This window comes from Eumetopias jubatus, unplaced genomic scaffold (genome assembly GCF_037043125.1).
Source record: "Eumetopias jubatus isolate StellerSeaLion01/CBP00866 unplaced genomic scaffold, mEumJub1_p1.0 scaffold_14, whole genome shotgun sequence".
Taxonomy (NCBI): domain Eukaryota; kingdom Metazoa; phylum Chordata; class Mammalia; order Carnivora; family Otariidae; genus Eumetopias; species Eumetopias jubatus.
Window position 1 is genome coordinate 35,586,196 of NW_028274820.1, and position 144,179 is coordinate 35,730,374.

The window sequence follows — 144,179 nt, forward strand, 5'->3', positions numbered from 1 at the left end:
TGGTTCTAGAAGAGGAAATGCAGAGAGAAAACATTTTGTTAGTAAATACTAGTAAATCCAATCTAATGATTACTTCTTGCTAACCTATAATATTCATAAAAAAACCATAGATACAAAAATAAAAAGAACTGTAGATGCTGAAAAGTATCAGAAAGTTAATCTCATAGCAAATTTTGGGATAAACTATCTCCTGAGTAACTATATTAATAGAGAGAAATGAGATGAATAATTTAAACAATAAAAATGTTTTTTATAGTACTATAGTATAGCACTATACTTGCACTTATATGTTGTAGATGAAATTTCCTGCACATTTCAGTACAGTTATTACCTCATAAAAAGAAACAGGCTTATTTATTTATTTGGGAAATTAGTTTTTGGTGTAGAGGAGAAGGGGCGGGCATTTCAAGGAAGTTAGTGAATATCCAAGGGAGTGGTGTAAAACTGATGACAGTTTCACATTACAGACCCTGTAACTTAGTTACTTTGACTTCTGAACAGCAGAACCAAAAGCATGATAAACAAAAGGTAGGAATCTAATAGAAGTTCAGAAGACAAAAGATCAATTTAGATAATCTACAAAGCAGATAATCAATTTAAACAATTTTCATTTTAGTCTGCTGACAAAATTATATAGTACAAAATCATAAAATGTTAGATTTGTTAATTATATATTTGTTCATATTATACTTAAAATAATAACTACACTAAAATATTTATCAGATTAAATGTAACGTGGTATCCAAGATTATATTCTGGAACAGAAAAAGGTTGTAGTTGAGAAAGTGCTGAGATCAAATAAACTCTGTAGTTTATAGTATTGTACCAAAGTAAATTCCCTAGTTTTGACAAATAGTTGTATGTTAACATTAGGACAAGCTGGGAACTCTTTGGGCTATGTTTGTAAATTCTCTGTAAATTTAAATTTCTTCCAAAATAAAATGCTTATTAAAATTTTTGTATTAGAATAAAATTTTTGTATTAGAATAACTCTAGTTTATATTAAACATTTTTTGAAATCAAATTGTGAGGTATGCCAATGGCTCATTTGGGACTACCATGCTCGTTTTGCAAAATTCTCTAGTGCCAAGGAGTTTAATTGTTTGCCTATACTTTTATCTCCAGAGCAACCATGGGGAAGAGAGTCGTGTTTTCTCAGTGGCAGAAATAGTGATATTTTTATCCAATTATGATATCTGCATCAGGTCTGGATAATACCTTGGGTCATTTCACTTCATGTTCATTTTAGTTGCACATGTTAAAGGTGACAGTTTCCAGTTTCATGTTTCTTTTACTATGTGATAACCAGAGCTATAATAAATATCTCAGACTCCGACTATGTTTTGTTCAAGGAAAATATACTTTATCCTTTGTTTATAGTACATAATGTTCCTCTGTATTTTAGGATGTTTTAGTATCATTTTCTCATTTATTTTTCATTTGCTGTTATCATTTTCCCTTGTATGTATTATGGGAAAGAAAATAATTTTGGCCTGTGTTCACTAATAAGAAAAAAAACTTAGAAAATAAATAAGTAGATTGGGCTTAACACTATTCTGACAGAAGAGAAAGACCTAGTAAAGATAGTAATCTAAATGGCAGCAAATACTAGCAAGATTAAACTAATCATCTACATACTAACAGCCTAACGTCCTGACTAATCACAGGTTAAAGGAGAACCACAACTTTATTGACTGGTAGGGAAGAGTGAGGTGCAGTAGCAACAAAGGAATCAAGACAGAAAGGGATATTTTTTACATTTTGTATTTCCAAATAATCACTTTCATAAAAGCGGGGTAAAAATATGAAAGGAATTCTAGAAATGAAGTCTGGAGTGGCTAAGAAAGATTCCAGTAAGACTGGCAGTGTGGTGCGGGGCCGCCTAACTTGGCTGTGGATTTTTTTTTCTTTTTAATTGTACGAGGCCTTGGGGGAAAGGAGGTGGGTGGAGCTGACTTCAGGGTGGCCACTCTGCTGCAGGTTCTGCTCAGGCTGAGGAAAAGTATGTTTTAATTCTCACAAAGGCGCGCTTTAAATGTGAGGTGGAGAAAGACCCTTGTCTATCCACCTCCAAGAAGCTAAGGTCTCACTAACTGTTTAAGACAAATTTCCTTCCCCACTAAACACAAATGAAATTGTTACAGCCCTAGGTCCTGACATTTGTGTCCCAAATTCTAGATGCCTTGTCTCCGAGCATTTACTAAAGATTATTCATCAATGAACGAACAGCTTTTCGGGCTCTTTTTTCGCAATTGAATTTGTGACTTTTACGCGTTTGGCTTTATTGTCTGTTGGCGGTTTTTTTGTTTGGTTTGGTTTGGTTTTTTCCACTCCGCTGCCCGGAGTGAAGACCGTATTACCTTTGGTCTCCTCGATTAGCGTAAAAATTCGTGCAAGGCAGTTCAGTGTCCAGTGCCATCCCATACAAAATGTTAATTCCTCAGGTATCCACTCTGCACCTGATTGTCCCGTGCCTCGGTGCGCCTCAACATTTTCTCGGTGTTTTTCGCTGCTTTATGCCTACACAGAGGTTAATTTCTCCCACCTACCAGTAAGGCACACCGCTCATCGCCTGCGCCTGCGCGTGTCCGCGGGAGTTCGCTATAGAGCGCATGCGCCCTCCCTGCAGCTGCGTGCAATGGGGAAAAAAAGTGTGGGCCGCCGGTGATGATGTAAAAATTCCGCGCGTTACCTCGATGCGCACAGCTTCCACGGGAGTGAGTCCTGGCCCGTCGCAGTGATGGTACACTGCAGTTGCGTGTGGTTCAGAAGGGTACGTGACTGGTGTTTCTCATCCTGTTCCCCAGAGCCTGGTGCCTGTAGCCCCACCTGAGAACTCTGGTTCTCCTTTCCTCCCTGCTTCCCTCCTTTCTTTCTGAGGGCCTCTTTCCTGCTTGGTTCTCCTGTAGTTGTCTCAGCCCTTCCAGAAGTCAGGCTTGGCCCGTGAGGGGTGGGAAGAGTATATCTACCTGGCACGGTTTAGGACGGTTGTTTGGGGGCATAGGGTTTTCGGTTCTTCAGGGGAATTGTGTGCATGTGGGATGGGGAGCTGGGAAAACCTGCTTACCTTTTAGACTTGCAATATGGTATACATAGCGTGTAGGTTGACGTTTTCTTTTGGCTCAAGTAGTCTATTTTTCTTCTTTTAGGTAATAATATCCATAGCCTGTTCCTATATATGTTTTCCTCGAGTGCACTCTTTTTAAGAGCTTTCTAAAAACTACTTTTCATCAGGAAACGAAAATAATGTAATTGGCTTGTCTTCTTGCAAGAAATTTAGGTCAGTTTTTATGCAGTGCTCATTTTAGACATCGTTTCTGTAAAAATTTACAGTTGCTTCAGAATTAAAGAAAAACTCTTAGTCTTACTAGTATGTTTTGAAACTTGCTGGCATTATGAAGAGTCTTACTAGTAATGTTTTGAAACTTGCTGGCATCATTAAAAATGACAAGAGTCAGAGACTCATAAAATAAGTTTGGTTTCTAAACCTCTGAATATGATGAATCTAGAGTAGTAAGAAATGTGTCACGCATTGAACGGAACTTTAAAAACAGGAACTTTCTTTTACTGGAGAGAGAGGCATGGTTAGTAATATTTCTGAATTAAATTATACTTTTTTTTTGAGTTTGGAAATTTTTCGTTTTTTCAGTAAGTTCTACACCCAATGTGAGGCTTGAACTCAGGACCCTGAGATCAGGAGTTGCAGGCACTACTGACTCAGCCAGCCAGGCATCCCAAATTAAATCATACTTCAGTCCTCTATTTTCCAGAAAATAGGTAGTCAATAGAAAAGAGACTTGTGAAACGTAGCATTTGTGTATATGAGGTAACTAATTCTTCAGCTAGAAAGAAATTGCTTCTTCTTTTTTTTTTTTTTTTGTGGTTCAGTTCTGAAAGGCTGCTTGTGTAGCCTTACTGCCATGAACAGTCACCTCCACTAAATGTTGTTTACAAGGAGAATCTATTCACTTATATGTGACGCATTTCTGATCTAGCCTGGCAGAATCAAAGTATAAGTTCTTCACCTCCAAGAAAAATACTCTGGCTAGCCCTCAAGTTCATATTTTATATATTCCTTCTACCCTGTTCCCTTACAACATTCTATTTCATGAGTGCATCTGCATACTCAAAACCTGAACTTTGAGTTCTTTGTTGTGCTCCCGTCCATTGCAATCTGAGCTCTAGACTGCATCAGGATCACCAAGGGAGCTTTTGCTAAATCTGCTGGTTAGACCTATCCTTATTCCCTTCCCCAGAGTATAGTGGAATGGTCAGTGGACTATACATATTTTGGAAAAAGCTCCCAGATGGTTTTGATACTTAACCTATGCTAAGTGACTAAAGACCAGGAATTTAAGAAATTACTCTGTAAGGAATTTTGATAGTTTGAGAGGTTAGTACATAGGATCTTTACATGCAGAAGTTTAGTGAGGAAAACAAGTAAATACTAAATGCAGTGTAAGATTTCAAAAGGCGTCATAATAAAGATATGATCTAATGGCTGAGAGAGTCCAGCAAAGTCAGTGCTAAGTGTTGACTAGAGGAATAAAGAAAGACATCAGAAAATGTGAGATTTGGGTGGGTTTATGATAGAAAAGAACAAACGACAGTGGAGGAAAAGCATGAGCAGAGTGGCATGGAAATGTGATAGTAGATTATGTAGTACAGAGCAAAGAGAGGAAGGAGAGATAGAGGCTGGACAAATGAAAATAAAACTGGAAGAGTAAGTTAAGAACTTTTAAGATTTCTTTAAAAATTTTATTTATTTGACAGAGAGAGAGATAGCGAGAGAAGGAACACAAGCAGGGGGAGTGGGAGAGGGAGAAGCAGGCTTCCTGCCGAGCAGGGAGCCTGATGCGGGGCTCGATCCCAGGACCTTGAGATCTTGACCAGAGCCGAAGGCAAACGCTTAACAACTGAGCCACCCAGGCGCCCCAGTTAAGAACTTTTACTACTGAGAATTTTAGACTTTATTTTACAAATAGCCATAACAAAAAAACATGAATGGTTTTTGAGTAGGGAGAAATATAATTAGAGATCAGATTTGTTTTCAGAAAAATAGCTCAGGCAGCAGAACAAAGGCTGAGTCAAAGGAATAATTAGACATTGCAAGAGCATTTTAGGAGCCAATGTAATGGTCAAAATACTAAGGCACTTGTACGAGAAAGGAGAAATAGGTAATAGAGCTTTGAGAAAAGAAGCAGGTGTAGTCAGAGATTCCCCAATGTAGACTCAATGACTAGATAAACTGTGGTTTCATTATTTGAGAGAATATTGGGGGAACAGAATTTACCTGAGGTAAAGTTTGGTTTTGCCATGTTATCATATATCTAAGGTGACTATTATCCTTGCAACGAATATCTAAGAAAAAGTTGCATATTTGAGAGGTTTCAAATATAAATTAAATGCAGATCTTGCTCTTGGTTGCTTTAGACTATTAAGCTTACCTCCTGATGGAGATGTCCAACAGACTAGACATAGAGAATATCTTACCTAGGTGATAGTTAACTGGTATAGTCTGATATCACCCGGAAGAGAAAGTCTAGATTGAAAAGTAGGACGGGGGCATCTGGGTGGCTCAGTCGGTTAAGTGTCCAACTCTTGATTTCACCTCAGCTCACGATCTCAGGGTCATGAGATCAAGCCCTGCATTGGGCTCCCCGCTGAGCATGGAGTCTGCTTGAGATTCTTTCTCCCTCTCCCTCTGCCTCTCCCCCGAGCTTGCACGCACACGCACTCTCTAAATAAGTAAGTAAATAAAATCTTAAAAAAAAAAAAGTGGGATGGTGTCAGAAACCTTGAGACAGAAAGTGGGAGAACAATTGACAGTTGAAAAGGATCTTTTTTTTTTTAAGATTTTATTTATTTGACAGAGAGAGACACAGTGAGAGAGGGAACACAAGCAGGGGGCATGGGAGAGGGAGAAGCAGGCTTCCCGCTGAGCAGGGAGCCCGATGTGGGGCTCGATTCCAGGACCCTGGGATCATGACCTGAGCTGAAGGCAGACGCTTAATGAGTGAGCCACCCAGGCGCCCCCCCAAAAAAAGATCTTAAGAGAGTTAATCAAATGGGAAAGGGGGGTCAGACCAGAGGTGAACTAAGAGAAGACTATGGATTTGACATTCAGAAAGACTATATTGACTTTTTTAGGAGCTTTAGTGGTAACAGGATTAGGAGTTCTAACTTGGTAAGCATGTTTGGTATACAAATGGTCTCTTTCTCTTTTTTAAGTATGGAAACTTCATTGATAACCTAAGACTCTTCACCAGAGGAGGAAGTGGTGGAATGGGTTACCCTCGCTTAGGTGGAGAAGGTGGAAAAGGTGGTGACGTCTGGGTTGTAGCCCATAACAAAATGACTTTGAAACAACTTAAAGACAAATATCCTCAGAAACGGTTTGTGGCTGGAGAAGGAGCAAATAGTCGGTAAGTATTTACTGAATGACTTTGATTTTAGAAAATTAATCCCTCCCAGAGGAAAAAAAAAGTTAGAAGATCAAAATTGAACTGGTAATTTGAAGGAAATTATAGTCTATATTTGTAAATGAGCAAAAGTCTACAATAATTGTCTCAACTCTAGTTAAGATAAAAGGTAGATACTAAGGAATGTTTTGGAGTTTTTAAACATTATTATCCTTTTCTTCTCTCAGTGTCTGTTTATATTCTTTTGCACTTCAGAAAAATGGTCTGAATCTCCACTGTTTCCTTCTAAAATTAAATTTTTAGCAATCTTTAGGAAACCTTTTTCAAATCTCAGCTGTTCTACCCACCCTACCATCACCAGTAGTTCTACCAGAATCTTAAGATTTAGAGCCTGTTTCCCTCATAAGTCCCTTGTATATTTTCTTTTGGCTTGTTTTGGTCTTCTCTCTGTGACATCAAAACCTTCCATTTATTTTTTGTAAATTTTATTTTTTATGGAACATATATGCCGCCCTCAGAATAGGAAAGGAACTTTTTCTTTCGTTACAAAGATATTGAAGAAAAATCTTACTCAGTTATCTATTTTGGAAGTGGTGCTTGAACCAAGTCTTGAAAGGGGAATAGAACTTTGCCAGATAATCAAGGCAGGAAAAGGTGTGTTGGCAAGTGTACAACATTTATAAAGGCAGTACATTAGGAGGGAACAAACTGTTTGCTGAAATAATACTTATTTCTAGCATAACTGTGGTACAAATGGGGTGGCTCATTTTAAAATAAAGACATTATAGTCCAGATCATGAAGAGCCTGATATGCTGTGTTACAGAGTTTGAAGATTATCTTAGAGTGATGGGGAGTCATTGAAGGATTTTAAATAGGCAAGTGACATTAATAAATTAATGTCTTAGAAAAATCACTCTAGGGTTAATTGGTTAAAGAATGCATTAGAGGTGTTGATTGAGACTAGAGACAGGAGATCAGTTTGGAGAATACTGCAATATTTCAGAAATGAAGTTCACAGTGTCTGGCCTATACCCATCATTCTGGTTTCATCTCCCTCCATGTTCTGTGTGTTCTACATTCCAACCATGTTGGCTTTCTTTTAGTATCTTTTACCGGTATTTGTCTTCTATCACTGGGTTTTTGTTTGTGTTATCTTTTCCGTAATGCTTTTTCCTCCCCTTCATCCAGCTGCCTCCTATGAATCCCTTAGATTTAAGCTCAAGTCTTTCCTGATCTCCTTGATTAGGTCAGGATTCCAATATGAACTCACATGTCTAGGTTCTAATTCATAAGACTTGTCACAGTTATAATTTTCCATTTTCTCATGTATTTGATCAATGTCTGCTTGCCAGACTACCACTGAGGTCCATGAAGACAGGGGACATAACAGTTCAGATCATCATTTCTTCCCAGATATCTAGTACAGTGATTGGTACATAGTAGATACTCAGTTAACATTAGTTCATGATGAATTAGATTGACAGAAATGGATGGATTGGAACTATATTAAAGAAGTAAAATAAATAAGACTTTGTGATTGATGGAGTATTGAAAGAGAATAAGTCAAGGATGCTTCCTGGTTTTGACTTGAGGAGTGGGTAGATGATAGTATCATTCTTTGAGAAGGACTGCAGTAGAAAGTGGCATCTGAGATATAGAAAAAGGGAGTTGTGAAGGGCCCTCAGAGATGTCAGCAAGCACTTGAAATACAGGTCTGTGATTCAGGAATATGGTCAGGTCTAGAGATAAATTTGTTGATCATAGGCATGGACTTGAGTAAGTGCATTACAGAAGAGAAAAGGATTGAGGATCAAATTCTGTTATTCACCAACATTTAAGGAAAAGAAACAGAAGGTGTGATCTAAAATAGATAGTCAGGAGAGACTTAATGTCATGGAAGCTAGGGAAGAATTTAAAGGAGGAGGAGGTAACAGTCTTATTTATCTTGTGGAGTTCCGGTAGATTAAGCCAAGAAGTTGAATAAACTTACTGAATGCCAGAATTTGAATGAACTATTTTATAGTTTTATGAATTATGCCATCATATGTCTTTATTTGGGTCTTACAAGAAGCAGGTACCAAAGTAGGATTTGATGAACGAGATTTATGGGGAAAACATCTATAAAGGCAAATTGGGGAGGGACCTGAAGGAAGTTGGGAAAGTTGTCAGACCACTGTGCAAGTCTAAGCCTTACGAAGGAGAGAGGGAAGGGCAAAGTTTTAGTCCATTGTGCAGTTCTGAGAAAGTTTAGGCAAAGCTGATGGTGACTCCTTAAGCAGAAGTTGCCCATCAGAGGAATTCTTGTCTCCTACAAAGGGGCTGCCTTAGTAACCCTGCCGTACCAGGTCATTGGCTGGAAGTAGACTGTGGGAAGCATCATCTCTTTAAGATTTCAGAACATACCAGCTGGGGCCATAGGTCTTTGATGTTCCCTGCAGTCACATCTAAGATGCATTTTTATGGCCCACTATGGCATGCAATGTTCAATGTTATTTTTATAATCAATTGTTCAATGTTTTTTATCAATATTCAGAAATCTACAAGGGTTTTGCAAGTTACCTTATATGACATTTTGTTTCTGGCTATAGGACCAAAGGATGCGATTCTTAGATTGATGAAATTGAGCTGTCATTGATTTTCATTTTGCAGTGGTAACAGAGATAGTGTCTATTTTGTTCAATTCAGCACACACTTTCTGAGGATCAAGTATAAACCAGATACCAAAACAGTATCTTGCATGTAGTAGACTCAGATGAAATCATACAGTGGGGTATGGTGCGATTTCATGCTGTGACTTCAAGGTATTGCTTTGTAAACTGCAGTGCAAAAGCATTGTATAAGTTAGTTAAAATCATAAATGATTGATTTGAAAATTGGTATTTTAACTTTTTGAAATATGTATTTGGAGTTTAATATTTAATACAAGGGAGTTTTTTTGTATACTGGTATCTACACATTGCCTCATTTATCCTGCATTTTACCTCAAGAATGTGCTTTCCAACCAGTCTGCGTCCTTACCCAAACAACCGAGCTTTCTCAGTACAGTCTCACTCCTCACACCTACTCACACCTCTCCTCATTTTCTGTTTTTCAAACAAAGCTCACTTCCTTCCATCTAAACAGATTTGTTCCCTATTGAGTATAAATCTCAACTCCCTTTTCTTCTTTTCCTTGAAAGATTTGTTCATGTGCTTTAGTTTTGGGGATATGAAGAAGTTAATCATGGGAAAAAGAGCTCAACTATTAGACTTCCTTTTAAGTACTCTCAAGTAGTATTTTTAGACTGTGTCTTTCAATTCTTTAATATGGTACTTTCAAACCATTTTTAGTGCCACCCATACTGAGAAACATTTTATACTTTTACCCAAACGTGTATTATCTCTGTTTTCTGTTCTGTGGCATATCGTACATTGTTGTTTTCCTTTATTTTGGGAAAATATACATAACATGAAATTTACCATTTTAATGTGTACAGTTCTGTGGCATTGTACTACATTCATATTGCTGTACAGCAATCACCTATCTTGTTTTAAATGCTGGTGATGATTGCATTTTGAAAAACATTGCCTTAGGGTTGTAAAATCAATTTATTAGATTTCATATAAAAAGTAGAATAGGAAACATTAGCACGTATCACATAGTAAGTATGGTTTCACAAAACTTTAAAGTCATATATATATGAATTTGTGTGTATACATGTATGTATACATACATATATATGAATGACTGTATCATTTCTTATTGAGTTGGAGTTGAAAATTGAAAACTACTGCTCTGAAGAAGCCATGCCTTCAACATGTAAATACCTTTATAAAGTGTTCAAGATCTGTATAAAAGTGTCTGTTTCTTCAGCTATAAAATAGGGATAATAATAGTACCTATTTCTCTTTGAAAAAATGAATAAAATTGATAAACCCCTAGCCAGACTTATGAAAAAGAAAAGAGAAAGGACCCAAATAAATAAAATCACAAATGGGAGAGGAGAAATAACAACCAACACCACAGAAATACAAATAATTCTAAAAGAATATTATGAAAAACTGTATGCCAACAAATTGGACAACCTGGAAGAAATGGATAAATTCGTAGAAACATATAAACTATCAAAACTGAAACAGGAAGAAACAGAAAACTTGGACAGATTGATAACCAGCAGAGAAATTGAATCAGTAATGAAAAAACTTCCAACAAACTAAAGTCCAGGGACAGATGGCTTCCCAGGTGAATTCTACCAAACATTTAAAGAAGAGTTAATACCTATTCTTCTCAAACTTTTCCAAAAAATAGAAATGGAAGGAAAACCTTCAAATTCATTCTGTAAGGCCAACATTATCCTGATACCAAAACCAAAGACTGCACTAAAAAAGAACTATAAGCTAAAATCCCTCATGAACATGGATGCAAATTCTCAATAAAATACTAGCAAATCAAATCCAACAGGACTTTAAAAGAATCATGCAGCACGACCAAGTGGGATTTATTCCTGGGCTGCAAGGGTGGCTCAATATTTGCAAATCAACATGATATATACCACATTAATAAATGAAAGGATAAGAACCATATGATCCTTTCAAAAGATGCAGAAAAAGCAATTTGACAAAGTACAACATCCATTTATGATAAAAACCCTCAACAAAGTAGAGATAGAGGAAACATACCTCAACATCATAAAGGCCAGATACAAAAAATCCACAGCCAATACTGTCCTTAATGGGGAAAATCTGAGAACTTTTCCTCTATAATCAGGAACAAAACAGGGATGTCCACTCTCACCACTGTTAGTGAATATAGTACTGGAAGTCCTAGCCACAGCAGTCAGACAACAAAAAAATAAAAGGCATTCAGATCGGCAAGGAAGAAGTCAAACTTTACTATTTGCCGATGACCTGATACTCTGTGTAGAAAACCTATAAGATTTTCTCTATGATTGCTAAGACTCTACCAAAAAACTGCCAGAACTGATACAGGAATTCAGTAAAGTCGCATGATACAAAAATCAATGTACAGAAATCTGCATTTCTGTATACCAGTAATGAAACAGCAGAAAGAGAAATCAAGGACTCAGCCCCATTTACAGTTGCACCAAAAACCATAAGATACTTACGAATCAACCTAACCAAAGAGGTAAAAGATCTGTATTCTGAAAACTATAAAATACTGATGAAAGAAATTGAAGATGACACAGAGAAATGGAAAAACATTCCATACTTATGGACTGGAAGAACAAATAATGTTAAAAAGTCTATATTACACAAAGCAATCTACATATTTAATGCAATCCCTATCAACATACAGTATTTTTCATAGAGCTAGAACAAATAATCCTAAAATTTGTTTGGAACCACAAAGACCCCAAATAGCCAAAGCAATCTTGAAAAAAGAAAAGCAAAGCTGGAGGCATCACAATTCTGGACTTCAAGTTATAAAGCTACAAAGCTTTAGTGATCAAGAGATCAGTGTGGTGCTGGCACAAAAACAGACACATAGCTCAGTGGAACAGAATAGAAAATCCAGAAATGAACCTACAACTATAGATCAGTTCATCTTGGAAAAAGCAGGAAAGAGTATCCAGTGAAAAAAGACAGTTTCTTCAACAAATTATATAAGGAAAACGGGACAGCAACATGGAAACTGGACCACTTTCTTACACCATACACAACAATAAATTCAAAATGGATTAAAGATCTAAATGTGAGACAGGAAACCATTAAAATCCTAGAGAAGAACACAGGCAGTTACCTCTTTGACATTGGCCATAGCAGCTTCTTACTAGATTGTCTCCTAAGGCAAGGGAAACAAAAGCAAAAATAAACTATTGGGACTTCATAAAAAGAAAAAGCACAGTGAAGCACACAATCCACAAAACTAAAAGGAAACTTATGGAGTGAGAAGGTACTTGCAAATGACATATCTGATAAAGGGTTAGTATCCAAAAAATATAAAGAACTTATAAAAACTAAACACCCAAAAAACAACCCAGTTAAAAAATGGGCAGAAAACGTGTCTTTTCCAAAGAAGACATACAGATGACCAACAGATATAGGAAAAGATGCTCAATATCACTCATCTCAGGGAAATACTAATAACAGCCACAATGAGATGTCACCTCATACTCGTCAGAATGGCTAAAATTAACAACACAGGAAACAACTGGTGTTGGCAAGGATGTGGAGAAAGGGGAGCCCTCTTACACTATTGGTAGGAATGCACACTGATGCAAGCCACTCTGGAAAACAATATGGAGGTTCCTCAAAAAATTAAAAATAGAAGTAACCTATGATCCAGTGATCACACTACTGGGTATTTACCCCCAAAATACAAAAATACTAATTTGAAGGGATACATGCACCCCGATGTTTATAGCAGCATTATCAACAATATCCAAATTATGGAAAGAGCCCAAATGTCCATTAACTGATGAATGGATAAAGAAGATACGGTATACGTATATAATGGAATATTATTCAGCCATAAAAAGAATAAGATCTTGCCATTTGCAAGGATGTGGATGGAGCTAGAGAGTATTATGCTAAGTGAAATACATCAGAGAAAGACAAATATATGATTTTACTCATGTGGAATTTATGAAAACGAATGAGCATAGGGGGAAAAAGAGAGAGAGGCAAACCAAGAAATAGACTCTTTACCATAGAGAGCAAACTGACAGTTACTAAAGGGGAGCTGGGGGCGCCTGGGTGACTCAGTTGGTTAAACAACTGCCTTCGGCTCAGGTCATGATCCCGGGGTCCTGGGATCAAGCCCCGCATCAGGCTCCCTGCTCAACTGGAAGCCTGTTTCTCCCTCTCCACTCCCCCTGCTTGTGTTCCCTCTCATGCTCTCTCTCTCTCTCTGTCAATTAAATAAAATCTTAAAAAAAAAAAAAAAAAACTTTAAAGGGGAGCTGGGTGGGGGGGGGTGGGAGAAATAGATGATGGGGATTAAGGAGTGCACTTGTGATGAGCACCGTGTGTTATGTGTAGGTGTTGAATCTGAACACCTGAAACTAACATACTGTATGCTAATTAACTGGAATTTTAAAATTTTAAAAAAATAGCGGTGCCTGGGTGGCTCAGGCGTTAAGCGTCTGCCTTTGGCTCAGGTCATGGTCCCAGGGTCCCGGGATCGAGCCCCGCATTGGGCTCCCTGCTCTACAGGAAGCCTGCTGCTTCCTCTCTCAGTCCCCCTGCTTGTGTTCCCTCTCTCATTGTGTCTCTGTCAAATAAATAAAATCTTAAAAAAAAAATAAAAAAATAAAAACTTAAAAAAAGATAACAGTACCTATTTCATAGGATTGTCCTGAATCTTAGGGTAATATAAGTAAAGCTTTTAATAGTGCCTGGTACATATTATTGGCTGAATAAGTGGTAGATGATTATATAATAGCCTTAATATGGTTATCATTATGTAATTGTATAATCTTTTTGATTGTATATTTTTCTTCATTTTATCTCTACATAAAGGTTATTCAAGCTCATTGTAAAAATATCAGATAAAATAAAAAAATTTGAAAAAAAGTCAGTCACCTGTAATTCTTCCACCTGTAGATAACCACTATTAATCTTTTCTTGACTTTCCTAAGTCTTTTCTATATGTTTATGCAAAATGACTTGTGGCAGTTAGCTTGTAATTATGTGGGTATATATAAAATTTGGGGGTACAAAAATGAGAGCACAATATTTTCCAGCCTTTTAACATTTTTTTTCCATGCCAGAGAATTGTTCAGAATGGCTGCATACTAAAATACTATTGGAAATAACTTTTTTGGCATTCATTTATTTAGCTATAGACTTTTTTCACTGTTATAGTCACAATGTAATATATATCCTTGTGTATATAGTGTTTTACATGATTGTTCAGTTATTTTTTTAGGATAAATTTCCAGAAGTAGAGTTGCTAGTTAAAAGTTTGTACCAATTCTATCATGAGCAGTGTTGAGAGTAGCTAGATGAGTCTCTTATAATTAAAGTACTCTTATTTGAGGTCAGTTTGTTAAAATGTTACTTAATGGATTTTCCATTTTTTTTCTAGCTTCTTTGTGTTATAGCAATGATCTCTCCATTTTAGGCATATAATATTTTAGTTCATTATCAGTTAAAATGACTTGGCATTTAGCTTGGTAACTTAAATCATTACCTATTATTATTATTACTTGTTTTTATTATTTTATTTTTATTGTTTTTATATGGTAGTCTAGAATGCAAATAGCGATAATTTTCCTCTGATATTTGGCCATTTAACATCTGCATTAACAAGACAGTTTGGTTGCTTGTCTTTGTAAACCATTATATTTGCTTGAGTATAATCCATTCAATATAGTGGGTTTTCCCTATTTTAATTTAGCTTTTTTTTTTAGAGTTAGTGCACTGAAAGGGTCTAAAGGAAAAGACTGTGAAATTCCTGTACCTGTGGGTATTTCAGTAACTGATGAAAATGGTAAAATTATAGGTAAGTGTATTGTAGATTCTTTTTTTTTTTTTAAGATTTTATTTATTTATTTGACAGAGACAGCAAAAGAGGGAACACAAGCAGGAGGAGTGGGAGAGGGAGAAGCAGGCTTCCCACTGAGCAGGGAGCCCAATGGAGGGCTCGATCCCAGGACCCTGGGACCATGACCTGAGCTGAAGGCAGACACCTAATGTACATATTTTCTAAAATTGTTTGGGAACTGTGGGGAATAGCTCCTCTTTAAATTTTTTAAAAACTATTTCAACTGCTAATTTATAAGAGATTTTGAAAACTTTATAAAAGAGTTGTTCAAGGGGAAAAAAAGTTGTTTAAGGGGCACCTGGCTGGCTTAGTTGGTTGTGCGTCTGACTCTTGACTTCAGTTCAGGGTCCTGGGATCAAGCTCTGTCTGAGGCTCCTCACTCAGCGGGGAGTCTGCTTGAGATTCCCCCTCTCCCTCGGGCCCTCCCCCTCCCCCTCCAGTGCGCAGGTGTTCACTCAAGCACTTGCTGTCTCTCAAATAGTAAATAAATCTTTTTTTAAAACATTCAAAATTAACTGCTAGATTTAAGATTATTTTAAAGATACAGTTCTTGAGATTTATAAATTGGAATTTTTTTGGCATCTGTTTCTGAACCAAAAATGTCGTTAGTGATTAACTCCACTTAGTTATCTTTGTTCTAAGTATCTTTCTCTGTCTTTTTAAGGAGAGCTCAATAAAGAGAAAGACAGAATTTTGGTAGCTGAAGGAGGTCTTGGCGGTAAATTACTCACTAATTTCTTACCACTGAAAGGCCAGAAACGAGTCATTCACCTTGATCTAAAACTTATAGCTGATATAGGCCTAGTGGGGTAAGTATCATTTGTATTTTTATTTTTGTAATTTCAGAGAGATAGTTCATGAGTAGGAGATAAATATAAATGGTAATTTGGGACCAGTGTTATGGAATTCGTGTGTTGTTTGTATACTTTGAGAATGATGCAAAATGTAGTTATTTTAGTATTGCAGACATAGAGTTTCACAATTAAAATTTATTTGTAAAAAGAAAGGAAGATCATAGCAATTGAGTAGGCTAGTGGGAATGGTAGGGAATGAATCAAGAAAGAAAAATCAATCAAATGCAGTAGTATAAGAAGGTGAAAGAAAGTTACCAGATACCAAGGAATAAAATTAAAATTCCAAACCACATTTTATGAAGTGTATAGGAGGAAATAAAAAGAGAAAAAATGATTTAGATATTCTTAAAGTCTTAATAGAGGTATCACTAAATTGTTGATCAGGTGGCTACTGGCCGATACAGACAGTCTCAACCATCAGACTTAGACACTGTTGAGCACCAGGTTGGATCTCGATACGATGTTTTCCCGTCCTTCATGCTTTACTTAGGCTCTGTCCATTCTCAGTACTGCAGACCCCCCCGGTGTTGTCCTCTTTCACAGATTTCCATTGTTTCCTCAGACAATGTTGTTTAGCTGTAGGGTTTGCAGTACTGGCACCTGACTGAGGGGGACAGATAGCAAGATAGAAAGTAGGTAAAGGAAAGGAAGACTTCAACTTTGCATTTCTTCTCTCCCTCTCTGCCTGGCCCTCCTTCAGCATTACACAGTAGTCACATGAAACACCTAAGAAAAAGGTAGGGAACACTGCCTTATAGCTGGCCCTACTTCAAACTTCCAGTTCCATTCCTCTCCTTACATAGCTTCTTTCTAACTCTCTTTATCTACCATTCCAGCCATCTCACTGCTTCCTTACTAGAGTTATCAGTCTGAATCCCTCACTTCTTGCCATGCCTGTCTAGCTACTAGGTCTTACCATCAGTGGCATAGAATTCATAAAGGCCCCATTCCTCCTGACATAACAGGGAAAGATGTGATCCTGGTGTTCAAGCTTGTCATTTGCTTTTAGTCTTTTCCATAAAACAAAATTATCATACATAGTTTCTATAATAATGTATACTTTTCACAATGTTGTGGGCTTAGTAGGGTTTTGTGGACAAGACTGAGAATCTAGCCATTCACAGTCTCATTTGTTACAAAAATGTGTTTCAAGTTCCATAGAGACACCCCTGCAGACTAAGAACCTCACAAGGCAAGGCTGAGTAGTAAACATCGGGTGAGGATGGGGGACTCAAGTGAGAGATTTTTTGGGTGTAGTAAACGTCGGGTGAGGATGGGGGATTCAAGTGAGAGACTTTTTGGGTTAGAATCTCATATCCTCTGGAGACCACCTGGAAAACATTGGATAAATTTTGGAATGTCTCTAAGCCTTTGTTTTCTCATTTTTAATAGTGGCTGGAGATGTTGTTAAAATGTTGTGAGTAAGATAACACATTTACAGCACAACACATGCCTTGGATTTATGAATGCTTAATGAATGAATGGTAGCTGCTGTCATCATCATCATTACATTGCCAACTTATTGGAGAGTACATACAGTGAAATACTAAGCTTTTTAGAAGTGGATTTGATATTACAGTCAATAAAGCATCACTTTTTTTTTTAAAGCATCAAGTTTCTTAAGTACAATGCTTAATGTATGTATTTTAGTGCTTTTAAATTAGGCAACTATTCTTAAAAGTTACTACTGTGCATACCAGCATAAACAGATACCTGTTTGTTGGTTTCAGGAATGAACTGAAATTTAAAAGAAAGGTGCCTATAACTAAGATATTTGTACTGCTGTTGTCAAATCTGATCTTTGCATAGGTTGGATTTCAGCCTCTAATAAAATTTTTATTAAGTACTTTTCAGGAAAAATCTCAATTATTTCTTCAACCATTAACATCCTTTTTTTCCTCACATTTTGATCTCTGAAAATAGTCGCTGGCATTTTTCTGCATTTAATACTGTTATGAAAATATGAGGATAATGGAAAGAAGTAAGCAAGTCTAGTTAGGGATAATCATGAATAAAAATTATTGCAATTTGCATTTCAAAAAGTTACAGGGGCCTAGGTATAATAAGATATAAGACAATACTGTATTTCCACAGGAAAATGAGTCATTAAAAAATCTCACCTAATTTTATTTAAAATCCATTCTAGGAAGATATATTTAATGAGATATTTTAATTAGATTTATTTTGAATGTTAAAAGAGCTCTACTAAGGGGTTATAAATTTTTATAGAATTTCAGATTAATTTTTCCAAAATATTACACCATTATTCCAAGTGAAAGTTTGGCATGTTTTGTAAGAACAGCTTTCTCCAATTTGAATGAAAGCTGTGAAGGTGGGCGCCTGGGTGGCTCAGTTGGTTAAGCGACTGCCTTCAGCGCAGGTCATGATCCTGGAGTCCCGGGATCGAGTCCTGCATCGGGCTCCCTGCTCAGCAGGGAGTCTGCTTCTCCCTCTGACCCTCCCCCCTCTCATGTGCTCTCTCTCCGTCTTTCATTCTCGCTCTCTCAAATAAATAAATAAATAAAATTAAAAAAAAAAGCTGTGAAGGCAGGGATCACATTTCTCTCATTGCGGTATTTTTGATGCCTAGTATATTGCCTTGTACAAGTTAATGATTAATAAATATTATTTGGATAAATTTAATGAAAGTATCTGAATGGAATTGAGGAAATTATCTCTTTTTTTTTTAAGATTTATTTGACAGAGAGAGAGAGATCACAAGTCGGGGGGTGGGGGCAGAGGGAGAGGGAGAAGCAGGCTCCTGGCCGAGCAGGGAGCCTGATGCAGGGCTCGATCCCAGGACCCCGGGATCATGACCTGAGCCAAAGGCAGACGTTCAACCGACTGAGCCACCCAGGTGCCCTGAGGAAATCATCTCTTAAGTGACTCTCATTCCTAGTACTTTCTTTCATATATGGTGGGCCTTTCCTAAGGTAAATTTAGCAATAAAATCAAAGCCTTTAAAACAATATATATTTTAATTATATTGTAATTCAGTATTTTCTTATCAAGAAATATATCTTAAGGGGCGCCTGGGTGGCTCAGTCATTAAGTGTTTGCCTTTGGCTCAGGTCATGATCCCAGAGTCCTGGGATCAAGCCCCAAGTTGGGCTCCCTGCTCCGCGGGAAGCCTGCTTCTCCCTCTCCCTCTGCCCCTGCGTGTGTTCCCTCTCTCGCTGTATCTCTCTCTGTCAAATAAATAAAATCTATTAAAAAAAATGTATCTCAAGAAAGAGATTAAAAGTGTATGTAAAAGTTCAAGGATAAGGGCGTGTGGGTGACTCAGTCGGTTTGGCTCAGGTCATGGTCTCAGGGTCCTGGGATTGAGCCCTGGATTGGGCTCCCTGCTCAGCAGGGAGTTTGCTTCTCATTCTCCATCTGCCCACCCCCCCCCCGCTCGTGTCTCATTCTCTCTCTCTCAAATAAGTAGAATCTTTAAAATGAAAGTTCAAGGATAATAGCTGTAGTTTTAAAAGTTAGATAAATAGTAAATGCTGAAAGAAAATTTCCTGAAAGAAGAAAGTAGTTATCTATTAATTCCACCACTTCGGGGTGACTGTTAATGTTGGTATGTGTCCTTCTAGCTGCATACAGTTTTTTTGCAATGTCATTTATAATAGTAAAAAATTGGAGATAACCTAAATGCCTAACAAGAGGAAATTAAGTTACAGTGTGCCCTTGAAAGGTGTTCACCTTACATTACTCAGTTTAAAAAGCAGAACAACCAACTATGAAGTAATCTTCCAGAAAAAGAAAATCAAAACTGAACCTAATCAAGGCTTTATCTCAAACTAACAATTTATGGAAAAACTGGGGCAAAGGAGCATGCTAAAGGACATTATGGGGGTGTCAGCAAAAAAAAAAAAAAAAAAATCCAGACTATAGGAAAGAAACGCTATAGGACAAATGACCCAGTTTCCTTAAAAATAAAATTGCCGAGGTGCCTGGGTGGCTCAGTCAGTTAAGTGGCCAACTCTTGATTTCCACTATGGTTATGGTCTTAGGGTCCTGGGATCAAGCCCCATGTGGGGCTCCACACTCAGCGGGGAGTCTGCTTGAGGATTCTCTCTCTCCCCGTGCCCCTTCCCCTGCTTGTGCTTGCAGCACGCACACATTCTCTTTCTCAAATAAATAAATCTTTTTAAAAATATAAATAAAATAAAATTGCAAAGAGGAAAGAAAATGGGGGGAGACCTTTACCAAGAGATATTTAAGGGATACATCAATCAGTTGTAATACATGGACCTTAGGTGAGTCCCTGTACAAACCAACTTCAAAAAAAGTATATTGGGAATGTGTTATTTGTTGAAGCTAGGTGATTCCTAAATAAGATTCAGTACTTCTCTCTACTTTTCTATGTATTTGTAAATGTCCATATAAAACATATTAAAGAAAAATCTACAAAACAATATAAGCAATATTTTGTCATTGTTTGGCTAGAATTAGTGGATTGTTGGTATTTTTATTAGTTTCTTTTTGTTTTTCTATGATTTGCAGGCTTTTTAAAGATAATGGAATTATTTACACTCAATACTAAAGCATCTCTAGTGCCCAGCATGAATATCTCTTTACTTTTTTCGTATGTATATTTCATTCAAGTTTTTCAGGATTATTTTTAATTTATATTCTACTTTTATGCCCGGAAACATTCAAGAAATCTACTTCCTGAAATGTTAGAAATTCAGAGATAAGCAAGTATTATTAATAATACTAATATTTGTTTTAATATATTATTTTTTCATTTCAGATTCCCAAATGCTGGAAAATCCTCTTTGCTAAGTCAGGTCTCTCATGCAAAACCTGCAATTGCAGATTATGCATGTAAGTATCATTTGTTGTGCGTTTTAATGTGTGGTGGTAAATTTTTAAAGACTAATCTTTCTTTGAGTGTGAATAAAGTGACGACTCTGAGGGTCTTAGTTGGAAAACTCTTGGCCGCTAGAATACATGCATTTCCCATTAATCCTCGAAATCTCTTTAGCCCTCAGCAAAGTTCCTAGTACTTTTTAGATACTTGCTTTTTTGCATTTATTTCTCCTTTGCATATTCATTTATTTGATTTAGTTGTGATTTTATGAGCACCTACCCTTTATCTACTGTTCTTTCATTTAACAAGTATTTGTTTCTGTGAACTGCAGTGGGTTCTGGAGTTACAAAGACTGGTAAGCAGAAACAGATACTGTTCTGACTCTTACTGAGCTTACAGACTAGTAGGGAAAGGCACATATATCACACCTGACTGTGGGGGAATATATTATGATTCTATGAAAGAGTAGGTAGCTGCTTTAAACTTCTTTGGGAAAGTGTGATGCCAGGGCTGAGGTGTGAAGAATACATGCGTTAATCAGTGACAGACAGTGGGTGTGAAAGGTGCTTCAGTCAGAGGAAATAGCATTGTACACAGAGGCTTTGTGCTGGCAGGGAGATCTGTGTGTCTAGAGAACATTTAGTAAGGGAAAGAGGGAATTGATAAGTAGAGACCATATCATATAGACCAGGTAGGCTTTATTCGTTCTTTATGTCTAAAGAGCAGCTGATAGCCTTTTAATCAAAGGATAAAATGATTAGATTTGCTTTTCAAAAAGATCTCTCTGCATATAATATAGAAAATTGATTGATGTGGGATATAAATGGGTCTGGAAAGAATAGTTAGGCTATTACAGTAGCTAGATGAAATATGCTTAGACCGAGTAATGAATAAATGTGATAGAATCTCTGCCCTCATTAAACAAAAAGATATAGAAACATCCATTAACCTGGAAAATACAATTAAGCCATTCTAAAACTCTGATGAAATAGAGTTAATTTGGAGCTAATTGCTATAAATTACATGACCAATATTTATTGTTATAATACAGGGACTCTTGAGAAGGAAAGAGGAAGAAAAGTTCAGTCATAGGAAGGAGGCTAGTGCAGAATTGATGAGGCTTGAGGATAAATGAATGAGAAAGGACTAAACAAATTTCATCCACAGACCCAGTGATAGAAACCTAAATTCTGTTCTACCCACCAGCACCTTTATCACGTTCCTTAAAGTACAAGCAAAGAATTTTGAAGCCCACTAATTAGATTAGATCTATGCCTATACAGATTATAATTGTATTTTCCATTCCAACAAATGAGAACATAATCTGAATTAAGTTGTTTATAAAAAAGAAGTATTATTTATTTTATAGATAATGCTAAGACAGTTTTGGGAGTACCAGCCTTTATTCTAGCCTTAATTTGTTTTTTTCTTTTAGTTACAACATTAAAGCCTCAACTTGGAAAGATTATGTATAACGATTTCAAACAGGTGAGTATTTTTAAAGTAAGACACTTGGTTAGAAGTGAAAGTACTTGCTTTTGGTATGTGGACTTTGTAATATTTGATTGTTTCTGTGGTGTTAGGGGGGAAAAAGTAGCAGAATTTTGTTTTTGGTAAATGAGACCATGATCGAATCAATTCTGCTAAGCACGATCGTAGTAAAATATTGTATAAAAATATCATTTTGTCCTTCCAAAGTTTAGGTCCGGTTTATCATTACAGCATAGAATCTTCTTTATCTCTTTGACCTCTGTTTGTTGTCATTGCAAGTCCATATTTTACTGCCATATTTGATTATTGATTTTTGTTTCCTAAAAACATTTTCCAAAGTTCATGGAATTGATTTTATTCCAACTCTCTTTCCTAAAAAAAGTTTTTAATTGAATGGGATTCTGGTCTAGTTATTAAAATTCATTTTTTCTTGATAAGGAATAACTATAGATCTTTTGAATAATTAGAGTAAAAACAAATAACAAAGGAAAGTAACAAAATTTTTAAAATGTGTAATGTATGATAAGCACTTATGCTCCTTGGTATTTACCCAAATGAATTAAAAACATACATACACACAAAAACCTGCACATAGATGTTTGTAGCAGCCTTGTTCATAAGTGCCAAAATTTGGAAGCCACCAAGATGTCCTTCAGTAGGTGAATAGATAAATCAACTGTGGTAATAAAGGAATATTATCTAACACTAAAAAGAATTGAGCTGTGAAGGCATGAAAAGACATGGAAGAACCTCAAATATGTATTACTAACTGAAAGAAGCCAATCTGAAAAGGCTACATACAGTACGGTTCTATGTGACATTCTGGGAAAGGGCAAAACTATGGACATAGCAAAAAGATCGTGGTTGCCAAGGACTAAGGGGAAAGGAAGGATGAATAGAAGAGCACAGGGTTTTTTTGGGCAGTGAAACCAGTCTGTATGATACGGTAATGGTGGGTACAGGATGATGCACACTCGTCAAAGCCCGCAGAATGGACAACACCAAGAGTGAACCCTGAGGTAAAATGTGGACTTAAGGTGAGGATATATCAATAAAACATAAAAGATTTGTATTCATTCATAATAGTTATATAACAGTAAAAATTAAAAAAAACTTCAGCAATTATATAGAATAATAAGTAAAATTATAAATACAGGATAGTATGAATATGGAGAACAATATTTAGAGGAAAAGAGAACATTGTATATTTTAAGGGAAACTTAATTCTCAATAGCAAAATTCTCAGTGGAGAACCTGCAAACAAAATTTCAGGACATGAAAAAAAAATATTTTCAGGACATGAGACCTCTGTTGTATTTTGTCTGTGTGACTGCTTTGTCACATAGCCACAATTTCCTTTAAAATTCTGAAGTCCTGGGGCGCCCAGGTGGCTCAGTCGTTAAGCATCTGCCTTCGGCTCAGGTCATGATCCCAGGGTCCTGGGATCGAGCCCCGCATCGGGCTCCCTGCTCCATGGGAGGCCTGCTTCTCCCTCTGCCACTCCCCCTGCTTGTGTTCCCTCTCTCTCTGTGTCTTTCTGTCAAATAAAATAAATTTAAAAAAATTTAAAAAAACCTTAAAATTCTGAAATCCTATCCACAGGGGCAGTGTATGAAGAGCAGTGCTTCTCACCCCTTACTGCACATCGGAATTAACTGGGTGGCTTCAGAACAACAATGATAAATGAAGCCTGGGGCCCGGAGATTTGAAACCAAATTCCTTGGGGTAGGGCCTGGGTATCTCTACTTTATAAAAGATCCCTGGGTGTTTATAATGTGCAGTGAGGTTTAAAAACCACAAATGTAGACATGGTTAATAACTTATAATTTCAAAAAGGAGTTATAAGAACCTTATATCCTTTACTTTCAAAAATGGTCAGTAGTCCTCCTGGTAGAACATAAACAGAAAAGGAACAATGATGCCATATAATCAATTACATATGGAATTTAAAACTTGAAACTACAGAGCTATACTAAGTCAATGTCTGTGGAATTAATATCCTTCTATTCTTTTAAGAATTCATAAAGTTGAAATTCTATGACAGGTTCATATTGAACAATATAATTGATAGAATTCTAAAGAGAATTTATGTGATTAATAAATGTTCAACTAATCCCTAGAATTCTTAGGCTGTTAGATTAGTAAGTAAAAATGGGACTCTATCTAATTTCTGATAAAGGATTTTAATTTTTTTTTAAAAGATTTTTATTTATTTATTTGACAGAGAAAGAGACAGCGAGAGAGGGAACACAAGCACGGGTATTGGGAGAGGGAGAAGCAGGCTTCCCGCTGAGCAGGGAGCCCAGTGTGGGGCTCGATCCCAGGACCCTGAGATCATGACCTGAGCCAAAGGCAGACGCTTAACGACTGAGCCACCCAGGCACCCCGATTTTGATTCTTAATACCTTGGCTTTATAAAGATGCAATGATAATCACAAATTAGTAACTGTATTTGAAATATGAAAATTTGAGGATGTAATTGTTTTCTTTTTTATCAAACCGTTTAACTTTGTATTAGATATCAGTAGCTGATCTTCCTGGTTTAATAGAAGGAGCACATATGAACAAAGGAATGGGCCATAAATTCCTCAAGCATATAGAAAGAACTAGACAACTACTGTTTGTTGTAAGTCATATGTGTACCAATGTAATGTTCAAATGAATTTGAAAATCAATGTGTTTAGTTTTCCTAGAAATTTTTTATAATAATAAGATTTAAAGATAAGGTAGTTATCATATGTTACTCCACTGAGTTTTAAATGGGGGTCAAAATATAGTAAGTAATCTTCGTTTATAATACAGAGTGAAAATGGCATTAGTGTATCAGATGTAAATTTGGCCATACTTGTAAAGTTTTAATTTCTTAAGATTGTCAACATACTGCTATGTTATATAGTATCTCTTTCCTACTTCACTGGTGGTGCTAGAGCTGTATATGAGATTGTCTGTATAGTACATACAAATTTTTTTATCTAAACTAGTTTCTTATTTCATTAATGATTGTAATTTTATCAGAATAATTATGGCTGTCTTGACACCACAGTTTCTCTTACTTATTTTGAATTACTGCATTACCAATAGTGTATAGATTGAGAAATTATTTTTAGCTTGAGAGAGTAAAACATGTTAAAACATTGAAATAATTATTGTTTTTTATGTTAAAGATTGTCTCTTTCCATATTTTTTTTAGGTTGATATTTCTGGATTTCAGCTTTCTTCCGAAACTCAATACAGAACTGCCTTTGAAACCATAATACTGCTTACAAAAGTAGGTTTTCTGTTCTACTGTGTTCTGCATTTGGTCTAATATATAGGCATATAGACCTGTATTAAATAACAGATAATTAGAATAAATACATATCCCACCTCGACTTTTTGAAGCTTTGATGTCAAAGAATCATCTAAACTTGTTTTCTCCTGTTCTATATTAACCCACTCTTCAACCTATTACAACCAATGAAATCCTCCTCTGTTCTAAATCCGTATTACATACTTCTCAGACTTTATCTTGCTTGAACTTTTATTCCTACTTTTTAGACTATTTCTCAATCTTTTTTTTTTTAAGATTTTATTTATTTGAGAGGGAGAGAGAGCACGAGTGGGGTGAGGGGCAGAGGGAGAAGCAGGCTCTCCGATAAGTAGGGAGCCCCATGTGGGGCTTGATCCCAGGACTCCGGGATCATGACCTGAGCCAAAAGCAGACATTTAACCAAGTGAGTCACTCAGGCGCCCCTCAGTCTATTTTTTATTTTTTAAGATTTTATTTATTTATTTGATAGAGAGAGACACAGCGAGAGAGGGAACACAAGCAGGGGGAGTGGGAGAGAGAGAAGCAGGCTTCCCGCTGAGCAGGGAGCCCGATGTGGGCCTTGATTCGAGGACCTGAGATCATGACCCGAGCTGAAGGCAGACGCTTAACAGCTGAGCCACCCAGGCGCCCCCCCCAGTCTATTTTTTTATGCTCTTTCTGTTTATTCTTTAGGTAGCATTCAGTTGCAGTTAATATGCTGATGACTGCCAAATCTGTTTCTGATACCTGCATCTTTTTGGTCTTGCTTTAGACCAGCTGCCTAATAGATATCTTTCATTGGATGTCCCATTACATTCTCAAACTTAATATGTATACAACTGAACTTTACTAGTTTTGTAAACCAGGGTGTTTGGTTTCAATTCTATCTTTCTCACCACCTGCATTAAACCCTGTCAGTTCTATATCCTAAATCTCTCTGAAATTCATCCACACTGTTATAATCATCAGTCCCCCTCACTAGAATGCTTTAAGTATTCCTGTACCATCGCCTTGCTTCCAGTCTCACTTCTTTCCAGTCCATTTTTTTAATTGAAATTTAGTTGACACACACAGTTACAGTATTTTCAGGTGTGTACCACATAGTGATTCAACAACTCTATACATCATCATGCTATGCTCACCACAGGTGTAGCTACCATCTGTCACCACACAATGCTATTATAATACCATTCTCCAGTCCATTTTTTTCATATGGCCACTAGAGTGATCTTTGTGAAAGAACCAAGCTAATGCTTATTCTCTACTTAGAACACTGAAATGGTCCCCCACTGTTGTTAGGTTAAAGTCTTACCCTGAACATGGTTTTTGAGATCTGGCAAGGATTGGCTCCTACCTAGCAGTTCATCTCTGCCCTTCCTGCCTTACTTTCTATTCTTAGCCACATGGTTTCTCTATAGCACAACATGATGTTGCTTACCTCCAGGACTTTGTATATCTTATATCCTTGTCACTTTTTGTCTATTATGAATAATGCTCCTGTGAGCATTTGAATATGGGTTTTTGTATGAACATGTTTTCATTTCTCTGGGGCATATATACCTAGGAGTAGAATTGCTAGATAATATGGTCAGTCAATGTTTAACATTTTGAGGAACTGCCAGACTTTTACAGAGTGGTTGCACCATTCTACCATTTTATAATCGCACTAGCAATGTATGTGAGTGTTCTATTTTTTCCACAAGAATGCCAAAACTTGTTGTTTTGTCTGTTTTTTTTATTTTTAGTTATCCTAGTAGGTGAGGTGGTATTTCATTATGGTTTTGACCTGCATTTCTCTAGTGACTAATGATGTTGAGCATCCTTTCATGTGCTTTCATGTGCTTATCAGCCATTTGTATGTCTTTGGAGAAATGTCTGTTCAGATTCTTTGCCCATTTTTTAAATTGGGTTACTTGTCTTTTTATTGTTGAATTGTAAGAGTTCTGTATATTTTGGATACAAGTCCTTTATCAGGTACATGACTTGTAAATATTTCTCCCATTTCACTTGTCTTTACTTTTTTTTTTTAAGATTTTATTTATTGGGGTGCCTGGGTGGCTTAGTCGTTAAGCGTCTGCCTTCAGCTCAGGTCATGATCCCAGGGTCCTGGGATCAAGTCCTGCATCAGTGGGAAGCCTGCTTCTCCCTCTCCCACTTGCCCTGCTTGTGTTCCCTCTCTGGCTGTCTCTCTCTGTGTCAAATAAATAAATAAAGCCTTTAAAAAAAAGATTTTTTTTATTTATTTCAGAGAGAGAAAATGAGTGCATGAGCAGGGTGGAGGGGCAGAGGGAGAGGGAGAAGCAGACTCCCCACTGATCAGGAAGCCGGGAGCCTGACAGGGGGCTCCATCCCAGGAACCTGAGATCATGACCTGAGCCAAAGGCAGACACTTAACCGACTGAGCCACCCAGGTGCCCTTGTCTTCACTTTATTTATGATACTTTTTGAAGCACAAAATTTTACATTTTAATGAAGTTCCGTTTGTCTGTTTTTTCTTTTGCTTGTTCATTGGTCATAGCTAAGAAACCATTGCCTAATCCATGGTCGTGAAGATTGACTCCTAAGCACACTTACTTTTTCCAAGAATAATATAAGTATAGCTTTAGATTGTCATTATTTACTTCTGAATTTTATCAATGTGCTTAATAGAAGTCTAGATATCTGTATTTGGCCCTATGCACAGATCACAATGTCTCTAGGATGTCATTTGAGTTAAAATATATCAACATGTGACCTAACCAGTGAGCATTTTATGAATTTTCTTTGTCACTTAATTTTGTGGTTGTTGAGGTTTATTGCATTTCAGAAATGTGAGTGTGCTCTAAATTACCCAGGCCTACAAAGTAAAGAGAGATATTACTAAATAGGTAATCTATATAGATTCTTTAATAAAATTACGTGATTTTTCTTTTTTGATTTGAAGGAATTGGAGTTGTACAAAGAGGAACTTCAGACAAAACCTGCACTCCTGGCAGTTAATAAAATGGACTTGCCAGGTGCACAGGATAAATTTCGTGTACTGATGAATCAACTCCAGAATCCTAAAGGTAAACCCATTTGTTCATTTAATGCCAATTTAATGATTACCTGTTGGGTGCAGAGAGTGCTAAGTGGTATAATCAATGGAAAAGAAAATTGACAGTTGCTACTCTTTAAAAAATTATGTTTGAAGAAAGAACACATTAATATGAAACTTTAAATAACATTGTAACATAATACTTATCAAGTTTCAGAATCGTGATATGGACAGTAAGTTGGAAGAGACAAAAGGAAAAGTCAGGCTTCATGAAGAAGTAAAATTCAAACCGGGCCCTTAAAGAGTTAATGGGATTTGGATCACGAAAGGAGAAAGTCAGCATCTACCTGTAAATTCTTTTACTTTAACATACCTCACAAGTTCTAGACCTTCATTCCCCTAATACACCATAAATTTAAAACCAGAGCAAATAGTTCTAAAGAGGTATGTATCTTTGCAATGCCAGCAAAGTACTGTGAAGAGTGCTAATCTTCTAAAAAGAACTTGAGTACCTACGTGTGTGTGACATAGAAAAATAGATGCTGTTGTTGCAAAAGGATTTATTTGTTTGAAATTTGTTCCTAAATGGACCATTTTGTGTAAAGGAACTTAAAGGGACTCTCCACAGTTTTGAATATTGACCTTTATGGAACACTTCCTATCCTACAGTAATGATGCTTTCATTTTTCTGAGTCTAGTAGAGGACCTCTTCACAAATGAGAAGTCAGGTGGATGGAAGGTGGCTAGTATGTTTTTTATTTATTTTTATTTATTTTTTTTAAGGATTTTATTTATTTGAGAGAGAGAGAATGAGAGATAGAGAGCACGAGAGGGAAGAGGGTCAGAGGAAGAAGCAGACTCCCTGCTGAGCAGGGAGCCTGATGTGGGACTCGATCCCGGGACTCCAGGGTCATGACCTGAGCCGAAGGCAGTCGCTTAACCAACTGAGCCACCCAGGCGCCCTAGTATGTTTTTAAATAGTAGTAACTTCTCTCTTTTTATCCTTCTGATAGAAAGGGGGGAAATAAATTATAGCGTACTAGGACTAGCATACATCACCAGAAGATCCTTTCTCCCTCGAAAAAATCTTTCCCCTGCGTAATTTATGTAATGGAGCTGTCCTTGAGTTGATAAATTACTTTCAGGATATAAATACTTCTTATTCCTTAATGTCTTTATTCCTTAATGTCACTTGCTTTATGAGGTCATTGCTAGTTGGTCTTGCAGGAAAGGGAGTTTTCAGAGGAGATGTCAGAAGGGAGGGTAACTCTCTTGTTTGTTCCTGTCTTGGACTGTCATAAAACAAAATATAGTGCCCTCAGTGATAATTCCTGAGTTAGCTTCTTTGGACTTACTTGGGGATGTATGAATCTCAGAACTGAAGCTCCATCTTGGCTTGTCCAGTCTCTCTCAGTCCAGCCTTTCCATTTCATATCCATGTTAACCCATCCCATCAGTGTGCCATCTCCCTTCCCATTGTCTTGAAGGCAGGGAAGAGGAAAAATTAATATAATAACTGTCAGCCCCTGTGGGGTGACAGATTGGACTCATCTGAAATGATCTCCCCTTAAACTGTCGCCAAACCTTTTCAATTTTAGTATGGCTCCTAACACCAGTGATAATAAGCCTGTAGTTTAGGGCAGCTAAAGGCCACCTGTGTACTGGGGCAAGCTACTATATCCCAGTCATGAATGATGAAAATCTGTGTTGCCTGATTTCATTGAACTCCTCCAAAAAAAGCAAATTTATTGCTTCTGTAAGTAAATCATGTATGATTATCTTTTATTTGTACTTAATTTGGTTTAAAATACATTCATCCAACAAATATTTGCTAAGCACCTATCGTGTGCTAAGAATCTTACCATTGTCATTTGTAAAAACAAAAGTTTCTGAAAGCTTATTAATGAGGGAAGGAAAAAAGGATTAAAAATAAGGTACCAAAGGTACCTTAGTACCAAGGTACCAAAACCTTGATTCATAAATCAGACCTCTAACATAGTTTTAATTTCAAAGACAATGAAAATCAGCTTAGTTTTGTGTTCCTTGTTTCAGATTTTCTGCATTTATTTGAAAAAAACATGATTCCAGAGAGGACCATGGAGTTCCAACATATCATCCCCATCTCTGCAATTACAGGAGAAGGAATTGATGAATTAAAGAACCATATAAGAAAATCTCTGGATGAACATGCCAATCAGGAAGATGATGCATATCATAAGAAACAGTTGCTTAATTTGCAGATTTCCAATACAATATTTTATAGTGATCCACCACCAAAGAATTCTGTTACTAGCCCCAGATAGATGTAATTTAAACCTATTAAAAATGATACCGAAATTATATTCATTTGGAAGTTTTTCCATAGACATGTGTTTTTTAGAAGGTTAGTTATTACTAACCTTCTGCTATAAATGCCATAATTCAAGAACCATACCTTCTTGTTTTGTAGTTAAGTGTATAGATAGTAAAAAACTGAGACCTAAAAATGACAAGTTATAATTTTATGGCCAATCTACCTATAATAAAATCCTCTGATATGCCTGTATTTATGATGTCTCTAGTGAGATCATTTATATATATATAATTACATTATATAAATATAAATATATTTATATTTAATACTAAATATAAAATAAAATATAAATAAAAATATAAAACAAAATTAAATAATACATTTATATTTAATATATAAATATACAGAAGAGCATTCTCTAGAATATTATTAAAATGAGCAACCAGGTTTTGTTTGTTTTTGAGTCTGTCATATATCTGATTCTACTAAATATATAATAGTTACCTTTTTTGGAAAACCTCAAAACCCTAAATTTCAACATATGTTCAGTGATAATAAAGATCACTAATAATATTTAACAGAAACCAGCAGGTAGATGTTTACAATTTCACCTTTTGGAAATTTTTCTTTCTTAAGTGAAAGTATTTTTTCCTGCTTTGAAGCAGATTGGTATATGTCTCATTTTCTTGCATTCAAATCTGTCTTGTCTATTTTCATGTTTTAGTAAAGAGAAGTAATAGGAAGTGCAAAGTTGAAACAATATTTTCAATCAGTATATTAAGATTAAGGGTGCCTGGGTGGCTCAGTTGTTAAGCATCTGCCTTCAGCTCAGGTCATGATCCCAGGGTCCTGGGATCAAGCCCCGCATTGGGCTCCCTGCTCAGCAGGAAGCCTGCTTCTCCCTCTCCCACTCCCGCTGCTCGTGTTCCTGCCTCTGTCAAATAAATAAATAAAAAATCTGTAAAAAAATATATATATATATAAAGATTAAAATTTGTAAATTTCTAAGTTTCAAAAATATAATTGGACATTTTCTCTTCGTAAGTTTTATTATAAAATATATATGTTCATTGTAGGAAATAAAATTTAAACCACACAAAATCTTGAAAAAAAAGTTCCCATCTTCCTACATTGGACCCTCTGGTCCTTCCCAAAGAAAATCACTGTTAATAGTTTCTTATATTCCTACAGAATTATTTATTCATTTATCTTTTTACTAAATGAGTTCATCATGTAAACCTTTTCTAAGTTGGGTTTTTTTTGTTTTTGTTTTTTTTAAATAGCAAGTTAATGAGCTTTTAAAAATTATACTTCAAAGGTGCTTTTAAATTATTAGAAATTATTTTGGGATTTAAGGCTCAGTGAAGCCTTTACATAATGGTAATAAGTATTACATAAAAATGATGTCAGTATTGTTCTACTTAAATTTCTTCTGATGTGACACTGAGTTTTTACGAGCATTATTTCACTTTTATTTGTTTTCTGTTCTCCACTCCCACGTCCCATTCGAGGCCCCAGATTGGTGGCTTTTTTTGTATTTCCTTCATTGCACAGGTATTTATTGAGTGTCTCCCATGTGTCAGGTACTGTGCAAGCCACAGCATGTGCAATGTTAAAGACAGGACCTGCTGCCCTTATGGATCTCACATTCACAAGCAGAAACTGCAGGGTAATCGATTAGAATAGCCTGGTTCTGCTTTACATCAAAGAAATGAGTGAGAAGAGCATTTGGAATTTAAACATCTGTACTGATCATTCTGACCATGTTTCATTTTGGGTATGTTTTACACTTACAACTTTAGTATCCTTTTTCTCTTTTTTATTATTTCCTAAATATAAAGAAATAGCAATGTGAGGTCAGTTTCATCAGGTGAGTTTCTGAAGTTCTGACACCATAATCTTACTTTCTGCTATGGCAAAGGATAGTAGATACATGCTGAGAATTAAGAGGAATTATATCTTACTTGCTCTGTCAGTAGTGGCCAGGTTACTACTCTACAACTAACTGAAGCATTGTGTTATGTAACTCACTAAAATGTTCCATGATTTGTATTTTCTAGTTACCGAAAGTTGATAGTTTTTATTCTAAACAGGAGAAAATCTGGATCCCTTTTTATTTTACAAAAAAATACATTTTAAAAACTTAAAAGATTTATTTTGAAATATACTAACATCTCATATGCCATTTATTCTGTCCTTAAGCAAGATTTTTTTCATTTTCACCTTTCAAAATATATATACTTTTTGGAAGACTTAATTTTTATATTACTGAATAGCCAGGGTATCAATGTGCTATGTATAATAAATTTTTACCAAGTCCCAGTAGTTCTTGAAGAGCTTGCTGTGTCAGATTCATTTACATGATGAATTTTAAGTTTATACCACCAGACACTGTCAAGTATTAAGTATATCATACTGTGAGGTTGGATTTGTGCTTCGAAGATTTCACCTATGAATAAAAATGTTCCAGAAATAATTGTTCTTTTTGCAGTATATATCCATATTATTCTTATCATAGCAAAGTGAACTTTATGGAAAATTAATGTTATTTTAGATTTTATTTATTTATTTTAGAGCGAGCATGAATGGGGGGAGGGGCAGAAGGAGAAGAATAAAGAAGGACAAGCAGACACCGCAGTGAGTGCGGAGCCCTATCCGGGGCTTGATCTCACAACCCTGAGATTATGACCTGATCCGGAATCAAAAGTCTCAGCCGCTTAACCCGACTGAGCTACCCCGGGGCCTCTAATGTTTTCTTTTAAGTGGTAAACATGTATTATCTAATGGGGGGGGGGGAAGTCTTCATAATGGGAAAAATCGGGCCAAGGGTATTTTATTTCAGGTTTTACCTAGTTAGTTTTCTTGTAAAGTTATATGTCATTGTTTGCTTTGGGAGAATGGAGTACAGAGATTCCTTTGAGAAAGTTAATGAGAGCTAAAGATTTTTTTTCTTGCCAACATGTACATAAACACATGGACTATTTTCTAAGTAGTTTCATAGGGTTTGCAAAGTTCAGATAAAAAAAATCAGTTAAAGGTAAACTCCCTCTAGAAATTTGTAATATCATTAAGTTACATTAAAAATGTTTCCAGCGCCTGACTGGCTCGGTCAGTAGAGCTTGGGACTCTTGATCTCAGGGTCGTGAGTCAAAGCCCCACGTTAGATGCAGAGCTTACTTTAAGTAAATAGATGGATAGATAATAAGTGACAGCTATTTAAATAAAAGCACACATAATAAAATTTTTTTAAAAAATGTTTCAAAGCAGCACAAGTTAGCTCACAAACTATAGCTTAAAAATGAAATGAAAATTAGCAGTAGTTTAGGGGAGGGTATGTGCTATGGTGAGCGCTGTGAATTGTGCAAGACTTGAATCACAGATCTGTACCTCTGAAACAAATAATACATTATATGTTAAAAAAAAAAAAAGATAGCAGGAGGGGAAGAATGAAGGGGGGCGAAATCGGAGGGGGAGATGAACCATGAGAGACGATGGACTCTGAAAAACACTGAGGGTTCTAGAGGGGAAGGGTGGGAGGATGGGTTAGCCTGGTGATGGGTATTAAAGAGGGCATGTACCGAATGGAGCACTGGGTGTTCTACGCAAATAATGAATCATGGAACACTACATCAAAAACTAATGAGAGTTATTGGTGGCGGTTTTTGACACCGGAAGGACTCCCGCCTCACCTCACCCACCGCCCCCCACCCCCACCCCCACCCCGGGAAAGGCGAGACTCGGGAGACAGAACAAAGGCGAAGCCCGGCCGAGGAGGCGGACCGAGGTGCCGGGAGAGGAGGGCGGTGGGGCCGGGCACGGCTGGCGCCGCGAGTCCGTTTTGCCGCGGTGCCCAGTCGGTAATGCGCGGTCCCCGCTGCTGGAGCACAGGCGGCCGGGTGGCTCCAGGTGGGGCCCCTCCCACGACCCCCCAAGCCTCGTTTGATTGTCAATCACAACGTGAGAAAAAAACAAAAACCTGATTGCTTTGTCCTGGGAAATAGTAACCCTGACGAATACACCTGCTCGCAGGGGACAGAGGATGTGATGGAGCTGCTTGAAGAAGATCTCACGTGCCCAATTTGTTGCAGTCTGTTTGATGATCCGCGAGTTTTGCCTTGCTCACACAACTTTTGCAAAAAATGCTTAGAAGGGATCTTAGAGGGGACTGTGCGGAATTCCTTGTGGAGATCCTCTCCATTCAAGTGCCCTACATGCCGTAAGGAAACTTCAGCTACCGGAGTCAATAGCCTGCAGGTTAATTACTCCCTGAAGGGTATTGTAGAAAAGTATAACAAGATCAAGATCTCTCCCAAAATGCCGGTGTGCAAAGGACACTTGGGGCAGCCTCTCAACATTTTCTGCCTGACTGATACGCAACTGATTTGTGGGATCTGTGCTACTCGTGGTGACCACACTAAGCATGCCTTCTGTTCTATTGAAGATGCCTATGCTCAGGAAAGAGATGCCTTTGAGTCCCTCTTCCAGAGCTTTGAGACCTGGCGTCGGGGAGATGCTCTTTCTCACTTGGATACCTTGGAAACTAGCAAAAGGAAATCTCTACAGTTACTGACTAAAGATTCAGATAAAGTAAAGGAGTTTTTTGAGAAGTTACAACATACATTAGATCAAAAAAAGAATGAAATCCTGTCTGACTTTGAGACCATGAAACTTGCAGTTATGCAAGCCTATGACCCAGAGATCAACAAACTCAACACCATCTTGCAGGAACAACAAATGGCCTTTAACATTGCTGAGGCTTTCAAAGACGTGTCAGAACCCATCATATTTCTGCAACAGATGCAGGAGTTCAGGGAGAAAATAAAAGTAATCAAGGAAACTCCTTTACCTCCCTCTAATTTGCCCACAAGCCCTTTAATGAAGAACTTTGATACCAGTCAATGGGAAGACATAAAACTAGTAGATGTGGATAAACTTTCTTTGTCTCAAGACACTGGCACATTCATTAGCAGGATTCCCCGGAGCTTTTATCAGTTATTTGTGGTAGTCATTCTGCTTAGCTTTCTTATTTTCTTTAGTCCCATCATATTCCTAGAAGGGTCTTTATTTGATGAATTCACAAGTTGGAAAGACCATCTCTCAAACTTCAGTTCTTATCTGACTAAATCAGCTGATTTTGTAGAACAATCAATGTTTTATTGGGAACAGGTGATGGATGGGTTTTTCATTTTCAGTGAAAGATTTAAGAATTTTACTTTGGTGGTGCTGAACAATGTGGCAGAATTTTTGTGCAAATATAAACTACTATAAAATCTGTTGCAAGTGTACGGTTCTCTGTCTTTTGTTAGAAATTTGTTAAAGAGCTGAGTGGTAGTTCAGATTTGGTCAAGATTTCAGTCAGATATCTTCCTGCAAAAGTATTCCTTTCAAAAATAATGTCCTATACGTGTTGTTCAAATTAGGTAGCATAAAGATAAATGTGAGATTTAATACTAAGTCCTGAACCCTCCTTCCTTTTTAAATAGTGCTTTTGTAATACTCCTCCTACCCCCAATATTGGTTGTGTTTATGCTATGGAAAAGAGGTGAAAGAAGAGCACATGATCTAATATTATGTAAATGAGGTAGTGTAACAGTGATTGTTCATTTAAACATGTAATAAAGACTACTCTTGTAAAGCAAAACAAAAAATGATGTATGGTGATTAACATAACATAATAAAAAAATTAACAGTAGTTTAAATTGTAAACCTTATACAGAAGGCATTTTATTTCAAAAACATGGTAACATTTTGTTTGAAGACCAAGTGGTGAATTGAATTTAATGTATATTTTTAAACCTTTGAGTATCTCAAATTTAGTTTAAATCTGTCTCTCCTAATGGAATAGACAAGTGAAGCAAATTGAGAAACAGTACATTGTCTGTGCTGGTAATAATATCTAACACTAATGTTTCCATATGCTGGGCAGTGTACTGAGTTCACAAATATCTCTTTTAAACACTACACTATATTGCTTTTTGGTCATTTACTAAGTTGGGTGGTGGGTACATGAATGTTTTGGGTTTTTTTGTTTTTTTTATTTGAGGGAGAACCAGAATGAGCAGAGAGGAGAGGGGCAGAGGGAGAGGGAGAAGCAGGCTTGCCGCTGAGCAGGGAGCCCAATGCAGGGCTGGATCCCAGGACCCCGGGATCATGACCTGAGCTGAAGGCAAACGCTTAACAGACTGAGACACCCAGGCACCCCTGTTTTGGGGGTTTTTAACCTTTTGGGGAGTCTACTGTATTTTATAATTTAAAAAAATGTCTTTGCCTTATAAGAGTTTATACCTTGGGAATAAGCCATTTAGATAAACATAGTTAACAAATGTTGGCCGACAACATGCTGTAATATTTACTGCAAAATTAAATAATAATGAAAAATTTATTTATTTTTCTTAAATAGCTATGTCAGAGAAGCATTGTATTTGTTTTGTTTTGTGATTGGAGCTTGACAAGTTGAGGGAAAGTATCAGAGGAATCTCTTTAGCTGTAAGTGGGTGTCACAAGCCAGCTGAAGGAAAAGTAAAATCAAGTAGGTAATAGAAATGAGAAAAGGAGAGAGAAAAGAAAGAAAAGCATGTATATTGGAAAGTTGTAGTACTTCCCTGTGGATAATTCAGGAGTAATGTGGGTTATTGCCTCAGTTGTCTGTCAGAAGGATGAAAAAGCCAGGCGCAATTTCAACTACCATTTCTGACCATAACAAATCATTAATTTTAGGCAGTTCTAATTTTTGTACTTTTACTGTTTCTCATTATATGACTGTTGCTTAATTAATAGTTGTGGAAGATTTCAGAGAAGCAGTCACCTTTGTTTATATTATTAACGTGTTTATAGTAGAAATTAAATTTGTTGGGTTGCCCCAGATACTAGGCTATGTGAAGCACAGCTATTATTTGAACCCAGTCCTCTGAAATACTTAGAATTTGAAGAACAGCATATGCAGTTTGTATTATAATTAATTTTGGAGCAATATATGGCAAAGTTGGGGTTTTTTTTCTATTTATTTTGTAAACTTTAAGTGATTGAAAGTTGAAAGGCAAAGGGCAAAGCTTCCTTTGTTCATGGCACATATTTCAATATATTTTTCTGAAACTGCCAATATCTTCTGACCAGTGCCTTCATTTTCTTATTTGTTATCAAACATTATTACTGGTATTATTCCAATATGAAAGGCTTTAAGAAGACCATGGTATAATTTTCTTAAGAAAAAGGGTGTGATTATAAATCTAAAATATGCCTTCAGTTTTATTTGGATATGGTTTGCTACAAATTGAGGAGATTGAAAATACTTTAAATCAAGAGCAGGCATTGAATAGAAGCTTCTGGCTTTCAGTGGATTTGCAACATGATTAAATGACAGTAAATAAAAGCCTCTGGTCAACCAAATCCTAAAGGGGAGAAATAAGAGTACTATAGAATAATTGAGCCTCGATTTCAAAAACAAATCTTAAGGGGCGCCTGGGTGGCTTAGTTGATTGGGCGACTGCCTTTGACTCAGGTCATGATCTCAGGGTCCTGGGATCGAGTCCCACATCGGGCTCCCTGCTTGGCGGGAAGCCTGCTTCTCCCTTTCCCACTCCCCCTGCTTGTGTTCCCTCTCTCGCTGTCTCTCTCTGTGTCAAATAAATAAATAAAATCTTTAAAAAAAAAACAACAAAAACAAATCTTAACATGAACTGGTACTACCTTGAGGTCAAGAGAAATTATAAGAACAATATAATGTGCATGCATGGCCTTTCCTATAAAAATAGAAACCAGAAAAACTCACCTGCTTTAAAGAAGCATTTATCAAGCGTTTATCAACGTTTACCAACGTTCATCAAAAGTTTAAAATACAGGTTTATTTGTAAAAACTAGATTAAAAACAGTGGCGGTGGAAGGAGAGGGTAATAGGCATGGTAAATGACAAAGATTTATAATACCTGAATGCAATTATGGGCAAAAGCCTTCAGTTATCATACTTTAAGCGAATTCTTTTGTACAATTTCCTTCCCTGGGGCACCTGGGTGGCTCAGTCCTTAAGTGTCTGCCTTTGGCTCAGGTCATGTTCTCAGGGTCCTGGGATCGATCCTGGGATGGATCCTGGGATCGAGTCCCGCATCGGGCTCCCTGCTCAGCCAGAAGCCTGCTTCTCCCTCTCCCACTCCCCCTGCTCGTGTTCCCTCTCTCGCTGTCTCTCTCTGTCAAATAAATAAAATAAAAAAACTGATTAATTAAAAAAAATAAAAACTTAAAAAAAAATTTCCTTCCCTCACTCCCCTATTCACCAGTAACTTTATTAAAGAAGATTGGAAACAAGTGCAGTCATCCTACCTCTTTTATAGTAGACAACAAAGTCCTAAACATTTTTAAAGTGACAGCTCACTGCTTGATTATCCAGAACCTTCTTTCCTTATTTCTCGTATTAGTTTGCTAAGGCTACATTAACAAAGTACCACAAACTGAGGGATTTGAACAAAAGAAATATATTGTGTCACAATTAAACTAGAAGTAGGAGATGAAGGTACTGATGGAGGTGGTTCTTTCTGAGGGCTGTTGAGGGAGATTCTCTTCCGTGTCACCTGCCTAGCTTCTGGTGGTTTGCAGTGTTCCTTGGCTTGTAAAAGCAACACCCCAGTTTCTGCCTTCATCTTCACATGGCATTCTCCCAGTGTGTGTGGTTGTCTCCAAATTTTTCCTTTTTATAAGGAAACAAGTCATGTTGGATTAAGACTCAAACTAATGACCTCTTTTTAACTTGATTACCTCTATAAAAACCCTGTCTCCAAATAAGGTTACATCCTGAGGTATGTTGAGAGAGGACTCCAACATTGGAATTTTTGAGGAACACCTTCTACCCATAACATTCCCCTACTTTTCTCTCTATACTTCCCAACTTCCCAATTAATAGATATTTATTATTTTTTATTTGGTAGTCTCCTCTAAAAAGTAGTATATGGGGAGGGTTTTTTTTTTTAAGAGGTATTTATTTCGGAGAAAGAGCATGCATGGTGGGGGGGATGGCCAGAGGGAGAGGGAGAGGGAGAGAATCCTAAGCAGACTCCCTGCTGAGTATGGAGCCCGTTGTGAGGCTCAGTCTTAAGATCCCGAGATCGTGACCTGAGCCAACATCCAAGAGTCGGACACTGACTGAGCCAACCAGGCGCCCCCAGAGTTTTTTAAATTAATCTGTATTTGTTGAGTTTCAGTCAGGGACTTGAAAATACTATGGTGAGATATGACTAACACATAAAAAAGGAATATTACGTGCCAGTTAGTTTCCATTTGGAGTTGATACATGTAATTTACAGAAGATAAAATTATTCAGACAAGGGGAAAGGTAGGTAGGATTTGAGTGGGCAGAAAGGGTAGTCGAAAGACATTACAACTTCAGGAATAGCTTCAATAAGTGTTCAGAATAAGTAAAGTTTTAGCTGCAGAAATCCAAAATAAAGAGACTGCCCTGAATCTGATGAGTTCTGACTGGTGACAACAACCTTTTGGGAATATCCTCCACTTACTATTTCTTGATTTTGAGCACATTATTTAATCTCTTTGCATCTCAATTTTTTTGTCATTAATATAGATTCATTGTGATTAAATTAGATAATTCATAGAAAATATCCTTGGAATGTAATAAATATTGAATGTTCTCTATTATTTTTAAATCTACATTAATATATATGTAAGGAAATTATTGCACATATCTTAATGTGAAGAGGTAAGGGCTTAATTTTTTAAAAGATTTTATTTATTTGAGAGAGCATGAGCGTGCGTGTGAGTGGGGGTGGGCAGAGAGGGAGGGAGAGGAAGAGGGGAAGAGGGAAAGAAAGCTCAAGCAGACTGTGAGCTGAGGCTCCACACAGGGCTGGATCCTATGACCCTGAGATCATGACCTGAGCCAAAACCAAGAGACCAACGATAAACTGACTGAGCCATTCAGTCACCCCAAGATGAGGGCTTTAAATAGGATTGTGACAATTCTTTGTATTGAATAAGGGACAAATGGATATTTCAAAGAAAGAATCAGGATGTGGTTCCTAATTTGAGTAAAAGGTATGAAGAAGATGTCAAAAACAAAAGAAGATAAGAAAGGGGAAACCACTGACAAAATAAGGAATGATGGAAGACATAAGCAGAACAATCATTATTTTTTATTTGGAGAATGTTGAAATTAAAGTAATAAGTTAATCATATGAGCTGGTAATTAGAAATAGGACTGAAGTTATGGAAAGTCTTAGCCAGATGTGGATTTGGGGAGATAAAAAACAGATTGCCCTCTGAAGAAGTTTTTATTGATAGGGCCCCAGGACAGAGCCTTTTGATAATTGGGGAGTGAGGAGGAGAAAGTGAAAGCAACAGGTAGACAGGGAACAAATCAGGTAAACCAGAAGAAGAGTAGAAATGTTGGTGTTTCCAAAAATGAGAAAGCAGAGTTTAGGAAAAAAAGAGGCAATCAGAATTGTGCAGGAGGTAGACGAGAATGAGGACCAGAAAGAGACCCTTGGATTCAAATAGAAAGAAGTGATTAGTGACTGTGGCAGGCAGAATATTGGTCCTGTAAAGATGTCTTCATCTTCATCTTGAGAATTTGGGAATACATTCAGTTACATGGAAAGGGAGTATTACAGTTGCTCATCAGATGACCATAAAATAGAGAAATTATCCGGGGTAGTCCGAGTGGGTCAAATGTTATCACAGTGCTCTTGAAAGATGAGAGATGCAGAAGAATGTCAGTGATGTGATTTAGATGTTGAAAGATTCAAGCAGCTTTTGCCGAGTTTGAAAATGGAAGGGGATCATAAGCCAAGGAGTGCAGGGTCCTCAGGAGGCTGGAGGAGACAAGGAAAGTCTCCCCTGAAGCCTCCAGAAGAAATACAGCCCTACCAGCACCTTTAGTTTAGCCCAGTAAGATCTGTGTCAGGTTTCTGACCTCCAGAACTGTAAAATAATAAATTTGTGGTTATTTTAAGCCACTGAATTTTATAGTAATTTGGTACAGTGATAATAGGAAACTAATACAGTAAGTAGATATTTATAGAATTTTGGTGGTGGTATATTGCAGTGAATTTGTTTTAAGAATTGACTTACTCCTTAATGAGTCTCTGTTGAGAAAAAATGGAAAGCCAGGATTGTTAATTGCTGATCTAAAGTCTTACCTAGGGGCATCTGGGTGGCTCAGTCAGTTAAGCGTCTGCCTTCAGCTCAGGTCATGATCTCAGGGTCCTGGGATCTAGCCCCACATTGGGCTCCCTGCTCAGCAGGGAGCCTGCTTCTCCCTCTCCTCCCCACTTGTGCTCTCTCTCTCTCTCTCGCTATCTCTCTCTCAAGTAAATAAATAAAATCTTAAAAAAAAGAAAAAAATAAAGTCTTACCTAAAGTACTTCTGAGAATGATATTCTAATAATCTAGTTCCACTAGGGTACATAAGTATTTTGTTCTATCTTTGCTATACTAAAGGCCAGGGTAACCATAGATGTGAACTTATCAACAAGTTTAGAAATAGTTCATCACTTCCTTTTGGTGCTGTTATTTTTTTTTATCATTATAATCAACTACATATTCATCCCAGCTAAAATCTGCTAACCAAGTTAATTCATCAGTGATTATGAACTAAATTTTAAATTGATTTTGTATGGAGTTATTGGATTCAATTCAGTTTTATAGATGAAAGAACTGAAATTCAGAGCAAAGAAGTGAGATATGCTGTGTCATATTGCTATCATCCATCTGGCTGGCCTGTGTTCAGAGATCCTTTTACCCCCAATCTTTCTTTCTCGTAATTACATTTCTAGGTCTAACTTTGGGATTGGATTGCTTCAGGCCTTAGATAACTCTATCCATCCTCTGAAGCAGTATGGAAGATTAGAAGGTGGTTATAATGGACAGATAGTGAGTGGCCTTTTCCCCTTTTCTATCACTAACAAAAAGTTCCTCGAGAAACATAAAATGAAGAATGGTAAAAACAATGTCAGACACTGTTGTAATCTTCTCTATGTATAGTAACTCATTTAATCCTTACCATTATTTTTTTGATGTAGATAACATTATTACTAAAGGTAAGATCCTGAGCCAGAAGGGGGTTACTTAACTTGTCCGAGTTAAATACAGGCAGAGTAGGATAGGGATGGATGCAACCCTTGACTTTTGTTTAAAACTGTGATGCTTTCTACTGGGTATTTACCCCAAAGATACAAATGTGGGGATCCGAAGGGGTACGTGCACCCCGATGTTTATACCAGCAATGTCCACAATAGCCAAACTGTGGAAAGAGTTAAGATGTCCATTGACAGATGAATGGATGAAGAAGATGTGGTATAGATATACAAGGGAATATTAGGCAGCCATCAAAAGGAATGAGATCTTGCCATTTGCAACGACGTGGATGGAACTGGAGGGTGTTATGCTGAGTGAAATAAGTCAATCAGAGAAAGACGTGTATCATATGACCTCACTGATATGAGGAATTCTTAATCTCAGGAAACAAACTGAGTGTTGCTGGAGTGGTGGGGGGGGTGGGAGGGATGGGGTGGCTGGGTGATAGACATTGGGGAGGGTATGTGCTATGGTGAGCGCTGTGAACTGTGCAAGACTGTTGAATCACAGATCTGTACCTCTGAAACAAATAATACATTATATGTTTAAAAAAAGAGAGAAAAGAAGATAGCAAGAGGGGAAGAATGAAGGGGGGGAAATCGGAGGGGGAGACAAACCATGAGAGATGATGGACTCTGAAAAACAAACTGAGGGTTCTAGAGGGGTGGGGGTGGGAGGATGTATTAGCCTGGTGATGGGCATTAAAGAGGGCACGTTCTGCATGGAGCACTGGGTGTTATAGGCAAATAATGAATTGTGGAACACTACATCGAAAACTAATGATGTAATGTATGATGATTAACATAACATAATAATGAAAAAATAAATAAAACTGTGATGCTTTTCTTCAAACTTTTTATCTTGAAAAATTTTAAAGATACAGAGTTGGAACAGTAAATGAACACCCATACACTTCCTTTCTCTAGATTCAACAATTATCAACATTTGCCACATTTACTTTATCTCCATTTGGTGTGTGATCATTTGAAATTAGTACGCAACATGACACTTCAACATCCTTTTTTTTTTTTAAACATTTATTTATTTATTTGACAGAGAGAGACACAGCGAGAGAGGGAACACAAGCAGGGGGAGTGGGAGAGGGAGAAGCAGGCTTCCCGCTGAGCAGGGAGCCCGATGCGGGGCTCGATCCCAGGACTCTGGGACCATGACCTGAGCCGAAGGCAGAAGCTTAACGACGGAGCCACCCAGGCATCCCTCAACATCCTTTATACATATAAAATACATCAGTCCTATACAAGACTTCTGAAACCTTTATTTTAATTCAGATATTCACTAATGCAATACTTCCTATTTAGAAGCCACAAAGAAAGGGACAGGATAGTTGGAACTGTGCAGAAGAGTAAAGTTACTTTAAATATCTAATAGCTAGTTAGTGTGCTCAGTGCTTTGCCTGTATTTAGTCCCTTAATTTTCAAGACAATTCTATGATGTAGGTGATCTTATTATCCTCATTACAGATAACCTCAGAGAGAGGTAACTTGCCCAAGGCCACCCAACTAATATGGAGCAAAACCCCATATTAAACCAGGCAGTTAAATATATTTTTAAATATTTAAAACAAAGGATGCTGAAGTGTTCATGGTGCCTATCACCTTAGTGATCACACACACACATAAGTGGAGATAAGATAAATGTGGCAAATGTTGATAGTTGTTGAATCTAGAGAGTAAGCATACAGGTTCATCGTACTATTCAAGTTATCTGTATCTTTGAACATTTTCAAAATCAGTTCTAGAGTTTGAGCTTTTCTACTTGTGCCTTGGTAAATGCTTTGTGGAAAAAAGTATTTAAGGATTTTTGCTAACAAACCTTACGGGGAGATCACATTTAGTAGGAAATATTTAGTTGGGTACCCAACTCGAAACTATTTTTAGTTTTGTTTCGTTTAACTTTTTCTTTTTTTAAACACCTGTAACCCAAATCTGGAAGGAAGTGAAGGTGCAAGAAGAGTAAGGGGGCTGGAGGCCAGGGAGAAAGAAAGGCAGGAAGTGATCGCAGGATGTTGCCTGCGGCCGGCGGCCCAGTGGATTCTGGGAATTGTAGTCTCCCAGTCATCCAGGGCGTTCCTGATTAGGGCCTCGGGAAAACCTGACTACGCTCCCAGAAGCCTCTGGTGCGGCTCGCTGGGAACGCACTTCCTGGGACGCTGCGAGGGACACGCTCTAAGAAGCTCCTCAGTGTGGGCGAGTGAAATGTCTTGGATGTGAGAAACAGGTAGGTGTGGTCAGGAATCTGATTTTTGTGTCTTTTGCATAAGTCGTTGAGGATTTCGTGTAAAATAGCTAAATCGAAGGGAACCAGGGATACTGAAAACTGTTGACCCCACATCTGTGGACGTGAAAATTGAATGAGGAGGTATTTGATCAGGCTTTAAAAAAAACAAAAATTGTGTACACAGGAGTGTGAAAATGTCGAGGTGTCTTGCCGGAGCAGCCGAGGGCTTGTTGGCTAGCGGGGTGTGCGGTGTGGAGCTGCAAGTTGCTATTTTTGAATCACCAGCTGGTTGTGTAATGATGACCTGCTCGCGGTTCAAACCCACTCCGTGTTGCAGGGATGGGTTTGTTCTGAGAGCGGTAACAGTCACTGTTGCGGTCTCTTTCTATTGGCTCTAACCAGGAGAGCCCCCCCCTTTTTTTCTTTCTTTCTGTTAGCTCTGGTGCTCCTAAGGACAGGGCTCGAAGGGAAAGAGAGGAGAGGAGGGGGAGTGCGGTTTGCTCTGGAAGCTTGGTTTGCTTTACTCTGAAGCCCAAGTTGTGTGTAATAGGCCTTGGAAGGGGCCGGTTACCGCGTTAGAGGAAGGCCAGACTTGGTGGCCCCACTTAAAATGAAAGCTCAGGGATCCTAGTGTGTGTTTTTAATTGTAAAACGATTTTCCCTTAATTTGGAGTGAGCAGTTATGCTTGGTACCAACTTAAGAAACATCTTTAGAAAAGAAAAATCATAATTTGAAATCTCTTCTGTGCAGACTCTTGAGGACAACATTCTACATAATAATAGTGAGGCTAGTGATAAATGCCTTAATCCAGGAAGTTCTCTGGCGTTTATAAGTTTGCATCCTGCCTATTGTGATAAATAGTATTTGAAAAGGAAGTTGTTGATGCCTAAAATAGATCTATATAAACATATTTAGATGGCAGGTTGACCCATTGGTGGAACTGTAAACTCAAAAAAGAATGCTAGTTGCAAATTTTAGGATGCACAATGCAGATCAACTTAGCCTAGTTTTGTTATCAGTGTCCTTTTAAAAGGTACAAAAGAAACAGTGAGTTTCTTTTACTTCGAAGACAACTAACTGCAGTGTTTCCTTGGGCCTCCTTATTCTTAGTTGTGAGTAGGATCTAAAAAATCCATTGTGTGTGTGTGTGCATGCGTGTGCTCGCGTGTGTGTATAACACACACACATAAATAATTTAAAGAAGTATTATATTAATTTAGGCATTTTTCCTATTTCTTTAGGCCCAGATCTCTACTGTCTATTCAGATGTGCATATATTTCTTCTCTAAGTTGATTAAAGTTGTTTTACACCTGTCAAGTACCTCAAAGAGTAAGTACATCCTTTGATTTTACTCCTTTTCCTTTTTCCACCCTCTATCAGATGGCATGTTTTTCTCTTGTTCAACAGAATGAAGTTATAAGATAGAGTTCCCTTGTGAGAGCAATGATTGATAACCTGTAGTTTCTAAGAAAACTCCAGTTACAGGTGGAAGGGACTGCTAGTCTTACCATCAAGAAGTAATGTAGCTGCTGTTACACATGTCTTCTATAGCTATTCCTGGGATTGTCCCAGAAAAAATTACATAGTGATGGGTCTGTGAATTCTTAAAGCTGTTAGCCATTATTTCTGCCTCGGACTTCTTTGAATGCTATTCAAAACCACAAAACAGCTATCTTTTTGAAAATACTTTTAGTTGAAAATGATATATTTGATAACTTTAACTGTGTACCGAATTCTATCCATCTACTTCTGAAAGTCACCACGGAACAGATAGATGACAAATGTGAAGTGCTTATTTTGAAACAGAGTCCTTATTTGATTTGGTCAGTAACGGCTCCATAGAGAATGCTCTGTTATTATTGTTACATGGCTGTAATCATCTGTGAATGATTGCTGAGATCCAGAAGAAAAGCACATTCCTAGCTAAAGGAAATAAATAAGTCTACTAATAATCATTATAAACTTAAATTTCTGACCATACTCTGTTTTACAAAGGGCTTTACTATTCATAATCTTACAGATACCTTGGGGGACATTTTACTGATGAGATATTTGAGGTTCAGAGGACATGGATAACTTGCCCAGTTTGTAAATGGTAGGTTGTGACTGGCATTTGGGTCTTTGGTTGCCAGGACTGTAGTACCAAGTTGCCTCTCACATGGAAACAACAAGCCCAGACATCTATATATTTGACCCAGCTTAAGGCTGTTGCCTAGTTAGTGTTCAAGAAAACTACTTAGATTTGTTAGATTAGTGTGTTCTTAACCTGGCATATTTTCTACAGTCCCTAATAAGGGATTTTCGTATGGCAAAAAGATGTTTATCTTTTTTCTCCATTGCTGTATTAAAAAGAAAATATAAATACAAATATAGTAAATTGTTCTACTTTAAAAAATAGTTTTGCTTTGATAAACAGGCATTAATTTGATACATTAACCTGTTAATAAAAAGGGGGTATATCCAGTAGTAACAAACCTATTGAGTTGAAAACATGAGGATCAACACAGGTATAATTGATCGACTCTTTGGCCACTGTGAAAGTTACCAGTGTTGCCAAACTTAGTTATGTATTTTTGGAAGAATAGTCTTTATGTAAATACTTGGGAATCGCCTCAGTTTTAGGGGAATTTTTTAGGGGAAGAAAATGACCTTTGTTTTAAAAAATGGGAGAGACTGGCCAATAAAGTGGAAAGTGGAGGGCATGGTTTAGAAGCAACTTGGAAGCTTCAAAACGTAAGATATGAATGAATGATAACAGAGCAGATTTGTAACTTTGGATCCTGACCATACCCATATGGAGCTTACATTTGTTTCTTTGATTGTTCAGTTATTTAACAAATAATCGAGTGCTTTCTGTGTACCAGTGTGGGACACAGTGAATAAAAGAGAAGGTTTTCTGTCCTGGAATTCAGTCTAGTGAGAAAGATAAATACTGGACAAGGAATTATAAGCATAATCACTGCTCCCAAAGAGAAGGTGCAAAGGTGATTTCAGAGCATTTAACCAGGGCTGGGAAAGGTAGCGGATCAGGGAAGAGAGAACAGGGTTAGGGCCAGCCTCCCTGAAAATTAGAAAAATGAATACCTTTTAGGTAAGCAAAGAATAGAATGGAATTAAGAAAGTTCTAGAAGGAAGAATAGCATGCAGTAAAGCCCTTAGCCAAATTTAAAAGTGCCAAATTTGAAGACTGAAAAGAAAAGTAATATGACTACATAGTCTGTAACATGTTAGATGGGAGAGTGACACATAAGGAAATTGAGAATTTGACAGGAACTGATGGTGGGATTTGAAACTTTGGAAACTATATAGTTTTAAAATTTAGAAACTATTCTGAGGGAAATAAGAAGGCATTGAATGTGAGAAATGTAGTGAGGGGTACCTGGCTGGCTCAGCTGGTGGAGCATGCAACTCTTGATCTTGGGATTATGGGTTTGAGCCCCACATGGGGTGTAGAAATTACTTAAAAATAAAATCTTAAAAAAGAAAAAAAGAAATATAGTGAAATAATCAGATTTGCATTTGAAACAAGTTATTTTGGATTAAAAATTAATAGGCATAGGACAAGAGTAGAGATCTTTCACCCTCTTAATATGAACAAATCCTAACCTGAGAGCATTATTTTCAGTTTTAAATCACTAAACATACTCCATCTCCCAGCTATCCCTGTAAAATGATACTTCATCCCTCTAGTGAGATATATGACTTATCAAATCATGCAGATGTGGAGTTAAGAAAAGATCATAAAAAGGAAAGTAGCCAAAGAAGGTTAAAAAGAACAGGGACATTAATTCCAGCTCTGAGGTTGAAATTAGCTAAAGAAGTGAGGTTAATAGTATTTCCCTTCTGAAAAAATGCCATGGTATCCTTGTTGACTGTGTAAATTAGGACTTTTAGTCAATCTCTGGGCTCTGAGCTAAGAATGCTTCAGTAAAAGCAAGTTCAGGGGACTGAAACAACATCTGTGTTGATATGATGCAGGATAAGTTCGAACACACTCGATCCTGAAGTAAATATTGACCCACCTCTGCTCATTAGTGTCATTTGATAGTCTATAATCTAAGAATTACAGAAATTTATTTATAATAAGTCATTCATTCTGATCTTGTTTCTCATTCCCTTTTCATTGTAGGAATTAGTGGTACAAGGCATCTTGATTGGAGAAATCTCAGTATTTCTGATACTCCCAAGTTTTTTACCCCTATCTGTGAAAGCAAGAGAAATTTATGATTGGGTTAGGACTCTGAGTACATCGCCTGAAGGAGTTCTGAAGCTTTGAGAGAAACAGAGGGAACTTTTTTCTTATGTCTTTACAACTTTAATCAAATCATCATTCTCTTTCATTGCTCAGTCTTTCTCTAACCCTGGGTGATACATTTTTTATGAACAGGTACCTTATTGGTTCACTTTGTTTAATATCTAACAATTATCCTTTGACATGTAGTGATCATACAATTGATTCACTCTCAGCATATTGACTTCTCATAGAACAGCATATTCTTTCCCTCAGTCTGATTGTTAACACATTGGAGCAAGGTTCAGATCTTAGTGGCTTCAGTGTCCCTCCAGGGCCTAAGAGTATTTTGCATGTGCTGGATACTCAGTAAATACTGGAATTGAATGAATTGATTATTGAATGAATTATTACTTGGTAATAGCTACTTCCTTGTCCGATTCTACATTATCAATAGCCTACCTTTGTGAGTTACTGTGGTCTTGGAAGAGTGCCCAGTACTCATTTATTCAGATATTCCTAGAATGACTTATGTGTTGGGCACTGTGCAAGTCACCAACAGTGTATGGGGGAGACAGACAGGTAAATGAGCAAAAGCCAGTAAGAAGCTGCATTTTGGAGCTTGACATCATTAGTAGCCTTTTCCAGTGTAAACATCCTCAAACCTGCACCACAGTTTCCACTGCTGGAACAAGGTAATTTGATTGCTAAAATTAAAACAGTTTTTCTCCCCATTTTGCATGAAAAATATAAATTAGGACTGTAATTCTTTTGTTTTCATCTGTAAACAGTATATTTGTAAGTAATTGCTACTTCTAATAATATTGACAGAAGACAACATGATAAACAAGTAGTAAACTAATATTAATGGAGAAACTTAGAACTAATTATGCTTAACTTGAGGACTTTGAAAAATGGTTCACTTGTGCTTATACTGATTTTATATTGTACAGTTATATAGGTATGTATGTGTAACTATATATTTTCTGCTAGTAAAATTTTTCCTAGTTTACATGATCAGTTTAAATATGCAAATATGTTGTTTTCTAAAGAAAAAAAAAGTGCCTTCCCGTTCAGATACATTTGATCAAGTCCTAACCCAGTTTAGCATTTTGATCTTTCTGGCCCCTGAACTCCTGGAAATGCTATTCCACCATCGCAGCAGATAATAGTTGACTCTGCAGAGGATTATGGGTACTCTGAACACATACTGTATTCAGAAACAGTAATATTCTCAACCTTGGCCCTTCATCATGATCTGACTAAAAGAAGTAAATGTGCTACTTTAAGTAGTCTGTTGTGTTGCCTCATTGGGGGTGTGTTAGAAGGCAGAGAAAATATACTTGGGTGGTGTTTGGAGAGTGAGTTTCAAACTCTTAAACTAAAGCTGAATAAGATATTGGTCTTTATAAAAAGAACACAGTCTTTTAATTTGGAATGAGAGAAAGGCCTGGCTACTTTTTTTCTTTTTCTTACAGTAGCGTTAATAGAGATAGGTTGTCATTACCTCAAGAATTTGTGCTTTCATTTTATGTGAGCAGTAATTGTATAATAACCAATAACCACACGTGTAATAACCTGAAATGCATGCAGGTCATCTTGAATCAGCCAGGAAGTAGTTGAGTAGAATCATTTCAGGGATCTTTGTTCTCTTCATTTGACTAATTCAATGGAGAGGAGTTCATTTACATTGTGTAATTATCCAGTATGCCTAGCATATAGGAATGAGATGTTGCTTTTTCTTATTTAACATTTATTCAGCAAATGTTCTTTAAATTGCTCCAGTATGCCAGGCACTGAGCTGGTCACTGAGTGCTAAAAAGTAGTGAACACTTGAATTGCTCTTAAAATGTGCCAGACATGTTTTAAGCAGTGGACAGTATATTAACTCACTCAGTACTTAACTCTGTGAGGTAGGTACTGTTATTTTTCCCATTTTACAGATGAGGAAAAGGAATCACAGAGTTCTGTAGCAGTGACCCAAGGTCACTTGGCTAGTAAGTGAGGAAGTGGGGATTAGAACCCTAGCAGTCTGGCTCAGGGTCCTCCCTCAGCCAGTCTGCTGTCCTGTGATCCTTCTTTCTCTACATCTTTGTCTTCTTTGAGCCACCTTCACCTCAGCTGCATGCTAGTTTCATTTTCCATTTGCATGAGCACTGGGGACTGAATTTGTGTTGTTTTGTTGTTGACGGTTGATGAGTGCTCTGACCCTATATATTTGAGTGGCTGACACATGAAAGTATGTGGTAGATGTGTGTTGAGTGAGTGATAATTGACAATTGAGAGACTTTCATATGTGATGTTAAAAGGATTTGAAATTATTTTTATTGTTCCTCTGCTTTGCTGGGAAGTAAAATACTCATGTCCAAAGACTTTAGTTCTTTGGTCGCTACCTGACCCGGCCACTGGTAACCAAGCATAGGTGAGTGCGCCTGCGCTCCGGGGTCACAGGCACATGTGTTTACGTGCCTTCATATTGTATGTAGGAACCAGGGACAGACTTTCCCTCTTTGCCTTGACATCATTAGTTGTGCTGCCAATCAGCACCACCCTTCCTGCTCTGTTCTCCTATTGTCCCCTCATGATTTGTCCTCTTGTGTGTCACCCCCCAGTCTGACTGACGGTACTGCACAAGCCTACCTGCCATGGGCTGTCGGGATGTCCATGCAGCCACAGTCCTCTCCTTCCTGTGTGGAATCGCCTCGGTAGCAGGCCTCTTTGCGGGGACTCTGCTTCCCAACTGGAGGAAATTACGACTGATCACATTCAACAGAAACGAGAAGAATCTGACTGTGTACACTGGCCTGTGGGTGAAGTGTGCCCGATATGATGGGAGCAGTGACTGCCTGATGTATGACACTACTTGGTACTCATCAGTTGACCAGCTGGACTTGCGGGTCCTCCAGTTTGCCCTGCCTCTCAGCATCCTGATTGCGATGGGTGCCCTGCTGCTCTGCCTGATCGGAATGTGCAACACGGCCTTCAGGTCCTCAGTGCCCAACATCAAACTGGCCAAGTGTCTGGTCAATAGTGCAGGCTGCCACCTGGTGGCCGGGCTGCTGTTTTTCCTGGCAGGTACTGTGAGCCTCTCGCCTTCCATCTGGGTCATCTTTTATAACATTCATCTGAACAAGAAGTTCGAGCCAGTCTTTACGTTTGACTACGCAGTGTATGTCACTATGGCCAGTGCTGGGGGCCTGTATATGACTTCCCTTCTACTGTTTATTTGGTACTGTGCATGCAAATCTTTGCCTTCTCCTTTCTGGCAGCCACTGTACTCCCATCCTCCCGGTATGCATACCTACTCACAGCCCTATTCAGCACGCTCCCGCCTCTCTGCCATCGAAATTGACATTCCAGTAGTTTCACACACCACCTAATGGGGAAATCGTTAGTTCTCAGAGAAAACTTGTAGCCTCACATTTCCCTTGTACAAGGACCCATATACATTTTCCTTTGTTTCTGACGAGTCAATGAAGCCAAATTTGTATGTCCTGGTAGAATGAAGTGCTGCTAGTTTTATGAAAAGTACATTATTTTAAATGTGAATCATTCCTTTTATCTTGCTTCTTATGCTAGAAAGATTTTTAACCTCTATATTGATATCTGATCAGTTATTCAAGTGGAAAGGGCCTGTGTCTCAGTTGAGGTAATTTAGAGCAACATGGTAAAGTAAAAAATGAAGACTAAGAGAGGCTATTGTACATGATCTTTATGAGTATTTTAGAATGTGTATTGTCCTCTTTCTATAATACCTTACACTGGGGAAAAAAAGGGCAATTTCAAATATAAGAAATTCTTTCAGGTAAGAGTAATATTTTAACAGTAGTAAGCCTACCAGCTTAAGGCTGTAACTTTTCTTACTTCTCTCTCGGGGCTAATTATATAAAACAGAGTTTCATATTTTGAAGATACTTTTCTTTTGTGCGTTCCTTATCTTCTACCTCATGGCAGTGTTTAAAAATAAAATGCATTTTAAGTGATGTCAGAGAGAATAAGCCTAACATTTTTAAATAACTACTAGTATGGATAACATTTAACATAATTTTAAAAGTTAATAATTCTATAAATTGTATTATTAGAGTTAGAATGGGCCATGTGATGGATCGGTGCTTCCCCTCTTAGGCAGAAAAGCCTTTTTTTTTTTTTTTTTCAGATAGCATCCACCAAGTAGTACTCATGGTCCTGTATAATCTCTTAGTGACAAAGAGAAAGAAAGAGGCCCAAGTGGTGTGTTCTCTTTCAGACAGTGGTAGGGGACAAGCATCTATTCTTCATTGACAATATCAGAGATTCATTCTGGTGGACTGCCTTTTGAATGATGAGTGAAGTAAGTTATGGCTTCACCATGACCACATTCACTCTTGATTCAGTTCCTGCCCTCGTCACTGATTATTTCCTTGAGCATATATCTTTGCTCCACACTTTAGTGGGTGCTATAGAGGATACATGAAAAAAGTATGAGATCCGGTCCCATCCATTAAGAAATTTTAACATAACAAAGAAGATCAACTGTTATCTAATAATAGGAAACAGTCTGACTTTATAGGCAGCTGGTCTTAATTTCTCAATCATTGATCCAGGAATATATTTCAACCAGAGACATGGCTTTCTGACAGACAGGCTTATTGTACAATACCAGCAAGGTTCTGGAACTTAGAAATTCAATTCATTGGATCCTTTAGAGCACTTACCTTAGCCTAGACACTGTAATAACACTATATCAGATTCATGAGAATGGGCAAAAGTAGTAAAGAAATTAAATTGTTCCCTTTTTACCTCTGAAAGTATGATGATGTAATGAAGAGGGAGGAGTATTTAAAATCTCTTCTAACAGGGTAACATTTAGATGCATCTGCATTAACACTGAGATGAATGCTTAGAAATTCAGGGATATTGGGTCTTTACCCTTATGAATTTGAGCTGCTGACTTACTTGGTATAATTTGCTATACATTAGTATCATGTTCATAAGGATATTGTTTTATTAATCATTACAAATTACACAAACCACTAGTTGCATGGTAAACAGATTATTATGCCTCTTTGCAAATCTGGATATGATTCTGGTACTTCTGTGGATGTAAGTGCTACTTTCCTTTTTTTCCTAATTACAGCACTGGTTTATGTATATAGCAAATAAATCCAGTTGTAGAATTTTTAAATGCCATCAGTATAAAGCATGCAAAACTATGTTTTTTTTATTTACAGCTTCTGATTACCTTTAGTTCCATTCCTTTTTACTCCTCTCAGACGTAGCTGAATCTTGATCACTCCAAGACAATGGCAGGTAGAATTTTAAGATTAATATTAATTTCCTCCTTTGCTAATTAATATCAGTCCTCACTCTCACTAAATTTGTCGAGAAGTGTCAAGAATTTACCATCTTCCTGTTAGTATCAGCAATGTTAAAGAAAAGTTGACTCAACCATTAATACACTAGACAGGTTTTAGTCCATGGGATCATAAATATAAATGTGAAGCTTTTTCTGTAAGCATCTTTTGCAGTCTTTTCATAATCTGTAGCCTCAAATTAGTATTTACTATGGCTACATTAGGCAAAAGAAACAGGTGTTTCCCTTATTGTCTTTAATATTTCAGATTTGCTCTCAATAGCTATTCTTCAAGGCCATCAAAGGAAAGCAAGTATTTACAGTTCTTTTTAGTAATTTTTGAGCACTCATCAGGCTATCATTGTGATGGGGGATATGGATTTTTTTGTTGTTGCTGCTGCAAGTTATTAATGTTAAGGGCCTTTTACAGAAGCCAGCTTGAAACAACCTTAAATGTGGTATCATGCACCAGATTTGGTTTATCCGGCCATGAGAGAAAAAAAAACCAACAACTCTGAGTTTACTTGTAATTATACACTATAATAAATAATGTTTGTTGTAAGCTGCAATGTAAAACCTCAGTGAAACTGCACTGTACTTCTTGGTGTTTATTAAAAGATGTATTTTTACAAGTTTTTGTTTCTATCCTTTTCCTCAATGCTTTAAGGTAAAATATTTTAAGGGACGCCTGGGTGGCTTAGTTGGTTCAGTTTCTGACTCTTGATTTTGGCTCAGGTCATGATTTCAGGGTCATGAGATTGAGCCCCATGTCAGGCTCTGTGCTGGGCGTGGAGCCTGCTTAAGATTCTCTCCCCTTCCTCCTCCCCTCACTCACACGTGCACTCTCTCTCAACATAAATAAATCAATAAAATATTTTGAGAAATGTTTCTCAAATATATGTAAATTGAAAAAAGATACAGCCCCATTTAAAGCCCTACAGAGTAGCAATTGGAAAGGAATTAGAAAACATGGATTTATTATTCCAGAAGCATCAAGACCTTTCATCCATTTCTAAGAGTAGTCCTAGGAATTCACTGGACTGTTTCAACATTCCACAAAAAAACACTGAGTGAAGTTAGTGTGCCAGATTTGCCTCATCAATGGAGTTTTCTAATGGTCTGTGTTCTTGAAAATTGAGAGTTCTCAAATGGTTAGGTAGGAGGACCTTTCCTTACTCTTGAGAACATGAGGTTTCCAGGAGAAGTGGTCCTGATAGGTAAGTCACCTTAAAATTTCTGAAGCTTGGGATGAGCTTTTAGTCTTTTGGATTGCAGCCTTCTGGGATAGTTCTCACATGCACTCCTCACTGAACCCCTCCTCTATGGTAGCACCTTAGATGGAAGAGCCATCCATTACACTAGAAATCTGAAGCTGCTTCAGGTTAGACATCCCCAGCTGAATACACTAACAATTCAGAGTCTGCCCCTCAGTTGGACAGATTCATTGAGGGTGACTATGTGCTAGAGAATCCCTTCATGCTAATCAAATTCAAGAGAGACTGATTTACCAACCAGAAATGATAAATACAGATTACTTACAACCACTATCCAAGGCCTGTTTTTAAAAATACACCGTAGGGGCGCCTGGGTGGCCCAGTCGTTAAGCATCTGCCTTTGGCTCAGGTCATGATCCCAGGGTCCTGGGATCAAGCCCCGCGTCGGGCTCCCTGCTCAGCGGGAAGCCTGCTTCTCCCTCTCCCACTCCCCCTGCTTGCGTTCCCTCTCTTGCTGTCTCTCTGTCAAATAAATAAATAAAATCTTTAAAAAAAATAAAAATAGACCATAAAACAGATCTCCTTCAAGAAAAAACTGATTCCAGTCCTGGGATAGGGAAAGTACAAGACAAGCCCAGCATATCTTGTTCTTCCAGAAAGTAAGGAAACAAAGAATGATGGGGAGTTATCAAATTACATAGGAGCCAGCTTGAGGTTCCCACTGACCAAATCTGACAATCTGAGCATCAAAATAAACAGTAATGGGTTATAAGCTATTAAATAAAGCAAAACTCTGTGTGTCTATACTGATAGAAATGGAAAGAAAGAAAAGCTGTTTGTTATAGTAAAATACCAAAAAATAAATACAGAAAAAAAAGATGGAGTTAGGAAAACATCAATAGAACTAAAGCTGGTTGGTGAAAGTTTGATGAAAAATGGGATAAATATCCTGTAAATACTTAGTCTCAAAATTCTGCTCCACAAATGACTTGTTAATTTCAAAGGGAAGAATAGTAACTTTATAGTGGGTAAACTTGCCAGACACAGCTTTAACCAAGTGATCAAATTTATCACTGATAATAAGACCAATAATTCACCTCCTGATATGATGCAGTAAGACCACACCATTGCTTTTGTGGTGTTTCCATTAAAAAAAACAAAACAAACGAAAACATAGCTTGAGAGACGCCTGGGTGACTTAGTCGATTAAGCGTCTGACTTTGGCTCAGGTCATGATCTCAGAGTCCTGGGATCGAGCCCTGTGTCGGGCTCCCTGCTCAGCAGAGAATCAGTTTGTCTCTCTTCCTCTCCCTCTGCCCCACCCCCCACTCCGCCCCGTGCACGTGTGTGCGCGTGCATTCTCTCTCAAATAAGTAAAATCTTAAAAGTACAGAGCTTGAGATTAATTTTGAGGAAAGATGTGCAGCTTGCCAGTTCCATTTTTGCTTTTTGCTTTCTTCTCTTTCTCCTGCTCTCACTCTTCTTCAATTTTATAAAAAAGCATAAAAACTTACCGTCTTAAGTTGTCTCCAAAATATTGTATACAGTAACTCTTTCAGGAGGGATTTTGAAGAGCTTGTGTTAGGTCTTCTGAAAAAACTAAAAAGGAAAGATCCCTTGCAGAAAAGCTGTAAATCAAAGTCACAGAACCACAGGACTCGGGTCTTAATTAGCTGTCCCATTTCCATCGATTAGGAAAATATCTTCATTCCTAAGACATACTGACCTGTTACCCTAAGAGTCTCCCCTTGCTCCCCCTCCCTCACATTGGAGGAACTTTTCTAGGCGAAGGTCATTCCTCCAATACCAGCTGGATGTCTCCCCACCCTCTAGTTTAGAAGGGCTGTGGAATTTGGGTAGGAAAAGCACAACTGTAGTCTGCCTAGTATTCATATCCAAATCTGCTCTTAATGGGGAATTTGGGTTGGTTTGTTGTATTTAGTCTGGAAATACGCCAACCTTCAGACTGTTCTGTAAAACAAATTCTTAAGCAAATACTGAGGAAGAACATGAGATGGTGGATGAGAAAAAGAGAAAATTTTCCTTATTTTGTATGAAAAACCGATGTGACTGGGTACTGTTAGCAGGAATCTGGTAATTGGAATTTTGAGTGGTCCTTGTTCATTAAAATCCTCTGTAGAAGAATATATCTTCACGTCTCTAGAGTTTTACTTTATGGAAAAAGGTAACAGCTGCTGCTCATTAAGAGAAAAGGTATTATTGGTACTTTAACTGTGTTATAACTAGTGGCCTCACTTCAAGATTCACTCTCAACAGTTTGAAAGGATACTTAGAGTAAATAAATCAAGATAATTCACTTAAATTTGAAAACAATTTTTGCCTCTACCCCCATGTTCCTTTTCTTGCCTTCACTCTCAGAACCTACACCTGTGATCCGGAAGGTCCAGGTGGGAATTGTAGCAACAGAAGTTTGCTGTAAGTAGTGGGGACCCCCAAGGCCTAATAGTCCCCTCTAGGATAAGCAGGTGTCTAGGAATCCTGCCTTCACCCTTGCTGGCCATGTGGACAAGGGCTTTGGCTTAACTGGTCCCTCATGTTCTAGAGCTGCTAACCTGCTCCTGACTACTTCTGTTTTAAGAACTCAAAGGTCCAAGCGGATGCTGGAGCCAGGTGATACCGGCCAATTCTGCACATCTCTTCCCAGCTCTCTATCCTATGACATCATGTTGGTGGCTTGACACTGGCCATGTTAGAAGTATGTATGCCACAGAAATTAGCAAATGCTACAAATTAGGGCTTTTCTTTTTTTCCTTTCTCTCAATTCGTTGAACTTCAGCCTAGTTGATGAGGAAATTTATAATGATAACAAGTGCTGAGAGCTGTAAAACTTCACCTGTGATAAAAGGACTCTGAAATAGACTCTTAAGAGGTCCATCTCCAGTATTGCTCTGTCTTCCTTTGCACCACCACTTCATCCTGTACACAGGTAATAACCTAATAAAATGCAAATATGACCTAGCGTCTCCCCTACTTAAAATAATTCAGCTGCTGCCCTTCAGAACAGAATCTAAGCTCTTGCCTTAAGTCCCAATGGAAGGTCTCATACAGTAATACAGGGTACACCAAAGAATATAGAGCCAGCCAAAGTGAACTCCCTGGCATAGCACAATGACACAAGAGTTATATGGAAGGGGATTTTATCCCCATGCCCATAGCTGATCAGACTTTTAGCAATTATTGACACTAACAATATCTCCCAAGTCTAATGTGTAACAAAGAATGCAAATTCAATAATAAATAATAGGAAATACCCTTTTTCAGTGACTACATTGGCCACATGCTTTATTCAAGGAACTTATATTTTGTATGTGATAGAGTAGCATGATGATAGCTAGCCTTTAAGATGGCCCCTAATGATCCTTGTCTCCCAGCATTCATACCTTTTTGTGGTCCCATGCCACTGAGCGGGGCTGACCTATGTTTCCAGTAACATTTTGCAGAGATGACAGTGTGTGATTTGTGAGGTTAAAGTCATAAAAGACATTGTAGCTTCTGGCTTTCCTTCTTGGATCACTTTCTTTGGGGGAAGACAGCTGCCATGTTATGAAGATATGAACAACCCTATGGTTAATACAGGAGGATACCAATAGCCAGTACCAACCTGGCAGCTCTTGTAAGAGAGCCGTGTTGAAAGCAGATTTCCTTAACCCCAGCCACGCCTTCAGATGACTGCATTCCTGGACAACATCTTGATTGCAACCTGATTGAGAGACCCCAAGCCAGAATCACCCAGCTAAGCTGCCCCCAACTTCCTGACCCACACAAACTGAAATAATGCTTATTGTTGTTTTAAGATGTTATGTTTGGGACCTGTTATACAGCAGTAGATGACTAATACAAAAAACGTACAGCAAATGCAGAGGACCAGTCTTTAAGAGTATTTGTTTTTGCCGTGAAAGACATTGTGAACTTTCCTTGCTCGCTATTAGAAAAAAATCTCTGTCATGACCCCAGATGCCCTTGAAAAGTGCTGAATGTTGCCCAAGTGTGGTAAAACAGTCTAATCTGAAGTGTGTATATAGGGAGTGGGAGGTGAGAAAGATTTGAGCTTAGTTTAGCAGAGCTCCTAATTTTGGTTAGGTTGTGAGTGGCTACATTTGTTACCAGAGAAATAAACTGAAGAATAAACATACAGAGTTTGGAATGGAAGTTAAATACATTTATAGTCAAATTAATCTGATGCACATAGTGGTTATGTTGTTTTATGGTTACCAGGAATAAATAAGCCATACTTATGAAAAACACATAACTTGTTTTTATCTAACCATCCAATTACCAACCAGCTCTACTGGAAGAAAACGAAACAGATAGTTGCCCATGTAGAAGAGGAAATAGCTGATTCTATGACTCATCAGGCAGTTGAGATGACAAGTAATACCTCTCTCTAGTAAAAACAAATAGCAAGACAGCCTGTGGCAGGAGTCCTGAGAGAAGGGTTGCTAGAGGGAAACTGAATTGTAAAGACATTTCATTACAGTGAATATAATCTGATTGCTCTCTTTTTTTTAAAGATTTTATTTATTTGAGAGAGAGAGAATGAGAGATAGAGAGCACGAGAGGGAAGAGGGTCAGAGGGAGAAGCAGACTCCCTGCCAAGCAAGGAGCCCGATGTGGGACCCGATCCCGGGACTCCAGGATCATGACCTGAGCCGAAGGCAGTCGCTTAACCAACTGAGCCACCCAGGCGCCCCTGGTTGCTCTCTTAACACTTGCCCTGAAAAGGGCAATCAGCCTAAGGACACTGAGCTCCTTGGCTGGGGAATAAAAGAGATTCCAAGGAGAAACTGTGACCTGAGTGGAGGGATGGCTCAGCAACGTGAAACGTCAAAAACTAACTTTTCCTAATCTTTTTAGGTTGCTTCTCTCACCACCGAGCTTGTCAGGCACTGAAGTGGAGAAAGTCATAAATGCTAAAGTGGATTGGAGGAAACTGGTAAATTTTCCCCAGGTAGAACCACAATGCCTGTGGACTTAAGAGAGCTTTGACAGAGAACAGAGTAGGAATTAAGGGAGTCCTAACACCTTGTGGTGGAATTATCTGTAGTTCAGCTCAAGTCAAGTGAAACTCTGTGTCCTTAGACATGAAGCTGCAAAAGAATGATGAACAAAAATTCAGTTTGTTCGGAGAACAAAAGTATATGAGTGTTAAGGAAGTAAAGGAATCAAACTTTTAAGATTCTCCAAAGAGAAAAACGGCAAATAAAAAGAAAATCATCTCCCTCTTACGTTTTACTTAAAAAACCCAGCTATTGTCAGTTGCATATCAAGCAACTGGCAGCCTGTCTTTCTGTATTTATATATTTGCTTTTGTTTCTACAGATGCCTCTGAAATTTTTGTTAGAAGCAAAGTCACTAAGGTTGCCAAGAGAAATTTGCAATGCTTCCATGGTGGCATAGACATGAATTATGCCAAGAGGGATAAATAAGAACACCCCTTTCCCCAATTCCCACTAGATCTGTGCTTTTGGAAGGCATTGTGACATAAGGGCAGGACAGGCTTCATGGACATGAGACCTGTGCAGCACACAAGGCCCTGTGCTCAGAAGGGCCCTGTCCCTGGTTTAATATTCTGTGGTCACTGTCTTGAAATTCTTAATTTTTGAACAAGGGGCACTACATTTTTACTTTGTGCTGGGTCCCAAAAATTACCTAGCCAGTCCTCCATGAGGTCGCTGTGGGAAAGGCAATACACCAGTTTGTGGGCATGCAGATTTGGGATTAGACATCATTGTGAAAGAATGCAGATCAAGCACCTGGTACAGTATGCCTGGTTTTACTATGAATATTATTCATGAAAGCCAAGTCTAGATCTCAGATCCCAATTGATGTTAGTGCTGGCCATAAAAATAAATATCTTTATCAAAACATAATTCTATTTTTGCTTTACATTTTAGAGGTGGTTATGGATTTACATTACCACTGCTGTCACTTTTGCTAGGATCCTCATGCCTTCTTATTACTTTACTTGGAGCCTTTAGTAGAGACTAAGAAAATTAATAATTTTCTTAAGTATTTGCTACTTCAAGTAGGGTAGTTATGTTTTTCATGATTCCACTGAGAAACAAGGAATTCAGTGATTCCTGATTCTCTAAGAAAACATGATGGTGACTATATATACTAAAAAACATGAAGGTGACTATATATATCATACCATTATGGTGTCATTTCTGATAGTCTGGGACAAAGGATTTTTCTACTGTCTCCACTATCAAAGCAGCAGGCCCCCTCTCTGGTTGAAGGGAATATAAATTTGAAAACTTATGAAGTGATCAAACAAATTGCTCATCTTTTAAGCCAGCCCCCAAATAACTGCAATCAGGGAAACATACTTATTCTTTACTTTGGAGAAGAGAGTGATATTGGAGCACCAATCAAACCTTAAGTACTACATTGAGCAGCTCAAGTTGTCCTTACTGTGGGGAGAGGACAGGGAGCCAAGATAGGTCCTGACATTACACAGGATTGAGATAATGTACCTCAAACCAACACATATGAGGTTGTGTCTGAATATAGTAAATTCTCATTATTCATGGTAGTTATATTCTATCAGATCACAGTGAACACTGAATTAGTACTGACCCGTTGCTCCTGGGAGGAATAGAGAGTTAGGTTCCTGGAAACTTCTGGCCATAACATTTTCATCAGTCAATGACTACAAAACCTTGTTTTATGTGTATGTCTATTTAACACCTTATTTATCGTTGATTCATTAACATTGAATTCAAAGCCAATAGCACTATAACTCATGCCTGAGCAAAGCTTATCTAACACATGTGTTTTCTCCCTAAAGCATATAAGAACTTTCTTGTACTTTGGAATATTAGACAGCACTTAAGCACTATGTTTGAGAGTGTTTTAAGCAGTAAAATCACCAATAAAAAAACCCCAAAATGTGAAAAACGTGGCACTAAATAGATTGCAAAAAGGACACTTGTTTATGAGAGCTGTAACAAGAAGATAGTGTTACACTTTTTGACCTCAGCTAGGAATGAGCAAGATGGGTCATTTGAATTTTTTGCAGCTCTGCTTGTGTCCAGGAATGACCATGAAAGCTTATGAGTATTGATTTGGGGGTTACAAATACATTTTAGTGAGTAGGCAAATTTATAAATATGGAATCCATATGGAATCTATGTGTATATGGAAATTGAGAGAGAGTGATTTCACTACCTTAGTGGACTTGAAGAGAAAAAAAAAATCCAGTAGGTTTGTTAAGAGATGCACGCAGATAGGAGATCCAGCCATCTCTCTCATCTCCTTTTCCAGTAAGATGCAGCAGAGAGCACCCTAGACATGGAGTCAGGAGAACTGAGATCTCTACAATTCTTCATCTTTGTCTTATCAGCTGGGCACCCTTGGGTAGGCATCTGAAACTCCATGTTCTTATATCTCAGTTTCCACATCTGTATGTTGAGACCAAAAACATCTGTCTTCCTTCAAAGGGTGGTTGAGAGGGTCCAGTGGATTTTTAAGTTCTGTACCATCTGTACCATAAACCATAAGGTGTCATATTATGTATCAGAATCTTCCTTTGTAGATGGTTTATCTTCCCAGAAAAAACAAGAGCCAAGTCTATGCTAACATTTGGATTTGGATAATAAGTATGTTTCTATTCAAAATGCATTATGAGGGCACCTGGGTGGCTTAGTTGGTTAAGCGTCTACCTTCGGCTCAGGTCATGATCCCAGGGTCCTGGGATTGAGTCCCGCATTGGGCTCTGTGCTCAGTGGGGAGCCTGCTTCTCCCTCTCCCTCTGCTCCTCCCCCTGCTCATGCTCTCTCTCTCTCTGTCTCAAATAAATTAAAAAAATACATTATGAATCCAAGGGGATATAATATAAGTATATTCTGGTTAAACTGTCTTTTCTAAGTAAGATAAAGTAATTGAGCCAATAGTTTTAAGACCTACCCCTACTTCTAGGATTTTAGGGACAAACATGGGAATGAAAATACTTGTGATGTAACAGTGTTGGGATGGGGGCAGTGAAATTTGACCCTACTCTGATGTGCAGGAGTTGGGTGGGGGGGTGAAGGAGACACTACAAAGGACCAAATCCTTGGTAATGGTTGCACAACATTTATTTATTTTTTTTAAAGATTTTATTTATTTATTTGACAGAGAGAGACACAGCAAGAGAGGGAACACAAGCAGGGAGAGTGGGAGAGGGAGAAGCAGGCCTCCCGCGGAGCAGGGAGCCTGACGCGGGGCTCGATCCCAGAACCCCAGGACCATTACCCGAGCTGAAGGCAGACACTTAACGACTGAGCCACCCAGGCGCCCCAGTGGTTGCACAACATTAAGAATATATTCAGTACCACTGAACCACTTAAAAATGGCTAACGTGGTAAATTTTTTATTATGTGTATTTTACTATAATAAAAAATTAGAAAAAATAAAAAGTGAAAAACCAGTGGTGGGCTGGACTTGGCTGGCTGGAATTTGCTAGCCTCTGCCCTAGTAGATCATCATGGGGGGGCATTCCACTTAGGAGACTCTTGGTTTGTAAGAGAGAAAGGGTCTGTTTTTGCACAGTTCTCCAATAATGTGAAGTAGAAGAAATTTTTTTTTTTTTAAAGGATCCAGCCCAGAACTACTGCACTGTTCTTCCATCACATTAGGAAAAGGATGCAACCCTAACCCTTGAGTTCTAGGGCAGGACATATGGAATATGCCGTGGTCCATGAAGAGTCATTCCTATTTCATCAGCTGTAAGCTCTGTCCATCTGAAGGAGATGTATGCCAGAGCTGTGAGTGGGTCCCCCCAGACAGGGGACTGGGCACTGACGTCATTTCTAGCTTTTACAGTTTGTCCACAACCTTAATAGGTAGATTTATTTTCTTCTTTTTAAAGTGGCTAAGGTTAAAGGTATTTAATTTAGTTGAATTATAGATAGGCTAGAGGAAGTCGATAATAAGCTGTTAGTATTTTTTAAATGAACACCAAAAAAGTAATTCTTCAGGAGAAAAATCAAATAAGGTATGTAAACCTGCTTTGAAAATTGTAGAATGTACCATGACCAGAAAGCATTAGGAATCGACTGGTATCTCTAGCCAGATATGCTTACAAATATCACTTTGTTAACATAATTCCTTTCAAATGAAAGATGTTTAAAAAGTACTTGCATCTTTAGGTTTCGTATGCCTGGCAATGCCAAACACATTAGTTTGCCAAGACAAGATTTTCTCAGCCCTTTTCATTATTATGATTTTATTTTATACTTGATATAAACCCAAATAAATGAACAGCTATTTCTGAAACTTATCACCTAACACTGTTGATTCACTTTCCTGTTCAATTGGCATCTCCTGCTTCTTTCTTTGATGAAGAAATTCTCAAACATTTATGTAACCCTGTGTCTACATGCAATTTTTATATTTGGAGCACCTTAATCAGAAACTAAATATGGATTTTGTTTCAATATCTGCCTTAGTAATTAGTTTATGAAAACATAAGTAAGTGACATGTATTGCCTAATATATTTGTGCTTATTTATTTTAGATCAACATAAAATATGCAACTGGAAGAAGAGCATTAGGAAATACCGTGACAACATGGATTTTGGTAAGCTGAATATTGTATAAGGTCTTAGGTTTCCCCGTGCATTCATACTTCTCAGTAGTAAGATCGCACTGAGTTGTATCGTCATTAGCTTAAAGGACAATACAGGAGACATACAAAGCCCAGATTAAGAGGCACCTCTCCCTAGTGTGCTTGCCATCCACCCGTCTCTTTCTAGGTGAACCCAGTGAATTTTTAAAACTATTCAACAGTAAGTCCTTGAAGGGTCACTCCATCCAGAGATATTTTACAGTTAATATGCCACTCCTAAAGATTGGAAACTCTTTTTTTTTTTTTTTTTAGGTTTTATTTATTTATTTGAGAGAGAGAGAGAGAACATGCATGAGCAGGGAGAGTGGGAGAGGGTGAAGCAGGCTCTTGACTGAGCAGGGAGCCCGATGCGGGGCTCGATCCCAGGACCCTGGGACCATGACCTGAGCCGAAGACAGACGCTTAACCCACTGAGCCACCCAGGCGCCCCAAGATTGGAAACTCTTACATTCTTCAAAATTAATCAGCAACAGTGGAATTTTAGGTATTATTCATGCTAGAAGTAAGATTCTTTGAAGCCTGAGTTTCTCCTGGAAACTCGCAAGTCAGACCATGTGAAACTACCCAATTTTAGTGCATTTTAGGCTAAAGCCTAGTCAAAGCATATGAAAATTTGTTGAGACTTCTTTATGGAAAAATATTTTTTTAAAAGATAATTTGAAGATCATTTTATGAAATGCTCTATTTTGCAGAATACTTTGTGACATGCAAAATAGTTCTTGTTTTAGAACTGCACTGGGAAGCATGTATAAGTACCAATTATTTTAAAGCGAAAGGCCGTATATGGGAGGTTTTTTCCAACCTTCAAATTCTCTTATCTGGCTATAGTTTAATTTTTGTGCAACAATTGTGACATCTGGTGGTTAAACTAAATAATTCCACTGAAGGGTTTCACACGCTGTTTTCCTTAAATTCTTTTAATATGGGATCTTGCTATTCATACAATACTGTACAAATGTCTTTGCATACTTAATCATAAGGGACAAAGACCAAGTAGTGGAATTCCTGAGTGAAAGGATGTATGTAATGTTAATATTGTTAATTCACCATTCAAAGAAATTTGTACCAATTTACACTTCCACTGTGACTGGGAATAGTTCTTCACATCATCACAACAATGTGTATTACCAAATGCATTCATTTTTGTTTTATTTTTAACTTCTATATAAATGGGGCAATTCATCCTCTTACGGCTTTTTTTTTCTTTTTCTTTATTCTGTTTTTTGTGGGTTTTTTTGGCCACTTGCATTTCATTTATCAGTGAGGTACCAGCCCACATCTTTATCCCATTTTTAGAAATGTACTGGTTCTTGAGCATGTTTTGTGTGTGCATGTGTGTAAAAGGTTTTTGCGTATTGAGAAGTTAGTCATTTATCTGTCATTTGCACTGAAAACATTTTTCTGTTTTGTCATTTATTGTTTATACTTTGTGATTGTTTTCTACTTTGTAACATTTTAAATTTTTATGTAGTCAGATATAACAATTTTTCCTTTTATAATTTTAATTTTATGTCATATTTTAAGTGGGATATTGGCAAGATAAGCAGAATTTTGCTTTTGTCTCTATACAATTCTCTACTACTTGAACATATTGCTATGAATGTGAATTATATTATAAAAATTATTTTAAGGGAATATTTCATCCTATGGAAAGATAATTAGGATCTATAGTTAGCTGAAAAAACAAACTGTAAAATATAATCCCACTTTAGAAAATAAAAGAATGTCTATGCAAACAAAAAAGACTGTATGGAAATGTACCTAAATGTTAATGATTTCAGAGTTGAAGGATTTGGGTAACTTTTATTGTTTTCTTTTTTATTAATTTCTATTTTTTAATCACTCTACAATGCACTATATTACTTTATGATTATAAAAAGTAAAAAAATTTATCAGAATTAATTCCTGTATAGATTTCTATATAGTACTTTAAGTATGATTTCATATAGCTTATGTTTTACTCACCCGAAGGCCTAGCACTGCCCTTCTCTCTATTCCCCACTCCACGGACTTATTTCATTCTTAAGAAGTTTGATTCATCAGACATTTCTTATAAAATAAGATGATATACTCCATTAATACCTTTAAAAAGATAAATTTCTAGTTCCTGGAGCCAGAAGATAATTGGATACAAAAATATCTGACACGAAGGTTATTTCTTCCACCAAATTTCAGTCATGCAAGACCCTTAATCCTTGGATTTCTTTTCCATACTTGACTGATTTCATCTATATCTTATGTGGGATAAGTAGCAAATACTTCTGTTCTTTGACTTACTTAAAAATTATTTATATAATTATACTCACACTGTTCCAGAAATAATTTAAAGTAGTTAGTAACAACTCACAAAGTTTAAAGCTAAATAAAATGTAGCCAGATGACATAAAATGTAAAATAAACAAGCAAAGAAATCAGAACAAAGAAAATAAGAGATAAAGAGTGATAAGATGAAATCTAGCCCTTAAGGATCAGCGCTCTTCTTGAGGGTGAAATTAACCTTTCTAAGCAGCTCCCTCCCCACTACCACCCACCCCCTGTGAAAGAGACCAGAGTTTGAAAAGGTCACGGTGTCCTGAGATTGAGGCCAGAGGGAAATTATTCAGGTGCAGGAGGTTTACCTGTGACAATAGCATAAACTGGGGCTTCCTGTGGGTCAAGAACAAAGCTAAACTCTTTAAGTCCTGGTTCTGTTTAATCTTCACAATAACCCCATTGTTAGTGGGGAACATTTATTCCCGCTTTCCAAGTTTACACTTGACTCCCTGGGAGGGAAACACTGGGGAGTAGTCTTTTGGGCTTCTCAAATCTGCCCCCTTAGTAACTTCTTCCTCCTCTGGACGAGTTTGGGAGAATTGGTGAGTTTGAGAGAAGGAAGGACAGCTGCAGTGCCTTCCCCAGGAGGGCTTGTTCTCCTGACTGGGAAGGTGGGGGTTTTCTCTGGCCCCCTTGCTCTGGAGAGCTCAGTCCTTATACATGTGGGGTTCTGATGTAGTTCTCAATTCAGCTTTGTCCGTAATAAATGTGACACTGTCCACAACCCTTTATCTGAAACTCCTGGGACCTGGTGGGTGGGTTCCAAACTTCAAAAATTTTCAGATTTTAGAAATGTATGGTTCATTTACAGTTTTTGGGACAACGCTCACTTATCAAACATTATTATTTCTGCACTAAAAGGTATGAATATTCACACTGAGTGGGATAAATTAAGACCATATCACATCAATTCAGATCAGATTTTACTGTCAAATGAGTTCAGATTAAATTGGATTTTTCTGCCAAATGAGTTATGAAAACACTTTTGGCTTTTAGAACTTTTTGGATTTTGAATTGTAAATAAGAGATTGCTTGACTGTGTTTTGATCTCTAACTGTGACTTTTGTGTCTACTTTTTCAGTTGATTCCTGGCCTGCAGAGCAGAGGAAAGCAGAGGTAGGTATACCAAGAAGTTAATAAAAGCTTCAGGATTCTTCTGTGACCTCATAACTTACTTTGTATTTATAATGTCAAATTCTTGCGCTTAAAGAGACTCTTCAAAAATATAAGCTTCAGGTCCCACAAAACCTAGGTTCACCTGTAGAGAGAAGTATGATTGTCTTCCCTAAAAGCCCAATAGCCTAAAGGTAGGTACCATTGTCATCCCCATTTTACTAAGGAAGACACTGAAGCAGAGATGTTAAATTATTTGGCATCCATTTGTAAATGGCAAAATCTGGATTCAAACCCAGTGGAACTCCTGAGTTATTGCTTTTAACCATTGCCTTTCTACATCTGTGGATAAAAATAATAGCTGACATTCTTTTTCCAATTAAATTTCAGAGGTTAGCCTTTATCCCAACAAAAATAACCTAAGGCATCTTAATTTCTGTCAAATGTCTTAGTTTGATAAGAGAAAAATGAAATTCTTCAAATAAAGTTCTCTAGTAACTTAGGAAAAAAGCACTACAATAACAAACACTCTGATATATTTTCTTCCAAAGATAATCCACAAGATTATGTCCTGTTTACAAATTATCATTTTCCTGATAGCAAGCCTTTAATTTAGGCAGAATCTACTCCTTTTCTCCAAAATGTACTTGTATTTGCACTTCCGAACAACTATATTTGGCTTTTCATGAAATTCAATCCAAAAATCAGTGAAAACTGTACACAGACTCCTCTAACATTTCTATAACAGTAAAAGGTTTTGTGTATATATGACCTCATTTCTCTGCATAACAAGCTGCGAGAAAGGGAAACTGAATACCCACATTTTACAAATGAAGACAAGAGAAAGTAACTTCTCCAAGGTCACCAAGTAGTGGTAAAATTGGCACCAAGACTCAGGACATTCCCTCTCCCCTTGTCCAGGGCCAGTATTACCACCTCTGTTTTGTAGAAGCTTGAGGGAGAAGTTTCTTCCTAAGGGGAAATGTAGAAGGATGTTTATTTAAAGAGCATCGACTCTGGTCATAGAGGCTCCAAGTTGTCTCATGTATAACTTCATCTGCTGGCTAATTACTAACTTCACGTTTCTAAGAACAACAAACCCCACACATTCAGACTGATTTTTATTTTGCTCTCAAATTGTGTACTTGGCATAAGAGAACAATAAGGAAAATGTTCTGTTCCTCACAGTTACAATACTATTTTAAACATTTTGTTATGAAATATAAAGTTATAGAGAATAATGATCTTTTAAAGAAGATAATAACCCACCCACGATACGCCTTAACACTTTGCCATATTTGCTTCGGATATTTTCTCAGGCAATAAAGTGTTTTCCCAATCCCATTCTTTTCTTGCACTACCCAGAGGTAAAACCAGAAAACTAAATTTTGTATATTAATCCATAAATATTTATATAATACTTTGGCATTTACATGTTCTAAATACAGGTTTTTTTGTTATTTATAGGAAGAGGTAAATTTTATCATTTATATAAATATCTTGTATCTATCATTCTGCAGTTTGTTTTTTTACACGCAGTGTTGTTTTGGGATTCATGCTGGTTTGAAAGCTAATAGATATATGCCTTTAGCTTTTGTGATATTGTGGATGGGATCTTCATTTCAACATTTCCTATTTGGTCATAACTGGTATATGAGAACACTGTTGGTTTGGGATCAAGGAAACTTTGTGAACTCGTTTATTAGTTTTAATAACTTGTAGATTCTCTTGGCATTTCCATGTGGGCAATCATCTGAAAATAAGTCCAGGCAAGCATTTTTAAATGATCTTATTTCTCAGTGTGACCTGCTACTTTACAGAATAAAAAGCTCCCAGGATATCTTGATTTCTAAAATAAAATCATTCTCCAGTATCTACAAGCATATGTTCAAGTGCAGATATTCAGGAAATGCCTTCTTTCCCCTGTCCTGCATGTTTTTCAAAAGGTGTAACTATAACCATATCCTTTTCTTGCTCTGTCACCCTAAGACTTTATTCTCAGACATTATTGCTTGGTGCAACTTCAAATGGAGCACCAGAAGTTTCAAGAACTGGAAGCAAATGGGTCACTTATATTTCAAAAAGACCCTATTATCCCACTTAACATTATCTGTGATTTTATAGAACAGTGGAGAAATATTTTGGAGAAATAGTCTTTAGCTTTAAGAAGCTCCAAATCAGATTTCTCTGTAAATTGAAAGAAAGGTGTTCTCTTTTTATTTTTTTATTTATTTATTTTAAATATTTTATTTATTTATTTGAGAGAGAGAATGAGATAGAGAAAGCATGAGAGGGGGTAGGGTCAGAGGGAGAAGCAGACTCCCTGCTGAGCAGGGAGCCCGATGCGGGACTCGATCCCAGGAGCCTGGGATCATGACCTGAGCCGAAGGCAGTCGCTTAACCAACTGAGCCACCCAGGTGCCCCTCTTTTTATTTTTTAATAAAACAAGTTAGAGATGAGATGTGAATTCAACATAATCTGTTCCCATTGAGAAGAAAAGTTAAAGAGTCAGATAATGAAAATCAAGGCCAAAGACCCATTATCTTTGTGGCCATTTATTCTGACCACCTATCAGTACTGGGCAAAAAGACCAGTTTTTTTTGTTGTTGTTGTTGTTTTAAAGATTTGACAGAGAGAGAGGGAACACAAGCAGGGGAAGTGGGAGAGGGAGAAGCAGGCTTCCAGAGGAGCAGGGAGCCCGACGCGGGGCTCGATCCCACGACCCTGGGATCATGACCTGAGCTGAAGGCAGATGCTTAATGACTGAGCCACCCAGGGACCCCAAAAAGACCAGTTGTCTTAATAAAGCAAGTCTCCTGAGAAAGCATACTCTGGTTTCCATGTGAACTGGGAGCCAGAGTTTTAACTCTATGTCTTTTCTCATTATTTTGAACTGACATTGTTAAAGGACATTTTTCTAAAACTCTGCTCAATAGAAGACATTATTAAATACATGCTGTGTCAATTAGGCCTCTTTGGATGCAAACAATAGGAACTGACTACTTAAGCAAAAAGTTATTGGAAATATTCTAGGTAGCTCAGAGAGTCAAAGGGAATGTTGATGAAGGGAAAGGGATGAAGGCACTTCTGGGAATCTAGGCAACTAGGAATGAGTGGAGAGTCTCTGCAGAGAACTGCCCTACACGTAGTCCTGTCTGTGTTACCCCACTCAAGATTCAGACTCCTGGAAGAGAGAGACTGGTTTGCCTGACTCATGCTGTGTGGCCTCTCCTTGGTGTGTGTTTTTGGTGGACTGAAGAAGGGTGGCAGGGAGGGCACCTTCGTTTCCATGTCCTTCCAGGAAATCAGGGTTTCTTACCCAAGTAAAGGGGAAAATTGCTGTACAGGAGGACACAATAGACACAATAGATACTTCATTCCTCCTCCACATGCTTTTATCAAAGCCCAGTGCAGCGGTTTCCTGGCAGAGCCTCTTGGCTGTGGCACAAAAGGGGTGTCAGACCCCGGAAGGAGATAACGCCTGTGAAAGTGGTCCTGAGAATGTTTGGAGGGGAGCCTCCATCAAGTCCACCGAGGACAGAAGGCTGCCAGCGTGGATCTGAGTCCTCTTGAAGGAAGTAGCCTTATTACACACAGGAAAAATGGGCTTAAGCCTTTTAAAGATTTGTATTTTTTTTTTTAAGATTTTATTTATTTACTTAACACAGAGAGAGTGAGAGACAGAGAGCAAGCACAAGCAGGGGGAACGGCAGGCAGGGGAGAAGCAGGCTCCTGGCCGAGCCAGGAGCCCGATGCAGGGCTCCATCCCAGGATCCCAGGATCATGACCTGAGCTGAAGGCAGCCGCTCAACCGACTGAGCCACCCAGGCATCCCAGATTTGTATTTATTTTAAAGAGAGAGCACGGGTGCCAACAGGGAGAGGAGCAGAGGGAGAGGGACAAGCACACTCTGCGCTGAGTGCAGAGCCCAACCCAGGGATCATGACCTGAGCCAAAATCAAGAGTCAGATGCTTAAGTGACTGAGACACCCAGGAGCCCTGGGGCTAAGGCTTTAGAACTGAGAAGAGTCTGCTTGGTGGACACTTAAGGGTAGGTTGACCTAGATGACTTCCAGGAAAGCAAAAAGGTCCTCTAAAGGGACTTATTATTATTATTATTATTTTTTAACTTCAGACTATTGTTAGAGCAGTTAGCTAGCTCCCCCAAGGGAGTTCTGTGGTGCCTGTCTCCCTGTTTGATGCCTCGGCTGCACTACATAGCCAGGGAGATTTCTCCCTAAAACATCTCTCCCATCACCCTTGTTTTGCTTCTGTTGCTGCTCCCATTGCCTTTGCCTCTAAAGCAGGTAAATGCAGACTCCAAAGCGGACCACCTCAGTTCAAATCCTGAACCTTCTACCTACTTTCCGGTGACCCTCTATATCCCTATCCTGGCTTAATCCAAGTGACCGTTGTTGCTAATGTCTAATCACTTATAGCTCTCCAGTCTTCCCTCCTTCTTTGTAACATTTATTAAGATACCCAATCATAGCATTACCCCCTTTTCCTGAGAGCATCCAATCCAGAGGAAAGTCTTACTTCCTTAAGCCCTTCCCCAAACACAAGGCCAAATCCTTTAACAACTCCTTTCAAACACTTACTGAGATACCCCACATTTTCCCATGTTGTGCACCTTCCTGCTCTGTTCTAAGAAATACACCCAGTGTGTTCAACTTCAGGTGTGTTCCTGGTGGTCTTTAGCTGGAGGGTATTGGCACAATCATGGGTTTTGAAATTTCAGTGACCTGGTTTAGCATTCTGGCTCCATTAACCAGCTATATGAACTCACAGGTCTCTTAACCTCTCTGTACCTCAGTCTCCTCATTTGTAAAATGGAGGTAGTTGTAGCACTTTTCTATCTGAACTGTTATTAGTATTAACATGTAAAGAGCTTAGCACAGCACCTGACACATAAGTTATCAATAAATATTTGCTATTATTATTTGCTCAGCAATAGTAGAATTTTCTTACTTTAACAGAATACTAATTCCAAGATTTGCATTTGATTTTGTCCTTTGATTGGTGGAATTATCCTTGATTTTATTCCGTGATTCTTGCCAAATTACATAAATTTGAATTCCAATGTATGTATGTGAATGTGTGCATGCATGCATTTGGTGAGAGGATGAAAGGAGGGCCTAACATTTACTGAACATTACATACCAGACGCTTTGCTGGGGTTGTTTATTTTTTGTAATGAACAAAAGCTAAAGAGATTTTCATGAAAAACTTTTTGAAGCTAGATGCACAATTTTCCAGCAGAGCTGCAAACAGTTCTGCTGAAAAAAGGGGCCACTTAGCCATCCTCCTGAGGAGTTTGAGTCTGATTTAAGCCTGAAGCAAGGATTTAGATTTAATTTTCCTGCAAGGGGTAGAAAAATTCTCTGCCAGAGACGTGACCTTCAATTTTTTTTTCCACAAAATGCCTTTCAGAGCCTGCAAAACAAAATTAACCCACATGAAAATGTAAATCAAGTTAAGATATGAAATCACATATGCTATTTACTGGCTCTATAGAAGTTTGACAGCAGAGTTTAGGTTGCGACAAGCTTCAAGATATCTGAGAAGACCTTTCATTTCAGGGTCTGGAATGATTAAATGATTAAAATTGCTTTTTAATAATTAAACGTGCCATCTGTATAAGGTAGAGTGTGACCTTTCACCCAGGTCTCTCAGGCTGTTCTAGAATTTCTGCAGTTGGCACATATGGTATCAGAAATCCATTGCTATTCTTCCTTTGAAATATTAGAGGAGCAGACTTAGAGCAGCTGTTTTTGGGCTGCCAGATTTCATTGAAATGTGGGTTTTAAAAGCCCTTGGCTTGTCATTTTGAGTTAGCTTACCTTAATCACAAATTTCACCATAATATAATTCAACTGATGCCTGAAACTCAATATAGCAGAACATTTGCTGAACAATGCACTTAACAACACCAAACAACCAGAATGTATGATTTCCTTCAAAATGTCCCTTTCGGGGCACCTTTGTGGCTCAGTTGGTTAAGTGTCTGCCTTCGGCTCAGGTCATGATCCTGGGGTCTTGGGATAGAGCCCCAAGTCTGACTCCCTGCTCAGCGGGGAGTCTGCTTCTCCCTCTCCCTCTGCTGCTCCCACTGTTTGTGCTCACTCTCTCTCTCTCTGTCAAATAGATAAATAAAATCTTTTTTTTAAGATTTTTAAAATTTATTTGACAGAGAGAGAGAGAGTGGGAACGCAAGCAGTGGGAGTGGGAGAAGGAGAAGCAGCTTCCCGCAGAGCAGGGAGCCTGATGTGGGGCTCAATCCCAGGACCCTGGGATCATGACCTGAGCCGAAGGCAGATGCCCAACCGACTGAGCCAACCCAGCGCCCCATATAAATAAAATCTTTTTAAAAAAATGTCCCTTTCATGTTATATGTGCCCTCGAAAATGTCTAATAGCTTATAAGCATTCCTTTTCTACAACAACAAAATACAAGAAAACAGTCTCCACCATGCTGTCTTTCCCCTGGTGGGCCATGTAAAAGGGAATATGACATTTGGAGAACTATCTGCTCTACTATTGCAGTACTACTGAAAAATTGATGCAACCCAGTCATTAAGCCAACTGTAGTAATTAGATAGCAAGCAATGAGTACACTTGCATATTTGTCTCAAATGTCATTTCAGACAACTTCCACGGCTCAGAGATTGACAGATATAACGGTCAGAACAAAGGAATATCAGTCACCATAAACATAATTTCTGTGTGTTGGGGTTGGTTTTCATAGTGCTCACTAATTAATCCATAGTATCCTGGAGACTTTTCATCTGCTGGCCTTCAACAGGCTGTTTAGTTATTAAAGTTCAGCTTTGAGACTCCACTTGAATGCTTTAAGTACTGACTTACTGCTTCCTTTGGAAATAAACTCAATTCATCATTTGCATTTAAAAGTGTGAATTTTTAATCTAGAAGCAAAGACAAGGGAGCTAGTCTTATTTTAAAATATGCTGCAAATTTTATTTTTAAAAGTCAATCCATGGGAGAAACTCTCTTAGAATCTGCTATTTAAATTTATTGCTCACATAAACTTATAGCTGGGGATCAAGAGAAACTATCGTGTTTGCCTTATTGTATTCAGGAACCAAAGGAAATTCACTGGGCGTTAAGACATAAGATAAAATAGGGTACATTTGCCCTTTTTACCCCCAGCAAGATCTTTAAGCCAATGGACAGATAATAAGTATTCATTCATTTATTTATTTATTTTAAAAAATGTTTATTTCTGAGTTCCTCATATATATATATATGGATCCTGGCACACTTACCACTATGAATGAGATTTGTAAGAACTCCATCTGGGTTGAATATAGAGAGTGAAATACATAAAATAAGTATCCATAATACAAGGCAATTTTATATATATACATAGACACAGACATGTGCACTTGCGCACAAGGATTTATAAATCAAAGGAGAGGACATTTCACTTTGTGAAGGAAAGGTATGCTGGTTATTTACCAGCTCACCTTCCAAATCCATTTTTGACCCTTCTCTTCCCTGCCCTGACCTCTACAGATCGCCTTACCCGAGTTTCTTTGTCCCTCTGGCTTTGGGAAGGTAGATAGTAGAAGAGAGAGCTCTGGGTATTTATTCCCTCTGCTCCCTCAGCCAAACTACGTTTCCCCAACTTTATGACTGTAGCTCTTATCAGCCAGTCCCTCTCCAGTTCTCTTCAGATTGTGGCCTCTCAGGCCCCATTTTGCCCCTTCAGTTCCAGCACTGGTAAGACCTTCCCTTTGGTGTTTGGTCATCCCTGGGTGCTCCACCATCTTTGTTCTTGTCATTACTGCCCATGCCTCACTATTCAGTCCTCTGCTTGACTTCTCTTCATTTAACTCTCCTGCTGGTGTCCTGACTGACACAGAAAGAAGGAATACAGAAAGTCAAGAAAGATAATATGGAGGTTCCTATACCTTTGAATGTTCCACAGATACACTTTGGTAAATCAGAGCAAAATTATCCCAGCTAAAAACATGTTTCTCTTGCCACCAGCAGGTGGCATTAGCAGTCATATCAGTCATGTAGGGCTGTGCATTGTTCTTTCTTTTGAGTCTGTTGGCTATTGTGATATTGTGATTTATAATAAGAAATATATATTTGGTCTTCATCCATATTTTTGGCTCAGAGCTCCCTAAAACCCTTGGAATTTCCTGAGAAGAGCAATAAAGTTGTCTTTTGTTATGTTAATGTGGCGACTTTTAGAAAGCACCTAGGGATGGGGGCTGGTAGCCAGGAGAACCAACCCTGTGATTTGAGGGTTGGAACTTGTACTTCTATTCCCCCCCCCCGCCGCCCAGGGAAGGGAAATGGACTGAAGGTTTGAATCAATTGCCAATGGCCAAAGTTTAATCAGTCACGCTTCATCATGAAGCCTTTGTAAAAACTCAAAAGGACTGGATTCAAAGAACTCCCGGGTTGGTGAACCTATGGAGATTTGGGGAGAGAGGCATGCCTGGGGAGGGCATGGAAGCTCTGTGTTCTTTCTCCATACCATGCGCTGTGCATCTCTTCATTCTGGCTGTTCCTGACTTAATCCCAAGTGGCCTAGTAAGTAAAGTGTTTCTCTGAGATCTGTGAGCTGCTCTAGCAAATTAAGCAAACTCAAGAGGGAGGTCATGGGACCCCCTAATTTATAACTGGTTGGTCAGAGGCACAGGTGATAACCTGGGTTTGTGATTGGTATCTGAAGTTTCTGGGGACAGTCTTGTAGGACTGAACCCTTAACCTGTGGAATCTGATGCTACCTCTGGGTAAATAGTGTCAGAATTGAGTTGAACTATAGAAACATAGCTGATGTCCAGAGCATTGTTTGTTGGTGTTGGGGGACCACCCTTCCCCCACTACCTACACATTGAAATTGGTGACCAAAGCCTAAAAGAGCTAATTTACTCTATTTTTAAAATGTTATACAAACATTAATTCTACCACCTGAGGAAAGCAAAAGCTGTGAAAGAGTTGAAAAACTATTTTAATAGGCACACATTTACTTTTGATAAAGGCAAGAGTAAAGATGATTTGGAAAAAATGCAAAGGAGAAAGAAAAGAACAAATTTTGCATGTGCACAAGGAATGAAATTATGTACTGACAAATAGACAGTAATCCACAAAAGACTAATCCAAGAGGCTGAAGCAATGAAAAAAATGTGTGTGTGTGTGTGTGTGTGTGTGTGTGACTAAAGGATCATAATTAACACAATTAATGCCTGTTAGCATTAGGAAAGGGCTAGGAATTTGTTCCAAAACTTAAAATGAGGAATGACTTTGAGGCTTCTCTCCTGGGTGACTGGATGGATATTAATGCTATGAATCAAATTCAGAAAACAGGAGGAAGAACAAATTTGATAGAAAATGTCAGGGAACAAGAATTCCTGTCCCCTTTAAGGGTCGTTCTAGCTGGACTAGGAATCAAATTGACATGAGAAAGATTAACAGGAGAAAATCGAATGTAATAGTGTATGCCCAAGGAATCCACACAGACATGGAAGTTCCAAAGATAGTCAGGCAAATGAGGTATGTATGTCATCCTTCCCCAAGTGGGTAGGGGTCTGGGATTTCAGGGGAAAAGAATGCACTTCACAGAGTGATAAAAAGAGCAGATGTTTGGTAATTAGACTTTTGCTCTGCCATACAAATGGGTGACTCAGATAAAATTTATCCCTGCTATTAATCCTTATTCTGGGAGAGACTCCCCAATTTAGATTCTTCTATGTAGTTAAGGGAGAGGCAAAAGTTTCTCTTGAGCCTGTAGGATCTTGATTGCTGATTGCCTTCAGTTTAGAATAATCTTCATGCCAAGTGGCCCATCCTGGGGTGGCCTGTCCTTGGCCCTACTGGAAGATGACTCTAACTTTGGGCATACTGAGTTTAAGGTGTGTGAAGGACATTCAGGTAGAGATTTCTAGATGGAACTTGCAGTATAAGACCAGAACTAAGGTGATAAATGATTTGGGGATATAGCTTTAATTTTTAAAAGTATTTATTGAACACCTACTATATGCTAGGCACTATTGTTAGGGTTGGGTTATATCAGTAAACAAAGGAGAAAAAAACCCTACTCTGTGGAGCTTATATTCTAGTGGACAGGAGAAAGGAAAATAGCAATAACATAATAAGTAAATTATACAGTGTTTTAGATAATATGATACCTGGGAACAATAGAGCATAGTAAGGGGTTTGGGGTTGCTGATATGAACAGATGTGGGTTCCAGTATTCTCTGAGGTGGTTCAGATTAAGCCTCATTGAGAAGATGCCATTTAATCAAAGACTTGGAAGACCTGAGGAAGTTAGCCAATGGGCTATCTGAAGGAAGTGTGTTCCAGCCACCATAAAGGTTCTGAGATGACAGCATGTCTGATGTATTTGAGTAACAACAAAGATGGCAGCATGGCTGTAGCCTAATCACACAGTAATAGTAGATGATGCCAGAGAGGCAAGATGGAGAAGTGTCAGATCACATAGGCGTCAGCTTTTTGTAAAAAGTTGGAGTATTACTCTGAGTCAGATGGAAGGTTCTGAATAGAGGTGTTCCCTAGCTTGACTGACTTCCTTCCTTCCTATTTATTTTTGTTTATCTATTTATTTATTTACTTATTCATTTATTCTTTTTATTAAGTTTTGAATTTTAATTCCAGTATAGTTAACATACAATATTATATTAGTTTCAGGTGTACAATATAGTGATTCAACAATTCTACACATTGCTCAGTGCTCATCGCCATAAGTGTACTTTTAATCCCCTTCACCTATTTCACCCATCCCCCCACCCACTTCCCCCGGGAACACTAAGTTTGTTCTCTATAATTAAGAGTCTGTTTCTTGGTTTGTCTCTCTCTTTTTTCCCCTTTGTTCATTTGTTTTGTTTCTTAAATTCCACATATAAGTGAAATCATGTGGTATTTGTCTTTCTCTGACTGACCTATTTCACTTGACCTTACACTCACTACCTCCATCCATGTCATTGCAAATGGAAAGATTTCATTCTTTTATAAGGCTGAATTTCATATATATATATATATGCCACATCTTCTTTATTCATTAGTTGATGGACAGTTGAGCTGCTTCCATAATTTGGCTATTGTAAATAGTGCTGCAATACACATAAGGGTGCATGTATTCACTCTGAATTAGTGTTTTTGTATTTTGGGGGTAAATACTTAGTAATGAGATTATTGGATCATAGGGTAGTTCTATTTTTAACTTTTTGAGGAAACTCCATACTGTTTTCCACAGTGGCTGCACTAGTTTGCATTCCCATCAACAGTGCCAAAGGGTTCCTTTTTCTCCACATCCTCACCGACATTTGTTGTTTCTTGTGTTTTTGATTTTAGCCATTCTGACAGGTGTGAGGTGATATCTCATTGTAGTTTTGATTTGCATTTTACTGATGATGAGTGATGTTGAGCATCTTTTCATGTGTCTGTTAACCATCTGTATATCTTCCTTAGAGAAATGTCCATGTCTTTTGCCCATTTTAACTGGATTATTTATTTTTTGAGTGTTGAGTTTTATAAGTTCTTGATATATTTTGGATACTAACTTTTTATCAGATATGTCATTTGCAAATATCTTCTCCCATTCTATAGGTTGTTTTTAGTTTTGTTGGTTGTTGCCTTCACTGTGCAGAAGGTTTTTATTTTGATGTAGTCCCAACAGTTCATTTTTGCTTGTTTTTCTCTTTCTTGCCTCAGGAGACCTATCTAGAAAAATGTCACTATGGCCAGTGTCAGAGCAATTACTGCCTGTGCTCTCTTCTAGGATTTTTATGGTTTCAGGTCTCACATTTAGGTCTTTAATCCATTTTGAGCTTATTTTTGTGCATGGTATAAGAAAGTGGTCCAGTTTCATTCTTTTGCATGTAACTGTTCAGTTTTCTCAGCACCATTTGTTGAAGAGACTGTCTTTTTCCCATTGCATATTCTTGCCTCTTTTGTCAAAGATTAATTGACGATATAATCGTGGATTTGTTTCTAGGCTTTCTATTCTACTCCATTGATCTATGTGTCTATTTTTGTGCCAGTATCATACTGTTTTGATTACTACAGCTTTGTAGTATAACTTGAAATCTGGAATTGTGATACCTCCAGCTTTGTTTTTCTTTTTCAAAATTGTTTTGGCTATTCTGGGTCTTTTGTGGTTCCATACAAATTTAGGATTATTTGTTCTAGGTCTGTGGAAAAATGCTGTTGGTATTTTGATAGGGATTGCATTAAATCTGTAGATTGCTCTGAGTATCATGGGCATTTTAACAGTATTTGCTCTTCCAATCCATGAGCATGGGATATCTTTCCATTTGTGTCACCTTCAATTTCTTTCATCAGTGTTTTATAGTTTTCAGAGTACAGGTCTTTCACCTCTCTGGTTAAGTTTATTTCTAGGTATTTTATTCTTTTTTTTTTTTTTTAGATTTTATTTATTTGAGAGAGAGAGAATGAGAGACAGAGAGCATGAGAAGGAAGAGGGTCAGAGGGGGAAGGAGACTCCCTGCTGAGCAGGGAGCCTGACATGGGACTTGATCCTGGGACTCCAGGATTATGACCCGAGCCGAAGGCAGTCACTTAACCAACTGAGCCACCCAGGCGCCCCTTATTTTATTCTTTTTTGAAACAACTGTAAATGGGATTGCTTTCTTAATTTCTGTTGTTTTATTATTAGTGTATAGAAATGCAATGGATTTCTATACATTGATTTTGTATTCTGCAACTTTACTGAATTTATTTATCAGGTCTAGTAGTTTTGGTGGAGTCTTTAGGGCTTTCTATATAGAGTATAATGTCATCTGCAAATAGTGAAAGTTTTATTCCTTGCTTACCAAATTGGATGCCTTTTATTCCTTTTTGTTGCCTGATTGCTGTGGCTAGGACTTCAGTACTATGTTGAATAAAAGTGGTAAGAATGGACATTCTTGTCTTGTTCCTGATCCTAGAGGGAAAGCTCTCAGTTTTTCACATTGAGTATGATGTTCGCTGTGGGTTTTTCATATATGGCCTTTATTATGTTGAAGTATGTTCCTCTGAACCTACTTTGTTGAGGGTTTTTTCATACATGGATGATGTACTTTGTCAAGTGTTTTTTCTGCATCTATTGAAATGATCATATGGTTTTTATCCTTTTTCTTGTTGATATGATGTATTACATTGATTGATTTGTGAATACTGAACCACCTATTTGCATCCTGGGAATCCATTCTACTTGATCATGGTGCATGATTTTTTAAAATATATTGTTGGATTTGGTTCGCTAATATTTTGTTGAGGATTTTTACATCTGTGTTCATCAGAGATATTTGCCTGTAGTTCTTTTTTCTTGTGTCTTTGTCTGGTTTTGGTATCTGCATGCCTTATAGGATGAATTTGGAAGTCTTCCTTCCTTTTATATTTTTTGAAATAGTTGAGAAGAATAAGTATTAACTCTTCTTTAAATGTTTGGTTGAATTCACCTGTGAAGCCATCTGGCCCTGGACTTTTGTTTGTTGGGAGTTTTTTGATTACTGATTCAATTTCATTGCTGATAGTAGGTCTGTTCATATTTTCTATTTCTTCCTGATTCAGTTTGGGAGGTTATATGTTTCTAGGTATTTATCCATTTCTTCTAGGTTGTCCAATTTGTTGGCATATGATTTTTCATAATATTCTCTTGTAATCCCTCATATTTCTGGGGTGTCAGTTGTTATTTCTCCCCTTTCATTTCTGAATTTGTTTGAGTTTTCTCTTTCTTTCTTTCTTTCTTTCTTTCTTTCTTTCTTTCTTTCTTTCTTTCTTTCTTTTTTTTTTTTATGAGTCTGGCTAAAGATATCAATTTTATTGATTTTTTTCAAAGAACCAGCTCCTGATTTCATTGACCTGTTCTTTTCTTTCTTTCTTTCTTTTTTTGGTTTCTGTTTCATTTATTCTGTTCTAATCTTTTTTTTCTTCCTTCTATTGGTTTGGGGTTTCATATGTTTTACTTTTCCTAGCTCCTTTAGGTGTAAGGTTAGGTTGTTTATTTGAGATTTTTCTTATATCTTGTGGTGGGCCTGTATTGTTCTAAACCTCCCTCTTAGAACAGCTTTTGCTACATCCCAAAGATTTTGGACCATTGTGTTTTCATTTCCATTTGTCTCCTTGTATTTTTTAATTTCCTCTTTGATTTCTTGGTTGACCCATTCATTGTTTAGTAGCATGTTATTTAACATCCATGTATTTATGCTCTTTTCAGATTTTTCTTGTGGTTGATTTCTTTTTTTTTTTTTTAAGATTTTATTTATTTATTTAACGGAAAGAGAGACACAGCAAGAGAGGGAACACAAGCAGGGGAAGTGGGAGAGAGAGAAGCAGGCTTCCTGCTGAGCAGGGAGCCCGATGTGGGGCTGGATCCCAGGAACCTGGGATCATGACCTGAGCCAAAGGCAGACACTTAACGACTGAGCCACCCAGGCACCTCTTGTGGTTGACTTCTAGTTTCATAGCGTTTTCATCAGAAAACATGCATGGCATGACTTTGATCTTTTTTAGTTTGTTAAGACTTGCTTTATGGCCTGATATATGATGTATTCTGGAGAATGTTCCATGTGCACTTGAAAAGAATGTGTTTTCTGCTGACCTAGGATGTTCTAAGGGCACCTGAGCGGCTCCATTGGTTAAGCGTCTGCCTTTGCCTCAGATCATGATCTCAGGGTCCTGGGATCGAGCCCTGCATTGAGCTCCCTGCTCAGCAGGGTATCTGTTTCTCCCTGTTTGCCCCTCCCCCTGCTCATTACTCCTCCACATTCAAGTAAATACATAAAATCTTAAAAAAAAAAAAAAAAGGATGGAATGTTCTGAGTATATCTGTTAAATCAAGCTGGTCCAGTGTGTCATTTAAAGCCACTCTTCCCTTGTTGATTTTCTGTTTGGATAATCTGTCCGTTGATGTAAGTGGGGTGTTAAAGTCCCCTACTATTATTATATTACTATTGATTACTTCCTTTATGTTTGTTATTAACTGCTTTAGGTATTGGGTGCTCCCACTTTGAGTGCATAAATACTTACAATTGAATCATTATATAAAAAACTAATGATGTTCTATACATTGGCTAACTGAATTTAAATAAAAAATATTTACAATTGTTATATCTTCTTTTTTTTTTAAAGATTTTATTCATTTATTTGACAGAGAGAGACACAGCGAGAGAGAGATCATGAGCAGGGGGGGAGGGGTAGAGGGAGAAGCAGGCTTCCCACTGAGCAAGGAGCCCGATGTGGGGCTCGATCCCAAGACCCCAGGACCATGACCCGAGCCAAAGGCAGACGCTTAACCGACTGAGCCACCCAGGCACCCTACAATTGTTATATCTTCTTGTTGGATTGTCCCCTTAATGATTATATAGTGTCCTTTTTTGTCTCTTGTTATAGTCTCTATTTTAAACTGATAAATGCTTCTCTATCTCTTCACTTTCAATCTACATGTGCCTTTAGGTCTGAAAGGAGTCTCTTATAGGTAGCATATAAGTGGGTCTTTTTTTTTTTTTTAATCCCATTCTGTCAGCCTGAGTCCTGTGATTGGAGTGTTTAGTCCACTTACATTGAAAGTAATTATTGATAGGTAGATATTTATTGCCATTTTGTTACTTGTTTTATGGTTGTTTTTGTAGTTTTTCTCGGTCCTTATCTTGCTCTATTCTCTCTTATTAGTTGGCTTTCTTTAGTGATATACTTTGATTCCTTTTTCTTTATTTTTTGCATATCTATTACTGGTTTTGTGGTTACCTTTTGGTTTGTATATAACATCTTCTGTATATAACAGTCTATATTAGGTTGATGGTCACTTAAGTTTGAACCCATTCTTTACTCCTGTCCTCCTCACGTTTAATTATATGATGTCATACTTTATATACTTTTATTTTGTGAGTCCCCTTGATTGTTTTTTTTACAGATACACTCATTTTTACTGCTTTTGTGTTTCCTACTTTTTATTACTCTTGCTTATGGTCTTTGCTTTCCACCCTAAGAGTCATGTAGGGCTGGTTTAGTGGCCACGAATTCCTTTATTTTTTGTCTGGGAAACTCTTTATCTCTTCAATTCTGAATGATAGACTTGCTAGATAGAGTTTTCTTGGCTACAGAACTTTTCCTTTCAGCACTTTTCATATGTCATGCCATTTTCTTCTGGCCTCCAAAATTTCTGCTGAAAAATCAGCAGATAGCCTTATGGGGTTTTCCTTGTATGTAACTGCTTTATTTTCTCTTGTTGCTTTTCAAATTATTTCTTTATCACTACTTTTTGTCATCTTAACTACTATGTGTCTTTTTTTCTTTTAAGATTTTATCCATTTATTTGAGAGAGAGCAAGCTAGAGAGAGAGAGAGCATGAGCAGGGGGAGGGACAGAGGGAGAAGCAGACTCCCTGCTGAGCAGGGAGCCTAATGCAGGCCCTGATCCCAGGACCCTAAGATCATGACCTGAGCCAAAGGCAGACACCCAACCAACTGAATTACCCAGGTGCCCCCGCTTTGTGTCTTGATGTGGACTTCCTTGGGTTGATTTTTTTTTGGGAGAAAGATCATAAGTTTTGAACATGTAGAGATGAAATGTTTGTTTGACATTGTTTGAAGATGTTGAATAAGTATTTTGAAATATTTGACTGGAGATGGGAAAGGTCCAAGCTGGAGATATAAACTTAGGAGTCAGCAGCACATGGATGAAGAGGAGTAGAGGAGAGTTGTTGGAGCAATGCTGTTGGAGAGATGTGGAAGGTGAGATCTAGTGCCCTTGGGGCAGGTTTGGTTTTGAATAGGAGCATGAATAATTCCTCTATAGCAACAGGCAGAAAAGCAGAGAATGAGAGTGAAGGCACTAGGGTAAATGTGGAGGTGGAGTCTAGATTTCCTCTTGACTGGTTCCATTTTGTCTGAGATAATAAACAAAGTCATCAACTAAGGATGGTTTGGGAGGGTGATGAATAAGGGACAACTGTTATGTCAGGAGTGTGTGAGATTGCTGATTCCAAGTCAGCGAGAGTTGGGGCTACATCTCTGGGCAAATTTCTCTCTGGGCAAGATGAAGCGATGAAACGTCATTCATAAAGCACCAAGATACTGAGATCAGTGTAAGATTTTCAGGCATAATGGGTGGTAACATCACTTTCTCAACTGTCTGCCTGAGGTGGGATGTTGCAATTATCTGAACAGATTCAGGGACTCAGAGCTGGTGAGGTATACATTTGGGCAAGGGGAGGCTTATAGTTAGGGACAGCAAAGTGACACTCTGAGGGAGGGAGTGTACTGATCTCTTCTGCTGTTCTGCCCTGAAAATTATGGGTTTTCTGTAACAGGCAACAATCACAATCTTCTCTTCTTAATTTGGGACAATATCAAAAAAGTTTCCCTTTATCTTTTATTTATTTGGATAAACAGATAATTTTTGTTCATTTTGTAGTATGTGTATAAAAGTATACATACCTGTATGGAAATGCGTATATGGCTAGAAAGAGCAAGATAGCAAGCTTGATTTATGAACAAAGGAGCTTTATACATGGGATTTGTAGACTTACATATTTCCCTTCCTCATTGCAGCTATTCAGATCAACTCTAGGAAAGAGCACAGGGACCTTGCGTAAGAACAATAATCACATCTGTTATCATCATTTTTCCTTCCTCTGAGGAATCTTAATATGTTGCTTTCAAGGAAGGAATGCTCAAGAGACATAAGAAAACATAAGTTAAACTGGCTTAAGCAAAAGGGGAATTACTGATTCAGATAATAGAACAAATTGACTCCAGGGTCTGTTTGATCTAGTTTCCAGATAGATCAGCAGGATTCTGTTTCTTCTTCTGAAATGACTCCATTCTCATGCTGTCTATTCCCTTATGAAGTAGAGTCCTTTGAGAAGCAGATGCCGACACAGAATTAGACATGGTGATGATTTGGGTCTCTATGAATCAATGTCAACTCGGGCCCTGTGTATAAAAGTCCTCAAAATGTCAGGTACTCCTCTTTTTCCACTTTACAGCCACTCTGGTAAATAATCGTAGTGAATGGGGAAGGACTGGAAGAATCATTATAGTATATTTTTGATGCAGTTGTTCGTGGAGTCCCTTCTAGAACCCGGACACTTCTTCAGTCAATGAGTTCTGGATTTGAAAATTGGCTCAAGTTTGGATGATGAGGAAGGGATTGTGACTTTTTATTGGAGCTATGACCTCAGCCTCCTGCTCTTCCATTCCTGCCCTTTTCTGATTGTGGATGTTAAGCAGCACCCTTGATTAATGCCCCTCTATTCTACCCCAAGGAATGCCATGTTCTTTTAGCCATCTCCTATGAGTCAAGCCCCCATTTGCCGACCCTCTGACTTTGGCTGTTGTTTTGATTATTGTGGCTTCCTGAATTCTTGTGTTTACATACCACCACTTGACCATTATTACTTTAGGAGCTCCATCATTCCCGTTGGCTATAAGCAAGCCCAGCTCCATGACTGCTTCTACTATCAGTCTTGGCCTGCATCACTAAACACTAGTGCCCTCTTAGCAGCATGTTTCTGATGGCGTTGATGTTTTCTCTGGACCCTCTCCTGGAACATAATCATCTGGTGGTTTTTCTAGCCTCACATAATACATCTATTTCAGTAAGCCCAATTCTCTCAGCCTTTCTATTCCTTCCTCTTCCTTCTGTGTAGGCAACTCAGGCATTACCACTTTCCTCCAGGTTGGCCCTCACTTTCTTCAGGCTTCTAAAAGCCACCCTAACAATGAATTTGCCCCATCCCCTGGGGTCTTGCTAGGGTATTAAATCCCATGAAAGAACCCCAAGTCAATGAAATCTCACTTATCCAGTTTAACATTCTAGTGCCTGGATAAGCATCTTCAAAATTCAGTTTCAGTGGTACTCATTGACTCCTTTCAATACAAGCTAGTTATACTATAGAATATAGTTTTTTTTCCTCTCTTATCAGCCACAGTGTGTCCTCATCTGGATTCTACTAAGTTTAACTCTAGTTATTGGCCTATCAGCCAGGAGAAGGAGTAGTAGGGACTCCCAGCAGGGGAGTCCACCTCCACAAGCTCTGAGGTTTCAAGGGGACCTGCAGAGTCAACATCACATCCTCGGGAGGATCCATCCATTTACCAAGGCCATCAGGTATATGGTGGTAAAAAGAGAACTGCATCACTAAGAAGTTCAGTAGCTCTCCTCCATAAACCAAAACTGACAGTAGAGATAGTCACAGAACTGGGCTCATTAATATCCATGGAATTAATGAGGCTTCCAAAGTAATAGAGACCAGGTGGTGGTACTTAAACACAGAAGCCATGTTTCAGCCAAGCTTTCCCAGCCAGAACTCTGGCCTTAGCATGAGACCTGCCTGGCTCGACACATAACTGTCTCTGGAACTCTCACTATCAGGTCCTCATTCCGCTGCTTAGCTGTGTCCATTCCCACTACAGGGGATAAAGGCTACCAAAGAGGTCCTCTGGCTTTCACACTTAGTCTTTAACTGCTAGTCAGTAGCCCTTGGTTTCTCATTACCCCGCTGTCGGGCATCAATACAACTCTATAACCAACCCATTCTGCTGTCCTTGTAGGCACCACTCCCCTTTATCTTTCAAATGATTGAATCATTACACCTGCCAGGACATTCCTCTCCACCGTATCATTTTCATGGAAAATATTTTACCACTAGTGAATTTTTTTAGCAATTCAGCTGTTGTCTCTCTCCAGGGACAATTCATACTCCACATACTGCTCAAGATGGCATCATTTTTACCCATTGGATAGTAACTGAACCAGTTTCAAAGCTTTACCTTACCATTTGTTTCCTCCAAAACTTCTAGTAGTGTTTGTATTAATTTGCATCCTTCATGGATCAGCTGCCAAGATGCGACTAGAAGTGCAAGAGGTTTATCGGGGAAACAGTTGGGAAAGATAACAGAAAGGGATCTAGTGAAGGTGAAGAGAATCTTCAAACAGTGATACAGGGATGACACCTGTAAAGGTGAGGTGAAGGAATTAAGATTTGTTTGGAAGGATTTCAGAGTACAGACTAGTTCTAAGAAAATTTCAACCAGATTGATGCGGAGTCCTCAAGCCAAAATCTTCCATTACAGACATTCTGGATTAGGGTTCTTACCATGTTTAGTCTTGGCTGAGAGAAGCCTGTAGGAAACATGGCTTTGGCATGAATATGGTGGAACATCTGAGGGACAACAGCCGAGGCCATCAGTCACTTATGCTCTAAACTGGGCGTTTTCACAGCCACACACTACATGGTTTCAAGCATGGCTTTTAGCAGCTACAGGGATTAAATCCTTTCAAGTTTGAATCCAGAGAAAGATAAACATCTTTGTCCTAGCATTTCTAGCAGAAGCCCTGAGATTAACTTGGATTGGACCAGTGTGGGTCATGTGCCCACCTATCTACCTCATGGTGGCCAGGGAAATAGCATGTTCTGATTTTTTTCAGGTCTAGTTTTCACGCCCCACTTCCAGGATAGATTTTGGGGCCCCATTCATACCATGAGAACTGAGCAGTGGTGAAAGGCAGATTCCCAAACAAAAACATGCACATAAAGAATATATGTATTTTTAATTTTAAACACTATTGCCAGGTTGCTTTCCGTAGACATTATAACAATTCAAAGTTCCACCAAAAAGGAAAAAATGGTACTTTTTCTCCATATCTTCACCAGCAATATGTGTTAACTTTGTTTTAATATTTTTGCCAAACTGATGGATACAAAATGCTAGCTCATTATTACTTCAGTTTACAATTTCCTAGTACTAGCATATTTTGAAATATGTTTTCACACATTCATTGGCTACTTGGATTTACCTTTCTATACATAGTGTCTTTACATCTTTTGTCCATTTTTCCATTGTTTTTCTTTTTTTTTTTTGTCCTTTTCTTGTCAGTTTATATTTTTCATATTATAGCTAATAATGCTCGGTTGGTCTGTCCTCTGCATTGCAGATAGGTAAGGAAAAAGCCTGAAACTCTGCTCATGTCTTGCCCATCTTCATCTTTATAATCAGTACTAGATCATAGGCCTCAGGGGGCAGTTTAGATCAATATGCCAGGCCTTGGGACAACTGCATCATTCATTTTTGAAAAACAAAGCAAGATAGGACCCAGTGAAGCACAAGTTTCCATGCCCCATCCTCGCTCAAATTTCAGTAATTCTGGAACCACCTTAACAGTTTTGTTGTCTCCTTTAAATTTTGTACTACTATTTCAATTTCTGAAACTTGGCATTTTAACATAGATTTATTTTAAAAGTTTATGTTGTTGCCATTATATCACTATACCCACTAGTTACAGTTTTCCAATACACATTAAAAATAAATTCACAGGGGCGCCTGGGCTGTGCAGCTGGTTAAGCCACCCACTTGGTTTCAGCTCAGGTCTCTGCTCAGGTAGTGATCTCAGGGTCGAGATGGAGATCCATGTCCAGCTCCACGCTCAGCTCAGAGTCTGCTTAAGTTTCTCTCTCCCTCTCCCTCTGCCCCTCCCCCTTACACTCTCTCTAAAATAAATAAATAAATCTTTTATTAAATAAATTCACAACTATGAAAGTAAAAGATATCCGTCTGCATACCACTTAGAATACACCATACTTTGGGAAACGACATCAAAGCATGCCCTAGGTCCACAGACCAGTCAAGGAGAAGATCAAGGATTTACAGCGCTGTCAGTTTCACTGCTTATCTGCAGCACAGCAATCCCCATGGGGTGGGGTGGATGGTAGCTTCATTTATATCTGAGGAAAACAGCACAGAAACGTACAAGAGCTTTCCATGCCATTGGGTGGTGGACATTAGAATCCAGGCCTTGCTCCAAAAGCAATGGGGTAGCAGGGACCCATCAAATCCAGTGGGCGAACTTTCCCTAGTGGTCAGGGCTCTAGGAAGCCTGAGCCCAGGGCAGGCTGGGATTGCATTACCAACATTCTGCGTTCTGGCTGGAACGCTACAAGTTCTAAGGTTCTGCGAATTATGCTGGGGTCCAGGGCTCAGAAGGGGCTGCCTCGGAAGGTGCTGTGATTTGGTTAGGTCACAGTCCCGTCAGGGATCCTCCTGTCCAACCTGGTACCTGGTGCCCACTACTGTCCAACTGGCCTGGAGTCGGCAGAACCCAGGCTGGAGGAGTGATGCGCTGGCTGCGGGCATGGGGCCAAATCCTCTTGCCAGTTTTCCTCTCCCTCTTTCTCATTCAACTGCTTATCAGCTTCTCTGAGAATCATTTTTCCCACATCTCCAGACAGAGGGGCAAGCAGAGATCAAAGTCTTTGGATGATGGTGAGCCATTCCAAGCCCAGAGGCTGATGCCCTATACACGCCACTGCCACCACATTTCCTTTTGACTGTGCCACTCTGGCAGCCTGAAATTTTCATCTCAAAGTTGTTTAGTGTTGGTGGGAAGATATTTTTTAGGGCTCTTGATGTTTTTGGTGAAATCCAATTTAATTGGACTCGAATTAATTTGCTTTATCAGAAATGTGAAGAGTGGATTAAAACAGTTTAAAAATTTGGGAAAGCATGTGCCCCCTACCCCCCTCACTTTTTGCATGACCTATAAAGCACATAAAGTTTGTGCTGTAAGCTGTAAATTAACTAATCAGACTCTGCTCAATAGTCATGGCTAGTCTTAGTGCTTTAAGGTTTTAATTAATACATTGCTTAATTTGTGTCTTAAGAAAGAATTGCTTTGGTCTGGAGATTTCCCTTAGTTTTCCTCCCCAACTGAAGAAATTTTGGAATGTTAAAATTCATGCTGAGTTGAATTCATGAACCTGGAAATAAGATTTTTAGTATCCTAAATTGAGATTGTATAGATAGAATAAGGACAGGATTTGAATTACTTGGAAAATGCCCTGTAAAAAGATTGCTATTTGTATGAAGACTATAAGAATTACTGCTGTCTGGTTTCTAGAGTCTAAAAGAATGTTAATATCTATAAGGAAATTGGTCTTCCTTACTAAAACCGAACCCAAAACTCTCAGCTTTGTCCTGAAATGAGACTGCCCTTTGAGAGGATGGAGAGTAGGGAGAGGCTGAATCAAAAGGCCTAGCTTGTTTCCTTTGGTTTCATCTTTCCCATAGATTTTTCTCTTTTGACTTCTTGGTCATCCCCATACATACTCCAAGAGGAACAGTGTTCTAGTACCATCCCCACCATGTTCTCCACACAAGCAGTGCCTAAAAACATAGGCCAAGCATAGAAAGAAATCCTTCCTTTTGTTCCCTAGCAACTTGGAGTCATACTGGAATTTTTCTAAAGGTTTTATTAAAATGCTGATGAAGAACTAAAAGGGAGTGAACAAAGACACAAACAAATCAAGAATTACAGGTAACATAGTCTGGTCTCCAAAGGCTGAAGGTTCTGCTTCTAGGTAGCTCAATTCTAGGACTGGCCAACCCTGTTCAATGTTTCTGTGGAAAGCTTCCCTTTGTGCGGGAAAGCCTAGTTCAGCCTGTCCTGGACCTCCCCCCACCCCCAATTTTTGCTTCCTAGCCTGAGGCATTTCCCCTTTGTGCTTGCATTCAACCTTCCCATCTAACAGGGACATGGTTTCTTAGACATCATTCCTTCAGCTCCAAATCTGAGAAAATGATTCTAACCCCTACTATGATCCCCACCTCCATCCTTCCTAGCACTCGGATTGATAGGCCTTTCCCACAGGACTTTGTGAATGATCCCACAACAAGTGAGACCTACCACAAAGGGGGTTGCTTTGATCCCTGATATTCACTTACATCCGAGAGCTCAGTAAGCAATTTCCTATGAAATTACAGTTGCACTTGGAACTTTGGGTTAGGAATCTTTTCCCCCAATATCTAAGGAAAGAGTAAAAAACCACACTAACATGTAGTGATGTTCTTTCACCAGGAGCAACCAAACAACAAAGGGGCATAGTCTAAAAAGCCGCTGGCAACCAAGGAAAAAAATAAAGGAAAGATTCTGCATCAGAACAGAATAGTACAGCATGACAATGCTCCAAATACCACTATCACCCTTTAGAAGTCACTAGTGAGTAACTAAATTCCAAGAATTTTCATTAATACTCCTGGAACTAGAGAGATGCAAATTGAGTGGGTATCCTATTCTTTACCGTTCTGAAGAATAACAGGAAATTGTAACAGTGGAGAAAAAAAGGGAAAAAGAAAAACTGAACAATGGATGGAAAGGTCAGTTCCTGGGCTGCAAACTTGGTTTAGGGGCAGATCTACAGTCCCTTTTATGGAAATGGGTAATGCCTCTGATTAGCTAGAATCCTGGCAGAGGAAAATGACAAAATCTTAAAAGAGTGTAGAGCCCAGATATTCTAACAAACTCTGGCACGGCCTCACCTGAGTTCTTTCCCTTTGTCAGGTGCTGAGAACGACTGAATGAATAGAACATAAAATACCATAAAACTGTAGTTTCTCAGAAAAACATCTCAAGGATAGTTTTAGGTGGTCAAGGTGTCACCTACATCATGTCAGCACAAATAGAAGGTCTGAACGCAACAATCCAAGCATTAGTAAGATGAAAATAGACACAGAGCAACTATGCAAACACTGCATAGCTAACTAAATAATGAAATTAAGGAGTTTGGTAGCATGTAGAAAACAAATAATGTACCCTAGAATAAAACATAATTCAAGGAACAAATGCAAATTTCCCCACAAGTGCTTTTAGCTAGAGAATCACCAAATAAGAAATAGATTCAGTGAGGGGCACCTGGGTGGCTTAGTCGGTTAAGCATCTGCCTTCAGCTCAGGTCGTGATCCCAGGGTTCTGGGATCGAGCCCCCACATCTGGCCTCCCTGCTCAACAGGGAGTCTGCTTCTCCCTGCTCTAGCGCTCTTGCTCTTGTGCTCTTACGCTGTCTTTCTTATTCCCTCTCAAATAATATCTTAAAAAAAATAAATTCAATGAAACGAGTCTCAAAGTAAAGATATCAGAATGAGGTAAAAAGGGAGATTTCTCTGATGAAATACATTGAAGGCTAAATAATATGAACATGAGGCAAGGCTTCCAGGTTTTCTCCTTAAGTACCCATTTATTTCTGCTAATGTTGAACACACCAAGAACATTTGTCATTTACACTCTAAAGTATGCATATTATATTGGGCTCTGATAGCTGCCTCCTTCCCCTTCTTCTAGCCTAGGGGGTGCTGATATCTGGGAGGAAGTGACGTTTCACTGTCTTTCCCCTCATGGACTTTTCAGTTTCTTCCATCACCTGTACACCTAATTCCCAGTACTAAGTTTCCTATATTATATATAGTTAGAGTAATTGCTATCACTCAAGACCCTCTCTGAAATTTATACTCCAAGATATTATTTAGAAAAATGAAAATGAACCAAAGGGAAATGTAGCATTCAAGAAAGAGTAGTAAACAAAGAGACCAATAAAACTTAGAGTTAATTTTAAATGTTTGATTTTAAGTCAACAGCAACTTAAATGTAATAATAATTTAATAATGATTCATAAGTATTTAATAGTAATTAGAATTCCTGATTATATCTACCTGGGAAGTGGTATGGAGAGGAAAGGGAAGAAAGCAAAAGCATATTAGGATCCTTATATAGGTAGAGAATGTAGATCCTGATTAGGCAAAGATTATAAAGAGGCATATAAGGGGTGCCTGGATGGCTCAGGATTTATGCATCTGACTCATGATTTCAGCTTAGGTCTTGATCTCAGGAATGTGAGTTCAAGCCCCACATGGAGCCTACTGAAAAAAAAAAAGGCATATAAAAGATATATCTCAAAAATTTTTAAATAATAGCTTATATGTAAATAGAACCAGGAGGTGTGGCTTCAAAACCACTAGAGGAAATAAAGGAACAAAGAATAAATTGATGGACTAAAATATACCTTTCAAAAATGCCACTGAAAAAGAAAGCAAGTATAGCAATCTTAATATTAGATAAAATAGAATTTAAGTAAAAGAAAATCTTTAAGTAGAAGTGATAGTCCATGCTGATATTATAGCACAGTACATGAAGATGACATATGAAGCTTTGTTCATCAAACAACATAGTTTTGAAATAGATGCAGCAAAAGTTGATAGAAATAGAAAGAGCATTTGACAAGTTAAATCCACATGGGATCACTTTACATGCCTATATCAGAAATCAACAGATCAAGTATATAAAATATAAGGCTACAGTATAGAGAATTATAATATATAAAGCCTTGTGATCTGGCCCCCCGTTGTTTTGTTTTGTTTTTTTTTCCTCTTAGCTGTTCTTAAAACAATTCCCCTTCCAGGTAAACATTAGAATCAGCTTGTCTGATTAAATTGTTCTATTTTTTAAATTATTAACTTATTAATTCATTGCAATGCCAATCAAAAAGAAAGTTCTTGTTTTGATATCTGGTATAATATATTTTGATGCCTAGCTTCTCTAGGTGTTTCAAATTGTGGTCCTCCTGGGAGAAGAGAAGAGGACCAAAGATGGAACTTTATGCAATAACATTTTAGACTTTGGTAGAGGAAGTGGAACCAGTCAAGGAAATTCAAAAAAAGTGGCCAGAGATGTTCCAGGAGAACTAGAAGAGAATGATGCTGCAGAAGTTGTGAAAAAAAATATAATTAAGAGGAAGGAAGTGACTAGATAGAATGTAGATATACAAAAATCAGGCCTGTGGGGTAAGGGAAGAATCTGGTACCTAGCTGTGTAAATAGCTAGTACCTCTTCCTTCAGGAATAGAGTGAAAGAAAGAAAGAACCTATTGCTTCATGTAAAATATGATCATGTAGGTTAGCTGGTCTTCACTGGTTCTCCAATAAGGTCAGGAAAGACTATAGGAAAAATTTCTGGGTAGTTATACAAATGTTTAGTCTAAACCTCTGAGATGGACCACATCGGGTCATTCACTGACATGAGAGTCAAGCTAAAAGAGAGGGAAATGAGGCCATGAGGGGCAAACAAGGAAGTTCAAGGTCAAGGAAAGTGAAGTTTTGAGTGAGGTCAAAATGCAAGTGAGAGAGGAAAGAAAAGAAGATTCCAGTTAGAGAATAGAATATTGGAGTTTAAGATTTCGTGGTTGGAGCCATCCAGAATGATGCCAAAATCTAAGTTGAGATTATGGAAATAATTTGCTTAAGATGAAGAATCAAGAGTTTTTCTGGATGGTGGAATTTCAATGTTTGTTTTTACTGTGTACATATTTCTTATATTGAACATGTATCATTTTTGTAGCTACAGAAAGACAATAATCCTGTTTTGATTTTGGAAAAAATATAAGTATCAGGAATGAAAATAAGGAAAATATCAGAACTTAGTGGAAAGAAACAAAGCTGTGGACTTTATACTAACTGGAATGTTTTTAGATGCAGTGTAAGAAACCAAGATTTTACATATAAGAAAAACATAATTTGTCTTGCTTAAGTGAAGCAAAAGAAATGTATGGGACCTCAGAAATGAGTGAATCACCATCATCTCCATATTTCTCCTTTGTTTTCTCTCCTTTTCTCTGCTTATCAAACTCATTCACTCCTATTAGCTTCCTCCTCAGGGCTTCTATGGTCACTGGCAGCTCCATCTTCTCAACTTCCCAAACAAAGAGAAAGTGGCTCCCTGCTACCTCTTAACCCACACGTTTTCATTTGTAAATCGTCAGAGGAAGGCTCTCATTGGCCTGACTTGGTCATATTCCCTCTCCCTAGACCAGTGTGGTCTGGGATTCACCCCGTTTGGTTCAGGTGTGCAGGCTTACATGCCTGGCTGGGACCAGGGAGTTTGTGTAGGAGGGAGCAGTTACCAGTTGTACCATGTGTCTACTGCTGAGGAAGGAGCAGTCCTGCCAAGGAAGGATGGGTTATATTTCCCAGGAGAAAGGAGAGGTACTGGTGGTCAAAACAGCTTAAACCCACATTCTGTCATTAGCAAGTGAATGTCAATGTGTTAATTGACTTTTCTGAGGTCAGTTTCTTCATCAATAAAGTGAGGTTAATAATAACCACCTTTCAGGATTGTGAAGATTGGTTATAATTGTTTTCAAATAAGCATTTATGTTTATAAATTGCTTAATAAGGATTCCACATAATCTGAGAGTGAAGGCCAATTTATATTTCCCATGAAGCTGGATTGATTGCTGGCTGTGGCTGCTCAGAAAGGGTTTGCATTTTTCCAGTTGGCTCTTTCAGAGAGTCACCTTTTCCTAGTTTACACAAAGATGCCCTGTCTTCAACTAGTGCTAACAGCAGCCCTACATCTTCAACTTTCTCTAATGTATATAATATAAAAAAGGTAAATGAAAACCATGTTGATATCATGCACATGCTGGTATGATGTGATGTGGCAAGTTCACCTCTGCAGTATTCTTCCCCCAAACCCATATCTTCAGTCTAATCTTGAGAGAAACAGACAAATCCAAATTGAGGGATATCTACAAAATATTTGGCCAATACTCTTCAAAACTGTCAAGGTCATGAAAAACAAGGAAAGACTGAGACACTGTTACAGACTAAAGGAGACATTATGACCAAATGCAATGTGGGATCCTGGATCTTGGAACAGAAAAAGTGCAGTAGTATAAAAAACAGTGAAATCCTAGTAAAATCTGGAGTTTAGTTAAAAGTAATGTATTGGTGTCAATTCCTTATTTTTGATAAACGTACCATTGATAGTGTAAGATGTTAGCCATGGGGAAAACAGGTGAGAGGTATACAGGAACTTTCTGTATAATCTACGAAATTTTTCTGTAAATCTAACATTATTCCAATGTAGAAACTTCAGCTGTGGAAAAAAAGCTGTGGGAAACAAGTAGAATTTGGAGAGCCCATGTGGCTAAGTCACATGCCTTTTGTTTCCCTGCTCCTGCCTCCTGAAGTAAGCCTGAAGCCGGCTGCCCCCAACATAGCTGAAGCAGTAGAATCTTTCCCATTGACCTTGCCTTTTACTCAACTTCCCTTTGGAGGCTCCAAAAGGGTCGGGTATTACTCCAAAAGTAATATTCAATAGGGCTTAATTTGAAAAACTCTCGTAAGTCTTTGGCCAGCCGAATCAGATCTGTATCCAATCAAACAATTTGAAATTAAATAGAAAGGCCTGACCTTTCCCACAGAGCTTATGAACTCTGTCCCCAAAATAATAAAGTGACTTTATTGTTATTGCATCACATGAAAGCTAGGGGATTAATTCCAGACTCTACTTACTTTACAGAGATGTTGGAGTAAGAAAAAGAACCATCAAAATGCTTTTTTTCCAGACTTATGGTTTTTATTCTAGAACTTTCAAATATAAATTATATTGTTTATTTTTTTATGAAATAAGAAGGATGAAAATCCTCATCTGGGAGAAGTTTTTAAAACTTGTGGCACAACAAAATGAAGAATTAATTTTTTTTTTAATATTTAAAGACCTGGGGTGCCTAGGTGGCTCAGTCGGTTAAGCGTCTGCCTTTGGCTCAGGTCGTGATCCCAGGGTCCCGGGATCAAGCCCTACGTCGAGCTCCCTACTCGGTGGGGAGTCTGCTTGTCCCTCTCCCTCTGCCCCTAAGGACTAATTAGCCAGGAATATCTTAGCAAAACCATGTTGAATAACAAAGGAATTACTGAAAGAGGTTTTTAAAGTATGATGTTGTAAATATATAGTGATATTGCCAATTTGTTTTTCCTTTATTTCCTTTTTATATGGTTCCAATAAAACCAATTTATTGGTTTTTGGAAGTTATTTTTTAGAACTTAACTTGGTTAATCAAAGTTGGATAATGCCATTTCACATTTTTCCCAGCAATAGTAGAAAATAAGGGAGTTAGGATTTAAATAGTACCAATGGGAAAAGTGTCTAGATATGTGAAAATAATGAAATAACACACTGGGGTATGAATGAGTATGCCATTAAACAGGAATGACTAAATGAAATGCACTTTTATATAAAATTAAGCAACAAATAGTCTTTGCATTTACATTTTTGCACTTAATTTTTTATAGCATGTGCTGTAAAGAAAAATTGTCAATTATGTACAGAAGATAAGAAAGTAAGTTAACTTATATATGAGAAAATTGTCTTGGGAATGTTATAAAGTCACATAATTTACAGTTGTAAATGTACTTCCTTCTAGAAAATTACGCTTTAAAAACAAAAAAAAATTTTTTTGCTTGAAAAGAATTATACTTTGGGAAGAATTTTTTTTTGTAAGTCAAGGTAAAGATAAGCCCTTTGAGATGCAGTGACAATTTCCTTGCTACTCTATTATCCCAAAACTAGAAAGGATGACACATTGTTCCTTAACTAAAATGTAGCTAAGTTCCCTTCTCTGATGATTAGGTAGCTGACATTGTTCTTCACTTCAGATTTGGAAGAAAGCAGGAATGCCATAAGAATTGAGGGGTATGGTGTTACAGAGAGCTTTGCAGCAACCCTTACAAAACCATTCAACCAGTATTGGAGAACCGACAATTAACACCAAAGACAGAGAGACATGAAATCACTAATTAGAAAAGAGCATACCCTAGTAACTGGTATCTGTCATAGTGATTTGGATGCACGATTCTGTGTGCCTTCTTATGGTCATCAGTGCCAGTCCTTCATTTAATGAGGACCTGGGCTTCTGGCTCATGGACTTCTCTATCCAACCTGTGTGCTTTTCAAACTCGGTGAAGGCCCAGACACACTTGATCCCTCAGGGTCCTGACTTCCTCAGGTCTGCATTAAGAAGTCACTTCCCTGGCCACACCCTGAACCCTGCACAGTCTACAGTGGCTCCTAAATTTTCGTTCCCCTTACACTGTACTTACTTTTCAGCGTCAGCTAGACTGTCTTCTAGTCCTTTAATCTCTCATTTTTCCTTCAGCTTATTGGCCCTCTCCTATGGACTCCTTCAAGCATCCTTCCTGTGAATTCTCATGGCTGTCCACTTGAATGAAATATTCTTCCACATTTCTTTGTTTGTTACAATGGAAATTTTCAAACATATAAAAGCAGAGAAAATGGTATAATAGAACTGTATACCTGCAAGATCCATCTTTTTTTTAACTTTTTTTTTGTTATGTTAGTCGCCATACAGTACTTCATTAGTTTTTGATGTAGTGTTCCATGAATTATTGTTTGCATATAACACCCAGTGCTCCCTTCAGTACATGGCCTCCTTAATACCCATCACCAGGCTAACCCATCCCCCCACCCCCCTCCCCTCTAGAACCCTCAGTTTGTTTCTCAGAGTCCATTGTCTCTCATGGTTCGTCTACCCCTCCGATTTCCCCCCTTTCATTTTTCCCCTCCTGCTATCTTCTTTCTTTCTTTCTTTTTTTTTTAACATATAATGTATTATTTGTTTCAGAGGTATAGGTCTGTGATTCAGCAGTCTTGCACAATATGCTGTTCCTCTGGATAATGTGAAGTTCTGCTCTTTGAAGACTTTTTAGACTTAGTTAAGGTGTTAGTCAAATCTTTTTGTGATATGTTACAGAAGCCCAGCTCAAACTAATTTAATAAGCAGAAATCCAACTCAAACTGATTTTTATTGACTCACAAAAGTGGGAAGTCCAGGGATGGCCTTGGGATCATGCACAGCTAAATCTCCAAGGATGTTATTCCCATTTCCTCTCTTTTCATCTTTCAGCTCCGCCTCCCTCTGTGTATTGAACCTCCTTTTGTCCTATGGCAAATGTGGACATTTTCCATATAGCTTGAAAGAGCCTGGCTCCCAACAGATACCTCCCAATGTCTGTATACAACTTCAAAGAAAATTCTAATTGGCTTTATTTGGGTCTTCTGTCCAGTCCAGCACTAGTTACTGGGCCAGAGGGATGGGCTACCCTGAGTACCACTGACTGGGTTGGATGATTCCAGTAGGATAGAAATGGTGGAGCAAAGCTGACTGACAGCTGCAGAACCACTTAGAACTGAAGGATGACAGCCACAAAGGAGAGAAGGTGTGGTTACCAGAAGGACAAGGCTGGTGACACAAGCTGAGCAAAAGAGTAAAAACAAAAAACAAAAAACAAAAAAACTACCTTAGTCTACTGTATTTCACCCTTCAACTTTTCAGGATGTGAAGATCCTACTTTCCCTATCTCTGCATTTTAAAAAATGCTCCTAGCAAATAATACAAATAACCCTCAACTAAAATTGTCCTTCCCCAAAGTCAGTTAGTTATTGCCCTCTAGCTCTGTCTGGAATCTCAGAGCGGTGTGCATGATATGTGGATGTTCCGTTGCCTGTCCCTGGCCAAGCAGTGAGTTATTGGTCACCAATCTGGCTGCCTTAGGCTCAACCTGTGAAGGAACTCCCTGTTCCATTGTTCTCTGAGCTTCTGTCAGAGAGAGGCACAGGAGAGAATGTCTCCTTTGGGGACTGCACTGCTTTAGGAGCTCACCTGATCTGGACTTGGTTACGGGGGCCTGGGAATCAGCTTAGCACTGAGTAACCACAAGGTCCTGTCTGACAGGTTCAGGTTTTTCTGGCAATTCATCTCCCATAAAAACCTGCTAGATGGCATGGATTTGATTCCTAGAAATGCTGAGAACTCTTAGCCAAGGTGAGAAATCTCTGGGCTATAATCTGAATCTAGGCTTTGATTTTGCAGTTCTAGTCTTTAAGCAACAGTCTGAGAGGATAGGACCCATTCAACCTAAGTGACTCCATTTGACTTCTGGTCTTGGTTAACATGAGAGAAAAGCTGGCCTTTGATATACCTCCTGCTCTCAGGCAGTGACTAAGGGGTGGTTCTTTACTTGGAATGAGTCATTATCTCTGCTGGTCTCAGGATGTTCAGCAAGAAGTGATTTGGAGGGGTCTGGGATCAGTCTTATAAGATTGGTTACCTGCACAGAACCAGACTGATTAGGTTAGAATCCAAGTTCTTCTGTTCACTAGCTGTGTGACCTTATGTAAGTCATTTGACTGTTCTGTGCCTTATTGTCCTCATCTATAAAGTGGACATAATTTTTCTTAGCTCACAGGGTTATCATAAGGATGAAATGAGTTAATATATAAAAGGGCTTAGAATGATGCCCATCACATGGTAGGCTCTATTTAAGTGACATTTTTACCACTCTGTCCTCATTTTTCTTTTTACTCTTCCAGATTCTAGTCTTATCTCCTGCAATGGTTTTCACCTTTATACCTTCCTTTTGCTTACTTCAGCAGGGGACTTAGAATTCACTTTTCCTATTTTTCACATGATTATCTCAACACCCAATGAGCAGAAGGGAGAAGGGCATGAGGTATGACTGATTGACAGCCCCACCAAGCCCACATGTAACGGAGGAATCCCCAGAGGAAGGAGTGAGTGTTATAGACAAGGGGAATGGGAATGAGTATTGAGGGGTGAGGGGGGGGGAGAGAGAGAGAGAGAGAGAGAGAGAGAGAGAGAGAGAGAAACCCTATCTACTGTAGTTGTTATTACTACTTTATGAAATCATGTCTCAGGTTTAGTTCTCTAAACATAGAGCCTAAGAAAGGGATTCAGGTACATGTGATTTCTTGAATGATTGCCTTTAGCAAAATTCTATGGAATAAGAGTCTCAGGGCAAGAAAGGGACAAGAGCCAAGAAAAGATACAGTCTTGGGATGCCTGGGTGGCTCAGTCGGTTAAGTGTCTGCCTTCAGCTCAAATCATGAGGACATTGCTTTCATTTTTTTTTCTTTCCAAATACAGTGTTTTTGGTGCAGTGAAGAAGGGGCTTGCAAAAAAATGTGTTTTCCATATTTTGGGTGTCAATTCAGTTCTATATATTGGTCAAACTGTAGAGGTGAGTTGTCCTTATTTGAATTTTTGTGTACTTTTTTTCCAGTTAACTTGCAAATACTGTATTTCATCATATTTGGAGGATTATAAATTATTATATTTGCTTTATTAAAAATATAGCAAATCTGTTCATTGATGTTTCCCTGGATACAGGCTGATACTGGTTGTTTCCAACCAGTGTTGGTTCAAGCTAGGTCAACATTCATTCTGATTGGTGAGTACCTTACCATACCAGCTGTTGACTACTTTAAGTTTCAGCTCTAATGTACTCTAATGTATGATAACCATTACCCAGTGAAGGGAGGTGTTTCATGTTGTTTTAGGAACTCCAGGAGTTTCTTATACACTAGCCTTGGGGTGAGGACATATTGAAATATGCCCAGGAACATTACTCTAACTTACATTTCCTCAACTAATATAATCTATAATGACAGTTGCCATTCAGAACAGTGACTCCCTAGGACTGAACAAATTTTAATCATCTTTATATCCATAATGTGTTTTTTTGGTATGTTATATGGTACTTACCAAAGCATGGAATTGTACTAGAACCTTATAATAAGTTTCCAAAAAAGGTGAAATGAAAAGCTTTCCTAGTGAACCCTAACTATATGAGAAAACCCAATCTAGAATCTATGTTTATTTCTTAATTGAAGTGAAAAAAAAAACACATGAATTTTGCCCTCAATTCCCTGTTTTTTCAGGTACTATCAGGTATGTTTAAATCATAATTGATTGTAGCAAAGAGCTTATGAACAAGTAATGATTCATATATTCAGTGTGAATGGGAAGCCCAGTTTCCATTTCATGTTCTGTCCTTGTAGCTTCATTTTACGGATGTACACTGGGGGCGATGGAATCTGCAAATGCTAGAACTCTGCTCTCCCAGCAAGCATTTGTTGTCTCTTTGACAAGGAGCTCCTGAACTCAACAAACCTCCCCCTGCTATCTGCATGCATCTTTACAGAAACGGCAGACTGAGGAATCTGCTCCTTTCTGTTGAGATACTGCCTGGAATGAGTTTAGAGGGAAAATACAGGGAAAGAAATAAGCCAGTGGCCTAAGAGTTTACCAGTCTGGAGATGAAGGACATTAAATGCTACATCCTTTTAGCAGCTGATTCTTTTCTAATATTGGTGACTGTTGTATTAATGGTAGTTTTACTGGAGTATATGATGATGTATGTTATACTGTTTTTCCATAACTTGTTAATTTGTATTTAAGAATCAAACTGCATGATACTAGAAAAGATAAAAATGTAAGAAATTATTGCTCTTCTATTAACTTAAAATATATTTCTTTTCATGCATTTCAGTTGACATGTTTGGATTCCTGATGCTTCTACTCATCATAATATTAATTGCAGTACTCATTTGGTATTGCTGCATCTTTCACTATTACCTGCAGGAGTATGTTCATTTTCTCCTTAGTAAGAATGCACTTGGGGATAATATCACTGAAGAGAATGCTAAGCTAGTTATCAGGAAATGTTTTACCTTTTTTATGTAATAAAAATAACATATCTATATGATAGGGGGAAAAAACGTTCAGAAGGTAACAGAAGATTATCAAATGAAAAGGAAAATTTAACTTGCCCACCCCCCACTCTACCTCTTACACCTCCTCCCCAGAAGTAATCCTTCTAGTATGATTCTAATGCAGTTCTTCTTTTGGTTACTTCCTATATTTGAACAATATGGTTATGACTCCGTCTCATGATTTATTAACTTCAGATGTTATCTATTGAGTCCCCAGAATGAAAGCTGAAAATTTATCTTGCACTATCCATAGTCTTCTGTTATTTTGCTCTTAGTGGGTATTACCATTTTGTGATTTTTGAATTTTAACTATCATTTTTCATTCTTGGCTCTTAAGATTTCTAATATTTCTTCTATTGGTTATTGTTTCAACTTGATTGACTTGATTACTTTGAATAATTGGCTTAGTGCTCTGTCTCTGTATAATCAATTCTTCTCCCATTACTTAAATAAGAAAATTTGGAACCCTGTACTTCTGTCTATTCTTTCCTCCTTCTATCTCCTAAACTCTGTAAGCTTTCTCACTCATTTCACCTTTTTTTTTAAAAAAGATTTTATTTATTTATTCGACAGAGAGAGAGAGAGAGACACAGTGAGAAAGGGAACATAAGCAGGGGGAGAGGAAGGGGGAGAAGCAGGCTTCCCGCTGAGCAGGGAGCCCGATGCGGGGCTTGATCCCAGGACCCTGGGATCACGACCCGAGCTGAAGGCAGACACTTAACAACTAAGCCACCCAGGCGCCCTCTCACTCATTTGACCTTATCAAGTATATAATGTTTACTTTCTGTTTGATAACTATATCTTTATATCCTGAAATGCTTACTCTATAGTTTGAATCTAAAATTTTAAAAATATAACAAACATAATTTTTAAAATCATGATTGTATAAATATTGCTCAGTAAAGACCAAACTGAAAATAGAAACTGTGATTCTATGTAATTAGCTGTATTACTTGAAAGAGAATTATGTAGTGTCTGATCAAATAGATTCTCTTTTCTTACTCTCCATTTCTCAAAATCATGCTACATTTCATTTTGTTTCATGTTTACATTGTGACTTTCTTCTACAGCTTTTGCATTTTTCTAGGGTTTTAAATTACCTTTATTATTTCCTTTCAAGAAGGACAGTCGTACATATCTATTCCTATCACTGTGATCATTCATCTTAGTATTTGGAAAAATATTTTCATTTTCATCTTATAGACACTCTTCTAAAAATCTGAGTTTTTGTTCTAATTTATAAAAATTAGTTTCTTTTCAGGGCTCTATTGAGCTAAAACAATTTTTTGGATCCTGTATCTTCCTCTTTTTAGAATTTTTTTCCCCTTTTACTGGAATATTCCTCAAGCAACTTTTTCAAAAGGAGTTCACAGAACATATGTAAAGTGTTTCCATAGTCCACACATGTTGAGAAATTTTTCTCCATTTTCCTTTAGCCAGCATTGCATTACTTTTTTTCCTTATATTGTACACCTTTTCCGAGAAAGACCCTTAGACAAGATAGAAAGACCCATAAATAAGGTAGGTGCACACTAATAGGTTCATCTGTAAGGAAAATATGCCCTATGAAAAGATAAAGATTAGCTAAATGTCCTGTTTGTTTACCTGAGACCTCCACTTTGTCTAGGACTTCATATTTTTTTTGGCTTTGACATTTTATATCTTTTCCTTATTAACAAACAAGAATAAAAGAAAATGTAAGATGGAAGATCATTTCTTACTCTTTACCTCTAGAACAAAAATATATCCAGAAGGAAGAACCAATAGGGTATATATTACATGTGTGGTAAGAGGATGTGGCAAATACATTGTTCTTTCCTTTTTTATATTTTCTTCCCAGGATTCTGGTATCTTTAAAGTGTCATCCCTTTTTTTGTATAGTGCTGAGTAAGGTGGCAAATTATGCCCACAAGAGAGTAGGGACCTGAGCAAATATACATCACTGAAGCTTCTTTTGTATGTAGTTTCAAAGCAAAACCCTGAAGCCTCTCAGCAAATACAGTCCAACAATTGCACTCAGTTCTGGTTAGCTCTGCTATTCACCCACCATCTCATCCTTTTCAGTTTCTTTTAGAGATCTAGATCTTGTTAATTCAATGAACACTGTATACTGTCAGAAAAATTTGTCATATTAAGGACTTATTGTACTCCATAATCCAAAAATCCTGGTTGCATTCCAGAAATAGTCATCTTTCATTTAAAAAACACCTTTGAATGACTAATGGAGCATCAAAGTATTGATGACTACCTGTGATCTACTATTCTTTTTATTCAGCAGATGTGATTTAAAAGTTAAAGCACTTTTAAAAGTTCCAAATGTTAAAGAATATGAATGTTTAACTGCTAATGTACTTAGTGCCTCCTTGACTCTCATCTATTTCAGCAAATATTTATTGAGTATTTATTATGCCCTAGGCAGTGTTGTTGTCACTAAAAAAAAAGATCACATCCTTAGCTTCATGGTGAGGATATACTCTACTAAGGGGATACAGACAAGTCAACAAGCAATCGTTAATTCTATTGCTAACTTATTGATATTTTCAATGATATTCCATTTATTTTAATTGTGTTTTTCTTAAACACTAAAATCCCCATGGTGGATACATAAAAGGAGAATTTAATTTAATAAACCAATGGTAATAAAAAGTTGCATAAATGCAGTCTAATGTAATGAAATACAGTTGACCCTTGAACAACACATTTGAACTGTGTGAATCCACTTTTATGCAGATGTTTTCAATTAATACAGTGCCGTACTGTAAATGTATTCTTCCTTATTTTCTTAATAATGTTTTATTTAGCTTACTTTGTTAGAGTACAGTACATATTACATATAACATGCAAAATATGTGTCAATCAACTATGTTATCAGTGAGACTCAATAGTAGGTTCTTAGTAGTTAAGTTTGAGGGGGTCAGAAGTTATACATGAATTTTCAACCATGTGATTAGCACCCCTAATTCCCATGCTGTTCAAGGGTCAACTGTAATTTCAATGATAACCTTAACTATTCTGACATAAACCTCATTAATTCTAAGTTCATCGTCATTTTGAACAGAGCTCAAGTCTGTGTTGCTGGAAGACTACACACAGTTTATATTCACCGTGGGCCTACTGCTGGCAAGTGTTTTCATTTACTTGATGGGATGTCCCAGGCCCTCAGTAACCCGCAGATGGAAGTCTCGCCCTTACTTTTTTTTAGGCATCAAAATTAAAGTATGGGTAGAAAACACAATAGCAGATTTCTTTGTTCTAATTTCTAAGACACATTCTTATAACCTCAATAGTTAGTCTAGGATGGGTAAAACCACAATATTGATAGAGAAGAGGTAAAAATTTCCAATCCAAATGGGATATTAATAGATTTCCCAGTTCCCCCAACTCCCACTCCACAAAAGCAATTCAACAAAAGATGACATTTGCCTTGAGGAATTAATTTACTTCATCTTACCTAGTTGGCGGACCCTCTATCCACTCTTCTCAACTTGATTATTTAAACTTTCCCTTACTTACAAAATTCAAATCTTGGCTTCCTTCAGCTCACCATGCATAGCTCCTGGGCAGGTCCTCCTACTCCCCTGCTACCCAGGCCTGGATCCTAGAACCCCAACTGGAGTCAGAACTGTACCCTCCCCACCTCCTTTCACCTGGGTAATTGGACCATAAATAATTTTAGGTCAGAATATGGCTGAGGAAAGTGTTTTATAACTGAAATAAGACAACTACAAAGTGCTTCATAATTACTATTAAAAATAACTCTGGGGGTTATCCAGGTTTTTGTGCTGCTCTGGCCCTGTAGGACACAATACTAAATCTGAACAAGAAGCAGGGTGAAACTCGTAGGGGTAAGGATGAAAGGTCAAACACATACACATTCCATTGCCAACTCCTAGATCTTCTTATGTAAAAATTGTGTGTTTTTTTTTTTTGTAAACAGGATCATGAGGTGTTCCAAAAAGCTATTTGAGTTGGGGAGCTGAAGTTCAGGGTGATTGCTGTTTCCTGGGGTTGAAACCAAACCGGAGGACTGCAGAGAATAGCTCTGTGTTTCAGTTTTTCTCCCTCCATTTAAAACGTCACAGCAAACTGGGCTAGGAGAAATGTTTTGAAAAGAGCACAAGGTTGGGTTGTATTTATTTTGGTAGAAACAGTTATCTATTCACAGATTGAGAACAATTAGTTACACTAGATTCATTGTAGGGACTACAATATAATCAAATTAACAAGGCAGGATTATTTTCCGCCCAAGTGAATAAACTGCAAACCCGGGGGGAATGCTTGTATTAAAGGGTTGAGTAAAGGAGACAGGATTCTTCAAAAGGAATTGAAGATGGAAAAATGGGAGATAGTGGTGTCATAGAGATCAAAAAAGGAGGGTCTGAATATGGAGGGAGAGAGATTCATGGGTGTTCTTTGGATTTACAAATTGGGGAGTTACTGGTAACCTATTTGCATGTGATAGTCTAATGAGCATTTATTTGAGACATAGAATAAGCGGACTTCTGATTTATGGAAGAGGAAAATAAGGAACCTTATACACTCTGTATTATTTGACCATGATGCTCCTCACCCACAGTTGTTTTCCAGGAGTGGTGGTAATATCCCCTCACTTAGTCCTTGGTCTATACTTCTCTAGCAAGTGAACTCAGAAGATGATTTGCTGGGATTATGGATTCATTGATCATCCACAGGTTTTCTGTCACTGGAGACAACTAGTCTTGTGGTCACCACAAAATATTTGACCTTTTCCTCTTTGCTAAATCCATACCCAAGTCAGTTAAGACCTTAAGTCTTTTGGAGCCCTAAATGTTAAAATCACAGTAATATTAAAATCTCAGAGTAGAGATCATATTGTTATTTACAAATATTTTGTGTTTAGCATTTTAAAAATCAGCTAAGTCATCATTGACTTTTCAGAAAGACTTTGTAAAGGTAAATTGATTTTCTTTTTTCATAGGATATGATGAATAGATAACTGGAAAAGATAGATTTCCAGAGAGAAAAAGAGGGTTTCTTCAATGGTAAGCTTCCCAGTTGTATTGTATGAATTGTCTGCATGCCTTTTCCCTCCTCCTATTAAGCAACTTTTAAGAAATGTAATCAGAGTTAATTAAGAAAGTTGAAACCAAATCTGTAAAATGTAAATGATTTTCAATGCCTGAAAATATGTAATAGAAGGCAGCAGAAAAAGGAGATATAACAGCTCCTCAGTCAGGCTGCCTTCGTTGAAATCTGGGCTTCATTGACTAAGTATGTCATATTGGACAACTAACTAAATCTGTCTCTGCTTTAGTTTCCTCATTTGTTAATATTAGCTAATAATAGTGACTAAATCATTGGGTAGCTCTGAGGACAAAATGAGATTTTACAGGTAAAATTTTTAGAATTTTCCCCGCCATTGTTACTACTGTTACCACCAATGTTACTAGAGTAGTCACAGAATCTTGGCACTTATATCTCAGGGTATGAAGGTCATCCTGCCCAAACCCTCATCCAGTGCTAGGACCCTCTTATCAACATCTCTAGCCTGTTGGATGATGAGCAGCTTTGGGACTGTCACTTGGATGGAAACAGTTACTAATTTGGCTTGGTGTGTGTGTGTGTATACCGCATGCAAAGTAATTCATGAATTTACAATGATTTCCTCTTGATTTTCTTTCACCTTAGTTTTCCCCTCCTCTCCCTTCCCCTCCCCACCCTTCCCCTTCCTTCACTTGTCTTTCTTCCTTTTTCCCTTTCTTTTTCTCTTTTTCTTTCTTTCCTTTCTTTCCCCTTCCTTCCTTCCTTCTTTCCTCCCTTCCTTCCTTCCTTCCTCCCTTCCTTCCTTCCATCCAGAAGCGGACTCATCAAAGAGGAACTTGATGATAATAGGATTGTTTTAAAATGTTTTATGTCTTCTCATGCTACGTTGTTGTCTAACTTTTGTATCAGAGCATTTCACTTTGAATCAAAACGCTATTGCAGGGTGGGGGTATTATTGCAGAAGAGCTTTCAGTATACAGTTGACCCTATGATAATCATATAAAGACTTTAAGTGCATAATATAAAAGGCAATATTTAATGCTTTTTGGTTAGATATTATGTTAAAAATAAAAGTGAAACATTTAAAAAATTAGACTTTTAAAAAATAGACAAAACTTCTATATGGCAACACCTTAAAATCTTAGAATAAGACATTAAAAACATACTAGCACAAATTATAGAACTACTTACAGATTCTTTTTCATATCTAATTAGTCAACTTAAAGAAAAGATAGGGAATTCTATTGAGAGAAAAGAAATTGACCAGGCTTGTTAGGACACAGGACTGTGAGGAGAGAGACCTAAAGAGTAAGACTGGGACTAGGGAAGCTTTCGTTTGGGTGATGAGAAAGCATTTGAAGAAAGCAGCTGTCTTAAACTGGGTTCCCTGGTAAATAGGCTCCAAGGCAGAGATTGGCCTACAGGGCTTTACTGGGGAATACTTGTAGGAATAACACTTGTAAGAGAGATAAACAGACTTGGGCAGGGGGAAGAGTTGAATCGTCATACGGTCACTACCTGGGACAATCTTATGGTGAGCTCCGGAACCTGGATGGCGTCCCTAATTGAAGCACAGGAGCCCAAACCCCAAATCAACCATCCTTAGATGTGGGATGCTCTCTAAAAGGAGGCTTAGGGGCACCTGGGTGCCTCAGCCATTAAGTGTCTGCCTTTGGCTCAGGTCATGGTCCTGGGATCCTGGGATCGAGTCCTGTATCGGGCTCCCTGCTCAGCGGGAAGCCTGCTTCTCCCTCTCCCACTCTCCCTGCTTGTGTTCCCTCTCTCGCTGTCTCTCTGTCAAATAAATAAATAAAATCTTTAAAAATAAAAAAATAAATAAAAGGAGGCTTAATGTTGAGTGAAGCAACTCCCTTTGAAGGCAATACCCAAAAAGAGCCTGGCAGCTAGAAGAATGAGTGCCTTGATCCTGAAAGGGTGGGCTGGGTAGTACACAGTAGCATCTACCACAGCAGTTGTCATTGGTTTGGGGGAATACTAAGAATAGTGATGCTGGGAAGACAGGATTTTGAAGTGTTCTGTTGCTCATTAAGGGCACAATCCTCCTTCACCACTTAAATGCTTTCTATACAACCTAAGTAAATATTTACATTTCTTTTAATTCTATCTTTCCGTTGTTATTGAATTGATGATGGTGATGATGGGGAGGATGATTTGACCCAATGCAGAGATTGGGTCAATGTGACCAGCTTTATTTTCAGGTTAGATAAATTTTGGAATGGGATTAGTTGTGATACTGACTGAGAAGGGGAAGATATGTAAACTGATGATGATAGGTTTACTCGAAAAAGAAGGTAATTGAAAAATGGGATGTCTTGAAGAAGTAGAAGCAAGCAGATCTAAAGGGACCGAAACTGGGGGAGTAGATTGTGGCCAGAGAGTATAATCTCCTTCTAGAACATTGAGAGATGCAACAGTTTAGAAGACAGAATAGCATTTTCTATGAAGGGCCAGATAGTAAATATTTTAGGCTTTTGGGGTCTTACCTTCTACTCAGCTTTGCTGTCATTGTGCAAAATCAGCCATAGACAATACATAAATGAATACACATGACTGTGTCCCAATAAAACTTTATTTACAAAAACATGCAGAGGGCCAGATTTGGTCTCAGTCATCGTTTGTGAACCCCTGGTTTAGATGACAAAAAAAGACCGCTGAATGGCTGTGTTTGACTAAATTGTTACACTGATTTGTGACTATATATATATATATATTTTTTCTTTTTAGAGAGAGAGAGAGAGTGTGCGCACTAGCAGGAGAAGGGGGAGAGGGAGAGAGAGAGAATCTTTAGCGGGCTCCACGCTTAATGTGGAGACCAACAGGGGCTCTATTTCACACCCCTGAGATGAGATCATGACCTGAGCCAAAAATCAAGAGTCAGATGCTTAAATGACTGAACCACCCATGCACCACTGTGACAGTTTTTTTTTAAAGATACCAAATAAAATAGCCAAAGGAAGATACAAAGAGAAAGCTAGAATAAAGTAGCCACATGTAACTCATAATGCCATCCCTTCTGTCACATGCTTGATTATGCACAGCCTTTCACTTCATGATTTCCTAAGTTCTTCATGCTTCACATTTATATGCTTATTTTGGAAATAATCAGTTTTTGAGATAGAAGCAATGATTAATCCAACCAACATGTGCCACCCTGATAAATCCAAATGGGTTTCAACAAACACATCATAAGAAGTAGCTAATCTCATAAGAAATGTAGCAGCAACCCAAAGGAATAGATTAGACTTCAGGAATACACGTGACAGGGAAGGGATCTTTCCACTTAATTTGTGTGATTTTTGACAAATCTTTTACCCTCCTGTACTTTATTATGCAGCTATCTGATAAAAACACATTTGGTTCTTTTCCAGAGTTTTGAAATCTACATGACACATTTTAAAATCATTTGAAAACGATGTTCAGTGCCTTTTTGGAATAACGCAGTATTTTTCACATCTAAGTAGCCACCCGGCCAAATCCACAAACAGGGATGTTATTAAGGAAAGCCTTTGTTGGACTGTAGGGGAGAAGAGATGATCCTAACAATCACAATTGTACAGGCAGTAGAGATCTGCTTCAGAATTTCATTCACTGTTATAATTTCGGTGCCCAAGTAATTAAAAAGGGGAATCAGAAGGCTTTATGTCTCTTAGCTGTCTTTTGGGAAACATATGCTGTTGAATTACATATTAGGCATACCAGAGCCTAATGAGCAAATTGTGACTGATAATCAAGGAGAAAGTCTTAACCTGGGTGTCCTTCTGGTGGAGGAGAGCGACAGTTAAAAGGCTGAGGGTGAGTGGCAGAATGACAATAGCTTTGTTAACCTGACTCTGTAGATGAGATGATCATTGCCTGAAATGCCAGCGTCTGGTTGGCTGTAAGAAAATGCCTTTTTCTCCCTCCATTTAAATGGTAATTACACATTTATAATGCATTGCAAGTGTGTCTAGTTTTACTCAGAATCCTCTGGGAGCTCTAGAAACTAGTACTTTTATAACGATGGATACTCTTTTGGAGTTATTTCTTTGCTTGGGATGATTTTGTTTTTATTAATTTTCAACATTCACCTGCATTTTCCCCCTTCAAAACCAATAGGATTTTCCCAATCGAATAGTAGCATTGGCAAAATTGAATAATGACATTCAAGTCATGTAACATTAAATAATATCTGTATTTTAAATATCTTTTAATTATCTTGGTAGTTACTGCATGCATGTTAATTTGGTATTGAGTATTGTTTTCTCATAAATAAGTCAGGCAATTTCTAGTAAAATCACCATCCCCTAATTTTTCCTTTTCCAAAATTATATTCTTGTATTCCTTTAAAATCTAATGGTTAATTCTGATACTGCATATTTCCTTTTCCCTCTCTTCTCTTTGTGCATGGCATTTAGTTCAGATTCATTTTGGCATTTATATCAGTACCCACTTATTTCTTTAGGTGTAGTATTTTATCTTGACCTTGATAAGGTCACCTTGAAGCACCAAGCAAAACATAAGGATCTGGAGAAATTAATAAAGACAAGTACTAAATATAGATCCCTCAGCATGTTCCTGACCTAGTGTTATTTACATAAGCAATCATTTTCTATCAATAACTTATCTTTCTGATATCACGATCATTTTAATGTAAAACTCCATCAAATTCTTGGAAGAACAAGCTTTTTTTTGGACAAGTTATTTATAGGATTACGTAAGATTGTGTAGTCAATATGTAAAGAAAAAAGTTGACAGAATATAATGCAGGAGTAACATTTTTTCTATAAATGTATACGGTGATGGTTCTAGCAAAAGGATATCTAAATGAAATAAAACCACATAAATGAAACCCTGTGACTAATAAAATAATTATTATTATTATAATTGGAAAGGCAGTAGTATTTTTTTTTTCTTAAGGGACTCCTCCTAAAATATTACAAGTGCTTTTTTTTGGTTGGGGGGGCGCAGGGGAGTTAAGCAGTCAGGTTTAAAAGTTGCATCTGGAATTTATTAGCTGTGAGATCTAAGGTAAATAGCTTAACATCTCTGAGCTTTGATTTCTTGATGCATATAGGAATAATAATAATCATTTTGCAAAGAAGCTTAGGAATAATGTAGGAAAAGCTCCTGGAATATAATATATAATCAACAAACGCTAGCTCTTGAGCAGGGGAGAGAGCCAGACAACATACCACCATCAAGTAGAAAGAGTCCAGTCCCCAAACTAGCAAGCTCCTGGGTTCTATTCTCTGCCCAACACCTGTTAGCTAGTTAATACTGAGCAAATTATTTAAATAGTAAGTCTTCCTGTCTAAAAGGGAAATAATAAAACTATGAAAGTTGTGTGAGAAGTAACTTAAATACTGTATGTAAAGCACTTTTTTATAGTACCTGGCACCTAGTAAGTACTCAATAAAGGGTTCTATTATTGCATATTATAAGCCTATAACGTCACTATAGTTCTGTAGGCACTTGGGAACATGTAAAGGAACCTTAGAGGGTAACTTGAGACACTTTAAAATCTTTTAAGGAAGATAAGACCTTGAGATAAGTATAAGTTTCCATAGTATAAAATATAGTAGGTTCCATAATGGGGGTCCATAGGTACCTGAGAGATGAGTTAAAGTCTAGAGAACCTGTGTTTGCGGGATCAAGTAGTACTACATGGTGGCCATTGTTGCATCTCAGCTGAGTTTGAGGGTGGGCAGCATATCTACAGGCAGAGACTGGAGCTTGTTAGGGGGACAATGTTTGGAAGAGGAAGCAGAATGTGCAATAATGGTCACGAAAGTGAAAAAGGACAGATTATATGTGAGTTTTGGTGAGAAGGAGGAAGTTTTTATGTTGAATTTGTGGTAATAGCAAGTTACTCACGCATGTAGACACTCCAGAGTTTAGAGCATGGTTGCGGAGAGCATCTGCCTGGCTCAGTCAGAGGAGCCCGCGACTCTCGATCTTAGGGTCGTGAGTTCGAGCCCCACGTTGGGTGTGGAGATTACTTAAATAAATAAAACTTAAAAAAATAAAAAGGACAGAGAGTTGGGAGCATGGGTGTGGCATGGAGGAAATTTGAGCTGGAGACCTAAAAGAGGAAACAGTGTATATGTAGCCACGGGTGTGGGTGAAAATACTGTGGTGTGTGTCAAGAGAGAACAGAAGGGCAAGGATGGCTCCTTCAGGACAGCCTTAATCTAGGATGTGGCAAGAAGATGGAGGAGCAACTCACACAGTGAGCGAACCAGGAGGTAGTAATGCTAAGGTGTAGGATAAGGGCAGTCAGAAGCACCACATACATGCCACAGGCAAGAGGTCTCCATACACATAGTCTGTTTTGTAAACTCCAGTCATGTTTTTATACTATTAAGATGTTTCAGGATACTGAATAGCACTTTGCTAAGTACTAGGCTCTATGGTAGCCGAAAATAGGTTATAGCTTTCTAAAGTGCCTTAAATTTCAGGATACATTTTCTGTCCTATGGGAAGGGCCATGCACAATAAATGGTTTATCTGACAGGATACAGTTTGCCTGGAGCATCATGTAGAATCTGAGCAATGCGCAGGCTCAGTGGGAAAGAACACTGAGATCTATTAGCAATATCTCCACTCTGAAAGGGGTAGGGAATACTGTTTCTAAGCTGGTCTTCTCTTGATTAGATGCTTTCTAAGGTATTGTGAAAACTCTAAATTTCTATGGTTTTCAGAACCCCATTTATCATACGCATCAACTAAAAAAAATTAAAAAGGCAAATGACTCTTCATGATTTTGTAGCCCAGCTTTCCAGTGCTAGGACTTGTAAAATGAAGCTGGATTTTGGGCTTTCTAGAGTGAATAAATGAAATGAAAAAAAAATTATGTGTATTCAGCAGAATACAGGAGAATGACTGCACACCTTCAACTCAGCTTTTAACTACTTAATGCAAGTGTGAAGTGCGTATGTGTGCCTGTGTATGTCTGTGTGTTTTTAGTTGTTTGGGACTTTAGATAAATGTTCTAATGGGAGTATGGTGGGACTATGTAAAGGGAATTGAAAGTAATTGCTTTTTACCTTAAGGTGAAGAAAGGTTATTTAAATTTCTCTAGTCAAGGACTTTGATTATAGAAAACCACAGGCAGGGAACATAAAGAGCAAACGCTGAGTTGAATTATTCACTGAGGGGAATTTATGGTAACCACATTAATAATGTTTTAGATGAGACTCTCCACTGTTCTATGTGAATAACTGATGTAGAGAAACTTCTATTTTATAAGTACTCCTTATCAAAGAAATTTGCTGTCTTTTTTAATGACTCACTAGGTTAATTTTATTTTTAATAACCCCAATACAGAATAGATTGATTCATTTTATTTTTTCTTAATTAAAACATTTTAAAAAAATTTTTTTAAAGATTTCATTTATTTATTTGAGAGAGAGAGCGCAAGTGAGAGAGCACAAGCCGGAGGAGCAGCAGAGGAGAGGGAGAAGCAGAGTCCCCACTGAGCAGGTGCGGGCCTTGATCCAAGATCACGACCTGAGCCTAAGGCAGCCGCCCAACCAACTGAGACACCCAGGCACCCCTAAAATATTTTTTATTGAAGTATAGTTGACAAGCAATGTGCTATTAGTTTTAGGTGTACCACACAGTGATTTGACGACTCTATCTATACATTATGCTGTGCTCACCAAAAGGGTAGCCTCCATCTGTCATCATACAAGGCTATTATGGGACCATTGACTCTATTCCCTTTGCTGTGCCTTTCATCCCTAAAATTTACTGTTCTCAGTCTTGAAAAGGTTGTACATAAACACTCTTGGAAAATACCATTATAATTTAAATACCTACTAGAATTAATTTTAAAATGATTTGCTTTGCGGAATTCTAGTGCTCTATAGCCTCTTGTATTTCTTCTAACGTATTTACTGTGTTGTAAGACTATACCAATCATTTCATCTCTGTGTCAGAATATAAACCCCTTGAAGGCAAGGGCGCTATTTTATCACCAAACCATTGATGTCACTTGTGTGTAGTGCCCAGCTGCTCTCTAGTCCTCTCTGACTTTTCCTTGTGTCCACTGCTATTTTCAACCCCTCTGACAAAAGTGTAAGACATGGTGCCTGCCCTCAAAAAACTTAAAATCCAGTTGCTGAGAGAATAACCACCAGAAATAGATAATGAAGTGGGGAGATAACCAAAAACTTAGAGAATAGGTCCAAAGTAATTATCATCTTAAAATCTTAATTATATTTTCATTCCTTTTTGGACAACAGATAAATTCTCAGTGATAAGGCAAGGGCTTTCCCTATTTGGGCTCAAGGGATGGGACAACATGTAAAAACTCTACTATCTCTATCTCCTGTGCACGCTTAGTATCTCTTTTCCTTGTATCTTTGTTCTATTTTCTTTCTGATAAGGGCCTCTGGCACCAGTTCCTGGTACTCATTTGTCAAAACTCTAACTTTTTTTCAAATGTCACCTTAATGTCACCTTCAACCAAATTTTCCCAGACTCCCTTCAGCAAATGTTGCCTTTCCCCTCTGAATCCCTTTCCCTTTCCCCCCACTCATGCTCACATGTGCATTCTCTCTCTCTCTCAAATAAATAAAATCTTAAAAAAAAGAGAAATGAATAAATTCTGAGGATCTAATATATGGCATGGTGATTATAGCTAATAATACTGTATTATATACTTGAAAGTTGCTAAGAGAGTAGAACTAAAATGTTCTCACACAAAAAAGAAATGCTAATTATGTGAGCTGATGGAGGTGTTAGCTAAGGCTCTGGTGGTAATCATTTTGCAATATATGAGTATCAAATCAACACACTGCACACCTTAAATTTCACAGCGTTGTATGTCTATTATATCTCAGTAAAACTGGGAAAAGAAAGAAAGACAATGATCCCAGCGTAGATACAAAAAAAGTGAGGAGCAAAGGAATATAATTCTGGGAAGAAAAGATGGGACTGAAATTTGAGGGAGGGGGACGAGGTGGGGAACCTGCTTGAGATAAATAGGAAGGACCTCCTTGAGGGAGGTCTTTAATCAAAGACCAAAATATGATAGGGAGTTAGCCAGGAGCAAGGTAGGGGGAAGGAACATTACCAGGTGGAGACCGGGATGAGACAGAGATTGGCGTTTTGGAGAAACTGAAGTTCAGCATGGATGGAGTGAGCAAGGATCGGATAGTGTGGGCATTTATAGGCCATTAGAAGGAGTTTGGGTTGCACTAGACTTGACTGAGAGGGTGTGATTCTCAGCTGGGTTTAATAAGCCTATGTTAATGTAGGGGAGTAGGTATTTGAGATGGAAGAGCAAAGTCACGGGATTGTGACGAAGAATGGTTTCGGGGAAGGCAAGAAATAATCTGAAGAGGAGCTGATTGGTGCATATGAGAAGCTTCTCTTTGGGAGGGCATCATGCTATATATATATATATACATACATATATATTACGTGTATATATACATATATATACGTGTATATAAATAACACAGCAACGGCCTCACAGTAACCAACTTTGACGGGCTCTTTCTCAGAGCAGACAAAAAGTCAAGCTGACGTGGTGACCTTTTGGAAGAGATGGTTTCTTTTCTGAGAAGAACCTTTTCGGGGAATATTTGTGCTGAGTGAGCTTTCTGACCCTCGGGCAGGGTGCATAAATGCTCTCCTTCACGAACATTCAACTCTTTTCCTTTCATGTCCGCAGAAGGAAATAAATCATTTATGTTAGTTTTGGTAACTGAAGGCTTTTCAGTTCCAATTTACCCCCGTGTGTGTGACTAACTTGAGTTGATAGTCATTATTAGCCATGCACAGCTTTTCAGTGGATGGACCATGAGTTGGAAAGTATTACACTTCTGTGAAAATTGGTGTAAAGGCCTTGAATTTAAGCTTTCTAGTCTAAACATGAAACCTGAGAATTTACAATTTACATTGTATTACATTTTCAATAATGACTGTGTCGTTTTTCTTTCAGGCTTCCTTCAGGATTTTAATCATCCTTACAGTCTCTTTGAAAATGATTGAACTTTCAAATTCCCTTAAGTTAAAATTTTAAATTATATTGAACGTTTTTGTAGAGTATTTCATTACTTTTACATTATGACTTGTTCAGTAATTTGAGATCATAAGGGTTGAAAAAGCTCTTGAGACAAGATTTTATGGTTAATTTAAAAACTTTTTAAAAACTTCTGAATCATCTCCTTCCTAACTAGTTTTACAATCTTAATGTTCTTTTCTTGGAACATAAAGTGGTATAAATAAAGAAAGTTCAAACTTCCAACATGTAAATTTAAATATGGCATAGGGATTGGAGGCTACACCCAAGATTACGTATGACGTTGTTGTTTTCTAATCAGTGTTACCAGACAATAAGCACTTGAATTCTAATTTTGTTTATATTTATTATTACCAAAAAAACCCTGCTCCACTATTCAAAATCTTCCCTGGAATAGCAAATCTGAGGTAATGATTGATATCATTAGTATCTGTATTGATGACACTTTGGGTGGATTAATGACAACATATTTTTAATGCTGTAGATACTTTAAAATAAAAAAGGTGAAGACTCTTAACAATTTAAGGAAAATACTAGAGGATTTTTTTAATAGAGCAAAATTATGCCAGACTACCAATACCAGGTAGTTTCTTCATTAAAATTCAGTAATGTTTTGATACATTAATTATTAAGTGTGTTTCACCAACTTTTTTTTAACTTCTGCCTTTTAGGCAAAATTTGGAAGATGAAGCATAAACTTATATTTGATATTGTTGCTATTTGCTGTACTTTGATATAAAACTAATGTGGCTTTAGTTAAATTTGACAGGGGAGGGAGGATCATCTGATATCAAAAATTGTGAAGAAAATGATCCATTGTCATAATGAGGATGAATAAAGCTTGATTCTATATATTTAGACTCCCCCCCCCCCCCGCCAAGATATCAAGACTGGAATTACTAGAGCTAGGAGAAACCAAATTTGTCTAAGTTGAGGTGGCCATAACATCCAGCAAGACAGATCTTGCGCTGGATCAAAGATTGATTTCTTTGTTTGGCAGAAAATTTGACTTTGGTTGAAGAACTGAAGCAGCAATATAGAAATAAGTAATTTGTCTTGTTCTACCCAAACCCAAGAACTTCCTCTGTCTTTTCCCCCATGAAGTGATAGACTATCTAGTAAATTGAGGCTCTCTCCTGTCTGCCTCAGGTAATGTCTTTCCCCTTCAGCTCAGTTCCTGGACTTTGTTCTTATTTTATTTTCTCCTCAGCTTTATTGAGGCATAATTGACAGGTAAAATCATATATATTTAAAGTGACAATTTGACATACATATACATTGTAAAATGATTACCACAATTAGTTTAGTTAATACATCCATCACCTCACATAATTACCTTTGTGTGTGTGATAAGAATGTTTAAGACTACTCTCATAGCAAAGTTCAAGTGTGAGATACAATATTATTAACTATCCTCACCATGCTGTACATCACATCTCCAAAATTTATTCATCCTATGACTACAAGCTTGCACCATTTGACCATTTTCTCCCCAATTCCCCCACCTGCTAGCCTGGTAACCACCACTCTATTCTCTGTTTCTGTGCACTTGGCCTTTTTTTTTTTTTTCCAGAGCCCACTTGTAAGTGAGATAATATAGTAGTTGGTACTTCTCTGGCAGGTTAATTTCACTTAGCATAGTATCTTCCATGTTCACCCATGTAGTTGCAAATAGCAAGATTTTCTTCTTTCTTATGGCTGAATGATACTCCATTGTTACATACACACACACAAACACACACACCCCTTAGGGTGAATACTGAACCTCACTGTGAAAATCATACATAGTCCTATAGAACTCTCAATTTGCCTTTATGGGTTTTTTTGGTAATATGTTTTTCAGTAGCTTTCTCGGGGCTTATATATGCAATGCGAACCCAATCAGCCTCATTCTTCAGTTGTAAACGCAGTGCTGGTACTAAGGTAGCAGACAGATAGGGCCCAGGAAATGCAAGTTTTATTAAACTTGTTACAGACTGAAGCTTTATTCTCATAATTCTAGGTAAAGGTGTAGAAAAATTTTGAAGAATAACCAGGAGTACTTGTTCTCCCCTTTATAAGATTACCATTTCCCAGGTTTAAATATATCTTTTTTATTAGGAAGATTCATATCTCAAAAGCATACTAACTTTCAGAATGTTAAAAATATATCCATTTTGTGTTAATTCTCTACATATGGCTGTTTTCACAAACTTTTCAAAATCTCATTAATTGATGTCTTTGGGAGAGTTTCATCTTTTTCTCCTTTCACCGTAACAAATTTCAATTTCATTTCTCACTTCAAAAACAATTCAGTATGGACTGCTATTTTCTATAGAATGTCATGTTATCTCCAACAAATTGTGAAAAAAAATCATCCTTTAATCATACAACCTGAGTATGGCTCTTGATTTATAACCACCTGAGAAAAGACTTCTATAAATAAACACCAAAGGAAATAAAAAATATTAAGTCATGCTTTATTTATTTTATTGTAATTGTAGTAGAATTTTCAATTAATCTCTTCATTAATGGCCCTAATTAATTCATTCTAAAATCTACTATAATTCTATATTTTAAAAAATTATTTACTGACTTTTTTCAATTTTTTTCTTACTTTATGTGATCAGATTGAATAATTATCAATGTATCATAAAATACTATATTTAAAGAATTAGTGATTTTGTATTTGTTTGGTGTTAAATGAGATTATGAATAACCTTGTTCTCTTGTGTTCTGTTTGACTTTTTTCTTTCATCACCTATTAGGGAATCTAAAAAAGTAAAGTGCTACTCAGCTGCTGTCTTTGAAGAATAACTATTTGAGATGAGAGTAAGTTGATAGTGTAGTAATAAGGTCTGGTGATAGGTTTCCCAGGAGAGATCTTATGCAAAAATGATAGAGGGCTGCCCATCATTGAACACAGAGTGCTGACATTCTTGACTTTAGTAGAGAAGCATTTATCTCTGGCACCTGCCCCAGTATATGAGTAGCTGTCATGTACTCCAACAAAAGAGAGGAAAAAGTGTCACTATGATTTAAGAAATATGCCTTGGCATAAGAAAAAGCAAAATATTTTGAGCACTTAGAGCACTTTTTTTTTTGCCCTATTACGCCTGGTTTCTAACAGTGAATTATTTAAGTTATATGTAATAGTATTAGAATTTTCCTATTGAGTTCATCGGTATGACTTCATCATTGTAGAAAGCTCTTTGAATTATTGAAAAGACCCTGTGTGTGTGCTATAGGAGTAAAAGGTTTTTGCATTTGTGATTACTGAATTTTCAGCAGTACATAACAAATGAAACACCTAGATAAAATGTAAATGCGGTCTTTACATCAATAAGACATAAAATTTAAAGTTGATCAAGTTAAAACTTATCCCAAACACTTCACTTATTAAAACAAACAAGCAAAATCATGGAATAAAATGCATATTGAAATTGATTATTGAAAAAACGAAGGGTTCTTAAAGGTTTTTAGATTCCTGACAGGTTGGCTATGGAACCAGAGCCTTTAAATGTGTTCAAAATATTGAAGTGCTGATGCTTTTTTTTTTATGGCATTTTTATTCCTATTACTGCTTTCTTGGGTAAAATTATGAAGGAAGTCTGTCAGATCTCTTTTACATTTATATTTTCTCAGCAGGTATGCCCTCCCATGGCATTTTACATGCTGGCTTTTCTGCTGCTACTGGCTTTCAATTCTAACTCTTCTTTTAAAAATATGTAAGAGATTTTAAGTTTATATACATACATGTGCATGCATAGTGTGTATCCATATATAAAGCATAACAAAAATTTAATTTGATTTTTTTTTACTCATTTTTTTGAAACAGATTTTTTTTTTAAAGATTTTATTTATTTATTTGACAGAGAGAGAGAGTTAGTGAGCAGGGGGAGTGGAAGAGGGAGAAATAGGCTTCCCACAGAGCAGGGAACCTGATGCAGGACTCGATCCCAGGGATCATGACCTGAGCTGAAGGCAGACGCTTAACGGCTGAGCCACCCAGGCTCCCCTTTTTTTACTCATTTTTTAACAAACACTAAAATTAAGTACCAAAATTAATTTTTTCCCATAAGAGTATGCACCATTAGAAATTATTCACTTATTTCCAGTGCTGCTGATATTACTTAAAATGTCTTTGGACCTCTTCCTTTGAAATGTCCTTTAAAACCTGCAAAACATTTAAAATACATCTTTAGTAGTGGCAGGTCATCATTCTTTGAGGATGGCTGAGAATGGGAACAAAGAATTTGTTTTTGAAAGGCAGAAAGGCATTCAGAGCCATATGTGATGAACAGGTAACAGATTGTTGCAGATAACCCATTTTTGGTCAAAGTCAGGTTTAGACTATAATGTGCACAAGAAAGGAAAAAAATGAAAAAGCAGGAAGGAAAATGGGGGGGGGCGGACCAACTATGATAGCCATTTGTAAAGAAAAATCCAAAATGGTTGCAGCAGTTGAAAAAAGCTTTGCGTTTTTCATGGTGACTGCTTTGAAAGAATGCAATCATTTGGAAATACTGGCAGCCCACGAAGTTCTGAGGTTTTAAATGATTTTCATTTATAATTCTGAGCTCATTATATCCACATTGGGATTTAAAGTGAACAGCATATAAATTAAAACGGACTCTGATTAATTCTTCCTAAGGCTCTTTATTCTAGGCCAAAAACCTTACTCCCTTACTCTCCCTTTTGTACCATCCTCTGTGATTCTTACTGAGGAGACATCTTCTTGGCTTTGTGGAGTTTCAGAAACCTCTAGATTTGCTGAGTCGAGATGGCTCTAGGAAATGTCAGCTTTGGACAAAAGGAATGAAGCAAATTTTAGAAAAGAGGGAAAGGCTCCTAGATTCAGAGAGAGTCTCCATTCTAACCAGAACTTGGGGTGGTTTTCAACTTAGGAAGCTACAATCTGGGGAGGGATCAAAAAAGATCAATTTAGGGGCACCTGGGTGGCTCAGTCTGTTAAGCCTTCGACTCTTGGTTTCCGCTCAGGTCATGATCTCAGGGTCATGAGATTGCGCCCCCTTTGGAATCCCTGCTCAACGTGGGGTCTGCTTGAGATTCTCTCCCTCTCCCTCCCCCTCTGCCCCACCCCCCGTGTGTGTGCACGTGCTCTCTCTCTCTCAAGATAAATAAAATAAAATCTTAAATAAAAAGATCAACTTAATACCAGTTGCCAACTGAAATTTCATACTAATTGTCCAAACTTCTTTGTCTTACGTCGTGAGATTGATGTTATGCTTGGAAGAAGAGACCAAGGTTTAGACTTGGAGACCTAGTCTGACCCTAAATTACTTGAGATCTTGACAGATTTTTTCAAGAAAAGGATGGTTTTTCTCATTTTCTAATGAATCCTTTGAGACAGACAGGTAAGAGTGCCCCAATTGTATAGATAAGGAAAACTTGAAAAACAAGCTCGACACAGTAGAATATATTGCCCAAGATCATTTGGCTTTAAGAAGTGGAGCTAAGCTTGAAAAGACACAGCCTTTGTCTCATAGGAAGCTGCTTCTCTGGGGCACCTGGGTGGTTAGTCGGTTGAGTGTCAGACTCTTAATTTTGGCTCAGGTCATGATCTCCGGGTTGTGAGATCCAGCCCCTTGGGCTCTGCACTCAACAGGGAGTCTGCTTGAGATTCCCCTCCCTCTCCCTTTGCCCCTTCTCCCTCTCTCTCTCTCTCTCTCAAAAATGAATAAATAAATCATTTAAAAAAAGAAAACTGCTTCTCTCTGAGGTTATAGCTAAAAAATTTCCTTTAAGTTTGTCTAAAATCACACAAGAAAGAGGTTATTGTGTTAGAAAAATACTTCCTGTCAATGAAACTGAACAATTCTGGAGGAAATGCTTTCTCAACTGTGTACCAGTAAACCAGAAAACTCCATGCTTGGTTATAAAATTAAGGATAGGTTTACTTTTTATTACCCTTTAATTTGGTTCAAACACTTCCAGTGACTTCCAGCTCAAATGTTTTCTTTGTTCATCATTGTGAAATTCCCAAAGCACATATGATTAACATATTAAGGGCAGTCTTCTAGTCATCTGAAAATCAAATTCCATGAGGACTCAGGTTCTGTATTTAGGAATGAATTTATGTTGAGTTTTTAATTCTAACAACATTTGAGACCCTACTGTACAAAGCATTATAGGTTGTTCAGAATAATTTCAATAACATCACTGCATATAAGAATATTACATAATGCCCTGGATATCATACACTGTAGATACAGAGTCTAACTAAAAGGATATTTTCATATCCTCTTGCATAAACTTACTGTTGTAGATGGAGGTTATTTCATTTGAAAAGATAATTGCAACCAAAAAAAAAAATTGAGTGTTTATAAACATCTGCAATTGCCAGTATGTTTTTTTTTTTTTTTTGGTACGGAAAGAGGGCAGAAGAACAAAACATCCATGTTTCAAAATGCTTAATCAAATGTCTCTCATTCTCTCCAATTGTCTCCTCAAAGATGCCTGGCAAAGTTTCTCCAAAAGAGCCCTCATCATTCTACAATCTTGCACATTTGATTTGTACTAAGGGAAAAAGAAAGGCTAGATTGCTTCAGGAGAAAGAACCACTTACAGTGTTCTATGGCATTGAGCCACATTAAGTACAATGTTAGGAGATGATTACAGTATTCTATTTAGTATATACTTTTTGAAGTGTTATGTAGTATATGTCATTTGATATATACATATTTATATATAAATGCATATAATATGTGTGTATATATATATACATTTTAAACATAACGTTTTGCTAACTTTTATAAAAATACTGACCCTCAGATCCCTTAATCAAGAGCATAATTTTGCCATAGTTCTCCTTTGCAAGAAAATGAATCAATTTAATTATTATTATTAACTTACGCAATAACAAGGGTAAAATTTTGTGTAACTTTATGGTAACAAAGCATTGTCAGAATCTTAAACCCAACAAGAGGCTTTTTTCTTCTTTCCCCATATTCCTCTCCCTTTACCTCTTCATTTTTTTTTTGTTTTTCCCTCAGTTTTATTGAGATATAATTGACATATGACCTTGTGTTACATTTAGTATTAGTATACAACATAATGATTTGATATATGTACATATTGCAAAACAGTTGCCACAATAAATTCAGTTAACATCCATCACCTCACATAGTTACAATTTTTTTCTTGTGATGAAAACTTTTAAGGTCTACTCTCTTAGCAACTTTCAAATATGGAGTATAGTATCGTTAACTACAGTCACTGTGCTTTATATTACATCTCCAGAACTTACTTATTTTATAACTGCAAGTTTCTACCTTTTGACTACCTTCACCTATTTTACCCACTTTCCACTTCCTGATTCTGGGAACCACCAATCTGTTCTCTGTACCTGTGAGTTCAGTTTTTTAGATTCTTCATATAAGTGAGATCATACAGAATTTGTGGTTCTCAGTCTGACTTCACTTAACATAATGCTCTTAAGGTCCATCCATGTAGTTGCAAGTGGCAGGATTTCCTTCTCTTTTATGGTTGGATAGTGCTGCATTGTTTATATATACACATATATACACACACACTGCATTTTCTTTATCTATTCATCTGTCACTTAGGTTTCTTCCATGTCTTGGCTGTTGTAAATAATGCTGCAATGAACACAGGGGTGCAGATATCTCTTTGACAGAGTGACTTCATTTTCTTTGAAGAAATACCCAGAAGTGGAATTGTTGGATCATATGATAGTTCTGTTTTTAATTTTTTGAGGAACCTTCGTACTGTTTTCCATAGCAGCTGCACATTTACTTTCCTAGTAACAGTGCATAAGGGTTCCCCTTTTCTCCACACCCTTGTTATCTCCTATCTTTTGGATAATAGCCATGTTACAGGCAAGAGGTGGTGGTTCACTGTGGTTTTGATTTGTGTATCCCTGGTAATTTGTAATTTGAACACCTTTGCATTTACCTGTTGGCCATTTGTATGTCTTCTTTGGGAAAAAGTGTATTGAGTTCCTCAGCTCATTTATTATTGGATTGTTCATCTTTTGCTATTGAGTTGTATGAGTTCTTTATATATTTTAAATATTAACCCCTTATTGGATATATGATTTGCAATTATGTTATCCCATTCTGCAGGACCCTGGGATCATGTCCTGAACCAAAGGCAGATACTTAACCAACTGAGTTACCCAGGCGCCCCCTTCTTTCCTCCTTTTTGCCTGATTGCTCTGCCTAGGACTTCTAGTAATATGGTGAATAAAAGTGGCAAAAGTGGACATCCTTGTGTTGTTCCCGATCTTAGAGGACAAGCTTTCAGCTTACCATTGTTGAACATGGTGTTAGCTGAGAGCTTGACATGAATGGCCATTATTATATTGAGGTACATTCCTTCTATACCTAGTTTTCTGAAAGAGTTTTTTTTATCATGAATGGATATTAAATTTTGTCAAATGCTTTTTTTGCATCTATTGACATGATCATATGATTTTTATCCTTCATGTTGTTAATGTTTATATCATGTACATTGTGATCAAGTGGGACTTATTCCAGGGATGCAAGGATGTTTCAATATCTGCAAACAAGTCTTTCATTTATGTTTGTTTAAGTCACCATATGTCCCAATTTTTCCAGGACCATCCTACTTTATACCTGTTGTCTTGGGGTAATTAAAAATAGAACCCCCTCAAATAAGCACATGAAAACATGTTCACCATTGTTAGTCATTAGGAGTATGCAAATCAAAGCCAAAATGAGATATCACTACACACTCACTCAATGGCTCAAATTATAAATAAACACTGACCACCAATGGTTGCTGAAGATGAAGATGTGGAGAAACTATACTTTCTTTTTTAAGATTTTATTTATTTATTTGACAGAGAGAGACACAGCGAGAGAGGGAACACAAGCAGGGGGAGTGGGAGAGGGAGAAGCAGGCTTCCCACTGAGCAGGGAGCCCGATGTTGGGCTCGATCCCAGGACCCTGGGATCATGACCGAAGGTAGACGCTTAATGACTGAGCCACCCAGGTGCCCCGAAACTATACTTTTAATACATTGCTGTAAAGAATGTAAAATGGTACAACCACTTTGGAAAATTATTTGATAATTTCTTAAAAACTTAAATACACCTACCATACCACCCAGCCATTTTATGCCTAGATGTTTACATGTGGAAAATGAATACATATGTCCATACCAAGACTTTTACATGAATGTTCATAGCACCTTTGTAATAACTCTAAACTGGAAACCCAAATGTTCATCAATAGGAGAATGGACAAACAAATTATGGTATAGCCGTATAGTGGAACACTACTCAGAAACAAATAGGAAAAAACTATTGAAACAACATATAAGAATCTCTATGTGAAAGACATCAAACAAAAGAGGACCTAGTATATGATTCTGTTTATATAAAATTCTAAAAAAGCAAACTTGTGACCAAAATGAGGTCAGTGGTTTCCTGGGAATAGAAAAGGGGGATGAAAGGAGAGATTACAAGGTGACACAGGGAAACTTTTTGGGACGGTGAATATGTTTATCATCTTGACTGTGGCAAGAGTTTCACAACTATATGCCAAAACTTACCAAAGTGTACATTTAAATGGGTGAAGTTTATTATATATCAATTATACCTCAATTATACATTTTTTAAAATGCCACCTTTCACTCTCAAAGGTATTTCAGCTCGAATGTTGGTATTATTCTTTCTTAGTCTGGGTGCTGATTTCATAGATTTTTAAGTAGCGTATTGTGATTTATTCAGTTTGTGAAAATCTACTTAAAATATGTGTACTTTTCTGTATATATATATATATATATATATATATATATATATATATTATACTTCAATCAAAACATCCCCCCCCAAAAAGAGCCTGAAAGATTCCCTGAGGGAAATATATGCAGGAAGTATTCCAGTTGGAAAGTAAATTAAAGGATGACCCTATCCTTTGTATTTTTATTTTTTTAATGCTAGAGAAAAGAAAACTAAGACTTACAAACAACTTGCAAAAACCCACAAAAATAGTAAATATTTCCATGGAGACTTCAGCTAGTTTTTTCTTTCCTGAAAAATCTATGTGCTTTCCTATGCTTTCCAGGCTAGTGAAAGAACTGGTCTCTCTTCAATGAAGGATTATTATGTTAAAAAATAATCATCTTATTTATGATCATCCCTTACATATTTATGTCATAATTCATGATCATTCACAATAGATTTGTTCAGAGCCGAAGAATAACATTCATTTCAATACTCCAGCAAGTTTTGGGACACAAAGCAACTGATTCTTGTCAATTAGTTCAGTGGTACCAATATGGTCTTTGGGACAAGAAGCTGTATTAGAAAAGGATTTTAAGAAAACAAAAGACCTAATCTCAGGAAACAAACTGAGAGCTGCTGGAGTGGAGGGGAGTGGGAAAGATGAAGTAGCTGAGTGATGGACATTGGGGAGGGTATGTGCTATGGTGAGTGCTGTGAATTGTGTAAGACTGATGAATCACAGACCTGTACCCCTGAAACAAATAATACATTATATGTCAATTAAAAAAAAAAAAAGACCTTCCGTTAGTGGAGAATATAATACTGAAGATAGAGTGAAATGACCAGTAGAAGATAGTAATATACTTATCAGCATTTTGAGATAGTGAACACTTAAGAAGAAAAAAAATCCATGCATTGATATGGATTTTTATGTATTGTGGTGCCAGCAACTCAGTGGAAATCTTTTCTCTGTGGAAGATATTTTTTTATTACCAGGGTAAAAAGAAACAAATCTTTGATATTAAGTAGCAATTTAGTTTAGAAATTGATTAATATTATAAAATAATAAACTGCCTTTTAAGTAATATGGCATAGCATTTTAATAAATACTCCTTAAAGATTAAGTTATATTAATATGATGCTTTGCATACAGTAGGCCATCAAAGTGGCATAGACTAATTTTGATTCATAGCCGGTTTAGGGGAAGCAGAGAGGGAAAACGTAGTAAGGCGGATAGGGAAGAAGGAAAAAATAGGCATAGTAGAGCAAGAGACAGCAGAGAAATATTCTGTTGGTTTCTAAAATAAATCATTTTTAGTGATCTTCAGCTGTTACTTGAGGCTCTGAGCTACTTATAGAGTGTAGAAGATTCTATGGGTTGCCTATTCAATATCTACTTTCTTATATGCATATGTTAAAATGACCCTGATTTTGTTCAAATAGCTTGCCATGTGGCCATCTACTCAGAGAGTCTGGTCCCATTCCCAGCCCCAGAGGGTAAATCCTAATTGGTCTAGGGCATTCTCATTTTCCTTGCCAGTAATTGTTTTAGAAAGGACACATGACCCAATTCTGACCAATCACAAATGAGAAATCTGCTGGAAGTTTCTAGGAAAGGATTTCTCACTCTTAGATAAGACACAAAAAAGACACCTTCCTCTTCTTAATTTGGGCAATATTTTATCTAAATGTGACTCCCAGAGCTGCTGCTTCCATGACTTTCCTATCATGAGACAAACAAGTCTGGAAAAAGTTGATACCTAGAGAAGAGCAAAACTGAAAATTGGAAAGAACCTAAGCCCTTGATGATGTGATTGAGACACTAAATTATCCAGCCCTGGGGTTACTAATCACCAGCCAAATGATCTCGAAGATTGATCTGGGCCTCAGTTTCCTCAACTATAAAATGAGGAAGATGAATTTTTGACTTGATCCAACTGGGACCTTCAGCTCTATTATCATCCCATGGTTCTCGAAATCCATAAACCTGAAATGGTTTATGGAAGTTACTGTGAAGTGGTTTAGTGAAGTTACTGCACTCTTCTTGCTGGTGAAAATATATAACCCAGGGAGTGCAAACATCAGGAAACTCTAACATGATTTTTTCAGGGTCATTTCTAGGAACACGAGTTTTAAAAGTTGCCTAAGGCCAAGCTATTAAAAGATTTATAGGCATTTATAAATCTTTATAAAAGATTTCCAGGCATTCCAAATATCAAAAGCTGATAACATGCTAACAACATGCTCAGTGTTATCATAATGGAAGAAATAATTGCTAAAAATCTGAAAGAAGTTCTGAGAAGCAGAACCTAGGCTGGAACTCCCAACATTCCTGTTATTATATCGATCACAATATAAAAAAAGAGATGGGCTAAGCCAGGCAATCTCACCTCATCCATTTTTCTTTGGGTCATTAGACATTCATATTAAGGTATTTTGTAACATGGTGACTTTCACACTACTCTGACTTTACAATTTTGAAATTTCAGCTTAAATGAGATGAAATGGAATTGTCTTTTGCACCAGGAGGTCACGAGGACTGTTCTATCTCTTCTGCTTTCTGTGGTGTTGCTGCTACCATCTTTTAACTAATATCCAATGTTTCAAAGCCATTTTCTCTCTCTCTCTCTCTCTCTTTTTTTAAAGATTTTATTTACTTATTTGACAGAGAGAGACAGCGAGAGAGGGAACACAAGCAGGGGGAGTGGGAGAGGGAGAAGCAGGCTTCTCGCGGAGCAGGGAGCCCGATGCGGGGCTCGATCCCAGGACCCTGGGATCATGACCTGAGCCAAAGGCAGACGCTTAACGACTGAGCCACCCAGGTGCCCCTAACGCCATTTTCTCTTGATATGGGTGTGTTCATGTTTCAGAATTGCCTGACCTTTCAAGAATTTACTGTTTATTTTCAAGGCAAAAAGAAAAATAAAAGAAAAAAGGATTTTACATCAAATGAGGTTTTAAGCTAAATGAAATGCAAGGCCTATCCCATTCTTGAGAATCCCTGAGAAGTAAACATTTTTCCCAATGGAACTTTTTCTATTTTCAAAAGCAACTGTCAGTGTTTCCAAGTTATTGATAGAAATGGAAGTTTTTAAGTCTTAATCCATCTAAAGCCTGCCTTATGTGTAGGCCAAGAAGTGATTTTCAGGTGTCTTGGGATGTTCCTATTAGTCCAGCATCTGTGCTTGAAATGCCTGCATAAGGCAGTTAACCTCCATCTGGGATAGGCTTCTCCTCTTCCTAGAAAAGATGGAAAAGAGGGCTCTTGAAATACTTTTCCAGGCTCAAATTTCTATGAATAATTATCATATGAATTAGGAAATTACTAAAGGCTATTTTACTTGCTTCCATATAAATCGAATATTTATACCTGTAATGTATAAGGTACTATGTTTTTATTTTATGCAAAAGCTAAAGTGTTAGGACCAGACAATTAAGCCAATAGAAATGTAAACATCACCTTAGAAACCCTGGACAAAGAAAGCAAGTGATAGAGCGAGTGGTGGGAAGGGGTAGGTAGAAAATCCTGCAATTTGTGGCTTAAATTAAATTGTATCTTAGTTCCCCATCTATATAATGATAGTACATTGAATGCTTTTGACTATTAATAAAAGCTACCTGTTTATAAAGGACTTAAAATGTTATGAATTATTGCAGAGCAAATATAAGCTTGACTTGGGAATCTTAAAACTAATGATAGGGCGCCTGGGTGGCTCAGTTGGTTAAGCGACTGCCTTTGGCTCAGGTCATGATCCTGGAGTCCCGGGATCGAGTCCCACATCCGGCTCCCTGCTCAGCAGGGAGTCTGCTTCTCCCTCTGACCCTCTTCCCTCTCGTGCTCTCTATCTCTCATTCTCTCTCTCAAATAAATAAATAAAATCTTAAAAAAAATTAAAACTAATGATATTCTCACCAAATGCTTTTTTTAAAAAGTGCTCAAACTGTCTTTTGGTCATAATGGTTCTAACATTGCAAATATCACTGTCAAAACCCCAGGTTTTCTCTGACCAGAGTCTTCTTTGGAAGTAATGTTAGGGAAAGCCAGCCCATGTTCATCGCCCTGCCTCATTTCCTCTCCTTTGTCTTTTCCAAGGATGCCCTCTATTCCAAGGATGCCCTCTATTCCTAATTCCACCCATAATTCTGTTTAGTCATAAATTCCGCAGACTATCTGCAAGCTTTTCAGAGTTAGCTCATCATACCAGACCTGAATCTCTGAGCTGTTCACTCAAACATCTGTTTTCAACAAGCTTGGAGTCTCTGCTTGGATTCCTTTCTCCTCTCTCCCTTCTCCTGGTGGGCTTGTCCATGAATACAGCATCTGCCTCAGTCACCTTGTTTACTTTCTCACCTTCCTCAGCTAAGAGTAATGCCTCTCTTCCTAGGATCAACCAGGTCCTGCCAGGCCATCCTACAAAACAAGTCATCGATATCTTAGAACTGAGCACCAGACAATACTTTCCAGTATTATGGCTGGCCTCCTGGCTTAAACACTATTCCTCCTCCTTTCAGAAGCAGTCCCAACTTTTGTTTGAGATCCACCTTTCCCCCATTTTAGTCAAATAGACAGGGTAGGCCTCTGTTCTAAGCCCTAGAGGATGAAGTTTGGGACCCAAGAGAGCCTATTCCCACAATGATCGATTCAGAGGTAGGAATGTGACCTAAAATGACCCAAGCAGAGAAAATGATAGGACTTCCCCTAGAAGTTGTAGGATAGTTGCTTTTTCTTCTTTGGTTAAATTTGAACCTGAAAGGTTATAACTGAAGCAAGTTTGACCTTAATATTTACAGGTCACAGAACAATTAAACAAATAGAGGTCTATGTTCTAAACATAGAAACATATGCCTAAATATGTAAAAATTATAAAATCAAACACAATGTGAAATAGCAAATTGTTGTTTTCTCCTATCTGGATGAATATATTTTCATAACGACCTGTAAGTTCAGGTTAAAATTCTCAGACCTGGATTTCTAATTTGGAACATGAAAAGGTCACACATAGTTTGGCTCATCTCTTCTCACTCCTGCCTCAATTCTTTACCACAAGAGGACTAGTAAGCCATGTATGAATACTTCAGACTGTTCATTCGAACTCTATACACATCTTCTGGAAACAACTAACTCTTGGACCTAAAGGTAGGCAAATTGGCAATTTAGTTCACTCTTAGGTGGACAGACTCAAGTAAGAGGCCTACCTAGGGCTGAGAATTAGCTTGGAAATTTTTAGCAGAGAATTCTTGGGTCTGTGGTACCCAGAATATAATCTAGAGGGATATGAAAAGATTCCGGGGGAGTACATGCCTTTGGCTCCAGAGCTCTTTGCACCATGGGGAGGGGACATGGCTGGAGGAGAGCCAGAGAAAAACTCTCTATAGTGCAAAGTCCAGGGGAGGGGATCCTTTTGCCTGGATCTAAGGGTAGCACTTAGGTTCAGGAAACCATCTCACAACCATGAGGGTAGAACCTGTCTTAGAATAAATCCAACATAACAAAGAAGAACAAGCCAAACCAAGAGATGGAGGTAACTGGGTTATGTTTATATCACATGAGACTCCATATAAGCCACACCTAAAGCCAATCTCATCCTGGGACTATCCATTTTATGAGCTGATTCATTTGTTTTTTTGCTTAAGCCAATTTGGGGTGAGATTTCTGTCACTTGCCAACTGAAAGAATTATGTCTGATATAGGCTTCTTAATGGTGTTGTGTGAATGACTCATGTCTGGGCTGTTCTGCTTCCTAAGACTGTGGGGTTAACCTTGATCTAACCAATCTCCTCAAATGAAAAAGTTCCCCTACCTCCTCCCATATACCCTGTTGGGGAGGGGGTTCCATGTCCAATGTCTTGACAATCTCTTCTTTGTCAGCCTCATTTGCCTAGGGACCAGCCTGCCTCATACCTACATTCTCCTAGTTTGTAAAGGGAAGCCGCTTTCAACTGCCAAACAATAATCCACTCATTAAAGTATTGCTAAATTTATAACACCCAACAGTTGAGCCAACTGAAAATAGGCCTTAATGTGATAAACCACAAAGAAAAGACTCAAACAACCTAATGAACACTGTAATCTTGAAAGCATCAATTCTTCAGTATCAGCATCCTCAGTAAGGACAGTCCAAACATGTAGAAAGGAAATAAATACTCCTATTTTGAAAACTGGTTCTTCTGTTTATTGACAGGTTGCATTCATAATTTAAGAAGATGTGTACTTTTGTACAAATTTTTGTTTCCTAGTTCCCATCTCCAATGGCCCATCTGATGTTAGCCCCAGTTAATAAAAGCTCAGCTCAGAATTCTGGCCCCCTAACAGAGACTCTAAACCCTAGAAATTAACTTCCTGAGGTCATATAGAACCCTACATGATAATGAATGAATGAATAAATAAATGAAAGAAAATACTTTATCAATTTCAATTGATATATCACTATTTTCCCCATGAAATCATGCCCCAGTGAAGTGTGTGATTTTTTTTTAACCAAGAAAAGTATTGAAGATGGGGTCATACATGTGTATCTTTAAAAGTGAATATTACAACATGAAGTTTTCTGGACATTAAGCCAACTACAACAAATCCCTCGGTATCTAAGAAACAATGTCCCCTGCTCCCATAGATGGAAAGTATGTCTGCTCTATTCATACACATGCCTCATCACCACTGCATTCACCTTTGGCCACAGAGAGGAAGGGGATGGGAGCAGGAATAAAGTTGATAAGCAAAGAAACAAAGATGACAGACCAAGGTGAGAGACCACAAAGAGACTTGCATACACAAAGCAAGAGTGATGGCCAAGGATCTTGACAGCTTTCAGTTCCTGATTCTACTCTCATCCGAGGTCCACCTTCGATTCCTGCCTATTAGCTCTGAGAGAGCTAGCTCCATAGACTTCCAAGAAAAAAAATTTTTTTTCCTCTTTAGGCTAGGTCCAGTAGGTTTTGCTAATTCAAATGGAAATTCTTAACAAACATATGGTTTATAAAAGTTTGTCTTCTAATTTGTGTACAATCATGGGTTTTCAGCTCATTAAACTTTAAAGAAAATCTCAAGAGTGACTTGTTTTGGTCTGCGCATATTCTGAAATTCTGCAATTATTGTCTAAACAAGAATTTGCTCTTGAACAGAAAGAACAAGAAAGTCCTATTTAAAGCAGTCCTTTTTACTGTGGATAATGTGAATAGTGTAATTTGCAATGTTCATGGAATTTTAAAGATCTTTCCCCTGAACTTCTCAACCATAATTAGATCTCTAATCAATTGCTAAAATCCATAGTGACTCAAATCATCAGCAAACTTGAAGATATTGACCTTCACTTCTTGGTTTTAATGGTCTCTATGTACTCTATATTTCAGTGATTCTAGCACACAATGACGTCCTTGAGTAAAAGAAAAGAACTGTTTTCTAGCTGCTCTTTTTTTTTTCTAACCTTGATTTATTCCCCATGCCTTCTTTTATTTAAAACAGAAAACAAAAACAAACGTCTATAAAAACCTCCTTATCATTTAAACATTTGTATTGGTTTGCTAGGGCTGCCATAACAAAGTACCACAGACTGGGGGGCTTCCACAAGAGGAATTTATCTTCTCACGGTTCTGGAAGCTGGAAGTCCAAGACTGAGGTGTCGGCAGGGTTGGTTTCCCCTGAGGCCTCTCTCTTTGGCTTGTAGATGGTTGTATTTCTCCCTGTGTCTCCACATGGTCTTTTCTCTGTGCCTGTGTCCAAATTTCCCTTTCTTATAAGGATACCCTTCGTATTGGATGAGGGCCAGCCTAATGACATTGTTTAACCTGAATCATCTCCTTAAAATACCCTATCTCCAAATACAGTCATGTTCTGAGGTACTTGAGGCTTAGGACTTCAACATCCTAATTTGGGGTGTGGGTGGGAGGACAGTGCAGCACATAGCAACACTTAATCAATATTTTTTGAGTCCCTCATATGAGCTATTTTAAAGATTGGGAACAGCTTTACCCTCGTAAAGGCTCCAATCTCAAGGGGTGTCTTTTACTTAGAATGCTGTTTAAGCCTCTGTGATGTAGAATAGGTGGGAATTCCTCTCCCACGTTAGAGTTCCAAGGTGAGCAGCCCAGGCCCACTGGATGGCTGTGTGCTGTCCCAGCACTCGCTTTCTGTCTGGCACGGGTGGTTCCTCTGGTTCTCACCACCACCTCCGCATCGCAGCCAGCAGGAAGGTGGAAAGGGGAATGCACACGCCTTTTAAGAGATGACCTGGAAGTTGCTTCTAGTCAAAAGAGAGTCATAAATCCACTGGTGGCTTCAAGAAAGGCTAAGAAAATGTCTGTATCTAAGTAGTCATGGGCCTAGCTAGAACATGATTCCCTGCGGATAAAAGGGCAAATGGGTATTAGGGGACAATTAATGGGGACAGGGGCCAGAAACAGGCAATGACTTCATGTAATGGAGTAAGTGAGAAAGGGGCATTGGGTACAGAAGCAGCCAAGACTGTCGTAAGAAGAGATGGAAAAAGACAGAGATGCACAGAAAGATAGAAACTAGAGACCAAAGACCAGAGAGGGGGCAAATGAGAAGGAAGCTGCCTGGGTTTCCACAGCTTTTTAGATCCCGATTCTAACCCGTTGTGGGAGTCCTCTCTTAGTCCTTATTTTTTAATTCTAAGTTGATTATAAATTCAAGTTTTAGTTTCTTTCCAGAGTGACCTTCCTATTTACAATGCCCATTTACCTGCCAGACAAGTGCTTGCTTTCAACCAACAATTCAGAAAACTATGTCTTAGTCCTCATTCTAACTGGAAAAAAACTGCCATAGTGACAAGTAGGAAAAAAGTCAGCTTCACAGTTGTTTGATTATATACACTGGTATTTTAACTATGTGACCACAAGAGAAGGTGTGTACTTTTTAAAAAAGAAGAAATGTATAAAAGAGGCTGAAAGTTATTGACAAGGCTTGCTAACCCTGTTAAACCCTTCTATTTTTTAGAAAAACATCCTTTAAAAGAAATAGTCCTCTTAGAAAAGGTGCCACACACATTAGAAATTGTTACCACAGGATTGTAGATTTTTAGCAATAAGGTTTTCCTGTGTGGTAGGATAAATGCATGCAAAATATTTCAGTCAAAATTTTGATCTACCAGTGGTTGTTGAAAGCTACAAAGCCCAGATGATCATATGAAAGTTTAAAAGGGAAATTCATGTACTTTATTTATTTCCTAGAGAGGTTTCTAAATGGTAATCCATAAATACTTCTGGATAAAAAGAAATCTGAGATTCCAAAATTATTTACTCTCTAATCAATGTCAGTGAAAATGCACCGAGGCAGCTAGATTTTGCTCATGGGTCCTTGGACTTTGGCTACCCAGCATTCATTCCTCCTTCTTAACAGCACCCAGTTTCCTTTGAGAAATTACTCCTTTTGCTTTGGAAATACTCCTGGTAAACTGGTATGTTAAGGTCTCTTCCCTGCCACTACAGATGAGAAAGTGGCCTTTGGAGGCTCTTTTTTTTTTTTTTTAACCAGAGCCTTTTATTCTACAACCAGATGGAGCTGGGGGCTAACACTTGATGTAAGCTAGGTCAACTTAAAGCTAATGCCTGGGCGTCTAAATCTTGAATAGAGTAAAAATGAAACGGACATTGATAGGATTTACCTGTTCCTGCACTGGCACTTTACTCATTGAATCTAGGCACAGGCCTCCAGAGATTTGCATAAATTCTATGAGTTTTCATATAATTCCATTGTCCTTCTATTCAGCAGACTTGATTTGTGTTGTTTTCTATCTAAAAGCTATGATTCAGCTTCTATCTATTGATTTATAAATTCACCACATTGAACTATGATTTCAAAACTAAACCACAGACACACACACACCACCACCACCACCGCCAACAACAACAACCTTACAACCTATGAAAGAATTTAGTCAGGAAATACCAACAAATGAAAAGATGGACGGAAAGAGAGAAGTGTGAATAGAGCTGTTACAAAGTTTTCAAAGATCCTTACAAACATGGTAATTGTCCCCAGTAGAAAAAAGGAGGGGCGGAGGGAGGAAATATCAGAGTATCACAGAAAAAATAGTTCAACTTTATCAGTAATCAAAGAGAAATAAAAACTAGATACCAACTTTTCCTCATAAAATTGAAAGTGATTTAAAACATTAATACTGTTGAAGAGGTGGTGAGATAAGCATTTTCACAAACTTCTGGTGGGTGTTTAACTGGCTATGAGTTTTCAAGAAAGCAATTAGCAATATGCAATATGAACCATCAAAAAACTCATAAACTGTACGAGTCAGGCAGGTAGAACCACGATGAGGGTTACAGAAAATGGGATTTATTATATGAATAGAGCTGTTAGTTGTGGGAAAAGCCCGGAGAGGATTTGAGAATCAGAGGAGTCACTAACCAATACTCAAGCACCAGGGTGGGTGGACAAGGCAGAGCAAATCTGAGAAACTGATGTAGATATGCAAAAGGGGATTTGTGGGAATATCTCTGGGGGGCCATTGCCTTTGAGGATCCCCAGCCAGACAGGATGGCTGATCTTGGGCCGCTATCCATCAGCAGGGCCAAGGGACGGGAAGAAAGGCTGGGTGCCAAGGTACCAGGAGAAGTGTGGGGACAACCAGGAACCTGATGAGCAACTCAGTTTCTGACAACAAAGATCTTCAAAGAGTAAGCCAAGCTGCTGCCTCACTTCTCTTTCCCAAACTCCAATTCTACCTCAAAGTGTGCAGGGTAAGGAATTCTGGGTAATACAGTTTCCAGTGTAACCAAGTTGAGAATAGAACAACCCAGCACCCATATCTTTGGATCTTGTAGTCCCATTCCACACTTAGGAATGGATCCTAATGAAGTGAAAAATGGAGCCAAAGATTAAATAAAAATATAACAGGGCTGTCATAGTTAACACAGACAAAATTAGAAATAAGTTAATTTCCAGTAATAGGGGAAATAGACTAAGGTAAGACACAGAAAGGACTTCCACGCATTCATTTAAAAAATTATTTCAAATGGCCTTTTAATGACATGGTTGTGTCCTCATGATATAGAATGAAAAAGTAGGCACAAAATTATATCTGCATTAGAATTATGATTTTGGAAACATATGTGATTTGACTTCCCTTTTATGCTTTCTTATTCCTTTCCTTATTCATTCTTCACAAAGCAAGCAAATCCCAATATGGTTTTCCAGTGCACCTGGAACAAAATCCAAACCCTTCTCACAGTCTGCAAAGTCCTTCATGGTCCTGCCTTTGTGTTGATCTCTGATAGCTCTTTGCTTGGCTCATTCAACTCCAGTCCCACTGGGCTTTGGACAGTTTCTAGCCGAGGCTAACATTCTCCCGCCTTAAGGGCTTGGCAATTATTACTTTTGCTTAACATGCCCTTCTCCCAGATCCTGACTGACCCCTTCTCATTATTCAGCTCTCAGCTCAAATGTCACCTCCTTTAAGGGGCCTTTCTCTGAGCACCTCATCTACTGTCTCCATTCCCCTTCCCACCCAGCAGTCATTCTCCCTCTCATTTTTTTCCTTAACTAAAATTCCTGTGCTTTTTACTTAGCAGTCTACCTCACTAGAAAGCAGGGAGGGCCCACAAAAGTGGGAACATTATCTGTCACATTCATTGTTGTACCCCTGTGACTCTAAAAAAGCCACAAAGGCTCACTATGGTTTCACTGGTTGAATGGATAAATGAACAAATCAATTTTCTGAGTTTTCTACAGTGAGCATCTTCCCTTTTATAGCAAAGAAAAGGTATTTGGAAGGAATATGTTGCTTGAAGGGCAATCTCGTGTCACGAAGGATTTCACCTGTTACATAACTTAAGCTTTCCCAATTGTCATATCTAGTGATTATCCAGGACTATTTTGGCTGTTGTATTTCTCTTAAAAGATAGGTAGGAGTCTCCACTGTACAGGAAAAAAAAAATGTGAATTCAGTGTCAGCAAAAGCACAGGAATTTGTAAAGCATTCTCCCGGATAAATCATGTCATGTGTAGCAGTTAAGTAGCCAAAACCCCTTGATAACACTCTAGAACTCCCAGAGATCATGAACTCAAAGCCTGTTTTAGGGCTACAACCATCTCCCCTTCTAGCTCAGTGTTCAGTGACTGTTAACACCTCTGTTTTGCCTCATCAACGCCACCCATCCAGCCACAATTCTACTCTCTTCAAGACTCTCAGCTCCTCCTGGTTTTGTGTCTTACCCTATCATGACCAAGGGGCCAACCACCCTGACTGGTTAATCCTAAACTTCCTTTGCTCTATACTTCAGACTCTCTGAGAAAATCTCAACTATAGAGAAATCCAACTGCTTATCTTCTCCAGGTTAGTGTCTTGGCTTTAAGCTGTCTTCAGAGGAACAAAATTTTATCTCCTTTTGCCTGAGATTGCCTTTTTACGTTCCAGTCTTTTGATGTCCTTAGTTCACTAGGTACTTAAATATAATGGAAGAGGTGAGGCAAGGCTTTGTGATGTCAGGCTATGGAGCCCAAACATTTTCACCTTCCCAATCCAACAAAACACACACACACACACACACACACACACGCAAGGGCGGGAGACAGTACTCTATATGTTAGGTTTCTTTGGAGCCTTCCCTCCACTGCAGTGGCCAAGCATCATCCAGGCAGCTGACATATGATTCACTCACTTGGCTGAGAACTAACAGAAAAGGGTAACACATACTCTCTGAAACCAGCCAGGCCTCTAGTCTGGGGAAATGTTTCATTCTTCCTGGGATAGGGCTAAGTTTTAGGCATAAGAAATGAAAGCATCCGAGTAGAGCTTTAATTAGATTTTATCCAGAAGGTAGAGTAAAACAGGTGCACCTATTTCTCAGAAATTCATTTTGGGGGATTTTTCATAAGACAATCTTTTCCAAAATAATCAATGACAAACTTCCAACACTCTCCTGTGGCTGATGAATTTAACTATCTTTAGCAAGCATGAATTCCACTGAAGGCAGATAAATAGACAACTTTATGGCAGGTAACTCTCCAGCCTGGCCTGTTTTGTGCTAACTTGATTCTCAATTTTGTGGCAAATGAAACTTTGTGTGACAGGTTTCTTTTTTAGACTCTGAAACTGGCAGCTATTTTGTTCAGTTTTATGGTTAAATAAATTTTGTTATCAGCCTCAGTGATTTTTTATGCTTTCCATGTCCCCCTAAGAGAAAGTAGGCAATCATCAGAAAGTAGCCATGGAGAACTTCCTCTTGCCTATTACTAAGTGCTGCTGGAGAAAAACCACCCTGTTAGGCAGATTGATTTCTCTATAAATTTGTGGATACCCACTTCAGCTGGGCTCACAGCATTCCCTGTCAATCTTCTGTTTCTGAACTCACTTCCTTCTCTTATTCTCAAACAACTTTTTCAAACCTCTACTACCAACATTCCAATTCTTTCTTTATTCTCAGGAAAAGACTGTATGACTTACTTGGCATAGAAAATACAAGCCATCTGAAACACACTCTCTTCACACTCACTACAGTTATACAAAACTAATCTAGATCCAACTCTTCCCCCTTTCTTTCTATTACCATAGAAGAGGTCTCCCTCTTCTGCTTAAAGTTCATCGCTCTGCAACAGACGGTCTGTAAGATGGATCCCAAGAGGGATACCTGGGTGGCTCAGTCAGTTAAGCAGCTGCTTTCAGCTCAGGTCATGATCGCAGGGTCCTGGGATTGAGCCCCGCATTGGGTTCCCTGCTCCCTGCTCCCTGCTCCCTGCTCAGTGGAGAGCCTGCTTCTCCCTCTCCCTCTGCTGCTCCCCCTGCTTGTGCTCTCTCTCTCTCTCTCTCTCTCGGAGTCAATAAATAAATAAAATCTTTTAAAAAAAGATGACTCCCAAGGATCCTCACTTAATGATATTCATGCCCTTGTGGCATCCCTGACTCTCCGAAGAAGGTTGGAAATAGGTGACTTATTCCAACAAATAGAACATAGTGAAAATAATAGAATGTCACTTCTTGTTAAAAATGTTGTAACCTCTGTTTTGGGTATTCTTTAGTTCTCTCTTGTTTTTTCACTTATTGACCCTGAAGGAAGCCAGTTGCTATGTTGTGAGCTGCCCTGTGGAGAAGTTCATGTGTCTAGGGAGGCCTCTGGCTGACAGCCATCAGGGAACAGAGGTTCTTAGTCCAAGAGCCTGTGAGGAAGTGAATGCTCACAATACCCACATGAGCAAGTTTAGAAACAGATCCTCTCCCTTCCCCCTACTCTTGAGTCATCCGATGAGACCACAGTCCAAGCAAGTAGCCTCTCAGCAACTCCATAAGAGACCTTTAGCCAGGTGAACCCGGTTAAGCCATGCCCTGGTTTCTGACCTATAGGAACAGGGAGATAATAAATATTTGCTGTTTTATGCTGCTAAATTTGGGAGTAATTTATTATGTAGCAATAGATATCTAATACAACCTTCATCTATGCTCTGGATCTTTCTCACCTGCTTCTTTTTTTTTTTAAAGATTTTATTTATGTATTTGACAGAGAGAGACACAGTGAGAGAGGGAACACAAGCAGGGGGAGTGGGAGAGGGAGAGGCAGGCTTCTCACGGAGCAGGGAGCCCGATGCAGGGCCCGATCCCAGGACCCTGAAATCATGACCTGAGCCGAAGGCAGATGCTTAACAACTGAGCCACCCAGGCGCCCCTCACCTGCTTCTTTTTTCCACATCTTCAAATCTTCCCTCTCAACCCATTCCTTCTAATTAGCAAGTTCTCATGGTAAAATGATTTTTTAAAAAAGAAAATCTTCAATTCCAATTCCCCTTCCAGCTACAGCTGTATGTCTCCCTTCCTTTTAGAGCCAAATTTCTTGAGTTATCCACATGTACTTAATTCCCCTTCCATTCATTTTCTTTCCATTCCATTCACTCCCTATTCATTCCACTGCAATGTAGTCTTTAGCCCCATGAATTCCACAGAAACTTCTCTTCCCCATGTCTCCAGTGTATCCAATGGGAATTTTCAGACCTTATTTTGCTTGACATTCAGTACACTTCATTCCTCTGAAAAATGTTTTCCTTCCTTCCTATCAATTATACCAGACTCCCTGGTTTTCCTCCTTTCAGAACATTCCATTTCAGCCTCTTTTGCAGGCTCTTTTTACTCTGCCCTAAAAGCTTGTGCTTCTCAGGACTTAGCCCCAGGTAGTCTGTACTTCTCACTCTATATACACCACTTGGGCAGTCTTACTTCCTAATGAATCCCAAATTGATATTCCCAGCTCCTTCCTCAGCTCCAAACACATATATCGAATGGCAGGGAACTGACATTTTTAAAGTATTTTGAAATAATTCTTTAGACCACAGGAAGAACAATGAATTGGAAACCATTTGGAAGGCTGCTACAGTTATCCAGGCAACAGATAATAATGGTGTCCTGGCCATGGTTGTGGCATTGTGAATGGAGAGAAGTGGACA

At 38.0% G+C, this 144,179-nt stretch overlaps 3 protein-coding genes across 5 annotated transcripts; all 3 read left to right on the plus strand.

The window, feature by feature from the left end:
• Window positions 1-2,670: 2,670 nt before the first annotated feature.
• On the plus strand, window positions 2,671-30,911 carry GTPBP10 (GTP binding protein 10). 2 transcript variants are annotated; one of them, XM_028120101.2, is made up of 10 exons: window positions 2,671-2,773; window positions 6,232-6,425; window positions 14,777-14,868; window positions 15,575-15,719; window positions 20,512-20,585; window positions 22,007-22,059; window positions 24,581-24,688; window positions 25,253-25,330; window positions 28,275-28,398; window positions 30,420-30,911. In XM_028120101.2, exons 1-10 carry the CDS (start codon window positions 2,741-2,743, stop codon window positions 30,668-30,670), a joined length of 1,152 nt encoding a protein of 383 aa, XP_027975902.2. In that variant the 5' UTR covers window positions 2,671-2,740; the 3' UTR covers window positions 30,671-30,911. The 2 variants fall into 2 exon arrangements, with proteins under 2 accessions (XP_027975902.2, XP_087874580.1); XM_088018454.1 differs by having other exon boundaries at window positions 14,783-14,868.
• On the plus strand, window positions 28,316-36,277 carry LOC114221883 (E3 ubiquitin-protein ligase TRIM13-like). The gene is made up of 2 exons (XM_028120090.2): window positions 28,316-28,398; window positions 34,690-36,277. Exon 2 carries the CDS (start codon window positions 34,705-34,707, stop codon window positions 35,926-35,928), a length of 1,224 nt encoding a protein of 407 aa, XP_027975891.1. The 5' UTR covers window positions 28,316-28,398; window positions 34,690-34,704; the 3' UTR covers window positions 35,929-36,277.
• An 8,055-nt stretch (window positions 36,278-44,332) lies between these two features.
• On the plus strand, window positions 44,333-109,016 carry CLDN12 (claudin 12). 2 transcript variants are annotated; one of them, XM_028120850.2, is made up of 6 exons: window positions 44,333-44,973; window positions 46,216-46,304; window positions 51,819-52,281; window positions 65,273-65,335; window positions 68,778-68,812; window positions 108,963-109,016. In XM_028120850.2, exons 3-6 carry the CDS (start codon window positions 51,852-51,854, stop codon window positions 108,978-108,980), a joined length of 546 nt encoding a protein of 181 aa, XP_027976651.1. In that variant the 5' UTR covers window positions 44,333-44,973; window positions 46,216-46,304; window positions 51,819-51,851; the 3' UTR covers window positions 108,981-109,016. The 2 variants fall into 2 exon arrangements, with proteins under 2 accessions (XP_027976651.1, XP_027976647.1); XM_028120846.2 differs by lacking the exons at window positions 65,273-65,335; window positions 68,778-68,812; window positions 108,963-109,016 and having other exon boundaries at window positions 51,819-53,359.
• The last annotated feature ends 35,163 nt before the right edge of the window (window positions 109,017-144,179 follow it).

Excerpts from the sequence above, each read along its gene's own strand:
- GTPBP10 (XM_028120101.2), top strand. The coding sequence starts at position 2,741 with ATGGTACACTGCAGTTGCGTGTGGTTCAGAAGG. Across the intron at positions 20,586-22,006 it reads TGCAATTGCAGATTATGCAT|TTACAACATTAAAGCCTCAA; the intron begins GTAAGTATCATT and ends TTTTTCTTTTAG. Across the intron at positions 25,331-28,274 it reads CCATAATACTGCTTACAAAA|GAATTGGAGTTGTACAAAGA; the intron begins GTAGGTTTTCTG and ends TTTGATTTGAAG.
- LOC114221883 (XM_028120090.2), top strand. The coding sequence starts at position 34,705 with ATGGAGCTGCTTGAAGAAGATCTCACGTGCCCAATTTGTTGCAGTCTG.
- CLDN12 (XM_028120846.2), top strand. The coding sequence starts at position 51,852 with ATGGGCTGTCGGGATGTCCATGCAGCCACAGTCCTCTCCTTCCTGTGT.